The sequence below is a fragment of the Ictalurus punctatus genome, chromosome 21 (assembly GCF_001660625.3).
Source record: "Ictalurus punctatus breed USDA103 chromosome 21, Coco_2.0, whole genome shotgun sequence".
NCBI lineage: Eukaryota > Metazoa > Chordata > Actinopteri > Siluriformes > Ictaluridae > Ictalurus > Ictalurus punctatus.
Window position 1 is genome coordinate 4,154,029 of NC_030436.2, and position 144,179 is coordinate 4,298,207.

The following is a 144,179-nucleotide window of genomic DNA, read 5'->3' on the forward strand; positions in this document are numbered from 1 at the left end:
AACAAATGCAGTCTTCAGGTGATGCTGGACTCAAACAAAGAGTAGACATACAGAGCTGTTAATTATTTAAACAATCAACTTAACAGGGCACACCTGGGCAGCAAGAAACACCAGTCACGTGTTCCAGTATTTTTGATCACTTGAAAAATTGGGTGGGTTCAAACAAAAGGCACCATGTTCTAAGTTGTTTGACATATCACAGTTTCATATTCAGTCTCATATTCATCTTTTTATTTCAAACCCAAAAGTCTTCAATGTATAGCAAAAACAATAGAATTGGCCTTGCCATTCCAATACTTTTGGAGGGGACTGTGGTTTGACAGCGTTAAAGTCGCTACTGAAATCCTCACATGTATCATGTCTAACATGCATGTAGTGGACATATTGCTCAACACCTTTTGAACAGTGATTCAGCTTCTCGTCACTCTCAGCTGGTGTTTTGCTGAACCTCGCACAGTGGTCAGCTGACAAGTACGGATTTCCTAACAAACATGGCAAAGGAAATCTGTCCATTTTCCTGTCAAGAAAGGATCCTTTACTCGTTCTCCTCTCTTTCGAAACAGTGCGTGGTCAGTTAGAGAAACTCCTTTGCTCACCAGGAACAGACTGACACCTCATTCCCCAAAAGCAAGAAGAATGCTAAAGAACTCGGTGGACATGAAATATTGAAACTTCTCCGTTGTGCCTCATAACTCATGGTTTAAGGGAGGTTCGGGTGGATTTTTTTCATGCATGCTTATCTTTGAGAATTTTAGGAGTGCCCAAGCGTCCTTGATCTCAGAAAGTAGCCATGCGTTATCTCTTCATTTTAGGACTTATAGTGCTGTGCGGTTTACAAATTGAGGTAAGTTGCTTCAAAGTTGTAGTATTTTTTAGTATGTAAGGTTTAGGATTCTTCGCAGTTTCTAGGCAACACGTAGCCAGATATTTCCCCTTAAAATCTCACTGTAACTTCAGATCTTCGACACCAGTTGATTTTCAGTGCACAGCATGTTTCCATGGCCTGATTTGTTTTAAGGCTAGCTCGAATCGCTGTGATGAGCCACGCACTGTCCGCCACTCCACTGTGTGCACGTCCTGCGCTGCTGCACCTGCTATCGTCTGCCCACAAGGCTTGAGGAAGACTTCGACTGATGCTGAGTGCCGGTAAATGACTACGTCTCATGCAGCTTGTACGAGAAATCTGCAAGAGTTTTGCTCCAACACTACCAGCTGTAATGTTCAGATGTGGATTTGAGCTAAGATCTGCAGGAAAGAAACCCTGGGCACATCATAACTATAATGCAAAGTAAAACTTCAATGATGAAGAAAATTAAAACAACATTCCTCTTACTACGAATGCAATCAATCAGCCTTTACTCTTCTGTACTGTAGTTACAAGCGTAATTTTGATAACAAGTAACAAAACGTAACAAGTTTAGCACAGGTTTGTGCAAGCTGCATGCCTAAATCATTATACACTCGCCTCACACGGAAATAAATTGTTCAGTTGTTAAATAGACTTGTTTATGTGGTTCCTGACACTATACGGCACACTGTTATCTGTTAAAAAAAACAAAAAAACAACAACAACACACTGTGTTAGCCATCAAGCAGAGCATGAGGTTGGAACTGTACATAAAAATCCATCCAGATAATATAAAAATACACTTTTAAAAATACAGATTTCTGTAAGTTTATGAAACTGTTTATGTACAAATTGTATTACTTAGCCAAAGGATATCTTCTGAGGCAAGTGTGTGATTATTTTCTCATGCAGTTTGTACAATGTTCGTTACATTAGCCTCATAACTATAGTAGGACAAAACTAATGAAGTCCAACTTTGGACACCAAATATGTTTTTAACTAATAAGCGTGATTCGTTTTTGTTCAATTCTTTAGTTCTCATGAAGGCCCTGATTACCTCGATCAAGCACTACAACAAAAGGACAAAAATGACTATATCTAGAATATAGACAAATGTATCTAGTATTTCCTATTTTAAGATGACAATAAACCAAATATATGACTATGAAGCCTATTTCTAGACATTGTCACTAATGTCAAGCTTGAACATTTCTTATTCTACTGGAAGAATTGTTTTTTTTCTCATTTTATTTATTTCAGAAATAAGCAAAATTATTAGACAATAGAACATAAACCAATACTGATGCTTGAAATGTGTAAAAGCATCTAAAAATAGACTGAATTATATTGTCTTGGATTTATAATAATCTCATAACAAAAAAATATTAGATACATTTGCCCATATTCAAGATATTTTCATTTGACCAGATAGCATATTTTGTGTGTTGGATTAGGATTTTTTACATTTCTGTCTAGCTGTAGTCTGAGTGTGTCTGATTTCTCAGCTATACGGTGCAAATCGGTGATCGCCTGCTGGAGCTGCCTGGATGCTCTCGCTCCTGTGAGTCAGTAAAGCTCATAAAGCGATGCTGTCCAGGCTTCTATGGGTCTCTGTGTTCACGTGAGTTTGATAACTGTAGCTCTAATTCTGCTTGAGATATTATCTATGTTGTACCCAGTGCTACAACGAACTGTATTAAGCCAGTGTTTTTGTCTGTTCAGCGTGTCCTAGCTTGTCAGGGAAAGTGTGTAACTGGCATGGTACCTGCATGGATGGTGAATCAGGGAATGGCACCTGTGTGTGTGAGGTAATTTATAAAACGTTGTTTTTACTTAGTTACATTCTATTCTGTATGATATTAATGAGATTACCAACAAACAAACACAAAATACATTCTTTGGGCCTTTAATTATTATAGTAACACTTTACAATAACTCTACATGAATAATTATGCATTAATACCTGAGTGAATACTTACATAAATATGAACTAATGAGTTAAAACATGTACTAATCATGAACTTATACATTTATGCGTGAATAATGACCACCTTAAATACATTAGTACGTGTTTGATAGTTAATATATTAATTATAAGAACGCAGCACTATAAGAAAGAATATCAATTTAATGTGCATAATTTCAAATTGCTTATGTAATTTGTCAGATGCAGCTGTGTACACAAACATCACTGGATGGTGCTGGATTACTTTCATCATTTACATAGATCTACAGCGACATCCAAGACTAATACACCGGACAGTTATCTCATAGAACACTGGTTTTAAATGTTAGTAGATAATGGCATCTGGTAAATGAATAAATGTTATTGTATTCATTTCATCCTTATGGGCAAAGAAGCAGTAGCCTGGGCCCAAGCCACCCAGAGCACATACTAGTACTACAGTGGGATTTGAAGAGAAATGGATGGAGAATGACACAAAACGGGTTTATTGGTGTTTATTATTAGTGCCTCTTCCTACATTTGATAAAGTGTATCAATGTAAATTATGAAAGTGTACGCCTAAAACTGCATATGCCAAGTTATGTAAATAAATTATACAAATAATTTGAATTTATGCACATTTCATTCATATTCTTTTACAGAGCATGTTTTTGATCTAGTTTACCCCTGTGTGTTAATTAGTACATGAACTAACAAACATGTACTAACATGTAATTAAGGTGGTCGTTATTCACACTTGAATTCATGAGACTCATGTCATAGTTAAGGTTAGCTCTTCATTAGTTTGTGAACAGTACATGCCTTAACTTATCATTGGTTCATATTTAAGAAAGTATTAGTTCAGGTATTAGTACATCATTATTCATGTACTATTATTGTATAGTCCTCCTCCTCCTCCTCCTCCTACTACTACTACTACTACTACTACTACCAGTAATAATAATTATTATTATTATTACTGGTAGTAGTAGTACGCTGGGTTAAAAACCAAACCAAAGTGGCTTATTTTTAGCCCAACAGCTGGGAAAATATAGGACAGCAAATGGGTTGTCACCTGCAAACTAACCGCACACACAATTTATCACAACGCACAAACAAATCTGTGAGTTTAAATTGGTATCTTACAAAGTCTGTGTCAAAGAGTTTGTGTTTTTTGTTTTAATTTGTTGTTTTGTTTTTAGCAAATAAGATTTCAATATTCTATGCATATCCTACAAAATCTGTGACAGTACATGCACATAAATGATTTGCTTCTTCCAGGTTGAAGATTTCTATATCTGACTTTGAAGAAATTGCAGACAATCTGTGTGAAATCTGTGTGAACATGCAATTCAGATAGATGTCAGCTTCACAAACCAGCCATTTTTCACAAACAGCTAAGAGTGTGGTCTTGAATAATCAGTGTAGTATCAATCTGCTGTGTAGAATTTGTGCTTCGATAAACGTCTTTAGCAGTACTCTCAAACTACAGCCCCCTGTATCTCTCTGCTTTCTAGTCTAGTAAAGTATTTTCCAGTTTGCCTTGTGCTATGTGTTGTACAGTACAGGTCATGTGTGTGACTGAGTGTATTTGCAGGAGGGCTACACGGGGTTTGCGTGTCAGAAATGCTCTAATGAGAAGACCTACGGTGAACGCTGCAGCTCAGGTGTGTTCTTTTTTTATTGCTAACTTTTCATTTCTCTCTTCTTCTTTATGCTTTGTATTTTGAATCTGCATTTCTGGTATCTTCAGAGATCCCAGTATTATGTCGTGCAACTAAGTTTCCATTTACAAAAGAAGCATAGTGAAATATTAGTTTAATCAAATTCACCACTTGTCCTTGCTGTGCATACTGTTCGTAGCTCACTTGTAAATCATTTTTAAAAGCATCCGTATGTAACTTAGAGGGTTGTAATGTCGGTTACGCCTTTTGTTTTTAGTTTTCCACTATGCATCCTAATAAACTTAATGTACATACTGTATGAGATACACTTATCCGGTTGCTTTGCGAGTGTATATGAAATTAATTCTGTCAGTCTCAGAATTACAATGACTCGACAGTATTGATCTATTATTTATATTAAGATTTTTTTTTGCTAATCCGTGTTCTACTTATACATGGTTTTTATGCATCTTTATGAGTAGTAATGTACCTTTGCTTTAGTGTGCGATTGTGTGCATGGAGAGTGTAATTCGGGTCCGGATGGAGATGGCCAATGTTACTGTCAACCACCATATTCAGGACCAAGGTGTGACCAAGGTAAGGTTGATTTATTCTATTTATCTTCCACAGTATTACAATGTTTAAAGAAACATCCCAAATGTAGTTAATCAACCAAAACATTCCTTTAGTTTCGCACTAGGGTTACAGTGGTTATGTAGCTAACAAATACTGGAAGCATAAACTAACCCAAAAGGAAAGCTCGCAGACAGTTTTAATAATGTTAAAAATGAATTATACAAACTAAATTGAAAATCTGTTACCAGTGCGTCACTTCTAATAACTCTATTTTGGATCCTATGGCCACATCTCCTGTCTGTGTGACACCAAGCTATAGCTATGTGCTGAGATTCCAGCTTTTTGAGCCTTGCAATAGCCTTTATGTCCTTTTTTTTAAATTTAATTTATTTTTAAAAAAATAATAATAATAATGTGTCATACAGTGTCAGAAACTACATGAGCAAGTCTCTTTGAGATACTAACCAACTTCACAATGCTAAACTGGATGCTAAACGTGTCTTTGTTGATCGACTTCATTTAGGGGTTAGAGTAACCTTGTGTAAATTAAATTTTTGGCAGAACTGTTATTCTAAGGTTTTCACTGTGTAGAGTTCAGCACATATACTGTAGTACATCTGCTTCATGATTGATACCACAGGAATCAGCAAAAACAAGATTAAATATAATGAGAAAATATAAGCTTCATGTAAAGTGCCTTTTACAACAACATATTTTTCATAAATTAAACAAGTAACATAATGTAAGCTAAACCATGTGACAGAAGCCTCAAGCTAGATTGGCTACATCATGATAAACACAAACTACCAAAGGAACTATGTGAAAAGCAAAAACTAAAACTACTAATCCAATCGTAAAACTAAACTTACCGAACCTCGCTCACCTTACCAAATATTAAGTATATCAGCTAAGAACTGAGGCAAAGTTAACGAGTAGCTAAGAACTTAAATGGTGATAATCTCACTGCCTTAACTCCTGCATAGAGCCTCTCATAAATTTAACATATAACATGTTTTACCCCAAAGTAATATCTAGGTTTTTTAAATAAATGTCCACTGGGTAAGCAGGGCATTAGTTAGAGAAGCAAATAAGAGGCCAAGGATGACTCTAAAGCAGAGATCCACAGCTCAGATGAGAGGAATTGTTCACAGGACAACCAAAGCCCGGACACTCTACAAACCTAAGTTTTATGGAATGACCTTGAGAACACCATCCCCACAGTGAAGCATGTTGGTGGTAGTAGGACAATGTGGGGATCAGCAGAGACTGGGAAACTGCTAAATACAGAGCATTCTTTGACAACAACCCATTCCATTATGCAAGACATATAAGACTGAGTTGTAAGTTCACCTTCTAACAAGAAATGACACTTAGCATACGGCCAAGGCTACACTGGAGCGGTTACAAATCAAAAAATTTCAGGATTCAGTTGTGTAAACCTGATTGAATTTGATGTTCCAGAAGACTACCGTTCATAGTACACTATATGTCTATATATATTTTTTTCAATTTCTGAATGTTTAATTATGCTGTCAGATACCAATATAACTGGAAATATTTTTTATTATATTACTGGTACTTTAAAAAAAAAATGTTTTATTTTATTAATTTCTTGTCTTTTGTGATTATTTTATTAGTTTGTCTTGAATAATTGCTTGATGACTTTAAACAATGTTTCATAAGAAGTTATTAATGGCTTAACACCATAGTTTTGATGTAATAATTTATATAATCATTTAACTTTTGAATTAAAATTGCTCACAACAACATTACCATGTTCTGTTATGAGTAAATAACCTGTGTCAAAGTGAAACAATATTAATCTTTTAAAATATTATGTAGATGTGGGCCTCATTTGCCCATATCTTATATTGTATATGATATGGGTGGAGGGTGGTGGGGCCCACAGCAGCAGTTTTTCAGGGGGCGCAGAACTCCCTAGCTACGGTCCTGGCCACAAACATGCCATGAAAGTGGAGTATGGTTCCCGCAACAGAGACAACCAAATAATTGTAATAGTATGTTGAGCTTAGGACACTGCACTCTCTGGTGAGAACACCAGAGAGATAGAGAGAGATCTTTCTGCTGTTATTTCTTCAACAAATCTCGCCTTGAAGTATGACCAAGCGTCAAGGCTTTTATATGACTTCAGGCTTTGCTTAGTGTGTTTCACTGGCCTCGAAATCAGGCACATGTCAATGTCGGGAAAATCGATCTCTAGCCACATGACAATGTCCATGGACCACAGGTTCTTGGACAAGTTGTAAGGGTCACTGTCAAGTTTGATAAACGCAAGTTTCTGTAAGATCTCGTGTTTGTGAAATCCTTACTACAGTCGACAGATGTGTGGTCTCACGGTCTGGCTGTCTAGTGTGTGTGTTCAGAGGATTATATAGTTAAAAATCGTTTGGAACTGTCCTTATGTCTGTGGTTTCCCATGGTTTTAAAAATCAGTTAAGATAAAAAAAAAAATCGTCTAGTGTGTCCCTTGCATAATTCCGATGGTAATTAAGTCCAATTTCCCAGTTTGAGCTTGCAATAGTTCAAAGGGGGGGCAATAATTATGTAAGGCATGATAATGTGTTGTAATATGTGATGCTTATTATTATGTGGTTAACTGACAATGATCAGAGGCATGTTTAGGACGGAGCTGGAGCACCGGGGAAACAGGAAGTAGGACAGGAAGCAAAACAAAGGCAAACAGAAGGCAAACAAATAAAATAGATTATACACCAAAAATCTGTCAACTCTGAGCATATAGCAAATAATGCAAAAATTATAATGTATGTCATATTGTGGTGTACGTCACAGCAGCTGTTATAGGGCAAAATATGTGTCCTTTATTCCAGAAAATATTAGCTGATCATGATTATCATAGGTCTAGACGTTGACATGGATAAAGTGGTTATGAGAGATGAATATATGAATAAATAACCTTATCCATTATCTCCCTCTTTATGCAGTTACGTCTTCCTGTTCAGACTGCAGTCCATTCTCATACTGTAAAGGAGAGGGTTCAAGTGCTCAGTGCCAATGCCTTCCATCTTATGCAAAGGTTGGACGCTTCTGTGTAGGTATGTTCTTTTAAAATGATAGACATTTTCTGATTACATATCGCATGTATATATGCATGAACAGGTGAAAATAGTTGACTTTTGGCTCGTGTGAAAATGTCCCTACTTGGATTTACTTGAAATAGTAAATCTTGACTATAATAGAATTGATTGGGAAAGGGGGGAAAAAGACATAAAGTAAATTGACATATAGTAAATCAGATTTACTGTCATTCATCATAGACTGAATAAAATAGCTGGTGCTTTCTGAAAATGCTGTTATATGTTTGACTTTATAGACTATAGTTTGCCAAAATATGACAACGACAATTTTAGAGTAACAGGAAGCAGTAAACACGAGTTGATTATTAAACCTACCCTTCTAATCGGTGGAGGAAATGGTTGAGATACACTGGGGGGACTCTAGTTGGGGAGTTTTGTTTTTTGTTTTTTTGTGAGGTGGGGGTGTAAATATAATATATATGTATAAATTTAAATACCTGTATAAAATATAATAACATATTTCACTTATTTCATGTCTCCTCCAAACAATATGCTTTCTTGAGTATCAAGACAGGAACATAAATGGTCAATGAACAACATTCATGAATTATGTGTGGAACAAAACAAACACCGTTCATTCACCTTTATCTTCCATATCACGACCCTCTGCTCTCTCACTCCTGCGAATTCCATTATCCCCCTTTGAAATTCACTCCCCGGACTCAGTCCCCCAACCCACCAAACCTTCATGGACAAACATCTCATCTTTGGATTCTTAGTCACTCTGACATACTTTGGGAAAATGATCTGACTTCTTCAAAGCATACGATTGGGTTTGTAGATTTGTTTCCAAGCTACATGCTATCCTGATCATTTAGGTTGCTGATGTTTTATTGTCCAAATCCACTCTCATGTATCTAGTAATCCACAGACAATGTTCCACAGGTTCCACACTTGGATGAGATATCTTAGCATAAAACTGGTTGAACAAGTGCCATTTGTTTGATGAGTCACACCAGGACATTTTGACATTCAGGTTGGGAAAATCACCAAACCTCAATCCCATTGAAAACTTTATGGATTTATAAATTATATCTAGATATAAAATCCACGCCCAGTTGGTGGATGAGGGGCTAAAATTGACAAGAACCTACTATTAGAAAAGAACAATTACACAGGGTTAATTGGTTAAGATGGGAAAAAACTAGCTTATAAAAAAAAGTCTCTGTGGTTGGCTTAATCAATATACATAAAAAACATCAAAATATTTTTAAGTATAACAAAGCTACATTAACTAGTTTTACCAGAGGCCAAAAAATGGAATTTCCTCCAGTTTTGGGGCTACATGTGTTCAACACTGAATTTATTTCTTAACTCCACAGTTAATGGCTAATATGAAAGAAGTCGAGCAGTGTAAGTGTAAGTTCTTTTGGCATGTGGTGTTCATGTTGTACAATGATGAATAAATTGTTACATATTCGTTTTAAAATGCTGCCTGTGTCCATTGATGAATAACGGGGGCTCGTTCATTCTCCGAGTGTGTTTTACCTTCACAAATGTATATAATGTTAGTAAGTGGAAGCAGTGTTAGCTACAAGCAAACTAGGACTATCTTGCTTACGGTTTACCAGATAAAATTCTATAATAAAAAATATATATGTGTGTGTACATATCTGACCACATACAACCAGAATGTTTATTGGTGTTCTTGTCACTTTAATTTCTCCAACAAATCCCGCCTTGAAGTAGGACCAAGCGTCAAGGCTTTTGTATGACTTCAGGCTTTGCTTAGTGTATTTCCCCAGTCTTGAAATCAAGTACATATAAATGTCGGGAAAATCGATCTCTAGCCACATGACAATGTGCATGGACCACGGGTTCTTGTAACGGTCACTGTCGAGTCCAACTGCCTTTAATTTAATCTGATAATCGTGAGTTATACTAGTATTTTCGTACCTTCCCCTAATAAAACCAGCCATTTTGGTGGATGTTTTGCCACTCAGTCGAGCCAAGGCGGTGAGTTCTGGCGGGAAAATGACGTCAATGCATACCCTCTGTACATATTTCTTTTTTTTCTTTTTTTTTAACCTAGCTTACTATGTTTAAATAGGTTAAAAAAAAAAGCTTTAATTGTGCTGTCTGTTTTATCTCTGTACCAATGTTATTGTGGAGCGGTGTGAATTGTTACCGAGCATGGGGCTCACACCCCTCCCCTTTCCCATCGCCCTGCTCAACAGCAGCTAAAAACAGACTCACAGTACTCTACACACAGAAACCCAACCATGTCCTGACTAATCTTATAACAGACATGCAGCAGTAAAATAATTCATTTGTTTATACTGATTGAAAATGTCTGATAAGTCAATTTTCATTCCACCGCTGGAATGGAACGCCAGTGTATAGTGAGAAAGGGTTAAGTGGTTTATTATATTCAACTTATTTTACCGCCTGTTGTACAGACTTGCCAGTCCTGATTATAACGTATTGTTTTTGACATTGCACCTCTCACGTCCAATTTCAGGTTTTTGCAGCAAGGATGTTTGCAACATAAATGCAGATTGTTCATACAAGAGTGGAGCGCAAATACAGTGCACATGCAAAACTGGCTTTGAGGGAGACGGCAAATCTTGCACCCCAATCGACTCTTGTTCTAGGAATAATGGAGGCTGTCCAACAAACTCTACTGTTTGTGAAAGCACAGGTCCAGGCCAGGTGAGCATTAGCTTAATATTCATACAAATAAATCCTTTATATCAGGCACATAACATTCATATAGATTCCGTTACATGATATAACTTTATGCAGTTATTTACATTTTTGGCTCAATGCACATTAGTTTTCTGACAAATCTGTGTATGTGTGTCTTGTCAGTCAATATGTCTATGTCATAGTGGGATGGAAGGATCAGACCCTCGTGCTGGTTGTACGCTGAAATCTGCCTGTAAAGCGAGCACATGCCACAGGAGTGCACGATGTGAAACGGGCCAGGATGGAATAGCCAGGTCTGCATTAGCTCTATACTCTCTCCAATTTAGTGGCATTTCCAATTCCTACAAAACCCTAAAATTGAAGAAGGCAATTTGTTAATACAGGAGTGACCAGCCTCATTCTGAGTCTCAAATGTACTTGACTATGTAGTACCTGGATTTTGTAGGGTAACATCTCAAATTCAGTGTTTTGCACTAAATGGAAATGACAGATAAGTGCAATATCTCACATAATTGTGACAATCTCCTATTTTAAAACTGCAAAAAAAACAAAACAAAAAAAAACAAACAAAAAAACATCACTTTAAATTTTACTTAAATTTGGCATCTGTAGTTTTTAGACAAATTTAAACTACATTGACCTCTGATGGTGCCACCACTTGCACTACAGCAGGATGTGACCACATACTAAACCTGTCCAGTATTACACACATATTTAATTATTGTATTACATCATTTCAGGTTTGATAATACACTATACCAATGATTTACTAAGATCCCAAACAAGTTCTAATTTGTGTGTGTTATTGGACAAATTGTGCACACAGTTGTATGTTAATTGATTTACAATAAATAATTGTGTAAATGATGTGCAAAGTTGGGTGATGTGGCAATTTTATTGAGATTTTTGTATTTGCTAATTAAATCTTGCTAAATTTAGTAAGCGGTTTTATTGTCTTTATCTGGCAGAAAATGTAATACATGGTCTTTGTTCATACATTTTCCCCAAACAATTCCCATTTCTGAAGTGACTTTGAGGCTTAATAAATCACTGTGGGTGAAATCTAATTGATTTGCATTGACATCATTCTTTATTTTGCAGCTTTCAGTATGCATATTCACAGCAAATGCTCAAAATGGATGACTAATTTTGTTCATTTGAAAACACAGAGACTTTTAGTAAGTCAGGGCTTATATCTTTGTAATTTCCCTGTATTCCAAAATGTAGCTGTGTTTAGTTAGGATTAGTACTAAGCTTGGTCTGGAATTTTTCCATTGATGGGTAGGGTAGAAGGGCCTACATAGTTGCGAGAATCTAAACTGTTATCCTGTTTTTAGGTGTGTTTGCAGTCATGCACAGATCAGCGATGGGTGGCGCTGTTATGGAGATATAATGGAGCGTGTTTTGGAACTGGATCGGGAAGGCAGCCAGGCAGGAAACCTCACCGGAAGCATTGCATTGTTTGGTAGTGCTGCTGACATTATGTCCTCTCTAGAACTTATTCACGCTGCGTATATTTTTAAATCAGAGATAATATGATGAACACACAGCGTTTTGCTTTTTATAGAGAGAGGATGTAAGCTCATTCTGAGCAAACATGGGCCATTTACAGCGTTCATCCCAGTGGATGCATCACAAGTGAGTAAAAGTAGAAGTAAATTTAGTTGCTTTTTATTTCATCTTCATCTTTCATCTTTTTTTAAAATTCTTTATTATTCTGGTTTTGGTTGTTTATTTACTGGTTTATGTCAATAATATATACATTTACTTTTAGATTTACTCATTTAGCATAGGCTTTTTTTTTCTCCAGAATTTATAGAAATAACTAAAGATGGCAAGTATTAAGGACCTATGTACTTACAGTCCCCTCCATAAGTAATGGAACAGAAACACCAATTCTTTTGTTTTTGCTAGACACTGAAGACATTTGGGTTTGAGATCAAAAGCTTACTATGAGGCGATAGATCAGAATTTCAGCTGTCATTTACTGATATTTACATCCAGATGTGTTAAACAAATTACTACCTTTTGTTTGAACCCTCCCATTATTCAAGTGATCAAATAATATTGGAACGTGTGACTGACAGGTGTTGCTTATTGACCAGGTGTGCCCTGTTAGATTGATTGTTTCAACAATTAAGAGCTTTGCATGTCTAGTCTTGGATTGAACGCTGGCATTTGTTGTTAAAAATGATCCACCAACATGAAGACCAGAGAGCTGTCTATGGGAGAAATGCAAGCTGTTTGAAGCTGAGAAAAGAGGAAAAATTAATCAGAGCTACTGCACAAGCTTTGGGCATAGCCAATACAACAATTTGGGATGTCCGCCAAAATAAAGAAACCACTGATGTATTAATAACCAGGCATTGTACAGGTCAGCCAAGGAAAACAACAGCAGATGATGACAGAAACATTTGGGGAGCGGTGAAGAAAAAGCTAAAAAAAAAACAACAGTAAGTGACATCACCAACAACCTCCACAGAGTCGGGGTGAAAGTTTCACAATCCACAGTTTGACTAAAACTTCCAGTGCAGAAATGTAGAGGCCATACCACAAGATGCAAACCACTCATCAGCAGTAAGAATCAGAAAGAGATTGGAATTCACAAAGAAATACAGAGATGAACCACAAAAGTTCTGGAACCAAGATGAACCTCTACCAAAGTGATGGAAAGGCCAAAGTGTGGAGAACGAAAGGATCTGCTCATGATTCAAATCATACAAGCTCATCTGTGAAACATGGTGGAGGTAGTGTCATGGCTTGGGCTTGCATGGCTGCTTCTAGAACAGGTTCACTAATCTTTATTGATGATGTAACTCCGCAGCAGAATAAATTCAGAAGTTTACAGGAACATTGTCTGCCAGTTGATAGAGAAATGCATTCAAATTTATTGGGATGAACTTAATAATGCAGCATGACAGTGACCCAAAACACACTGCCAGCTCAACAAAGGACTTCATCAGGGGGGAAAAGTGGAAGGTTTTAGACTGGCCAAGTCAATCAGCAGACATTAGCACAAACAATTGAATTGGCCTTGCCATTCCAATAGTTTCGGAGTGGACTTTATAATGAAATCATAAATGTGTGTGTGTGTGTGTGTGTGTGTGTGTGTGTGTGTGTGTGTGTGTGTGTGTGTGTGTGTGTAGATATCTATGGGCGAACTTAACCAGGCAACAAGAGCAGAAGCCATCTGCAAACACCACCTCATTCTCGGTCAACGTCTTTACAAAGAGTTGGAGGGACAAGATTTATGGACATATGGAGGGGAAATTTTGAGATTTAAACCAAACAAGGTGAGTCACGATTGTAAAATTTGTATTTTGTTCTAAATATGATTGTCTGTGTCTATTTACAGCTGAATTTTGTTTGTGCTTTGCAGAAGTTTATTTCAAAAAATGATCCTGATACACTGTTCACGATAATCAAGAGTGACATACCTGCATCCAATGGAATTATTCATATAGTGGACAAAGTGTTTACTTTTGCTACTAAAGACACTTCTGACAGCGTTGAGGTAAAATAATGATTGAAATTCTGAGTTGTAGAATAATAAAACGTTTACTCAATGTGACCCTTTGTATTTGATTGGCGAAGACATGTCTGGTGTTTGACATTAGACATTTTTTTAGTTTTGCACTCGTGCTAGTAGGCTAACAAATAAGAGATGCAATGACCTACCGGGTTAGCGTTGTGCAACGTGCATGCTTAAACCATTTTACATTTGCCTCGATCTGTACCAGGTTCTTCAGTAAGTAGCAATCATGCACTGTGGGGTGTACTGATATAGGAAAACCATCAACAATGGTGTGGTGTGATGACATTACCACCATGAAATTGATTCTTTTCTAATAACAGAATGTCCCAAAGTGTTTAATTTCTCTTATACCGCAACAATTTGACAACTGTAGTTAACAATTTAATAATTATTATTTATTCAAGAATGTCATATTTTTATTTGTTTATAGTTATGCTTAATGTACAATAAAAGTTAGTTCCTTGTATCACTTATGTATTAACAGTTTTAAACAGTGGTTCCCTCACCAGTCTCTCTTGTCTCTTGAAGATAATAAGACAAAAAACAAAAAAAAAATGCAGTTAAGAAACCATAATTTCCCATGTCAGAAAATTTACAGCTCAAATATTGCATTCATCTTTAAAACCCAGTGTTGTATAGTGTCCACCATACCTGTTCCTGTGTAAGTAGTTACTATAGAAATGATAGCACATCACTGAACAACCACATTAATATAAACTTGTTCTTTGCCTTGCAACTGGAACTATTGTCAAAGATGCATTTACAGGAAATTTATCAAGAATCCAACCCCGTATATAGACCCTCTGTGGCTAAAACACTTTATCTGTACAAATGGACAAAAGTTCACTGAAAAAAAACCCCAGCAGTAGCAGCCATCTTGAAGCAGGACTCTCTACCTTCTTTAGCAATGAGATGTATCAGACTGAAATAGGATGTATGACCCAAAATTAAAGATGATGACTTTAAATACCAAATATATCTTGGCTGATCAACTACATTTGAGTTCAAATGTGTAAATAAATTTTTTTATTTACAAAAAAATAAAGAAATTATTACTTTCATTAATCATTACGTGGCATCTATTGTTTTCTCTCATGCTGTTATGTAACTGCAGTTCTCTTCCAAAACCATCGGGGACATTCTTGCAGAAGACACCAGATTCAATAGATTTGTATCTCTGATAGATGTGAGTGCTCTTTCCTTTTTTTGGTGGAACTTTTAGATGATCAGGGTCCTCAACCTCTTCAAATAAAATCAGATGCATGCTCATCTGGAGCTGAACTGAATCTTTCACCTGATTTGATATATTGTTATAGAACTGTGGAGCTCCAATGCCACTCCAAGGTCCAGGGCCACTCACACTGTTTGTCCCATCCAATAAAGCCGTGGACAGATCTAGGGACGGTAGTATTATATACATGCTAAAGGAGGTAAGTATTCAATGTGAATTACTCTCATGCTCACTTTGTATAATTCAGTCTTGTAATTAGAAATACGTTTTCATGAGAAACGTAATATTTTTATATGAACCACACGTAATATTTTAACTTAAATCTAACTGACCACACATGCTTTTAGTGTACTATGTGTTCAGCTATAGTATGTTGTTCCATGCGCCACCTGGTGGTTATTGTGTGAAGCACAACAAATGAATTTAAATTCTAAGAAGTGCCTGCGGGGTGCCACGTGATCACACGTGACAGATCGCCTGAAACCGCGTGAAAAAACACGCATTCTTTAAGGCCACATCTGTATACGAATTTTTCCAGTTCATGCCAATATTTGATTATTTTCATTGCTCAACATATATCTTTCTCTCCCAAAGGGCAAGCACAAACTTCAGGAGCTTCTGAGGCACCATATGTTCTCTCAAGCAGCAGTAAGGCTCTGTTTGCATTTTAGCTTCTAATACTGTCAAGGTTTTTGATTGTGAAATCCAATGTAAACATTTTTTTTTTATTGACCCCAGATGTATTCCAGATGAGTTTAGTGTCTGACCTTCATCTTCTTTAGTTTTGAACTAGAGCATTGAAGCCGGTCCATCTCACCCGAAATCTTTTCTTTAAATACATTCCCAAATCTTAATGCACCTGTTTCAAATGGCGTTAAAGTACTCTCATTTCTAAATAGACTCTTTTGTAAAACCGCATGCATAATCAGTGTGTACACTGTAGAGAGAAACTATTATAATCCACACAATTTCAGGCTCTCCGGCAGAATTCTGCCTTCAAATTTTGAGATCAACTGGGTGGAATAATACTGAATTGAATTAATTTAAAAAAATTGATTCTGGTTGTCCAGGAAGTTAGTGTTTCACTACACAGCGATGCTTTTTTTAAATTGTGTTTTTGCTTATGTCTGAAGAAGTAGATGAGATTAAAAATTATACTAATGTAAGCAAGTTTCACCGAACTAGACTTGTTAGTTACTCTAGCTTCATATCTTTAGTGCAAAACTAAACAAGCAAATGTCAGACACCAAAAAACTTTTGGCCGTAGTAAAGGGAAATATGTGCATTATTGATTTTTTGTTGAGCTATTGCTTTAAGTTGCATGAACAAATATTCTTGGGTTATTATATTATGTGTATGTATAAATATATATATATATATATATATATATATATATATATATATATATATATATATATATATATATATATATATATAATATGCTGCATATGTACGTTTTTGTAGGTAACTGTGGACCAGCTGGCTAGCATGACACAGATCCAAACCATGGCTAATCAGGTCATAATGATCAATGTCACTGGTGATGTAAGTCACTGCATCTGTTTAGGGTTGTTCTTCACTAGACACGTGCTATTTAAATGTGAAATCATGATAACTGCACTTATCAAGATACAGTATTTATACGGCATGTACATACCATTATGGAATAATCATGTATATTTTACAATCAATGTTACAATCAATATGTCATCACAAGTGAAAAATAAAAGCACATGTCCTACATGTTTAACACTGATCACACCACAAGTCATGCATGTGTTAAGCATGTCAAAATTTCTCACTAGACTGTCAACTTAATTAAAAAATACATGCAATACTTTATTACAATACTACAATAAGATATAACACATAACCTACCTTCCAAACCGAACAGGCTTTATCTCAAGATAACAAATGCTGCCCAGAAAATGTCCTGAATAGGGTAGAGATGATACTGAATGTGGCGATATATCATATCACAAATGTGGATTCCAACATCCTGATTGGTTCTCTCCTCCTTCGCCCTCAGGGAAGAGTGTTGCTCACGGAAAAAGGAATACCTCTTGAAGTGAAAGATATTGTTGCATCCAATGGAATCATTCACATCATTGATGGACTTCTTGTGCCACCGTCCATCGTTCCGATCATGCCACATCGCTGTGATGTTAATGAGACCACCATCATTATGGTATGTAGCTGAATTTGGGATAAGTTGATATAACATGCACAAAAGTATCGAGCCATTATTCTGCGTAATAAAATGTATAACTGAATAATTATATTGAACCCTTGCACTGTTGCTGCAGTTGCTATTATAAACTGTTATAATAAATACTACATTCTCTATTACATTACACACTCTTATAAATAAAAATGTACAAACATATTTTTAAAGGTGAGTATATTCACTTTTATATAATCCATTTGATATAATAAATGTACAAAAGATGTAATGTAGAAGGTACTACCCCAGCTGCAAGGAAAAATACAGTTTGGCGTCTTTATTTGTGAGAGTGTAGTGCAGAAAATACAAACAACGGCTAGATGTTTTATCGTCAGCATAGTAGTGGTAAGAGAAGCCATGTGGACTAATCAATGAACCGAGGGATGTATTGTATAAGGAGAAAAACTACAGACCAGGTACTGACCCCTGGGAAACTCCTGCAGTTAGGCTGTGAAGTGATGATGCTAAACCTCTTCAGGCTCTAAATTATTCATGTTTTTCTTTCTTTAATATGTAATGTTTCTTTAATATTCTAATGTTAATATCTTTAATGTTCATTAATAAGTTGAAATATTACAACTATGATGTATTAAAAAATTAAAATGATATTGGGCTGTATGGTTATTGTTGCACCTGTAATATTAGAAGGCAAAGAGCTGATTGTCGAAGTGCACAAAAGAAACCTTTGCAGAGTAAAAATCTTTAGAAATAGAAATATATTGATTGCGCTGATACAACACCTCACGTGTATATTTTGTTTTTAAAACTGTTTAAAACCTTGCTTGCAGACTCCATGTGTAATGTGCAAATACATTTCTGAATCACAATGTCCACCCGGAAGTCAAGAAGAGGTACGTTTTAGATGTTATGGAAGATATATAATGCCTCTATAACAAAAGTACTGTATTACATAGTGGTATGACAAGATATTTTGTATGTGTGTGTGTGTGTATATATATATCATATATATATATATATCAGTATACATAGTACACCACAGTCAGATTAATCAGTTGCATCATTTTAGTTAATGATAGAGTTCATTATTTATTAATCCAAATGCTGGCAGTTGATCCATATATGATGACTTGCATGCATTTTTCTGTTGTATTAGTCTGGCCGTTTTCACAATTGTGAGCCTCTTCCTGATCCACGATGGAGTGAGTTTAACAGCGTACGAGGCTGTGCAAAATATTGCCGAGCAAAACGAACGGTAAAAAAAAACAACTCTTTTATTGGTGTGGTTTCGCATTTCTGCTATGGCAGTGGAATCCGAATATTTTAAGTGTAATTTGAGTTTAAAATACATAGTAGCAAGAGCGATATGTCTATCTTCAACATACTAGGGCTCCATAATTAATAGCATTTAGTCTTGTTTGTGTTACTGGTAAGCTTAGTTAAAGCAGATTTGAGTATAAATAATGAATACAACACCATGGCTAATCAGGTCATAATGATCAATGTCACTGGTGATGTTAGTCATTGCATCTGTTTAGGGTTGTTCTTCACTAGATATGTGCTATTTAAATGTGACATCATGATAACTGCCTAAGATCTTAGCACATATACATACACAAATACATATTTATACGGCATGTGTTAAGCATGTCGAAACTTCTCACTAGTCTGTCAACATGGATTTTTAAAATTGATTCTAGTAAATTAAATCATGAGCTTCCACATTTATATTTCTGTTTGCTTGAATACAGTGGATATAAAAAGTCTTCACAACCCTGTTAAAATTGTAGGTTTTTGTGATGTACATATAATAGAAACCGGGGGAAAACAAACAAACAAACAAACGAAAAAAACACTTTTAATGTGAGTTAGCAACCCACCACATTCAACTGAAAAACAAATAGAAAAGGTTTAGGGAAATTTTTTTTTTACAATAACCTGGTTGAATAAGTGTGCATACCCTTTTATAATGGGGAATAATGTACAGGTTTTTAATATACAGACTGGAGGAAAATATAGTCTTCTGTTTATTAAAAATCATAAAGAAAAAAGAAAAGAAAAAGTATTTCGAGCAATTCTGATAAAATCTTCCTTCCAATAACGAGCAACATATCTGTAAGCATTGTGCCTGACATTAATGATAGGTTTCGGTATATATTACATTGTTTTTTTGTAATTTTAACAAGCCGTTTTTAATTGTAAATTACTATTTGTGTCGTATTTAGTCATAATATTAAATATAAAAAATATATGACTGATATAAATAAAACTTTGTATTGAAGAGGGCTGAATGCTGCAAGGGTTTCTTTGGGCCTGACTGTAAACCCTGTATTGGAGGTTTCCAACACCCATGTTATGACAAAGGCACTGTAAGTACAACACCTCTTTTACTTCCACAAAACCCTGGATGTGTTATTGCCCCACAACTCATCTTTAACCTTCCACTCAATAAGCTGTATAGCCCTGTTCTGGTTTGCAACTATTCCATTAACTGTATAAATCTTTAAAATAATATAAGATTGCTCTTTGGTAACGTTACCACTGAATAGCTGTCTTCTTTTGAATAGATAGTTCTCTATTGAATTACAGTATGTGCTAAATTCAGTCAAATTTCTATGAGCAGGTAGAAGGATATATTTAAGGATCATTAAGGTATCATTAAGGATTTAATATGAAATCCTTTTTAATATTAATATTATATATTAGTTGTACCATATTAGAATTTTGGGTCCTCTATTCATTGGTTTTTGATGTGCTCCTATTATTGTGATTATGAGTATGATTACTGCAATTATTATTATTATTATTATTATTATTATTATTATTATTATTGTTTTGTTATTCTCTCAGAGCACATGTCCACAATATCTACTGGCTGACAAGGGTTCCTCAAGGAATTCTTGGTCCACTAAGTTTTATATACTTTCGCTATGACACTGCTCTGCAGACAACATCTGGATTTATCTTAACATAAATTCCATCCACAACCCACCCCCACATTTATCTTACTCTGCTGCTTACTCTGCTCAGTCATTCTTTTGTATCTAGCCAAATCTGTTGTATCTGTGTCTACCCACTCAGTGGTATGAAAGTTTCTCTGTATACTTCAATTGCTCCAAATTCAGCTGTTTGGGTGAAACTCAATCTCACATTCAGTTCAAAATTGTTGCTCCTTCCTATCTCTTGGATATTCTATGATTAGCTCAGTGAGTTAATGTGCCTTCAGAGTGGATCTCTGACTCATGAACTCTCTCTCCATTACAGTTAAAGAATCTCTCCATTTTTAAAACATACATTCAAGTCTTTTCAACTGGGCTAACCATCACTTCTAATATTAATGTTTTTGGTTGTTCAGCAACAACAACAATAATAATAATAATAATGCTTTACTTATCTAGCACCTTTCACACATTTAAAATTTAGGAAATGTGTGAATTAAAAAACAGAGAAAGAAACAAAGAATTGCAACAAAGTATTACAGTGAAAAATAGAAAATTATTATATATACAGTGTTGTGAAGAAGTATTTGATTTTTTGTGTATCTCTCATAGTAAATTTGTTTCAGAAATTAAAACAAAATCTAAGATAAAACAAAGACAAACTGAGTAAACACAAAATACAGTTTTTAAATGATAATGTAATTTATTGAAGCAAAAAAAGTTATCTAATACAACTTGGCCTGTGTGAAAAGGTTTGAAACTATTTGCCCCCATAATTACGAATTCCCCAAATCTATGAAACTGTATTCATAATGGGGTTCAGCTGGACTAGACACAATCAGGCCTGATTACTAACCCTGTTCAATCAAATCAACACTTAAATAGAACTTTTTCAACAGCAGGAAGTTGGTTAAAAGGTCTTACCCAATAACACACTATGCTAAAATTGAAAGAAATTCCAGAAATAATGAGGAAGAAGGTGACTGAAATACATCAGTCTGGGAAGCGTTATAAAACTATTTTAAAAGCTCTGGGACTCACAGTGATAGCCATTATCCACAAATGGAAAAACAGTAGTGAACCTGCCCAGAAGTACCTACCCAGCCGACCTTCCAAAATTCCTCCACGAAAAATAAGTCATCCAGGAAGTCAAAAGCAATGACTCATCCAGCAACGAGTCAACCAGGAAGTCATAAAAGAGCCAAGAATAACATCAAAGGAACTACAGGCCTCTCTTTCATCAATAAAGGTCGCTGTTCATGACACTATCAGAAAGACACTGGGCAAAAATGGCTTCCATGGAAGAGTGGTGAGGTAAAAACCACTGCTAACCCATTAAAGGCTTGTCTGAATTGTCTGAAAACACACACTGATGATCCTCAAACCTTTTGTGAGAATGTTCTGTGGATTGACGAGTCGAAAGTGGAATTGTTTGGACCGCTGTCTTCCAAACAGTTCCACTTTCGACTCGTACACATGTTCCATTTTTTCCAAAAATTCAGTTATTACACACACACACACACACACACACACACACACACACACACACACACACACATATATATATATATATATATATATATATATATATATATATATATATATATATATATATATATATATATATAAATGGGGGAAAAAATCAAGTTATTGACAAAAAGTTAATCTTAAAAATTAAGCCATTAAGAGGTCTTAAAATTAGTAGTAACATTTTATTTTTACTAGTGAAAAGCTCCTCTTCTTCTACTTCTTATTATTATTACTTGTACAGAGGAATGAAATGCTCACTTCATGTTTGACTTTGTTAACAGTGTTCTGATGGCATTTATGGCGATGGCTCATGTAACTGTAACCCAGGCTTTATGGGCATTGGCTGCCACATCTGCTCTAGCCCAAAGAAACATGGAGAAAATTGTGATGAAGGTAAGATTCTAAGGTGAACCTTAATCTATGTAATAGAGGTACACTCACTGAGAACTTTATTAGTAACACCTATACACCTATGCATTGATGCAATTATCAGCTAATCGTGTGGCAGCAGTGCAATGCATAAAATCATGCAGATATGGGCCAGCAGCTTTGGGTAATGTTCACATCAATGAAAAGAATGGGAAAAATGGGATCTCAGTGGGTTTGACTGTGGACACACCTCCTTGGTCTCTAGAGCTTACACAAAATGGTGCAATAAAGAAAAATCATCAAGTATGCAGCAGTTCTGCAGACAGAAACACCTTGTTGATGAGAGAGGTCAACTGAGAAGGGCCAGATTGGTTCGAACTGACAGAAAGGCTCAGATAACCACTCTGTATAATTGTGGTGAGCAGAAAAGCATCTCAGAATGCACAACATGTGGACGCTTGAGGCAGATGGACTACAACAGCAGAAGACCATGTTGGGTTCCACTTCTGTCAACCAAGAAAAGAAAGTTGAGATTGCAGTGGGCACAGGCTCACCAGAACTGGACAAGACTGGAAAAACGTAGCCTGGTCTTATGAATCTTGATTTCTGCTGAGGCACACAGATGGTAGAGTCAGAATTTGGCACCAACAGCATGAATGCTGGACCCAACCTGCCTTGTGTCAACAGTCCAGGCTGGTGGAAGTGGTATAATGGTGTGGGGAATGTTTTCTTGGCACATTTTGGGCCCTTTTATACCAGTCAATCATTGCTTGAATGTCACAGCCTATTTGAGTATTGTAGCTTTCAGAGTGTAACTTCCATCATGCACCATGTCACAAAGCAAAAGTCGTCTCAAACTGGTTTCATGAACATGACAATAATTGTGTAATATTGTTCTTTAGTGGCTTTCCCAGTCACCCGATCAGAATCCAATAGAACAGTGTTGGGATGTGGTAGAATGGGAGATTTGAGAGCAAAGTGAGGCCCTACTGAGTATTAGTATAGAGTTCCTAACAAAGTGCTCAGTGAGTGTATGTTTAGGGCTGCAACAGAATGGCTAAAATGAAATGTACAGTTTTTCTACTCCATTTAATATATTATAACTGGAAGTTTTTCCTTTTCAGTTATTTATTTATTTTAATATATATAATTGTAATTTTTGTATTATATTCTAAATTGTAATTTTTTTCTCTAAAATTTTCTATTAATATATTCTCTGTAAATCATATTCTTTATTTCTCTCTCATTTTTTCCTGATTATATTTTTTAATCTTTATTATACAACCCCAATTCCAAAAAAAGTTGGGACACTTCGTAAAATGAAAATAAAAACAGATTCCAATTATTTACACATCTCATGAACCCATATGTTATTCACAATAGAACATAGAAAACATATCAAATGTTTAAATTGAGTAAATGTACCATTTAATGAAAAAAATAAGGTAATTTTGGAATTTAATGGCTGCAATACATCTCAAAAAGGATTTGGGGCAACAAAAGGCTGGAAAAGTAAGTGTTACTGAAAAGAAACAGCAGGAGCTTAATTGGCAACAGGTCAGTAACATGACCAGGTATAAAAAAAGATGATCTTAGAGAGTCTTTCAGAAGTAAAGAAAGACATCAATCTGTGAAAAACTGCGTCTACGATTTGTGGAACAATTTCAGAATAATGTTCATCAATGTAAAATTGTGAAGACTATGAATCTAGTCATCTACAGTACATAATATCATCAAAAGATTCCAAGAATCTGGAGAAATCTCTGTGTGCAAGGGACAAGGGTGAAAATCAATAGTTCATGCCCATGGTTGTTGGGCCCTCAGGCGGCACTGCATGAAAAACAGGTTTGATTCTGTAATTCAAATCACTGCATGGGCTCAGAAACACCTCCAGAACTCATTGTCTGTGAACACAGTTCACCGTGCCATCCACAAATGCTGGCTAAAGTTCAATCATGAAAGAAGAAGCCATGTGTGAACATGATCTAGAAACACTGCAGTCTTCTCTGGGCCAAATGAACTGAGGCAAAGTGGAAAACTGTTCTATGGTCAGAGGAATAGAAATGTGAATTTTTTTTGATTGATGAAAACATTGATGCCGCATCCTTTAAACTAAAGAGGAGAGGGACCATCCGGCTTTTTATCAACGCTCAGTTTAAAAGCCTGCATCTCTGATGGTATGGGGGTGCATTAGTGCCTATGGAATGGACAGCTTGTACATCAGGAAATTAACCATCAATGCTGAAAGGTATATACAGGTTTTAGAGCAACATATGCTTCCATCCAGATTCCATCCCATCTTTACTTCTGAGAGACTCTGCCTCTCTAAGATACTCTTTTTATTTAACCTAATTAGTTGCAAAATGTTCCTCCAGCTGTTTCTTTTTAGTAACACTTACTTTTCCAGCCTTTTGTTGCCCCGTCCCTACTTTTTGGAATTGGGGTTGTATTTTATCTTTTTTTTATTCTCCTTTACATATCAGTGTGGTCGTAAAAAGCATTTCACTGTCATACTATTTATGGTTTTGTATGTGACAAATAAAATATGATTTGATTTGAACCAATAATTAAATGCTTAACTTCTTTTGAATAGTTAATTCTGTATAGAATTCTGTGATAAATAAATAATATTCTTATTATTACTAACTGACCGTGTTGATTTTACTGCATTTCTGTGTCTGTGTGTTTGCACAGATTGCCGCTGTGTTCATGGCGTGTGTGATAACAGGCCTGGCAGTCAGGGTGTGTGTCGCAGGAACTCCTGTCTGTCTGGATACACTGGAGTGCTTTGTGATCTCACAGCCACGCCCTGTGATTCAGATGGAGCCTCCGAACACTGCCATATCCATGCTTACTGCACACGCATTGATGACATAAACACGTCAGTATTACTTTAATAATCTTAACTTGTTTTTTGCTTTTATGCTACCTTCTGAAGTAATATATTCCTTGTATTTCTTAAGGCAGACTTTAGCTCCAACCATAATCGTGCCCACCTGACCATCTAATCATTGCCTTAAAAGGTTCTCGATCAGCTAAAACGGGGTGTTAGATTTTGGTTGGAGGTGAAATCTGCAGGAAGGTAGATCTCAAGCAAGAGGGTTGGTGACCACTGTCATAAAGCATCTCAAATCATTTTACTGAAATACAATGGACATAAAAAGTTACACACTGTTAAAATGACATGTTTTCATGTTGACAATTACATGTTAGATCAACATGACATGATTTTGACTTGCGATATCTTGGTTTAATTATTTTTTTAATCACAAATTTTAATAGGGATATGTAGGCTTTTTATATCCACTGTATGCTGTTTATTCAATTCTTATTCACTGCTATGCGCGTTATAAAGTTGCTATCAAATGAAATGTTGCCTTAATGTGTCACCATTTTGTCTTGCCTTTGATTACTTCTGATAATTAACACTGTTAAAGTGAACTTTATTTCACAGTATGGATCATGCTTTGCTCATTGTTTATGGTGTGTGTGTGTGCTGCAGGTGTGTGTGTAATCCTGGATATGATGGTGATGGATACTCCTGCACAGAAGCCAACGTGTGCCTCAAACCTGACAGGGGAGGCTGTCACGTAAACGTGAGCCGCAACACTATCTTCATTTTTATCTACTACTTTTTCTATGTTTCTCTTTTCTAAGTTCTGATAGAAGCATAAAGAATTTGAGAACAGTATGTTTGAAGAAATAGATATAATGGAATGGTTTCACAGAATCAGACTGAAATTGCTAGCACAATACAGAATCAGACTACAATAGCTAGCACTATACATTAACAGACTGTGTTATCTAGTACTGTGATATGGTACGATATAGAACCAGGCTGTGATAGTGTAGTATTATATAGAACCAGGCTGTGATAGTGTAGTACCATATAGAACCAGGCTGTGATAGTGTAGTACCATATAGAATAAGCTGTGATAGTGTAGTACTATATAGAACCAGGCTGTGATAGTGTAGTACCATACAGAACCAGGCTGTGATAGTGTAGTACCATACAGAACCAGGCTGTGATAGTGTAGTACTATATAGAACCAGGCTGTGATAGTGTAGTACCATATAGGACCAGGCTGTGATAGTGTAGTACTATATAGAACCAGGCTGTGATAGTGTAGTACTATATAGAACCAGGCTGTGATATTCTAGTACTATATAGAACCAGGCGATGATAGTGTAGTACTATATAGAACCAGGCTGTGATAGTGTAGTTCTATATAGAACCAGGCTGTGATAGTGTAGTACCATATAGGACCAGGCTGTGATGGTGTAGTACTATATAGGACTAGGCTGTGATAGTGTAGTACCATATAGAACCAGGCTGTGATAGTGTAGTACCATATAGAACCAGGCTGTGATAGTGTAGTACTATATAGAACCAGGCTGTGATAGTGTAGTACTAAGCTGTGATAGTGTAGTACTATATAGAACCAGGCTGTGATAGTGTAGTACCATATAGAACCAGGCTGTGATAGTGTAGTACTATATAGGACCAGGCTGTGATAGTGTAGTACTATATAGGACCAGGCTGTGATAGTGTAGTACTATATAGAACCAGGCTGTGATAGTGTAGTACTATATAGAACCAGGCTGTGATAGTGTAGTACCATGTAGAACCAGGCTGTGATAGTGTAGTACCATGTAGAACCAGGCTGTGATAGTGTAGTACCATGTAGAACCAGGCTGTGATAGTGTAGTACCATGTAGAACCAGGCTGTGATAGTGTAGTACCATGTAGAACCAGGCTGTGATAGTGTAGTACCATACAGAACCAGGCGATGATAGTGTAGTACCATACAGAACCAGGTTGTGATAGCGTAGTACTATACAGAACCAGGCGATGATAGTGTAGTACTATATAGAACCAGGCCGTGATATTCTAGTACTATATAGAACCAGGCGATGATAGTGTAGTACTATATAGAACCAGGCTGTGATAGTGTAGTACTATATAGAACCAGGCTGTGATAGTGTAGTACTATAGAAAACCAGGCTGTGATAGTGTAGTACCATGTAGAACCAGGCTGTGATAGTGTAGTACCATACAGAACCAGGCGATGATAGTGTAGTACCATACAGAACCAGGTTGTGATAGTGTAGTACTGTATAGAACCAGGCTGTGATAGTGTAGTACCAAACAGCACCAGGCTGTGATAGTGTAGTACCATACAGAACCAGGCTGTGTGTATTAGTGTAGTACCATACAGAACCAGGCTGTGATAGTGTAGTACCATATAGGACCAGGCTGTGATAATGTAGTACCATATAGAATAAGCTGTGATAGTGTAGTACTATATAGGACCAGGCTGTGATAGTGTAGTACCATATAGAACCAGGCTGTGATAGTGTAGTACCATATAGGACCAGGCTGTGATAGTGTAGTACCATACAGAACCAGGCTGTGATAGTGTACTATCATATAGAACCAGGTGATGATAGTGTACTATCATACGGAACCAGGCTGTGACAGTGTAGTACTATATAGAACCAGGCTGTGATAGTGTAGTACCAAACAGCACCAGGCTGTGATAGTGTAGTACCATACAGAACCAGGCTGTGATAGTGTAGTACCATATAGGACCAGGCTGTGATAATGTAGTACCATATAGAATAAGCTGTGATAGTGTAGTACTATATAGGACCAGGCTGTGATAGTGTAGTACCATATAGAACCAGGCTGTGATAGTGTAGTACCATATAGGACCAGGCTGTGATAGTGTAGTACCATACAGAACCAGGCTGTGATAGTGTACTATCATATAGAACCAGGTGATGATAGTGTACTATCATACGGAACCAGGCTGTGACAGTGTAGTACTATATAGAACCAGGCTGTGATAGTGTAGTACCATATAGAACCAGGCTGTGATAGTGTAGTACTATATAGAACCAGGCTGTGATAGTATAGTACCATACAGAACCAGGCTGTGACAGTGTAGTACTATATAGGACCAGGCTGTGATAGTGTAGTACTATATAGGACCAGGCTGTGATAGTGTAGTACTATATAGAACCAGGCTGTGATAGTGTAGTACTATATAGAACCAGGCTGTGATAGTGTAGTACTATATAGAACCAGGCTGTGATAGTGTAGTACTATATGGGACCAGGCTGTGATAGTGTAGTACCATGTAGAACCAGGCTGTGATAGTGTAGTACCATACAGAACCAGGCGATGATAGTGTAGTACCATACAGAACCAGGTTGTGATAGTGTAGTACTATACAGAACCAGGCGATGATAGTGTAGTACTATATAGAACCAGGCTGTGATATTCTAGTACTATATAGAACCAGGCGATGATAGTGTAGTACTATATAGAACCAGGCTGTGATAGTGTAGTACCATATAGGACCAGGCTGTGATAGTGTAGTACTAAGCTGTGATAGTGTAGTTCTATATAGAACCAGGCTGTGATAGTGTAGTACCATATAGAACCAGGCTGTGATAGTGTAGTACCATATAAAACCAGGCTGTGATAGTGTAGTACTATATAGAACCAGACTGTGATAGTGTAGTACCATATAGGACCAGGCTGTGATAGTGTAGTATCATATAGAACCAGGCTGTGATAGTATAGTAGCATATAGAACCAGGCTGTGATAGTGTAGTACCATATAGAATAAGCTGTGATAGTGTAGTACTATATAGAACCAGGCTGTGATAGTGTAGTACTATATAGAACCAGGCTGTGACAGTGTAGTACCATATAGGACCAGGCTGTGATAGTGTAGTACTATATAGGACTAGGCTGTGATAGTGTAGTACCATACAGAACCAGGCTGTGATAGTGTAGTACCATATAGGACCAGGCTGTGATAGTGTAGTACTAAGCTGTGATAGTGTAGTACTATATAGAACCAGGCTGTGATAGTGTAGTACCATATAGAACCAGGCTGTGATAGTGTAGTACTATATAGAACCAGGCTGTGATAGTATAGTACCATACAGAACCAGGCTGTGACAGTGTAGTACTATATAGGACCAGGCTGTGATAGTGTAGTACTATATAGGACCAGGCTGTGATAGTGTAGTACTATATAGAACCAGGCTGTGATAGTGTAGTACTATATAGAACCAGGCTGTGATAGTGTAGTACTATATAGAACCAGGCTGTGATAGTGTAGTACTATATGGGACCAGGCTGTGATAGTGTAGTACCATGTAGAACCAGGCTGTGATAGTGTAGTACCATACAGAACCAGGCGATGATAGTGTAGTACCATACAGAACCAGGTTGTGATAGTGTAGTACTATACAGAACCAGGCGATGATAGTGTAGTACTATATAGAACCAGGCTGTGATATTCTAGTACTATATAGAACCAGGCGATGATGGTGTAGTACTATATAGAACCAGGCTGTGATAGTGTAGTACTATATAGAACCAGGCTGTGATAGTGTAGTACTATAGAAAACCAGGCTGTGATAGTGTAGTACCATATAGAGCCAGGCTGTGATTGTGTAGTACTTTATAGGACCAGGCTGTGATAGTGTAGTACTATATAGGACCAGACTGTGATATTCTAGTACTGTATAGAACCAGGCTGTGATAGTGTAGTACCATACAGCACCAGGCTGTGATAGTGTAGTACCATACAGAACCAGGCTGTGATAGTGTAGTACCATACAGAACCAGGCTGTGATAGTGTAGTACCATATAGGACCAGGCTGTGATAGTGTAGTACCATATAGAATAAGCTGTGATAGTGTAGTACTATATAGAACCAGGCTGTGATAGTGTAGTACCATATAGGACCAGGCTGTGATAGTGTAGTACCATATAGGACCAGGCTGTGATAGTGTAGTACCATACAGAACCAGGTTGTGATAGTGTAGTGCCATACAGAACCAGGCTGTGATAGTGTACTATCATATAGAACCAGGTGATGATAGTGTAGTGCCATACAGAACCAGGCTGTGATAGTGTACTATCATATAGAACCAGGTGATGATAGTGTAGTACCATATAGAACCACGCTGTGATAGTGTACTATCACTTGGAACCAGGCTGTGACAGTGTAGTACTATATAGAACCAGGCTGTGATAGTGTAGTACCATACAGAACCAGGCTGTGACAGTGTAGTACTATATAGGACCAGGCTGTGATAGTGTAGTACTATATAGAACCAGGCTGTGATAGTGTAGTACTATATGGGACCAGGCTGTGATAGTGTAGTACCATGTAGAACCAGGCTGTGATAGTGTAGTACTATATAGAACCAGGCTGTGATAGTGTAGTACCATACAGAACCAGGCGATGATAGTGTAGTACCATACAGAACCAGGTTGTGATATTCTAGTACTATATAGAACCAGGCTGTGATAGTGTAGTATTATATAGAACCAGGCTGTGATAGTGTAGTACTATAGAAAACCAGGCTGTGATAGTGTAGTACCATATAGAACCAGGCTGTGATTGTGTAGTACTTTATAGGACCAGGCTGTGGTAGTGTAGTACTGTATAGAACCAGGCTGTGATAGTGTAGTACTGTATAGAACCAGGCTGTGATAGTGTAGTACCATACAGAACCAGGCTGTGATAGTGTAGTACCATACAGAACCAGGCTGTGATAGTGTAGTACTATATAGGACCAGGCGGTGATAGCTAGTACTGTGTCCAGCTGGAATCTTTTTAAATATGTTTGGCGTAGAAAACAGAGCCTAATAATATCAGAGTTAAATGGTTTAAATTATGAGACGAAATTCACCGAATTCTCTCTGCAGTATACATTGCTTCACGTAATAAGTAATAAAAAAAACATGACAAGGTGCGATGTTATATGAACATATTCCACAATGTGGTTGTCTGATAGGTGTGGGCACAAAGTAGAGTTACTGTCACCACCCTGAAGTGGATTGTTTAGCTATAACAGCAAAGTGTTTTATTTCTCTTATACCACAGCAACTGGCCAATGATTAATTTTTTTTACATTTATTACTGAACAACACTTTGTGCTTTTTAACAATTTATGGTTACATTTAATGTTGTAGAGTGTCTGTGAAACAAGTTAGTTCCTGTCATTGTTTACATTATAGTAGATATAAAGAGTCAATCACTTACCAGCCTCTCTTCTTTTCCTCTTTCAGTAACAGCACACATTCTTAATCAATTTATTATTAGCCTGAGATTATGTATCAATCTGCATTACACAACCCCATGAATGAGTTGTTACTGTAATAAGGATAACATTTTAGAATGATAAGCCTATCAGTTAAATGACAAATGAAACTATTGTCAGAGATATGCTGTTATAAAAAATGAATCTTCTTATTTGAGAATTCAACAGCGCCATATTTATGTACCTAGAGCGTTATATTAAGTGTCATATCAATTCAATTACAAATGTGTTTTACCTAAATGTGAACAAGCCTGAAGACTTGTAATGTAAATATGACATGACATTAAGATGACGTTTCTGGTCAGTTCAGTAGAACCTAATGTAGATGTATTTTGTTATCTGCACTATCACTGAACTACATATGTGTTTACAGGCACAGTGTGTGTATGCAGGCCCTGGAAATGTGTCGTGTGTGTGTAATGAGGGATGGACAGGCGATGGTGTTGTGTGTATGGAGATTAATAACTGTTTAATGGAGAACCGTGGTGGGTGTCATGAAGACGCTGACTGCACCCCCACCGGACCTGGCCAGGTAACACTTAAAGATCACCGTTGAGAACAGATGAGACATATCCCAAATTATGTCATCTATTTTTTTTTTCCAGTTAAATATCTTATACTAAATGAATGTATAAAAATGCACTCGATTTTGTATTACATCTTGCACAGACTCTTTTATCTTATATCATATGTATTATCCTAAAAAGATATTATATTAAAATGATGTATTTTTAATATTCTAATCTAATGTTTTTAAAAGAATGCATTAAATGCTTTAAAATTGCAAATACTCATTTTACTTGTTATTTCTTCAGAGCGAATGTGCCTGTAAGAAGGGATTCATGGGAAATGGCATCATGTGTCAGATTATTAACCCCTGCAGGATAGAAAATGGAGGCTGCCACAGCGTGGTTTGTATTCAGTAATACTCAAATTTCCCTACTGAGTCAAATACAGGATGTGTGTACAGTAACTATGTCTGAAACAGTGCTCTAGTCTCTACAAACTAGGTGCATCATGGATATTTTGTATTTATTTGAGTCATGACTCAGACTGCATGCATAGCTAGTAGACTAAGCAATCACTTATAAGGTGTAGCTTTCTTTCTTTCTTACTTTTTACAACAGGCGACATGTTCATTTAATAACAGTGGCACACACGAGTGTACTTGTTTGAAAGGTTATGAAGGAGATGGATTCACATGCTATGGGAATATACTGATGGTAAGTGCCTTTGTCAGAATAATGAATCACTATTTAATACAAGTTCAGTACCTGACTTTGTGCTAACAGTACACAGCTTTTAAAAAACAAAAACATTTTAGTCTAAGAAAAAAATGAAGTTAAAATGTGTAAAGGTTAGCAGATGACAGTTGGATATTTGAAAAAGTCTAATTAATAGCAAATGAGCTAATATATCTCGGATTTTTGTTTGTATTTACGGTATATGTTAGAATGAATTCAGTTAAAAGCATATGTAACTTTATTCATGCATATTGTTAAGCTGTTAACTCACAGAATGACATACTAATACATGTAATTTATTAAATAATTCTGTAAATTGTTCATCTTTTTTTACTTGCAACATAAGTTGACCTTAATTAACCTTCATCAGTAATAATTGATGCTAAGACATGTTAACGATGTAATTAATTAATATATCTAATTCTTGTTTCTGTCATGACTAAAAATAAGTCCACATTAATCATTATTTAATTCAAGGAAATATGAAGTGTAAATAATTGACTAATATCACTTCCTATAGTAGTTTACATAAACCATAAAAGATTTTTTTAAAAGTATGTTTGTTTTGAATGTTATCTAATTAATGAACAGACAATTACTATAATGTTTATCCCTTAATGATGCTATTTTTTTTTTCTCAACTCTTTCCAGGAGCTAGATGGGAACTCAGATTTCTACACTTTCAACCGCTATCTACAAGTTTGTACAGTTTAGTCATTAGTATAAGCCAATAACAAAAGACTTAGTGTTTTGCAATGAAAGTAAAATGTGTACTTTGTCGTTTAAACTTTAGAGACACCCAGTGATCAGTGCTGAGAGCAATGTGACTGCTTTAGTTCCCTCCAGGGATGCGTTTGGAAATCTGACTGATTCACAGGATCTGTTTTGGACTGACTTTTACCGCCTTCCTTACCTGCTGCGGTACGTTCTCCAATTGATCTTATAGGTCCATTCTGAAGTGATTTACCTGGCAAAATGTGTGCGCGTGTTGGAGGTGGGGCATAGATGTTCAGTGAGCAGGTAACATTAGCTAGGTAGCTATCTGATGTGAGTGTCTAGCAGGGGTGAAAAAAGTACAGAGAAACGGTACTTAAGTAAAACTACTGGTACTATGTGTAAATCTTACTGGAGGCAAACATCTACTGGCATGAAAATCAAAAAGTATCTACATTTAAACATACTCATATTTAAGAGTAAAAAAGTTTGTCTTGCTATTTAGTTAATGTTTAATGACTTTCAGAACTAGCTTAAACTAATTTACAGAATTGAACTAGCTAGCTTTGGGAGGCAAAGTCTCCCAAAGAGTCTCATCCTATATGAACTGGTAACTAGAAAAAAAGGGAAGAAAAAAAGATGAAAAACTCATGTCATTTGAGATTTGTAATGAGAATTTTAAAGGTCAAAAAGAAAAGGTAAGGTGTAAAAAAATAAATTGCTCTCTGAAATTTATTTGATTAAGTATTCTGGTTCATGTAACCAAATATTCTCTCTCCATGGTAACTATTGACATTATTTTACCTGAGGACCAATACATTTCTCACCTATTTATTCTTGGTGGAGCTGGAGGACATTTTGTTTTTTTATTGGTAGAAAAGATAACATACCACACATTTGTATTCTATTGGCTGCCAGGAGTGAATTTCTTTTTTTGCATTCTCATGTCCCTTTCTATTAAAAAAATGAAATAAAAAATGCTTTGAGATTTGCTTTGCTTTATGCCTTGTACTTGAACTTTACTTTATACACCTGACTTCAGGATTCTTTCACAATTCTTGCTTTCTGTGAAACAGTTCAAAGAATTCTGGTTGTTAGAAAAGTATCATGCTTAAAGTGTCCAGTAAAGTAATCCTCAGTTGATTCTTTCTTTAATGGTCATATAGAGGATTTTGACTTCAGCTTGTGAGGAAATGAAAAGACACACTGTGCAGCACTGTTCACTTTCCCATCAGTGTTTGTATTTTGATGTGTATGTGTTCCTTTTAGAGCTCACTTTTTGGATGGCATTTATTCCTATGATGACTTGAGAAAGCAGATTAATAAAACAGTCCCAACTAAATCCAAGACAAAATGGGAGATCACACTTAAAAACGGGGTAACAATCATACATTTCTCTGATAACATGTAGGTGTTTGTGTATGTACACTCTGCTCTCCATACAATGTGTGTAACTATGTGTTTTCTTCTTCAGGAGCTTATGATTGATAACGCTGCAATTCTTGTCCCAGATCTCCAGGCAACCAACGGGTTCATTCACATAATCAATACAGTAATTATAATTTGTCAATTTTATTCATACATAATACAATATATTGATTTTTGAAATAATAATAATCATCCTCATCACCATTACTTAATGCAACCTTTGCTTGTAATACTTTTTTTTGGGTAAGAGTCTACCAACTTAGCACATCTTGATCTGGTGATTTTATTCCACTCTTACTTGCCAAAAAAGATCCAGATCTATCAAATTACGAGGGGATCTCCTGTGCACAGTGCTCTTCAAGTCATTCCACAAATGTCTGATAGGATTTAAATCTGGGCTCTGACTGGTCTATTTAGAAACATTGATCTTCTTCTAAAGCGATTCCTTTGTTGACTTCCTTTGTGCTTTGGGTCGTTATCATGCTGAAAGGTGAAATTTTTTTCTTCAGCTATCTGACATAGGCCTGTAGGTTTTGTGCCAAAATAGATGGGTAGATCTTGATTAGAGCCACTACCATGCTCCACAATTGGCATGGTGTTCATTGGGTGATGAGCTGTCTTGTTTTTGCACCAAATATATCTTTGAAAATTATGTCCAAAAAGTTCTACCATGGCCTGAGCAGACCATAACACATATTGCAACATGATTTGGGGTGATTATACGTGTCTTGTCAAAATGTAGGTGAACTTGGAAAATTTTCTTTTCCATCTTCCATCTAGCCACCTTACCCCGTAGCCCAGACATATGAGAGCCTGTTGTTGCCAGATATTCCTGCAGCTCCTTTAATGTTGCTGTAGGTCTGTTGGCAGCCTCCCTGATATTCTTTTATCCTTTTGACTATTTTGTAGGGACATGCTGTTCTTGGTAACGTCACTGCAGTGCCCCATTTTCTCTACTTGTTCAAGATGGCCTTCACTGTGTTCCATTGTTTTGGAATTTCTTTTGTACCCCTCTCCTGATCAATATCTTCCAACAGTGAGATCCTGTACATGCTTTGTAAGCTCTTTGCAGACCATGGCTTATGTAGTCTGCTGAAATCAAGAAGATGTCAAGAAAATCCTACAGAAACAGCTGATCTTTATTTGGGGTTAATCAGAATCAGTTTAATTATGACAGCTGTATGATAATTACAGAGTTCAAATGTGATTGGATGAGCACAGTCACATGGTCCATTATAAATGGTGCACACACACAGTTATGGGAAAAAGAATGTTCACCCTCCTTCTATGTTGTTGTTTTTTTTAAATTACTTTATCAGGGCCTAAATAACAATTGTGTGGTCATCACCCATTTCTATTAACAAACAAATAACCTCAAGTAAAAAAAAAAAAATTCATTATGTCATCATTTTTCCTTAAAAAGTAAACCAATATTCAGAAACCACGTGGGAAAAAATAAGTACAACCTATAATTCAGTAACATGTAAAATGGATAATAAAAGTATACACACCTTTGTTAAAATGTCAGGTTTTTGTGATGTAAAATGATTCAGATTGTTTTTCACTTAATTTTTATACGTTTTTGGTATCACACTGAGGGTGGAAAAAATTCTGATATGATTAATCTAAATCTGTAGGAGTTTATCAGTCTTTCACATCGATTTGGAGAAATATTGGCCCAAAGTTCTTTACAACAATGCTTCAGTTCACTGATGTTTGAGGGCATTTATTTATACACCACTCTCTTAAGATCCTGCCACAGCAAATCAGTGGGGTTGAGCTCTGGACTTGGCCATTTCAACCTTGATTTTTTTTTTTCTTCTTTAGAAATTCGGATGTCAGTGTGTGTGCTTGGGATCACTGTCCTGTTGCATGACCCAATTTTAACCCAGCTTAATCTGCTGGACAGATGGCCTCATGTTTGTCTCAAGAATATTCTGGCATAAAGTGGAGTACATCATTGTCTCAATGACTAATTTTCTTACGTAAATCCTGTGCCTGCAAAACAAGCCCAAATACTCACCCCAGTCTGGAAGTAGGAAGGGTGTACTAATTTTCCCCCCACCTGGTTTCCAAATGTTGTTTTGGTTTTGGGGGAATAAATGACTACATATTGAAATCTGTTGTGTTTTTTGTTGTCACGTAAGATTATTTGTTTGTTTATAGAAGTTGATAGATAAAAACATAGACCTGAAGGAGGCTGTACTTTCTTTTCCCAATGCAACCATGTTATTATAAGTCCCCCCCATTTTTCCCCCTAAAACATTTCTATTTGCCAGAGAGCCATATCTCCCTGTAGTTCTTGTCTGGTTTCCCACTGAAGCTAAGCAGGGTTGAGTCTGGCCAGTACCTGGATGGGAGACCTCCTGGGGAAAACTAAGGTTGCTGCTGGAAGTGGTATTAGTGAGGCCAGCAGGGGGCGCTCACCCTGTGGTCTGTGTGGTGCCTAATGCCCCAGTATAGTGATGAGGACACTGTACTGTAAAAACAGCACCGTCTTTCAGATGAGATGTTAAACTGAAGTCCTGACTCTCTGTGGCCATTAAAAATCCCAGGACACTTCTTGTAAAAGTGTCCTGTGTCCTGGTGAAATTCCCCCATTGGCCCTTCTCCATCATGGCCCCCTAATAATCCTCATCTCTGAATTGCCTACATCACTCCACTAATAACTGGTGTGTGTTTAGTGTTCTGGCACACTATACATCACATCATCCAGGTGGATGCAACACACTAATGGTGCTTGACGAGTTGTGCTTATAAATTTACACACCCTTTGCAGAATCTACAAAAAAATTTTTTAACTAAGAGGGATCATTAAAATTGCATTTTGTTTTTTTATTTAGTCCTGCCCTGAATCAGCTATTTCACATAATTGTTTACACATAGTCCACAAGACAAAATAATAACTGAATTTATACAAATGAACCAGTTCAGAAGTTTACACACGCTTGATTCTTAATACTGTGTGTTGCTACTTGGATGATCAGCTACTGTGTTTTGTGAGAGTTCTTCACGAGTCCCAAAAGTTTGTCCTGAGCAGTTAAACTGCCCACTGTTCTTCAGAAAAATCCTCCAGGTCCTCCACATTCTTTGCTTTTTTGCTTTTCTTCTGCATATTTGACCCCCTTCCATCAGTCGCTATATGATGTTGAGATCGTTTCACACTGAGGACAACTGGGGGACTCTTTACTCTTCTGGGAAACATGTAAATATGTAGCTTCTGAAGGGCGGTACTAAATGAGAAAAATAAGATCTTTAAAAAAAATAACAACATGTTATGTGAAAAAGCTGATTCAGTGCAATAATAAATACAAAAAATAAAATTAAATGTTATTGATCCCTCTTATTAATGATCTCTCTTTTTAAAATTATTAACATTTTGGATATTCTGCAAGGGGTGTGTAAATTTATGAGCATAGCTGTTTATTGTATACTGTATATTCTTGAAATTGAAAGTGAAATTGCATACATAGTTATGTATATTATTGTTCTTAATGTAATCCCTTCCTTCACTTTAAATACCACTTTAATGTAAATACCATTACATTTTGTAAATCAATCTAATTATATTGTATTTTTAGTACTGAAATCTGGTACTGAATTGTATTTCAGATTTACTATGAGATGCTTCCATGAAGAAAGCACTGTTAAATAGCGTGTGTGTTTTGTGTCAGGTTCTGAAACCACCCATTTCTGACATCCCGCCTCCTCCCCCTTACCTGATGGAGGTCCTCAATAAGACACCCTCATTCAGCCTGTTCAGGGAAGCAGCATTGGTAAATACAAGCTGTCCTATACACATACACACACACACATACACTAAACTAAACATGCACCAATACAGACTTATCTATAAACACACCAGCCCAGGCACCAGCCAATACACCCGAATTCATAAACGCATCAACCCATACACATACTACCAATATACACAATAGCCCACACACATTACCAGTGCATACTGTACACTAACCCTTACACACAGTCATACACATGCTAGCTCATAAGCACCACTGCTAAACATGCTAACACATACACAAACTGATCCACATACTCTACACTGCCAATAAACACACTATATAGAGTGGGCCACTTATTATCCACATACTGCAGTATACGCTATTATTATGCTGATAAGTGAATTTTTTTTTTTTTTTATCCCCCAAAATACTTTTTATACATTCAAAAACAAAACCACCCCATGCCATTTTCCACATTTTCTCAAACTTACACTTTTTATGCATTCCTTAACTATTCAAATCTTTCAGTCTGAGCAACCTAAAAGGAAAGCTAGCGGGTAAACACAAACTAGCTGCTGTAGCTACCTCTATAATTCTATAAATGGATGCATGTAGGGTCAAAAACCCCATTGATTGTGCTGTTGCGTTTATTTTTTGTGTGTGTAATGTAGCAGGCCGAGAAATATGATCATTAGAATATTAGGTATTAGGTCATGCCCATCCAAACAGTTCTCGAAGCAATCAATGATGAGTCTAGAGAGCAACAGAAATCAGGATAATGATTTAAGATAAGGATTTATTTTTATTAAATCTCAGTAATGGTCTCAAGCCATTCAGATGGGGATTTTCATCTTATATTTTAAATTAATATTTATATTATAAATTGGCTCTGCATTAGTGTGGACACTAGGCATGAAATGATTAAATTAATCTAAATGATTAAAGAATGACTCTTTCACAAATTTACCATCATTATTAATGACTGATTAAATGATGTACACAATTCTCCTTTTGTTAGCTGTACAATTTAACAGAAAGCATCGCAGCGAAGGACTTCACTATCTTTGTTCCATCTGACAGTGCGATTAAGGATTACCTGGAGAAAACAAATTCTACAAGTCTGGTGAGATCAAATTGATTGACGCATTTCATGTATTCTCTTCCATGATCATGTTTTTATTCAGTCATTTTGACATTAATTTGTTTGTCTTCTTATAGAATGAAAGCATTGTGAAATATCATGTCATTCTTAAAGAGCAGCTTTTCCCAGAACACTTGACTGATGGGATATTAAAAAGTACAATGCTTGGGAATGAGTATCAAATCATGATTCATTTAAACAGTGAAAATAAGGTATATAAAGTTATTATAATATCAGCATTAAATCAGACTGTTTGTGCTATAAACTCAAAAATGACTGAATATAATTTTCTCTTCTTTAGACGTTAATTAATGATGTACCATTGGATGGGAACTTCACCGAGATAATGCACGGTGTCATGATCAGCATCTCCCGGGTTTTAGCGATTCACAAAAACTACTGCAACAAAGAAGTGTACACGAAAGTCTTTGTAAGTCTTACAGTGAATCAGAAGTCAGAATTCAGGACAATCTCTTATTTAATACGGTCTCACAATTGCATATTCCTAACAATATACACAAGATTAAGGTTAGGTTTATGGGTGAAGTTTGTATTTGTACCTTTTCTTACAACTTAATTTGTATGAAACTGGAAATTTAAACAAAAAAATAAATCCAACCACACAACCATCGCTTGATTACATTTTTTAATGAGGCCAGGTTCTTTTTTTGTTTTAAATATATGCAATAAAGAAAGTTAAAGATCTAAAATGTCAGAATGAAAAGTTTTTTTTTTTGTTCATGGAAGCATAACTGAGTAAGAGTACAAGGTATACGTTTTTGCTTACAATCAGGTAAAGTTAAATATATTAACAAAGTACAAGAGTTACATATTTGGCACCTCTGCAACTACTGAGTCTCCACATGCTCATAATGTTCTCGCAGAAATTGTCATTAATTAGAAATTCTCCAGTTATTTGAATAAAAACACCTAATGTTGCTTATGTTTGATTCTCACACAGGGAAGGTGTGGTGCATGCGACTCAGCTCCTAAATGCACGTGGAACGGCAAGCCTGTAAGATAACACCCCTCTGTTCCACATCCCATGCTTCATTAGTACATACATGGCCTTTGTTCTCAGTTCTCAGGGCTTAGGGGACTGTGTGCTTCCCACTGCTGTCTCTGTCTCAACACACCTGCGTCTACTGCTAATTATCAGCCCTTCATGGATAGAATCAGGCGGATTAGTAAAAGGAACACACAGTTCACCAGTCCCAGAGGACAGAAACTGAACACTACACAGCTGAGTCATTATAGGCTGCTTCTGTCCAAGTAGCTCAATGCTGTTAATTTCTCATTATTCATTTATTTAGTAAATAACATTTTATTCAGTAAATAACATTATATAAAGTCTGTGCACCATGTGCACTCATTCACAGTCACCAAGCAACATGCTTTCTCTAGTTCTCTGCTTTGAACCATTTAGTTTGAGTTTTTTTGCTTTAGTTTGATTTTGATTACAACCATAATCCACCAAGGCCTTTGATGGGTACCCACTTGAATACACAGGTATGGTCTAGTTTGATTGGGGGAGGGACTGCAGCAATTTTATTTTTTTGTTCTTGGCAGTGCTGGGATTTGAACTCAATACCCTTGAGCTTCAGCTACCATTTACATTATATCTATCTCTCTCTAGACTGAAAAAAAAAAAAATCAGATGCATAACTAGGCTGCTGATGACCAAACAGGTGTAAACCATTCCTAGTTACCTGTTCAATCTCTCAGACCCCTTCTTCCTACCACAACTGACACAATTTTACTGGCAGATGAAATCACAGAACTTAAATTGTGCTTTGTTGCGGAAAAAAAGAAAGAAAGAAAAAGGACTATTTTGTGTATATCTACATTTTTTCCCAAACCTCATTCTACTGTATTCAGAGGTGGCAGCTTAAGTGCACAACTAAAGTCAGAGGGGTAGCAGTGCCTGATATGGGATTTTTCTAGACCAGGGATGCCAATATCAAATTCTGCCTGGGCCACATCAGCATTTTTGTAAGCACTTGAAGCACCATATACTAAGCCTATTCATTTTTAATTTAAGACCCATAGATCAGGTTTTAAATGATCAATTTATCCTATTACTAGCGTTACTTTTTTAATCAATTTCAGCGGAACTGTCATAAAGTATTTTATGGCACCGTTATTAATAGGGCAAGACTGGATGACGATAGATTGTGCATTGAATTATTAAATAACAAATCATGTTATTACCCCTCCTACTGTTGTGTGGCATCAAACCAAAACACATGAGCATATTGCACTTCTCAGTTTAATTATACAGATCACTCAAATGTAATACAATGTAACATAAAAGCAAGCAATAATCTAACAATGAGAAAATAAAAAGATGAATATGATATGAGGGTCATTCCATCTCAAGTGGTCCAACACAGGTTGCTCGAGCATTATTCATTTAAAAAAAAAAAAATTCAGCGATTACCTCTACGTATTGGCATTGCAAAACCACCATTTTTATTTTTTATTTTACTTGGTTTAACTATGACAGACATCTTTGTTTCATGTCATACAATAAATTTTGGTTATACAGCTGGTTACGGCTTAGGATGGTCCTAGCTCCTTGCTAGCACACATTACAAGGTACATGTACTAACATTTTTGCATATTCTTTTTCCTTAGATTTAGAACTTAAGTCCAAATGTAATGCTCAGGATTGCTCACAGTTCTACTTTTTGGGTTAATTTATAATGGGAAGGGTTAGTGTGTCAGTCTTAATTTTCTATGGAGTACCTAGATAAGTATAGTGTGCATATAGAATATTTCAGGTTTGAGACTTCTATTATTATTATTATTATTATTATTATTATTAGTAGTAGTAGTAGTAGTATTACTACTACTACCACTATTATTATTATTATTATTATTATTATTATTATTATTATTATTGCTACTACTACTACTATATATATATATATATATATATATATATATATATATATATATATATATATATATATATATATATATATATATATATATATATATATTCAATTCTTAATTTTGGGTTGAATATCTTCAGGTTTGAGACTTCTTTTATTATTATTATTAATAATAATATTGTTATTATTATTAATGTTATTGTTATTATTATTAATGTTGGCAAGAAAATGCTTCTTTTTATTTATTTATTTAAATTTTTTTAATTCCCCTTAATTTGGGGTTAATATCTTTGGTGGGGGACCAGATACAAACCTGAAATTTTCACAGAAATTTGTCCTCTATATAAAAGCAGTAAGTGACTATAGCTGTTTCCATAAACAGCAGCATAGCCAAAATTTGTGCCATGACACAAAGCTGGCTGTCATGGTTAAATCAAGTAAAATAAAAATTTAAATTAAAAAAAAAAAAAAACATGCTGGTTTTGCACTGCCAATACATAGAGGTCAAGCAGCCAACTTTACAAATTTTGGATCACTTGAGATGGACTGACCCATGAATGAGAAGATCTCAAGCAGTGAAATAGTGGGGCTCTAGTCCTGTATGTTACCAATATGTTGTGCATGATATTTCTAGTAATCACATTAATCACTACAAATGTGGATTAATTTAACAATATGATTTCCCCACCTTATCATTCATCAGCTTATAAACAAGCACATGATCCAACACATCCTATCCTATCATGCACCAATATTTAATTGTGCGCACTAATTAATGAAGCCATGAGATCCTGAATTGAGTTTATGAATTTAGAATGTATTCATGGTCTGTTATTTGCTATTTTGCTATGTTGTAAAATGAATAAAGTAATATCATTATTGAGTGACCAAGCACTCATCTGCTACACTTATCATTGCACTCTGAATATGGCCAGTTCTGTCTAATTATAACCATTTATCTGAGATGCTGGAGTGGTAGCACCATCACTGTGTAGAGCATGATATTATCATTTACCTACTGTAGGTCTCTAAAATGCATGTAACGTGCCGCACTCAAAAAAACATCATTACCATGTTAGTATCACTGCTGAACTGAGAATGGCCCACCACCGAAATAATATCTGGTGAATGGTGCTCTGGTGTTCTTATGGTCCCTTTTCATTGATGTCCAAAGTAAAACACCACTGTGAAAGTGACCAACTGTATATAATAGGTGAACCTTATAATATTGCCAGTGAGTTGAGATACAAGATGTTTAACTGATTAATCATCTTTCGACCCGATTCCTTATTATATACAGTAAATCACATCACCACTTCATATCTGATTCCACATTGTGAATTCTAGTCCATATTATCTACTGCACTTTTACTGTGTATTAAATATTGATTGCTGGTGGTATAACTGCACAGACTTCAAGTGGAAATATTTGGATTAATTAATCTGGATTAACTAAAAAAGCATTTTCTTACACTGAGTATGCTTATTTATGTAATGGCACAAACTCTGAATTGAATCTTATTAACATACAAATGTATTCCATTTTAAGGTGAAGGATGCATTCCCTTTGAACATGAAGTCCAACTGCAGATACAGGACAAAAGTAGGACGAAAGAGAAAATTAGTGCAAGGTTGCATGATCGACTGTATAAAAACGGAAAAGGTAAGATTCTCATTATACAAGTCTCTGTATAATGGCAATACTAATAACTATTCAATAGTTTGGTGAAAAATTACATTTACATAATCCACAACCTAATTTAAGAGACATTTGGTGTCTGATATTTGACATTTGCTTATTTAGTTATGCACTGGCATTTTTGAGGCCAATCTAGCAGGCAATGGTAGCCTATCTCACCCAAATCTTTTTCTTTTTTCTTCTTCTTTTTTAAGAAATCAATAAATGCATACTCAAATCTTCATATACAGTATTTGCTTCATGTAACATCATTAGGCTATGTAATTGTGTTTCTAAATTTGATACATTTTAAGTTCAAAGTGGACCTATAGTATCATCCTGTTGTGTTGACAGGTGGTGGACTTCCCACACTGTACATAGATTGTGTATATGCGTATTGCCTGGGAGAAATGAGAAAAAAATCATTGGTTATACAGGTATCAATATCCACATACTAATCACATGTTAACCCAAGATATATATGGGATTTTTTTTTTCTAAGGGTCATAGCTGCTGCCCAGGATACTTTGGACTTGACTGTTTTAAATGTCCTGGAACGCTGGACAACTGGTGCTCGAACAACGGCAAATGCCAGGATGGCCTTTGGGGCAATGGGGAGTGTCTGTGTAATGAAGGGTTTCATGGCACAGCGTGTGAAATGTGTGAGCCCGGAAGATATGGCAAAGACTGCAAATCAGGTAACATCCACATTATGTGACCTCACTTCAGTCATTTTATAGACAGTAGTCACTCAGTCCTAGTTAACACAAGCATGTGAGGTTAAGTCCCAGAGAGTACCATGGTTGTAATTTTTCATCTTCTTTGTCTTCTTGTTGTTTTTGTGTATGTTTCTTATTGTTGCCCTCAAAGAGAAAAGAAATGTAACCATTGATTAGTGTTAATCTTGACAGCTAATTTGGATTTCGGTCACCTTTGTAAAGTGAGTGTATTAAGATTGGGGTGAACATTTAATATTCCAGTTTGAGACATTTCTGTCTCACAAAATATCATTGCGTTTCTGGTGTACTGGGCAGGTTTATGGCAAATTATCAGTGTAAATACTTATTTGAGAATTTGAGCAATATCCTCCTCCTCATGGCATGATTGTGGCATAAACCACATAATTGGTAAATTTAGCATGCATGCATAAAGATTACTTGGTGAATGTACATTGGTTAAGACTAAAAAGCAACCAACAGACCATGTGTGCCTCGTGCAGGTGGCATGATAAAAGGTGGCATTGACCCAATTCTTTACTCTTTACCACCCAACCCTTTATCACTAGGGACTCTCTAATATAGTGTAAAATATTGTATATGTGCTTAGTGTTTTACACAGTAGTCTACAATAGGCTATTACACAAACTAGGAGTGCATACATTTTTGAATGTATATTAACAGTGGATGGGGAGAGTTCAATAAGGCACCGAGTATCAGACTCGGCCTCTGTGCTGTTCTGACAAAAACATACTTGCTAGACAGTCAATTATCCTGTGTTACTGCAAAGCTGTTCATATACAAGAGCTTTATCATGGATCAGAAGTGCAAATGCATTAGCAACCGATTACAGTGGTGCTTTATATAGAATTTTCTATATAAAACCATCAGATTTTCATACAAGTCCTAAAAGTAGACGACGAGAACCCAATTTAACAAATGAGACAAAAAAAATTATACTTGTTCATTTATTTATTGAGGAAAATGATCCAATATTACATATCTGTTTTCAATCAATGGGATGACAATCAGGTGTGAGTTAGCACCCTATTTTATTTAAAAATCAGGGATCTATCAGAGTCCGATCTTCACAACACATTTGTGGAAACGTATCATGGTATGAAGAAAGGAGATTTCTGAGGACCACAAAAAAAAAAAAAAGAGTTGCTGATGCTCATCGGGCTGGAAAAGGTTACAAAACCATATCTTAAGAGTTTGGACTCCACCAATCCAAAGTCGCATTGGCTAATGTTGATGTCCGTGAGTCCACCATCAGGAGAACACTGAACAACAATAGTGGGCATGGCAGGGTTGCACGGAGATAACCACTGCTCTCCAAAAAGAACACTGCTGCCCGTCTGCATTTCAAAGATCATGTGGACAAGCCAGAAGGCTATTGGAAAAATGTTTTGTGGACGGATGAGACCAAAATAGAACTTTTTTGTTTAAATGAGAAGCTTTATGTTTGGAGATGGAAAAAAACACTGCATTCCAGCATAAGAACCTTATCCCATCTGTAAAACATGGTAGTGATAGTATCATGGTTTGGGCCAGGACGGCTTGCCATCATTGATGTAACAATGAATTCTGAAGCATACCAGCAAATGCAGCAAGACAACAACCCTAAGAGCAAGTCATTCAAAATAATGTTTAAAGAAGTCCTGACCTTAATCCAATAGAAATGTTTTGGAAGAACCTGAAGCAAGCAGTTCATGGAGGAAACTGACCAACATCCCAGAGTTGAAGCTGTTCTGTACTGAGGGACGGGATAAAATTCCTCCAAGCCGACATGCAGGACTGATCAACAGTTACTGAAAATGCTTAGTTACAGTTATTGCTACACAAGGCGGTCACACCAGATACTGAAAGCAAAGGTTCACATACTTTTGCCACTCACAGATATGTAATATTGGATCATTTCTCTCATTAAATAAATGACCAAGTATTCTTTACATTTGTTTGATTGGGTTCTCATTCTCTACTATTAGGACTTGTGTGAAAATCTGATGATGTTTTTGGTCATATTAATGCAGAAATATAGAAAGTTCTAAAGGGTTCACAAATTTTCAAGCACCATTGTATATCCATATAAAGCTTTAACTCCAATTCCTGATTCTAGTTTTCTATGTTGCCACTTTCCATTTTCTTTCGCTTCCAAGTCAAACGTTATTTTTTAATGGTATTTTCCAGTTGTATTGATTGTCTACGACAGGGGTGGGCAATCTTATCCGGAAAGATCCGGTGTGGGTGCAGGTTTTCATTCCAACCAAGCAGGAGGCACACCTGATTCCACCTGTTTAATCAGTTGATCTTGGCTTTCAATAGCTTCAGGTGTGTCTTCTGCTTGGTTGGAATGAAAACCTGCCCCCACACCGGCCCTTTCCGGATAAGCTTGCCCACCCCTGGTCTCCGATGACCTTGTTGTCCTTGTTTGCCTGTGAGCTGACTGCCATTCTGAATTATGCTATTGATTCCTGAGGAGGCTTTAATACATCCTCTAACATTTGAACAGCCTCTAGAGTGACTTTGATGTTTGTGTAAAAATTTAATAGAGGAGCACCAAATTAAGCGAGAATACATTTCTCTCATGATTAGAATGTCACTGTGATCATGGAAAATGTCTAGATGGCATAGATGGTAATGGCCAGTGCGTCTGCTACAAGGGTTGGAAAGGAGTGACCTGTTCTGTAGGTCAGTGCTGCAAATTCTATTACAATATTTTAATAAATATACAATGGTTTATATGTTGTTAATAATGTCCAATAAAATAACTTAATCTCATTTTTCAGAGATCATTAATGATGAATGTGGAGGCATTTGTGATCAGAAAGCCAAGTAAGTGCATAAGACAGCACACAGAATTATAATCTGCTCTTCATCATGTGCATCAGTTGTTGTTACTATGTGGTGTTAATTAAAACTGCTTATTTGGGTCTGTCTAACTTTTCTTTCAGCTGTTTTTCTCCAAGTTCAGGAGTAAAACCAACATGTATCTGTGCAGCGGGTTACCATGGAAACGGCACCTTTTGTCAAGGTCTTGTTTAAAAGAAAATTATTATTATTTTTTTTTCACTATTATGAGGCATAATGAGAACATGATGCATATACAGTATCTGACCACTTTAATAGGGACACTTGTACCCCTGCTCATGCAATTATCAATAATGTGGCAGCAGCACAATGCAGATATAGGTCAAGAGTTTGAGTTGATGTTGAGCTAATGTTCAAAACAAACATCAGAATGGGGAACAATGTGATCTCAGAGATCGGAAAAAGACAAAAGGATGTTTTTCTGTTACATACATTCCCTAACCTGTACAGTATGAGTGGAACTTGATTTGGTAGCCCATCCACCTCAACCTTTGACATGTTGCATGTTCTGCGAGGATTTTTTGTGTTGTAAAAAGTGACCCCCCCCCCCCCCCCCAATTTTCTCCCTAATTTAGTCTTAGCCATTTTCCACCCACGTCTCCCCTTTCATACAACAACTACCTACAGAGGAGGATGAAAGCTAGGATCTTTTCAAACTGCTGTTCATGCTGTGTCACAGGGCAGTGTAACACATTTATAGAAAAGTGCTATCTGCCCCCTTCTGCATGCACGAGCTCACAGATACCAACAATTGGCTAGTGTCACTGTGAGAGAGCTCTCACATTCACATGCTATATCACCCAGAGAGCAGTCCCAGCCACAGATGGCTCTGGCATTATCAAGATTGGAACTCACAATCTCCGGACAATAGGGCGAAAGCTTTTCTGTTGTATCACTCGGGAGCTAAAGAGTGATTATGTGAGTTACCATAGCCTTCTTGTCAGCTCAAACCAGTTCAAACCAAAAGCATTTTCTTCTGATCTGCGGAACTATCACTCACTGGATGTTTTTTTTTTTTTTTTGCTTTCCCCATTATTCTGTGTTGATTGTAGAGGCTGTTTTGTGTGAAAATCCCAGGAGATTGCTAGTTTCTGAAATACTCAAACCACATGATTGGTTGATTGCATGAATGTGCAGGTGTATGAAATAAGAACAGAGAGTAGGAAACAACAAAGCTGAAATCCTGTGGGACTTCCTGATCCAGGCAGATAAACAAGTAATAGCGAACCAGTCCGACAGCCAGATTAATAACAGATATGGAGCAGAAAACAGCAGTGGTGATAAATGTGGCAATCCCATGTGACAGTAATATCCAAATATGAGAAGTTACAGAAATACCAGGGACTGAAAAAGGAACTAGAGAAGCTGAGATTCAAGATAGCTACATCAGTGACATGAGCACTCAAGGCCATGAATGACAGAGGTGTTTACAAGAGTCAAATCCTGGAAAATCCTAGTTTGCTTACTCATAACTGAATGATATATATATTTTTAAAATGCCATTTTATGTTGCTAACTTTCCCCACCAACTGCCTATATCCACATATTTATAGCTTATGATTATATGGCTGTTGCTATGGTTACATCCCAGAAGATGTTATCATTGTTCAGTGGTTTTAATTAAAACATTTCAGTGCTCTGTGGCCCATAAATCATTTCTTACAGTGTAATTAAATTAAGAGTTAGTGTAAGGTCAAGAGAAAGAAAATCAACCAAATAAAATGTATTGAAGAAGAATATCTGTGCCATAAACACTGAGTTTCAATGTGACATACAGTGCATCCGGAAAGTATTCACAGCGCTTCACTTTTCCCACATTTTGTTATGTTACAGCCTTATTCCAAAATGCATTAAATTCATTATTTTCCTCAAAATTCTACAAACAATAATGACAACATGATGATAATGACAACGTGAAAGAAGTTTGTTTGAAATCTTTGCAAATTTGTTAAAAATAAAAAACAAAAAAAGCACATGTACATAAGTATTCACAGCCTTTGCCATGACACTCAAAATTGAGCTCAGGTGCATCCTGTTTCCACTGATCATCCTTGAGATGTTTCTACAACTTGACTGGAGTCCACCTGTGGTACATTCAGTTGATTGGACATGATTTGGAAAGGCACAGACCTGTCTATATAAGGTCGCACAGTTAACAATGCATGTCAGAGCACAAACCAAGCCGTGAAGTCCAAGGAATTGTCTGTAGACCTCCGAGACAAGATTGTATCGAGACACAGATCTGGGGAAGGGTACACAAACATTTCTGCAGCATTGAAGGTCCCAATGAGCACAGTGGCCTCCATCATCCTTAAATGGAATAAGTTTTGAACCACCAGACTCTTCCTAGAGCTGGCCGCCCGGCCAGACTGAGCGATCAGGGGAGAAGGGCCTTAGTCAGGGAGGTGACCAAAAACCCGATGGTCACTCTGACAGAGCTCCAGCGTGTCTCTGTGGAGAGAGGAGAACCTTCCAGAAGAACAACCATCTGTGCAGCACTCCACCAATCAGGCCTATATGGTAGAGTGGCCAGACGCAAGCCACTCCTCAATAAAAGGCACATGACAGCCCGCCTGAACGACTCTCAGACCATGAGAAACAAAATTCTCTGGTCTGATGAAACAAAGATTGAACTCTTTGGCCTGAATGGCAAGCGTCATGTCTGGAGGAATCCAGGCACCACTCATCACCTGGCCAATACCATCCCTACAGTGAAGCATGGTGGTGGAAGCATCATGCTGTGGGGATGTTTTTCAGCGGCAGGAACTAGGAGACTAGTCAGGATCGAGGGAAAGATGAATGCAGCAATGTACAGAGACATCCTTGATGAAAACCTGCTCCAGAGTGCTCTATGACCTCAAACTGGGGCGAAGGTTCATCTTCCAACAGGACAACGACCCTAAGCACACAGCCAAGATAGCAAAGGAGTGGCTACAGGACAACTCTGTGAATTGAGGCTGTAATTGGTGCCAAAGGTGGTTGAACAAAGTATTGAGCAAAGGCTGTGAATAATTATGTACATGTGCTTTTTTGTTTTTTATTTTTAATAAATTTGCAATGATTTCAAACAAACATCTTTCACGTTGTCATTATGGGGTATTGTTTGTAGAATTTTGAGGAAAATAATGAATTTAATCCGTTTTGGAATAAGGCTGTAACATAACAAAATGTGGAAAAAGTGAAGCGCTGTGAATACTTTCCGGATGCACTGTACATATAAATGTCATTTATTTTTCCTAATTAAGTGATACAATGGCAAATGCATAAATACAAATCTAAACCATTATATATACTCACTGTCTGGAGTGCATTCTTGATTACAACTTGTGATGAGATTTGATTCAGAACCATGATTAACATTTTGACCAGATCTAATTTTTTTGGGTTTTTTTTTTACAGAAACTGACTTGTGTGCCACCAATAATGGTGGCTGCTCAGAACATGCAACATGCACAAAAATCTCACCTGGAGAAAGGAGCTGTACATGTAAGAAAGACTACACTGGAGATGGAACTGTGTGTCTAGGTATGAGATTTGAAAATATCACCAGTATTGGAGAATATGAAAAAGACCCTGAGCTTTCCACTGCTCTTATTCCTCTCATTGTTGGTTGAGTAGATTTTATTATTGGCATTTATGGCAGCATTGTTTTGAACCAGTTTACATTCTGACATCCTTAGTCTTGTAAATCCTCAGACAGCTAATCCTACATTAGCTTATGTAATTCAATATCATTGATACATACAGTACATTTGAGCATAAAGGTACTCTAGACACAATAATAAAGTTGTCATTATTCTCATATTACCTTAATTTGAAACCACAGTTTATTTTTTTAAACCAAATCCTGATTTGTTTTTGTTTAACAGAGATGGACCCCTGTCTAGTTAATAACGGAGGATGTTCTGTGGGAAAAGATTGCATCAGAACTGGACCAAACACAGTAAACATTATTACTTATTAAACATCATCACTATTATGCCATTAATACATTTAACATTTTAATACAATTTACATTCATATAGTATTGGTTGGAATTTAAGATAGAATGTCTGTAGGTGACTCAAAAAGCATTAGATGAATATATTAACAAAATATAATTCTCAATATTACAAATATTATAATTATTTTAACAAAACTCTTATGCTAATGAAGCAAACTGTGAAAAACACTTAGGCCATGATTGAATAGACCCTACTTTTTGTTACATAGTGCTTGAGAAGCCTCACTGGACACTTGGCTGGCCTGGGCACATCCTAAACAGCTCTTGAATTTGGCCTATCAGTATTATTAGAAAATTTTAAATATGTAACTACACACTTAGACTTACAATATTTATGTAAATAAACTGAGGAATGTGTCTCAGTTAGACACAATTTGGTCTTTATTTCATGTGCATGGAAGGAGATTGGAGTGTGCATGTAAATTGCAGACAATACTTATATTCAGCATTGAGTATTATATGGCATGTTGTTTCTTACATTAAAATGAGGAATTCTACCTACATAAAGTGAGCTGTAACCATAGCAGATGACTGCTTGGTCAGCTTATCCATTACACCATGGGTATGGTTTCTTTCAAGAAGAGCACCAATAGACGGATACAATTCATTCATTCTAAAAACCCAAAATAGCATAATGAAAGCATGAAAGAATTGATTATTTTCATGACCTTTTTAGTGACTTTTACGGCAACTCTTAAATTCGATTCATTTTTTCTAAATGAGCCACACAGAAATTCAAGTTAAGCACCTACTGTCTGAATTTTCCTTGCAGAAATATTGATGTCACTTTCACAATGAAGTTGCCAACTTTGAATACAGCCCTTTCTGGTTATTTTACTAAGATATCATTTTTTGTAAACTTTCTCATTATTAAGACTTGGTAAATGGTTTTAATTTGTCTTCATCTGGCAGAAATGGGCTTCCACAAGTTTAATACTAGCCTGTTGGTCATAATAATTTGCTCCTGTAGTCATTGTACCGATGGAATTCAGAGTTGGTAATTTGATTTGGTAGTGTAAAATGTACCTTGACACTCCCTGCGTTTGGCATGTTTATTTAGAAATGCCTCAAATTGCATATTCATTAAGCAAACATGCAAAGACGAGACGTGATATTTTGTTGTTTTGAAAGATGTAATCCTCCACAGATCCTCTTAGTAAAGCATCTTGCATGTTTATTTGGGTGTTATAAAGTTTTTATTTGTTTTACACATATAAAATCCTTACTAATTCAGGACCTTCTTTTACTGTTAATTATTGAAGAACTGTTCTGCTGAACTTGTATATTATCATATTGCAGGCGGCATGTGTTTGTAAACCAGGCTATGCTTCACAAAGAAATCTCTGCATACCAATAAATCCCTGCCTAAAGGTATGTGATGCAAATATATTTCAGGCATAATAAAGGCTTTTAATTAGTAAGGACCTCAGTGACGTTAGTAATGTATAAATGTAATACAACGAATAAAATAATTTGGTTTTGTATTGATGCATGCAATGTGATAAAGAATTACTACTTAAGTATGAGCACAAAACATAACATTTGGAGTGAAACAGCATGAGAAATTTAGGGCAAGATAACCATACAGTCCAATATGACAACTTTCAGTGTGTCAACACTGGACCCAGCAAAAACTCCATTTCCCAGAACACACCTCAGCCTACAAACATGGATGCCACAGACTATACTAGTTAGGCTCACACTGATTGTAATGTTCACACTCTCTCGATTTCCGATCAAGCACACAAGGACTCAACCACACTTAAATACTACAGTCAGGTCTGTAAGTATTTTGACAGTGATACAATGTTCATAATTTTGTACACAACCACAATGTATTTGTGTATAATACATGTACACCACCGCAATATATTTGAAATGAAGCAATCAAGATGTGATTGAAGTGCTGTCCAAATACTTCTAGACCTTACTGTATCTCAAACTCTCACTCACCACAAAGTACTGCTCAGTGTTTATTGCCTGACATACAAAGCTTTTGTTTACTGTTCACAATATACTGGTTTATGATCATCTTTTGGTTTCCATTCAGTCATTTAGTTGATCACCTGATTCTCTGCCTGTTGTTGACTTCATTTTGCCTCACAATTTGGGAATTTGTTGCCTGTCCTTTAATAAAAGCATTTACTTGCAACTGCAGCCATCTCAGCCACCTGACACAGTACATTACAGTATCTGTTTACGACTAAACAGGGGAAGATTTCAAGGAGGACATTAAATATTAAATTAAGACTTAAAAGATGCAATTAGGAAAACTGCAGGAATATTTTAAAACAGACTCATTAATGAGATCACTCTTAATCTGAATGTTTACCCTCATGTTATTCATAACTCAAATATTTATTAAGATTCAGACATGCAAGTTGCCTGATGCTAATGTTCACTACACTGTGTATTACAAGGACCTCCATTTATGTGCATTTAGACTGAATGAAAACACATATATTACACTATTATTACAGCCTGTCTCATGTAAGTTACAAAATGTAACATAAATCCAAGAGAAACAAATAATGCCTGCTATTCAGGTTGTCTAGGGAATGAATGATATGCCACTAGGTTGTTTTAATTATTATCCAGGACAACGGAGGCTGCAGTCCCAACGCTGTGTGTAAATACACCGATCCGGGTGAGAGGAACTGCACATGTCGATATAACTACAAAGGAAATGGTATACAGTGTATGGGCACTGTCAGTAGAGTGAGTATCCTCTGTTAAAGAGACAACACAGATAGGAAACTCTGATAATAATGGTTATGATTAAGCAATCATCAATTTGGATAAGGGCAGAATTATTTTTTCATGCCCTTTAAAAATGAATATCTTTATTGCTTGAGGCAGGAGCTTCTTCACACACCAGCTGCTAGCTGGTTCCGGCAAAAGCTTGCAGTAAGTCTCAAATCATTCTATACAATTTCTTAATTTGTCTAATATTTGTTTAATAATTGATAACTTAATTAAGTTTTCAGTTACATCTGATCTTTGGTTTTGTATAGGATTCAGGAGTCAGGGATTTGTACAGTAGAGGACCATTCACCATATTTGTACCTCATAAAGATTATGTTGAAAACTACTCGGTATGTCTTTTTATTTTTTATTTTTTTACTTTTTTTTTTTAAAGAAAAAAAAAAAACTGAAGTTGGTTCTTGCACAAGTTTGATATTTGTAATCACATATTGGTTAAATATTCGTGTGGCCTCCTGGTATAGGAATGCACAACTGAACCTGTTTTTGGGGTGGTTTAATAACCAAAGTGGTAACGTTAACAGCACAGAGATACAAAACTTAACAACTTTTTATTTATGAACTAATCCTTGAAAGCTTTGAAATGTATTCAGTCATGTTAATTACTTATCCACACCTACTTAACAAGACATTATTTGGATAAATTTTATTTCAATAACTCTGCTCTAGGTTATAGCTTGATATACCTAAATGATTTTGATATATTTTGTTTTGTTTTTTTCCCCCCAAACAGATTGATCTATGGATGCGTAAAAACCGCAGCCCAGATCTATTGCGATACCACATTGTGAGCTGTGAAGAACTATCTGAATCAGAACTTAAATCTAACAGACGTGTGGTCACTGCTTCTGGGCATGCGTTGAATTTCAGCGTACAAGATGTAAGCCTTTAACAGCTAAACCAAATAACTGATATTTTTCCAACATAAATGTCAACATAACCAAGTACTGCACATATGAATTAGACCTTAACTAAAGTTATCTGTCTTAGTTTTTAACTTAAATTTATGTCTCATTTTTATCTCATTTTCACAGGGTGCTTTGTACATTAACGGCGATACAAAAATAATTACTAGTGACTACGAATGCTCTAATGGAGTCATACATTTCATAGACAAAGTCCTCATCCCATTTGAACTGAAGAACGAAACTGAAAGGGTTGAAGTGTTTGTATGTATTTTTGTCTTATTCATTTTATGTTTTCATTTGGAAGACACTTTTATTTAGAATGACTCACAAGTGAGGCAGACTTCAACTTAAGCATCTAGCTATTCAAGGAATTTATAGTAATACAATGTGCCAGCAACTGACCAGAAGCAAATGCAAAATGGTTGTTAGAAGAAGAGGGACATAACTAAATACTGAAACTAAACTAAATAAGTCAAGCTAAGTAAAACAAAAAAGTATTAGTTTATGTAAAAAAAAAAAAAAAAGCTAACTAGCTGGTAATAAGAGAACAGTCTAAAGAGATACATACATACATACATACATACATACATACATACACTCTGGGGAAAGAGATTCTGTCTTTCATTAAAAATGAAATTTTTTTACTACATATATAAATCACTTCAGTTCATAAAGAAAGTCAGTATTTCTGTCTGAATTTATATTTCAGTTGAATGTTACTGATGCAGCAGAAGCATATGGATATACCATGTTTGGCAAGTTGGTACAGGTAGGTGCACTGCTTGAAGTACCCTTGTTAGGCCATAAATGCCTCTGTTTATTCTTTAAAATAACTTTAATCTATGTTATTGATAGTACCTGGTCCAAAAGGTTATTTTTATGTGTCGATGAATAATGCATAAACAATTTAAAAAATAATCAATATTTAATATATACAGTCCCCTCTGAAAGTATTGCAACAGCAACGCAAATTCTTTTGCTTTTGCTATACAATGAACACATTCGGGTTTGAGATCATAATTTAAGCTTTCATTTCCAGATATATACATCTATATGCAACTATCAAAAGATGTTGATGTATATACTGTAGCAAAAAAAAGAGTTGGACTTGCAGTTCCAATACTTTCAGAAGGCACTGTATGCCCAAGAAGCTCTTAAAAATAGCCTATAAACAGCTCCATATCTTGGCTCTCATTAAAAGTGCCAGGAACAATGTATATGCAAATTGTCTTTCTGCCTTCTCAAATAGGTAGCCAGTCAGTAAATTAGCTTGAATGTGCCATAAACAAACACACGTTAGATCTATAGTTTTGTATATCATTAACATTAGTGAATTTAGCTACCTCACTGGCTTAGAAAGTAGGTTATGTGGCTAAAAGTTTATGCATACCACACTGACATCATTTGCATATCAAGTGTGATTAGGTTCATATTTTGAGCCCAATTTTCTATATCACAAACTGAGTTCATATAATTTTAAAAATATCTGTTTTAAATGCAAAAATGTTAAACTGGGACTGTGGGAAAAGAAAATGTAAAAATGTAAAATTGTAAGAACACATTTAAGTTTTGATTTGACTTTAAAATAATCACACCCCCTACATATCTGTGATGTGTATTAAATATTGATGTTGTATTCACTTACCTAACTGACTGAACATTTGTTTGGTGCCAGAAAGCCAACTTGATGGATATGCTGCAGCATAAAGACTTTTATCCTTTCACCATGTTCTGGCCTACTGATAAAGCGTTCAGTAGTCTAACGCAGAAGCAGAAGAACTGGCTGTACAGTGAAGATCATCTTGACAAGCTGCAGGCCTACTTGAAATTTCACATAATTCGTGACCAGCGAGTAAGAGATCCTTTTAAATAAGTTACATATACCAATTGGACATTGATTGGAAGTTTAATTAAATGTAATTTAATTACATAATTTTTGCTATACCCCAAAAGTTGTTGATCAGGCGAAACTTTTGGTGTTTTGCACTGAAATTATAAGTGTTTGGTAATGAACTAATTAAGTGTTTCTCACCCCAAATCTTTTTCCATGGACACATGCACATTTGTTAAGCTTTGTAATTTCATACAAACTATTTTGTAAAGTACAGGATTGGTAAAATTGTTTTTACATGTTGGTGTTAGAGATGAAAAGCAGTTTTTATCTAAGCAGATCACACCTAAAGTACAGTAATTAAAGCTACAGCATGTAGGATTTTTTTGTTTAAAACCCATAATTATTGAATCTGGGGAGAAAAAGTTACTCGGTTCTGATGTGCTTGAGCTGATGTGAGTTGCCTCGACAATTCTGTACTGGTCAGTCAGTGCTGAGTCTGTGCTGTGTCAGTGTTGTCGGGTTGGATTTTTAACATCATCATGCTCCATCTTCAGGCATGAAAGAAGTTACAACAATTAAGGTATTACTAATGAATGCTTTTATACTTTGTGTTATTACAGATAGTTGCTATTGCCCTGCCGGCAGAAAAAACTGTCCGGACGATGTACGGATCATCGCTGACTTTCAGTTGCAGCCAAGATGTAACTGTGAGTTCTAACTTTTTTCTTATTTGACAAGTTAATCGCATTATGATGCACATACTAGGATGACATACAAAATGACTTTATTGTGTTCACTTTGTGTGATTACAATGTAATTTTAGTCATACTGGGTGTTTTCTTATTAATTTGCACAGTTTAAACACATTTGAGGAAAATATTTGTTAAATTGTTTTAAATAAAATTAATATATATACAATCATGTGAAAAAATTTGCCTCACGTCATCTTCAGACCTACCTAAACAAACATCAAACTCTGATATTCAAAACCATTCTCCCATTAGGAAATGCATGAAACTACAAATCATTCTTGAACCCTTTTTCCTATATTTATGGCTCTGCTTTCCTGTGATTGCTTGTGCAACAATTGTAGGGCATCTGTGAATGTGCAGCTCACCGAGTCTGGGTGCTTGGCCACCAAAAATGCTGCTTGCAGCTTTAATTATATCTATTACACTTCCTAAATTTCTACATTTATTTTAATCAGAAAGCAAATATAATGTAATTTGAATATGTCAGAAATTTTAAGCATAATTCAGGTGATTGTAATGTATAATCATTTTATTATAATATACTGCTTCCATTTGACAATGGTGTGATTTAGAATTCATTATGTATGCTGTGTGTATGTGGAATTCTCAATTTATTGACCTTTTCTTTAATAGGGAGATATATTAATCAATGGAAATGATGCAAAGATTGTACAACGCAATCTTCAATTCCTTGCGGGAGTGGCCCATGGGATTGACCAGATTCTAGAGCCCCCAAATATAGGAGCACACTGTGATGACTTTTCAAGTACAGAGATTAAAGTAAGAGATCAGTGTAAAAATGCCCTTTAAATGTTACTGTATTAAAATGCATTGTAAGTCATATAGACATTAATATAGTAGTGGGTGCTTGTATTTATTTTATTGTATGTAATAGGGACGTTGTGGATCTTGTTTGTATCCACCATCTTGCCCCTATGGCAGTGTGTACTCTGTAAGTATATATTCAATAATTTTTAGTTTGGTTTACCATACACACTTTTTATCTTCAAGTGTAACAAACATAGCATGGCTTATTTGTCATTTTCAAAAATCATACTGTGTTCAAGCTACTTCACTTTTTTTTTTGCCTATTTTTATGCAACATTTTTGTTTTCCTTTGGAAGTAAAGCAAAGTAAGGCTTTTATGAAATCCGAAATATTCGGATTCTAAAACATTCTATACAATAAAATAAATCTAATAGCTACTTAATTAGTTATTAAATAGAGATGCACTAATACTTAATTTTTCAGCAGATAACGATAAACGATTATTCAGAGTGATATCGTCCGATACCGATAGTTCTGCCTTTTACACCTTCTTTTAAATTAATAATAATTAATTCCAGAATTCCGAAGGAAATGCAAATAAAAACTTTATTCTCTCCATTTCAACAAGTTGTTTCACAGTAACTGGTCTCATAAACAGAAAACACATTACTCTAATTCACATTAACACATGAACTAAATTCTGAAGATTAAAGTAAGATTATTAATTTAGTGAAATGTTATTAATTCATATTAACATTGACTGAATTCTAAAAAAAACCTCCTGTTAGTCTCACATTCACTCACCACAAACACAAGCATTTCTACTTCATTATTAACATTAAACTGGTAATATATAGGCCTAATATAAACCTTTTTTTGATGATATTAACTCATATTAACATTAACTGCAACTACACTACAAATATATTTTTCTGTGCAATATATATACTACTTTTTTTTTTGTCACTCATCTTTATTTAAATCTTTCAACGGTGTACTGGCCCTTTAATTCAGTGCGAGAGCAGCACGCGAGTAGTGTGGGGGAAAAATTAGACTCGATGCCGCTTCACTGCTGCTCACTTCCGGTGTAAAATTTTAGCGGTAAATTTTACAAACTGCAGTTTTGTTGTCATTTCACACAAGAGACATCATCTTTACACACAGCACACAATCAATGTGTTTTCCCACCCTCTTTTGATTGACAGGATATAATCGGCCCTGATCATCAGATGTTTTCAAACTATAAAAATAGTCTTTATCGGGCGATACATCGATGCATCTCTAATATTAAATAAAAAATTTTAAATGAGCTAAATTAGCTTTTAGTAGTCATCTTTCTGGAAGAGCAAGCATGTTAAATATCTATGAAATGAGACTAGTTTGAATATATTGTTAGTGAAACAAGACATAAAACACTAAAAGTGATAAGGACCTAATTTGAACTTTAAAGAATTCAATTCTTGCACATTAAGTAGCTCTGAGTGTTTTTTTTTTTTTGTCTTAAATTTTTCATGTCCATTAACGTCTATCTCTCTCCATAGAACAAAACCAATGTGTGCAGTAGATCATGGAGCCCCTACAGACGTCATGATTTTTATTTAAGGTCTTCTAGCTCTTTTTATCGGTCATTAGGCTGTAACCGAATCTGCACGAAAATGTCATGGGTTTCAAAGTGTTGTAAGAACCACTATGGACGAAACTGTCAAGGTAAAAATGCCAACCAGTTTCCTGATTGTTTTTTGCATTTGCATGTAGTAGAATTTCACAGACTCCAAAAAAAATTCAATTCCAAATGCAATTTAAAACAAATGATTCTTCTTAACACCTGCTTTATAAAATAAATCTACTGGATCTGACATGTATGTGTGATTACCACTTACAATAATTTGTTTGTTTGAAACTTATAATGAAAAGCTAAGGGCAGCTGGTCGATAAATGTTTATCTAAATGAGTTTAGATAAAAGTTCCTGCTAGTATAATGTATTTAATATGATTTATTGTGATTGGAATGAAACATGTGCTTGTATTTTTATTTTTAATTAGTATTTGATAATGTAGTTAATGAAGTTGTTTTTTTTTTTTTTTTTGCTATTGTATTAATATAAGATGCTTTGTTTTTTAGGGTGACTTTTTAACATTCTGTCAAGGGTCTACAGATAAATACGTTTACAGTCATGTTCATTAACATGCACTGCCCCTGCAAACAAACAAACAAACAAATTAATAAATACGTAAATACATACATAAATACATAAATAAATAAATGCTTCATTGTAGTTGTGTGTCTCTGATGACACATAGATATCACAAAACCATCTCCAATGCCTCTTTACTGTATTGCACAGGTGTTGGAAAGACTATTAGAAGTGTTGAAAAAAACAACCCATTAGACCATTTAAACTTTCAGTATACGCGAGCTTTAAGTAAACGGATTTTCTATTCTTTTCTCAGTACAGGAAAACCGGCAATGTTTTGTGTGTGGTAATATACTGCAGAACTAATATACACTATATGGCCAAAAGTATGTGGACACCTGTCCATCCATTTCAACAAAGTTGAAAGCACACAATTGTATGGACTGTCTTTGTATACTGTAGCGTTAAGATTTCCCTTTGGTTTGCCAAAGTTTGTGTGGAAGACCTTGAGTGACCTGCACAGACTGCAGACTACACACCAGACCTTCTTGCCTGTTGTCAGTGCCCAACCTCACTAATGCTCTTATGTTCAGAAATCTAGTGGAAAGTCTTCCCATAAGGGTGAAGGCTATGGGGGAACAACTCCATGACCAACAAATACATAGGAGTGTGATGCTCAGGTGTCCACATACTTTTGACCATGTAGCGTATACACTACATTTATAGAAAACAGAAAACATGTTCCTTTAAATCGCAATGTCCGAGGTCTACAAAAATATGAGAACTACATTAACAGTACTAAGTGTGCCTTATTAAGATGTGTGTCTGTCCTAGTCTGTTCTGGAGGTTTGGAGGCACCGTGTGGAGATCATGGTGATTGTGATGATGGGTTATATGGAACAGGGATTTGTAGATGTCACACTGGATTTAATGGGACAGCATGCGAGTTGTGTAAGAAGAACCATTATGGCTCTAATTGTACAGGTAAGTTCACTTTAAAACCATAACTAAGGATTGGAGTTATTTGGTGCAAATGAGATATATAAATAATATCTATAATATAATATAATATAATAATCAGAGGGATACTGTATGTATCACACCCCTGAGGAGGCATATGCCCGCATAATGTTCTGTCACATTTCAATAAACTTTACTGTATTTTATACTGTAATTCATAATATAAAATATAATGCAGCAGTATCATAATAGGCAAGATTATTTAAATTTCATGTCAGTTCCTCAAGTTGACTTCTTTCAGTTGGGTAGTAAAAGGTAAACTACAAATTAGCATTATAGTAAATAATAATAATAATAATAATAATAATAATAATAATAATATTAATAATAATATAGTAATAATGATGATAATAATAGACACCTATTCTTTCTTTTGTGCAAGGACAGCATGCATAAAATCTTTAATATCACCTCACAAATCTTGACATAAGGTTAATTACTTAAAGTGTGTGCACAATTGTGCAACCAGGTTATTATAATTTTTTACTTTTTCTTTTTTCCCTCTAAAACTTTTCAATTTGTTTCTATTCATTTGAGCTTTATTGGTTCCTGTATCAAAGGTGGAAAAAGACCTGATATGATTCATCAAAAAAAAAAAAAAAAAAAAAACCCTGCAATTTTAACATGGGTGCAGAGATCTTTAATACCCACTGTAAAAATTTATCATGAAGGTCCATTGTAGGTCCCATTCAAATAATGTGGCTGTTATCCACGTGCTAGATGTGCATGGCATTCTGCCACACAATTCTACAGCTCCAAACTCACCATGTGGATTTAGAATGAAGGGGTCACATCTGCAATATATGTTTCTCTTAGAAAAGTCCAAACTAACAATGAAATAACAATGAATATGGATGTGTTCTTTTTGGGCCCCATGAAAAAATAATTTGGCCTTTTCTAATCTTAATATCACAACTTGATTTTCTAGTGATCTAGAGATCGTTACATGGACAGAACGTTGTTGCATGGACGGACAGTTTTGATTATGTATTATGTGTAAGGTTAAAGCAGTAACTAGCATTAATGTAATTTAATGCAAGATAGCAGGAATACAGTTTCTGCCTAGCGTACATACAACTTGCATAATGAATACTAATCATGCCATTGTAAAATGGAGGCAGTATATGATGAAGAAATGCTTAGTTTTTTTCCCTCGGGGTAAAAAAGGTTCAAGGTAATAAAGTTTCTAATTGATGTAGGAGCTTTACCTTGTAATTACTGTTTCTCTAAGCATACAGTATGAGAGTTCTCTTTTTCAGCAGCTTATTTCCTGCCTGACATCACCCTCTATTCTGTCCTTGATGCCCTGCTCTATCTTTTGCTGATATGTCATGTTGTGCTTGTTTAGTGCTCGATGATGTCGGTATCTTTTCAGCATCTTGTACTTTTGAGTTCAGTTGAATGAGGTTCATTCTCAGACAGTGCATTTTTTCTCGGTGCTCAATTTTTTTGTATATTTTTTTTTAATGGGTGCATGTAAGAGACTGTCCTTTCTCCCTAGCTTTCATATGCACCTCTGCATTTTTTTTAAACATCGATTAATGGAACTTGCAATCCTAGTACTCTGAGTAAATTTTAAAGGTCAGCATGCACATTCATTTAATCACATGGCCAGCTGTTTCATTCTGCAATTTTTTTTTATCACCTTTTCATTATCTTACCCAACAGATGAAATTCACCACAATTTTGACAGAATCAAATGCAGTCCATTTACTCAACACTTATGAAGTATTGCAGTTGTTATATACATAATGTTTTCAGGGGATGAGGAGCACCTATTAGGTACTTGTTACACCCTGTCAGGACTCACGGGCTATTTATTTGTTAATAATGATGGCACAAAATGCCACACTTTGCAAGAGTATAATGTTGTTCAGATTACGTGCCACATGCATGTATTAAAAAATAAATAAATAAAATAAAAAGGTCTATAGCACCCTAAAGCTTCCTTAAGTTTGTCCCTCTGGGAGACCCAATCAGTTTTCTATGTATAACACCTACAACAGACATTTTCCCTTTCAGAGAGGGCATCAAGCAGAACTCATTTAGAAAGCCTTATCTATCTAGAATACATTTAAGGATCCATTTTTTGCATATGTATAGATGTAAAAAGGTAAACGGTTCTGTCTGAATCTTATCTAATCTGGATTGCTGAAAACTTTTTGCATGTAAACCTCGCATCATTTTTGTATGAAAATCCTTCAGTAATTTAATGTTTATTAAATTCCTCATGTGGCTTTTATTTAACAAATCAAATCACTGTATTAACTCTCCTTTTCCTGCAGCCTGTACATGTACCGATCATGGGATGTGTGACGATGGCATAGATGGCGACGGCAGCTGTTTCTGCCAGGAGGGCTGGACAGGAGCAATGTGCGAGTCCAAAATCGGTAAAAAATAATATTTGACTTTATTAAGATAATGATAGGAATACGTACTTTAATTTTAATTGTCTAATAATATTAAACTGAAATCAGGACGCATAAACTGAAATGTCTTCAGGTCAAGTTGCCTTGACTTACTATTACTATTAAACATCCAGATGACTGAAAACCTTTATGAACTGCATCACTAACCATCTTCGTAATATAATTTAATAGCTGTGAAGCCTGTATGTTCCCCTGTGTGCCACTCTAATGCTGTGTGCCTGCCTGAGAATCAGTGCCAATGTAAACCACCATATGAAGGAAATGGCTATAACTGCACAGGTATGTTTCTCTATTTTGTTGGGACTCTAAGGTAGGTCTAAGGCAAATCATAAGTCAGTAACATATGGTAATGTGAGGAATTGATCTTACAGCTTTTTATTGCAATTTGGTGTGCAGTATTGCAAGCATGGTAGAGAAAAAAAAGACAAACAAATATATATTTTCAATGTTTATGGTATATACAGCCATGTGAAAAAATAAGTACATCCCATGGAAATTGTTGGCTTTTTTGACATATTTGGACAAGCAAACATTTGATCCTTTTTGAAACATTGCCTATTAATAAAGTTGATACACTCTATCAAATGACAAAATTTATATTTTTTAGTAATTTTCACAATTTAAATTAACAGTTCAGTCACATGACAAAAGTAAGTATACCCCTACATTTATCATACCTTCAAATTCAGAAAATTAGAATCAGGTGTTTGATGATTGGGTGCCAGTGATTAGAACCTGCTTAGAGAGTGCAGGTGGAACCTGTCTTATTTATACTCCTCTCATATCTAATGTATGGTGTTCACTTTGTTATTGAGGTGTGTGGTGTCATCATGCCAAGATCTGTAAGGCCTTCAGAAAAAAGGTTGTGGATGCCTATGAGTCTGGCAAGGGATCTAAAAAGATCTCCAAATTATTTGAAATACATCATTCCACTGTAAGTAAAATAATTTACAAATGGCGCAGATTTCAAATGATTGTCCAATTTGTCTAGCACTGGTCGTCCCAGTAAATTCAGCCCAAGAGCAGACCATGTGGTGCAAAAAGAAATCTCCAAGGACCTCAAAATTTAATCACAGGATCTGGTAGTAAATCTTGCAACTGTTGGGTGTCAAAGTGCATGCTTCTACAAGCAGAAAGAGAATGCACAAATTTGACCTGCATGGGAGGCGTGCCAGGAGAAAGCCTTTTCAAGACTACTGTACAGATTGCCAATGAGCATATATGCAAAGACAAGCCTTTTGGAATAATGAGCTCTGGACAGATGAATCAAAGATAGAGTTGTTTGGCAACAGTAACAGCAGACATGTTTGGCGCTAACCAAGACAGCGTTTCAGAAGAAGCACCTCATACCAACTGTGAAGCACAGTGGTGGAAGTGTTATGGTTTGGGGTTGCTTTGCTGCCTGAGGGACTGGACAGCTTGCATTCATTGATTCAGCTATGAATTCTGCATCATATCAAATAGTGCTTGAAGATAATGTGAGGCCATCTGTCTGAAAGTTGAATCTGAAAGTGGACCTTTCAACAGGATAATGATCCTAAGCACACTAGCAAATACAAAGTGAAACCACAACAAGCGATATTTTAAATGATATTTTTAGTTCTTTGAAATTAGGTATGATGTGGTGAAGTGACTAATCTAAATGTCACTTCACCACATCATACCTGAATGATTCCCCCAGACCTATCTTATGGTGCTTGTGGTCTTCACTTCCCCACTCACAACTTTAGTTCCTACCTGCAACTAGTTGTAGTAAATAGTACAAAAAATAATGCAACACTAGCTTTTCCTGTCCAAAACCAAAAAATACATGCGTTACACAGTACTCGTGTTGGCACCTGAAACTTAACTAGTTTTGCTTATATGATGCAAAAAGCAAATGCAGAGTTGGGCTTTGTTAAAAACAACTAGGGCAAACAAACTAAAAGGGCTAGGAAATACTCTGAACACTATAAATGATGCTAGTTAAAGGTCGATCTACTTCAAGATTATAAAAAGTCTAGAAGGTGTTAATCTGTATTGTTACATCATGTTTTGGAATGACAAAACCCCTTAGAATCTTCTTTTTAATTCACTGTGCAACATTTCAGATCACAATAATTGCCCTAAACTTTTTGTTTTTAGCAGTAAGTGATATTGCCTGATTAAACATTAATGACTACATGAATATATGTAACTGTTGTCATTGGACATTACTTTAATCAACAATAAACTCTGATGACTATTGGAAAACCTCACCTTTTTAGCACATGCCTATTTGTAAGGCACAATCTAAGCATTTATTATATGTTCTGCCCATGATCCTAGCTGAAAAATGCTAATCCTCTCTTTTTTTTAAAAAATTGTCCAGCTCCAGATCTGTGTAGTGAATATAATGGAGGCTGCCACGAGCAGGCTGATTGCACACAGTCTGAGATCAATGTGAAATGCACCTGTAAACCCGGCTACACTGGAGATGGCAATGCCTGCTCCCCCATCAACCGCTGTGTTGAGGAAACTAATGGTGGCTGCAGTGACTTCGCAAACTGCATTTTCACTGGACCTGTGAGTTAATATGATTTTGTTTCTATTTTTTTATATGACAGAATTCGACAGCATACATTGACGCATTTACTTTTGTCAGAATGAGCGGCGATGCGAATGTCTTGAAGGGTACGTGGGCAATGGAGTCCAATGCTTTGAGAAAGTGGTACCACCTGTCGATCGCTGTCTGGAGAACAATGGCGACTGCGATGCCAATGCGATCTGTAAAGACTTGCATTTTCACAGTAAGTATTTCATTCAACATTTTATTACAAGATTCTTATTTGGAATGGCCCATTTTTGGTTTAAGCCACTTTTATTATGTAGGTGAGTTAAGATAAGACAATAAGAAAATGTAGAAACATTAACATCAAACTGAATTTTAAATACCCACAAATGAATACAAACTGAATATACATCATCCAATAAATTAGAATAAACACATAAAGTGCTATATTGTGACAATTGGCTGTTTCCTATTTTTTGGTACTAGGTAGACTATTTAATGATTGCAGTATATATTTGTTTTATAAATATAATCAAAGTACATTTTGCACTACTCAGGCAGTTGTGTAGGAGATGCACACATGGGGTGGTGTTTATTGAAAACAAATGCTTGTCAGTTACACTCCGTTCTGATCTTGAATTTAAGTCAATATGTATTGAGTGATATTGACTTGATCAGAAAATGAAATCCTAAAATGAACAAAAATGGGTCAGTTTTTTTTAAACCTGTGGTTGTCACTCATCAGGCCATGAATAATTTCAAGTAAAATAAAATCAAGAATCATTAGGTTATGAAAACGCAAAATAAACTAAATGTTATATCTTCCATTTCTGATAAAATTTTAAAAATGAATTTTACTTTCTCCTGCCTGGATTTGGAAACAACAAAGAACCATGCATGCTTTAATTTCTGTTACTGACGCAAAAATAGAATGACCTAAAAGCACATGGACCATAACCCATAACAGTCACGTGAGCTAACTATTCAACTGGAAATCACTACCTCTGAGTGGATTTATTTCCAGATAATAACTTTTCTGAATCTAAAGAGGTGCTAGGTTTTCAATTATTTTGTCACCTGTTCTTAAATTAGAATGATAAATAAATAATATTTCATTTAAAAAGGTATTGTTTATGTTTATGGTAAACTTCATTATGTAAGGGTCATTCCATCTCAAGTGGTCCAGTGTAGAACAAGCTAACCAAGGTCTTCAGCATTACTAGAAAATTACAGGCTGGTAAGTTTGGAGATTGGAGCTAAATTCTGCAGATTTGAAGAACCCTGTTGCCAATATCGACCTCATTGACAAGCATAAGCTATTTTATATCAATCATAAATTATAATTAAATTAAATTAAATACTGTTACTTTATATTATTTAGTTTACTTGTATTACATCTGTTAATTTCTCAAAATGCATGAATAACGTAGGCTTTTCCCCAGATTTCTACTAGCCATAACCAGTGGTATCAGGAACTCGGGTTCATATCTGGTCCCCCACCAGATATATTCAACCTGAAAGTGACGGGAAATTTAAAAAATTGCACTCTCCTTCCCACAAAAAACCTGAAATACTACTGTCCTATCACAACAAACCAGTGACTACATTTCCCATCCTGCACTGCGGCCTACAAACATGGCCACCATGGACTGCAATTCCCAGAACACTCATTCATTCTAATCGCACACCTGCATCCAATCTCACCACAGTTTAAAAGGACTTTCTAGGCTTTTTATTAGTGTGTTCACTGTACCAAGCGATATTGCCCTGTTCCTTGTTTTTGTTTCCTGGTTCTTGATCTTGTTCTCGTTTCTCGTTCTCGATTCTAGCCTTGCCCTGTTTATTCCTGTTTGCCAATCGCCTGACCTTTTTGCCTGTTTCTTGACCTCGCTATTGTCTCGTGTTTTGGATTTGTCTGCCTCTCTCTCATTAAACTCTTATCTGCATTTGCATCCATCCTAGACCTTCATTACAAGGATTACGTGACAACTACTACATATTACTGTATATGCATATTTACGTAGGTACCCCTAAAAAAAAAAAAAAAACCTTCACATTATAATTTGTCCCTAAAAGTGGAACTGAGAGCAATCTTGAACATTACATTTGGACTTAAGTTCTAAGTCTAAGGAGCAAGAATGTGCAAAATGTTTATATACAGTGCTGTGAAAAAGTGCTTTTTCTGTGTCTCATTTTAAATTGTTTCAGAAATTAAAACAAAATCTAAGATAAAATAAAGGCAACCTGAGCAAACACAAAATACAGTTTTTAAATGATAATTATTAATTGAAGCAAAAAACTTATCCAATACCAACTGTGTGAAAATGTATTTGCCCCGTAGTTACTAATTCCCCAAATCTATGAAACTGCATTCATAATGGGGTTCAGCTGGACTAGATGCAACCAGACCTGATTACTGCAAACCCTGTCCAATCAAATCAAGACTTAAATGGAACTTTTTCAACAGCATGAAATTGGTTAATACACTATGCCAAAGTTGAAATAAATTCCAGAAATGATGAGGAAGAAGGTGATTGAAATAAATCAGTCTGGGAAGGGTTACAAAGATATTTCAAAGGCTCTGGAACTCCAAAGGACCACAATGGGAGCCATTATCTCCAAATGGAAAAACTCTGCACAGTAGTGAACCTTCCCAGAAATGGCTGACCTTCCTCTTTTCTCAGCTTCAAAATGGCTTGTTTTGATCCCAGAGACAGCTCTCTGTTCTTTTTGTTGGTTTATCCTTATTAATAACAAACGCAGTCTTCACAGGCAAAATTCAGGGCTCAAACCAAGAGTAGATATTCAGAGCTATTGTTGTTTAACACATTGAGATGCAAATATGAGGAAATTCTGATCTATAGACTCAAATGCCTTCAATCATTCCAGTACTTTTTGAGGCAACTGTTCTCTCTCTCTCTCTCATATATATATATATATATATATATATATATATATATATATATATATATATATATATATATATATATATATATATATGTGGAGATGCTTCTTTTTGACATTCCTTTTTAATTTAACACAGTGGTTGTCATTACATATGATCAGTAACAACTTGAGTGAAAAGTAGAATCTTAAAAATATTAACATGAATTTCTGAATTGTCCCATTTTTGTATTAATGACAATATGCACTCGAGCTGATTCACACTCCACAGGTTTGTGTAAAACCTGATGATCCATATTAGATCAAATCCATCATTTGAACACATGCTTCAATGGAAGGGATAAGACTCATGAAAAAAAACCCCAACCTTTTGTACAAAATAGTTAACATGATCAATATCACAAATTTGCTTAAATTATATAGTGACCTAGAAAACAGTCAAGATGTTGCACATTTCCTTTTTTGTTTTAAAATTTTCAAAATTCTAAAACATTTCATTCATTTCCAGTTTTAAAGTAAGAAAAAAATTCCCAGATTTTCAGCATGGTCACAGACGTTTGGACCTCACTGTATGTGCTCAGGATTTTACACAACAGGCAACACAAACTCAGAATTATGCACTAATTGCTGAGTGTATAACAATATCCAGTATAAGAGGTTGGGGAGACTTCAAGAAGGCACCTCAGATTCTGTGCTTTACAATGCTCCCTCAGTTTTGCAGCCAGTGACACATTCTTCCCCACTCCCTGGCTTCTAGGGGTTCACCATATGAGACTTTTTCTGCCAGTTAACAGGTTCAGTCTGGCCTTGGGGTGTTTACAAATCTTATCTGAACTTATCTGAGCTCTGTTGTTTTCAGTGAATAAATAAATAGTTCAATTCATGGCCAGTCTATGCAATCCTTTTAATGCGAGTGTTACCTCACTGTTTTGCTGAATTTAAATCTGAGAAAATAATACAAATGAGAGAAACCTGTATTCATGCATTGTTTAAATAAATTACTGATCCTATGGTTAGGGTTAGCATTCTTTCCTTAACTGAATAATAATTTTTTGTTATTTAGTGTTATATGATGACATCATTTAACAGTATCCTTTTTGAATATGGTATAGCAAAAAAAAACATCTGCATATCTGGTTGTACAAATATCATACTATAATTTTTTATTGCCATTCTGTTTTGGTTTGTATAACTCCTCAAACAAATAATGAATATTGATAAAACCACTCCTCTAATTGTCTGTTAGGTGGATAGATGTGTTTATGATTTAGATTGATGCAATACCAAGTTTTAATTATATGTAATGATAATGTTATTCAGCCAAAACAGCAGGTGTCTTCCACCTGAGATCACCAGCTGGGAAATATATGATGAACTACAGCACAGCAGAGGCAGCCTGCAAAGCTGAGGGAGCCACGCTCGCTACTCTGTCCCAGCTCTCTGATGCCCAACAGGTAAACTGAATTAATCAAATTACCGTCCCCAAATGTAACATTTTTAAACTTCTTTGGGCAAAGGATTCATGAACATTCTTTATTGGTAAAATATACCTAACGGATATATTTAGCATTAGTCAGATATTGTCTAACAATTAAGTGATCACATGACATCATATAACATGGTGTGATACCAATGTGAGATGCAAGATTCTAGATCAAATATTCATACCATCAATGAGTAAAATGTTAACAGTTGTTTACTGGGAAAATTAAGAACTGAGATTGAATAGGAATTTCCAATATTTACACTTGGAGACCAGATTCCAGTTAGTTATCAGTATTTAGGAACATGCTGTAATTTAATTTTACTTATATACGTGCATTTATTTTTAGTCACTGATTGAATAAGCATTAGTCAATGCACGTGTTAACATGTAAATAAATGTCAGTTCATACAAATGTTAACTTATTTTGTTACTTTGCTAACATTACTTAAGGTGTATTTATGCTATAATTCATGGTTTGTTTAGGCATCGTTAATGAATGTAATATATGATGTTAGTTAAGGGAACCTTAATGTAAAATAATATATATATATTTTTTAAATATATAAAAGATTATAAATAAAACCCACCAGAAATACACATAATCAAGCAAATAAATGCAAGGGAATAAGAATACGGCTTAAAAATATGAGCTCAGAAGCCATAATACAGTACACAGTATTACAGCTTTTTGGTACATGCAACCAAAAAGCATAGTCCAGTGCCTGTGGCTTGTGGACCTAAACATCCTTGCACTACACATTTAAAATATACACAGCCACTTCATGCAATGGCAAGTTAATCACTAAAATTTTTAATCAATTCTAAATTGGCAGTGAAGTAGTCAGTGAATAAAGGTTAGTACTGGAATACTATTCTCCCTCTGTATGACTAAAAACCTCTTTCTGCCTTTGTATTAAAATAGTAACCAACAAAACTGCAAAATAAATATTTACCAGTCTAGTATCTCCATGAAAAAACAATTCGATCAAATTAAAAATCTCTTTAATAATCAATTAATCAAAACTTTTTTAAACAAAAAGTTTAAAAACATTCTTATTTGAATTGAAAACTCAATTCTAAACATGCACTTTTTTCTTAAACAAAGAAATCTGATTTATCGACTGACTCATGTCAATAATAATCAGTGAGAGTCATGAGAGGATTCTCATTATCATATTACTTAAGCACATGGAAACATTTTAATTAAATTAATGACCAAATCGATTTTTTAAAAATTTGATATGCTGCCAGTTCCATCTTGTTTTCCAACTAGTTGGGTATGCACTTGTGTGTTGCCGGATGGTTTGATGGGAAAAAAGTGGGTTATCCAATCTGCTTTCCATCTCTCAAATGTGGTGACAATCATGTGGGCATAGTCCAGTACAAGGATCCTGATGTAAACACTCCTTATGACGCTTACTGCTACCGAATTAGAGGTACTTCTAAAACCTATCGAATAAATTTAATACATTTTATACAAGTTCATTTATACAACATTAATATTTGCATATTTGAACAATCTGAGATAAATTTTTCCTCTTGTTTTTCTAGAGGTAACATGTGAATGTGGACCTGGATATGTTGGCGATGGAGAATTCTGTAATGGCAATCTCGCCTCTGTGATCGCTACCCATTCAAACTTCTCCATATTTTACTCTGTAAGAGCTCATTTCTATTTCTGAAAGAAATGCACAAGTGGGCAATATGAAGACATAATTTCAATATTATGATATACTGATGCAGTAAACATGTTTTACATCTTGGTATCCAACTGTAGGAAAAAAAAAAATTATATATATACATTGCCTTCCACTAATATTGGCACCCTTGGTAAATATGAGCGAAGAAGGCTGTGAAAAACTCATTTTTTAACCTTTTGATCTTTTGTTTTAAAAAAAAAAAAATCACAAAAATACTCTGCTCTCATGGATATCAAAACACAGGTTTATAAAAAAAATCTTGTTGAATATAGGTGTGCAACAATTATTGGCTCCCTTTACAATACTTTGTGCTAGGTTAAACAATGAAGACAATTTTTCACAGCGTTCTTTGCTCATATTTACTAAGGGTGCCAATATTAGTGGAGGGCACTATATATATATAAAATGAAAATGTGTTTTACAAGTACAGTGGGTATAAAAAGTTTACACCTGGCCATGTGACAGAAAAACTCATGCTTAAAAGTAATTATCATACATCTGTCATCAATAAAGTGTTACTGATAAATCATGTAGGGAATCTCATTGTTGAAAGGTATCGATCACCTAAATTTTACCACAACATACAGTCCCCCAAAACCATGTGGCAAAAATAGTCTGATGAGACCAAATCAGAAATTTTGGGCATCATAAAAAATGTGGAATGGTCCAGTCCGAAACCTGTGAGGGTTTTTGACTTGAAGAGGGCTGTGCACAAGAGTTCACAATTTAAGAGATCTGGAGCTCTTTGCATAAAATAATGGTATCAAATTTCCAAATTAACTTATGCTAAGCTGCTAGATACTTACCCAAAAAGTCTGAATTACAAGCAAATTTTGCTGAATTTGCTGTATTACAAGCAAAAATGCTTTAACAAATATTAGCTTAAGGGGTGTGCACACTTATGCAAACAGATTATTGTTTTTTGTGTTTTTTTCCCTTCCAAGATTTCTATTTGTTTTTCACTTGAATTTCCACAAAAAAGGTGGAAAAAGATCTGACAAGATCTAAACTTTTTATATCCACTGTACAGTGACATGATTTTAGACGGTTTTCTCAACTTTACAAATGCATTTTCCAAATTAATATTCTATCTTATTCCCTGTCAGATATTAGTGAAGCATGCAGAGGCTGCTGAGGAGGGGAAAAAGCTCATGGACTTCCTGTTAACCAGTTCAACAAACATAACACTTTTTGTGCCACATAATGAAGGATTTTCTGCAAATGAGGTCAGCAGTCTTTCAGCAAACAAACTAAAATGATTTATTATGCAAAAATGTGGTTACAAATTTGTGGGTTGCAGTAAGAACTGAAGGTGAAGTATCTTATCCATGATGGCAGGAAAGTTTTTTTTACCCCAATAATTTCAGCAAGCATTCTCTTTTATGTCTGGTGTAGGATTGTAACAATATCATATATGCAGAGGTGAGTAGTGTAGTCAAATGTCTTACTCAAAGCTTGCATAAAGTTCTGTAAGGGATCAAGTTGACATAAAAGGCACTAATCAGTTAATTATTTGAGTTAGAGTAAGACTGTTTTATTGGAAATACACTTTAAAGCTACAGTATATGGTTATTTATTTGTTTTTTTGTAAAAATGAAAAACAACAAAAAATGATGCTTAGTGAATGATCAGCCTATTTATCCTAGTTGTGTACAGATAGATGTTAGCACAATTTAAGATTACAGCAAAGCAACCAAGAGGTTTCGCTCGATCATCTGATACTCAATAACTAATACAGTCACAGTAATATGCACAATGAAGTTATTTTATTCTAATACTTCTGTAATACTGAGGAAATGGCAGCATTTAATTTGATCCTTATGGTTGCATCGCAAACTGCCCTAATAAATTGTTTGTCAGTACACCATTGGTGTCATTAAGATTTAGGCATACTACTTAGCACACATTATGTGGTTTGAAACGCAGCTTAGAATTCTCTCTGAAGGTTTGCACGTGCAGCTTTGAGAGTAATCTGTGCAGCGAAGACCAGTGAACATACTTTACAAACCGTTCTTTCACAAAAAGCTTACAAATTAACATTCTTTACCAAAAAGGACTAAATTCCAAAATCTTACATCCAGCAGCTTTTAGTAGTGCTTCTTGTTGCACCAGATCAGATCACAACATGGAAAAGCTTTAAAAATAAGTAATAAATTAATTCATTAAATTAATGCATTTGGTCTTTTAAAAACAAGAAACTATGTCGGACAATTTGTAAACTAGAATAAAGCATTTATGTTTATTTACTAAATACACTATATGGCCAAAGGTATGTAGACGCCTGAATCACCCCCATGAGTGGGCCTTCCCCAAACTGTTGCCACAAAGTTGGAGGCACACAATTGTCTAGATTGTCTTTGTATGCTTTAGCACTACAATTCCACTTCACTGGAACTAAGGGGCCAAAACCTGTTCCAGGTTTGTGTGGATGAACTCAAGTGAGCTCCACAAGAGTCCTCAAGAGTCATGACTACAAACTTACTGAATACCTTTGGGGATGAAGTGGAACGCACTGCATGCCAGGCCCTCTCATCCACTATCAATACCTGACCTCACTAATGGTCTTCTGACTGAATAAGCAAATCCCCACAGCCACATGCCAAAATATAGTATGAACCTTCTCCAGAAGAGTGGATGCTGTTACAGCACAAACTCTGGAATTGGATGTTCAGCAAGCACATATGATTGTGATGGATAGGTGTCGACATACTTTTGCCTATATAATGTATATACAACCCATTAAAATTAGAATAATTTGACATTGTTAGTTATTTTAGCTGTCTACCTCAGTTCTATCAAAACCTGAAAAACACAAAGACTCAAAAACGATGCTTATACAGTTTTGGAACAGCATCGTATAAATAAATGAGAAAGATGTTAGTGGTTAGGGACCACAAACAGTATAAAAAGTGCTGTAATTTCTACATTGTTCACCCAATTTGGATGTAAATATGCTTAAAGTAAAGCTGGAAGTCTGTACTTATATTCAAGATTTCAACTCCAATATACTTTGGTAGACAACTAAAATAACATTAACTTTGTCAGTGTCCACTTGTTGATTGAAATCAATAGTTTGAAACACTGGGAGCTTTCTAACAGCCCTGATTTCTCCAACCAAACCAGGAAATGAATCAGTTGATTACATAAACATGCCAGTTGAGTAAAAAAAAAAAAAGTGTTTAAAAATAGTTTGTTGGTTTTAAAGAATCACAGCTGATAAATTTCACCACCCACCTCTGAACTATTAAATATTAAAAAGGTTTAACATGAACAGTTATATATTAATGATACAATATCTTGTATACGTATTAGTTTTAGTGCAACCAGTTGCCATCAGACGTCCCTTAATTAATTGAACTGAATCCACCTGTGTGCAAGTGTCATGTGACCTCAGTATAAATACACCTGTTCCTGGAAGAGCCCAGAGTTTGTTAAAGAACATACCTAAACTACAGTAATATGAAGCCCAAGGAGCATCAAAATATGTCCAGCATAGAGTTCTGGAAAAGTATCCATCGGGGTTTAGTTATAAAATCGCTGACCATATTGTCATGACTATGGTTCAATAATGACTCAGCCTAGAGAAGGCCATTCACCAAAACAAAAAACCCCTGAAATTTATGGATTGAAATGGATCTTTCTACTTATTTATCTAAACTGTTCTTATTCACATAGCCATCCTCATCATTAATCATAAGCCAAAATTGAACAGGCTAAACATAACCAGCCTCATTATATTATGAAATTGCTATGCCTTGTACTACTACATTAGAAAAACATCAAGATCCTTCCATGAAATGCAATTTGAAGCTATAACATCAACTGTTCGGTATAATAACTCGCCGAGAAGGAGATTTCTGTGATTGATTCTATTTATTTTTTAATCTAAACCACATTTAAACATTTTTTTGGTCCACATTCAGCAGGTTGCACTGAACTTGTTATCTTGTGAACTTGTTATTTAAGCATGAAACCTATATGTTGCAAGTAAATTTAGTCGGTTTGTTGGTCACATATACAGTAGAGCACAGTGAAATTGTTTTTCCCAGCCTATCAGGACCTGGGGTCAGAGTGCAGGGTCAGCCCTTAACCCTGGAGCAGAGAGTTAAGAGCCTTGCTCTGTGCACAGTGGTATGTGGTGTAAAATTAGCATTCTTGGAATAGAGGCCTGTACACTCTGACAATTTACCATGTCTCCATTGTTGGTTAATTAAACACCGTATTGAATATAAAAATCCATGTTCACTAACTGTTGCTGACTAATATTTGCAGCTCAATTTCAAACACCAATTTAAAAGGGATGTTTTCAAATTTTCAAAAATTTGAAAAAAAAACAAAAAAAACAGCATACATAATGTGTGATCTTTGTATCCAATAACATTATCAGACATTTTTTCAGGTTGATTCAGCTACTACTCGTACATGTTGTCATGTTAACAGGGCTGGAGACGGATGCAAGTGCAGTTTAAGCTTTTATTTGGTTAGAGGCTGCCAGACAAATGCAAATGATAGGCAAAAAGCGTGGTCAAAAACAGGCGTGGGTCTGGCGATCTACAAACAGCCATAAACGAGGCAAGGCAAAGAACAAAATTAGAAACTAGGGACAAGATCAAGAACCGGAAATGAGGAACACAGAACAAAGGCTTGGTAACGCACTGGCGACAACACACAGAGACGCGATACTTTGCCCCGAACAAAGACATATGAGGGGTTTAAATACACAACAAAAGCTAGGGAATGACACAAGACACATTAGGAACAACCAATATATTACAGAGGTGGAAACAGGATAGAAACCAAAACAAAACACATGTGTCAAAAGTAAACACAGTCATTGCAAACCCGGAAGTGCACGCTACTGCGCTTCGGGCAGTTCCGTGCCGGAGCATTCACATGTTATCTCATAATTAACAGAGCAAAGCACCCTGTATCTGAATGTGTGTCAGTGTAAGAATCTGATAGGCCAGATTTTTTCATAAAAGCCTTTAAAACGAGGTAATTGTCAGTGTCCGGGACACTACTTACATAATACAGCCTCCATGTTACGCATCACATTCTGCCCCATTTACATATCAAGCAGAGGTCTGTTTCTACTCAAACAGTCTCTTGGCTTTGGATTATTTAAACAGTCCATGATTGCCAATGCTGATAGTAAGCAGGTGTCAGTGATCTGAGGGTTGAGAGTGTTGAGTTCATGCTGCAAGACACGTAAATAATATTTTTGTTACGGTGGACTTCTACTTGTTAAACTGTCATAATACCATGAATTTTTAATACTATTTCCATCCCAAACCTGATAATGCATATTTTGTTATGTTCTTATTTTTGCACTTACAGTACTACGAAAAAATATTTTCTTCTGTTTCAGAAACTCAAACTAAATCTAAGATAAAACAAAGGCAACCTGAGTAAACACAAAATACAGTATTTAAATGATAATGTTATTTATTGAAGCAAAAAAAAATTATCCAATGCCAACTGGGCCTGTGTGAAAATATATTTGCCCCCACAGTTACTAATTCCCCAAATCTATGAAACTGCATTCATAATGAGTCAGCTTGACACTTAATAATTAACAATTAACACTTAAATAGAACTTTTGCAACAGCATGAAGTTGGTTAAAAGGTGTTACCCAGTAGCACACTATGCCAAAGTTGAACGAAATTCCAGAAATGATGAGGAAGAAGGTGATTGAAATACATCAGTCTGGGAAGGGTTACAGAGCTATTTCAAAGGCTCTGGGACTCCAAAGAACCACAGTGAGACCCGTTATCTCCAAATAGAAAACTCGGCACAGTAGTGAACCTTCCCAGAAGTGACCGACCTTCCAAAATTCCTCCAAGAGCACAGCAAATGCTCATCCAGGAAGTCAAAAAAGAGCCAAGGACAACATCAAAGGAACTACAGGCCTCGTGCATCAGTACAGTTCACTGTTCATGACTCCACTATCAGAAAGACTCTGGGAAAAAATGGCATCCATGGAAGAGTGGCGACGTGAAAAACACTGCTAACCCAGAAGAACATTAAGCCTCATCTGAATTTTGCCAAAACCTTGATGATCCTCAAACCTTTTGGGAGAATGTTCTGTGGACTAATGAGTCGAAAGTTTTGAAGAAAAGGGTCCTGTTAAATCTGCCATAAACCAAACACAGAATTCCACAAAATGAACATCATGCTTGACTATAGGTATGGTGGAGACAGTGTGATGGTGTGGGGATGCTTTGCTGCTTCAGGGCCTGGGCAACTTGCAATAATTGAGGGAAACATGAATTCTGCACTCTACCAGAAAATCCTAGAGGAGAATGTCCGGTCTTCAGTCCATGCGAAGAAAAGAATTTCACTGTGCTATAATGTATACGTGATAAATAAAGACTCATTATCATTATCATAAGTTGAAACTCAAGCGCACCTGGATTATGCAGCAAGACAATGATCCAAAGCATAGAAGTAAGTCCTAGTCCTAGAAGTAAGTGAAAGACTGATCTCCAGTTATCAGAAGTGTTTGGTTACAGTTATTGCTGCTAAAGGTGCCACAACCAGATTTTAAGTTTAAGGGGGCTATTAGTCTTTCACATTAATCACATATTTTTGCTTCAATAAACTAAATAAATAAATAAATAACTGTATTGTGTGTTTACTCAGGTTGCCTTTGTTTTATGTTGTATTAGGTTTGAAGATCTAAAACTATTTGGTATGAGATATACACAAAAACCAAAGAAATCAGGAAATTAGATTATAAAATGGATTTTTCACAGCACTGTACTTACTTATAACCTGCTTATCCACAATATTTTCAGACTCTGTCATTGAGGGATATGGAATATCACGTATGCTCAAATAACAGCCTTCACTACTATGAAGATCTGAAGCACAATACAGCAATTCCATCTCGGCTGGGTTATAATCTTAAAGTTGTAATAGTAACAGACAACCAAACACAAGCTGAGGTAGGTGCAAATGTAATGTTTTTTGTTGTTGTTGATTGTAAAAAAAAAAAAAAAAAAAAAAAAAAAAAAGTAAAACTGGAAGTACAATATATCGCACCAGTAATTACTAATGAGCACACACATAATTGAATGTATGTTTTTAATGTTTGGTTAAAGGTTTGTTCTTAAAATTTATATCTAAAGCCTTGAATATACAGTCTAAACTAATTTTTAAAAGACTGGACATTGCACTTTTTCCCCATATATATTTTTATAATCTTTCACACAGTAATGATTAGGAGTCATATTACCTAACTTGCATGTTATTAGGACACGCAATCTGGAGATGCTACAGCTTGCAGCTGTGTTTAGTGCCAATGTATGTCCTGAAACTCACCAAGACAAAACTTGTATGGTTTTGGTAGTTGTGTGAATTGACGTTGTTCAGGAGCATACTGTATTGTCCCACCAAAGTTTGAGGAGTTTCTATAGAGGCGCTCCACTGCAGTGTGAATGACTTTGTTAATCTAGTTCCTGTATTTACTTTTTTTTTTTTAAATCCGCTCAGTTTTCATTGGATGTTGAGGGGATCCACATATAAAGTCTGATAAAAAAAAAATTAAAAAAAATAATGCACTATATGGCCAGAAATAAAATCAAAAGTAATGATTGTCTTCAGGTGTTTCAGCTATACCCAATGCTAACAGATTCATATAATCAAGCACAAAGACAAACATTAGCAGCAGAATGGGTCGTACTGAAGAGCTCAGTGACATTAAATGTGGCACTGTCATAGCATGCCACCTTTGCCACAAGTCAGTTCATGGAATTTCACCCCTGCTAGCTCCGCCCTCGACAACTGGTAAGTGCCGTTATTGTGAAATGAAAGGATGTAAGAGGAACAGTTGCTCAGGCACGAAGTGATGGACAACTCAAATTCACAGAGTGGTGCCACATAGTGCTAAAGCGCATAGCATAGCAGTATCCTCCTCTGTTGCATCACTCACTACAGAGCGCCAAACTGCCTCTGGAAGCAACATCAGCACAAGAACTGAGCACTGGGATCTTCATAAAATGTGTTTCCATGGCTGAGCAGCTACCCACAAGTCTAAGATCACTATGCACAGTGCCAAGTGTTGGCTGGAGTGGTGTAAAGGAAATGTGTTCTCTGGCATGATGAATCACACTTCACTATCTGGCAGTCCTATGGACGAATCTAGGTTTGGCAGATGCCAAGAGAACTCTACCTATTGGAATGCATAGTGCCAGCAGTAAAGTTTGGTGGAGGAGGGGTACTGGTTTGTTTCAGAGTTAGGGCCCCTTAGATCCTGCAAAGGGTGATGTTAATGCTACAGAATGCATAGACATTTTAAACATCTTTATGCTTCCCACTTTGTGGCAGCAGGTTAGTTAAGGCCCTTTCCTGTTCCAGCATGACTGTGCCCTTGTGCACAAAAGGAGGTCCATACAGGTACAGTTTGAAGAGTTTGGTTTGGAGGAACTCTAGGGACCTGCAGAGAGCTGACCTCAACCCCATTGAACACGTTTGGAATGTTCATTTTGAGCCAGACCTTCTTCTCAGGCACAATGCCATGGTTTCAGAATGGGAAGTCCAACAAGGTCATACAGCTGTGATGGTCAGGTGTCAACATATTTTTGGCCATATAGTGTATGTATGTTTGATACACTCACTCCAGCTAGCCTGAATGTCATCAACAAATTATAATGGTGTTAATGCCTATTTTTAACAAAACAATAAATTCCACAAGTGAGAACTTCAAGACAAGGAACAGCTTAGGCTGTACTTTGAAGATGGATATGAACATTTTGGTCAGTGCATAATCCCATATGTATTTGATACTTTTGAAGACTTAATAATAAAGAATGCCTTAAGTTATTTTTAAGATGCCACTTTGTAACTCACAGGAGCCAGAGGCAGTTGGACGAAAGACTTAAGCTTTTTCAAGAACCAGAGTCTTTAGCATGACTCAGAGTGCAGTCAGACAGGATCATCACGCACAATTCTGATACTCAAAGTCAAAAACAGGCAGGCTAAGCCCTCGAGGAAATACCAGGGCAAACGACTTAAGCATGAAGGCTGTTTCTCAGTACCAAGAATGTAAGGAATTCTGAGAGGAATGTTCTTGCAGTACTATCCTGTAAGAATGCACACGCAGAATCACAAGTACAAAAAGCAAACTGGTCATTTCAAACATACAATTTATTTACTTTTAATACTGGCAACATGCAGTTAAGTTGAAGTTACCATGGGAACAAGCTAACTTAGCTAACCGCCTACTGAAGAAAGCCAAAACATTCGCCTGCATTAGGCATTGTTTGCACAAAATTAGGAAATATTCAATGACATATAGTTTAGTACCAGCCTAATTTTTTTTCAGAATCTAATTTTAGCATATGTATTATTCATTCATCTTTAGTAACATCTTTATCCTGCTGAGGGTTACGGTGGATCCATAGCCTATTCTAGGAACTGTTGTATATAAAATATACATGAAATAAACACGAGGGAGACCTAGTATAAGTAATATGTAATCTTATTGAGAATTCACTGGACTGGTGGACTGTATGAACGGATGTTCACCTAAGACACAACACACAGATAAGCAAGGCGCAGGGGGATAACAATACATGTATTTGATTAAGTGCGGCAGGTCTCAGAGCGTAGGTGGAATACGTCTGCACGCAGGCAGAAGGTCAACTAAGAGACACACACACACACACACACACACACACACAGAGGCCTGGTGTGTATGCAGAAAACAGAAATTAATCTGTTTCATATTCTGTTTCATGAAAAACTATTATAGGGTAATGTACATGCAAGCACAGAAAAAAAAAAAAAAAAAGTAGAAGAAACATAAAATTTAATCATAATGTAGAGATGGTGTGTTTGAAAGTGTCCTTTCTTGACGAAAATCCAGTCAGGAAGCGACACAGACAAGGTCAAGTTATTTTTAAAGAGTGAAACAAAACAAAATATATTTTGGAGCCGGAACTGCACCTGCGTGATAAGGGTCGCTCAACAGTGCCAGTTGATGTACGTAATGGTGTTCCGGGATAGCTAACTCTAAACATATTGATGTCTGGGTCATCCTGACCCTAAGAGAACTGTATAAATAGAAGAGCTTCAGCTCTGTTTTTTTGGATAATCCTTGGGACTTCTCAACTGTGTGATCTCATGCAACAATAAATTTGGACCCTTGCCTCTCCTCACTCACGGGCCCGGTGTCTTACTTTCGTCCTTCAACTGGTTAATGTATGTGAGTATCTGTTTATATGTTAAATATTAATTGTCTTTGGGTAATAGGCAAATTTTGATACAACAGAACGCTTGGGGAGAGGCGGGGACACACCCTTAATAGGATGCAAGTCCATAATAGGGCACCATGTGCACACACATCCACACACTCATTTGCACATAGGTGCAATTTAACATAGCTAATCTACATGGCATGTTTTTGGGAGGTAGCGGTTTGCAAAGAACTGTTTAATTTCATTCCCGCCCACTCCTGAAGGAATTCTGACCAATCCTGCCCATTCTTTCGTTCACTCTTGACCAATCCCACCCATTTCCACAGACAGTTTGTCCAATCCCACACGTTATTATTGTGTGCACCTGACCATAATATTTTCTGACAAACTTAGTTGGCCCTGTTTCTCAAAATATGAAGAAATCAGTCATTTCACCCACTGTGATTCTTCTTGCAGCAGTTCAGGGTAGTGATGATGAATGAATGAAAATAGTAAATGCATCACCCAGTGCTGCTCGAACACCATATATACTCACCATCCACCTTATTAGGAACACCTGGACACACACACAGATATCTATTCAGCCAATCATGTGACAGAAGCGCAATGCGAAAAATCATGCCGATACAAATCAAGAGCTTCAGTTAAATTTCACTTCAAACACCAGAATGAAGAGAAATTGTGATCTCCGAGAGTGACTCTGTGAGTCTGAACTTTGATCGTGGAGTGGTTGTTGGCACCAGATGGGCTGGTTTGAGTATTTCAGATACTACTGATTTCTAGGGAGTTTCACACAAAATAGTCTCTAGTGTTTACACAGAATGGTGCAAAAAAAAAAAACATTGAGTGAATGACAGTTCTGTGGGTGAAAACGCCTTGTTGATTGGAGAAGTCAGAGGAAAGTGGCCAGATTGGTTTGAGCTGCTAGAAAGGATATAGAAACTCAAATAATCACTATTTACAACCGTGGTGAGCAGAGAAGCATCTCATCATGCACAAAGCATCAACATTAAGGTGGATGAGCTACAATAGCAGAAGGCCACATTGGGAATCTGAGGCACAGGCTCATCAAAACTGGACAGTTTTGATGATCACTTGAAATCACTTTGTTTTTTTCCAGCATGATTTTATGCATTCACTCTACTGCCACGTGATTTGGATAACTGCAGCAAATGTACAACTGTTTCTAATAAAATGGACGGTGAATGTATGCTCTCATGTTAAAGAATCTGGCTTGTCTTTGTCCGATGAGCTTCATATCTGACCTCCAGGTTCCTATGAATTTTTGCTGGGTCCTGCAGGATCCCAATCCCGATACACACCTCAAGTGGGAGGAAACGGGACAACCTGGATGAAACCCTACAGACACAAGGACAATTCATAGATTAGTTCAAATATTAAAAACTGAAAAACTTATTGTTAATTCTGGTTTATTCCTACAGGATTCCGCACCAATAAAATCGATCAATAAACGGACAATAATAATCTGGGATATTCCAGCCACTAATGGCCTGATCCATATCATTGAAGGACCCCTAAAAGCGCCTCCTATCGTTGTGAGTATTCTTTAAAAATGACTTTTGTCTATGACCTTCTATTCCAGTTTTAGTTGAATGTCCATGCACTACAGTACAGTTATTCATTATGCAGATTCATGATAAGTAAGTGACACAGAATCCAATTCAAGCCCATAGCTGAGCAGTTAAAGGTTAATGGTTAAGGGCTATTGGTACACTACTTTTACTTTAAATGGTAAGTTCTCATTAACATAGAAGACTGGTGGTTTTAAAAAGGTTTGGAATAAAAGAATCAAATTTTAACACATGGTTTTTAGAGGGAACAGTAACGAAGACATTATTGGAATTTCTCTTCATTTATTACATTATCTTGGTTATTTATGGAGCCCATTTATAGGAATGGAAATGAATTGGTATTGCTCTGAGCTGAAGGTTTTTGTGTGGCTGTGTATATGTCTTGATTATTTCCAGGTGACCCCTCCAACTCCTTCAAGTGTCTACTCGCAGTCCAGCGCACCCACTGTGACCGCTATTTTGACTGTTATTTTTATTGGAGGCATTATTGCTGGTGTGGCATATTATTTCCTGAAACATAAGAATGATGCCTTTCGCTTCCAATATTTTAAGGTGAATGTGTTTCCATAAATGAATGAAGTAGATTTAAGTATGTTTATAAAAACAGTCTGAAGTAGTTTTGTGGGAAGACGAGATGAATTTTGTTGGTTCAGTGGGTGTTTATGCCATGCATATTTAAGGTTCATAAATATTTTAACAACTCTGTGTATATATTTAAGGAAAAGTGTAGCTACAAAAACATGCAGCTATCTTAAGGTAATATGGGATATACTGTTTCAGGATCTATAAGTTCTATCTCTGTAAATAATAATAATATAAATATTAATGATAATGCCGGTATTAATAATAATGCCTTAAGGATTCTTGACACAGGATAGTTTTGTGTGTAAACCGTGCATATCCAGTATGCATTTCTACACAAACAAGTTCAAGTTCTTCTTATGCAGAAGGATGCATGTATTTTTAACCAGTCCTGACCATGCTGATGCAGAAATCCAACACTTGTGATATGTGTCAATTTCTACTGCGTACTGATGGTTTTGCACACAGAACTAGAGCTTATTCTGTGCATGCTTTGATAAATGAGACCCCTGGTGTTTACACTAGTTAATTTCATACGTGTTAAGTATCAGATTTCCATCAGGATAGGCATTATGCACATGGGATGCATTTAAACCATTTTAAAAAAACAGCAGGAGGTCTGACATGGGGCCAGTTAAACAGATGTTATGCATGTGCGTGTATACATATAAATATATACAAACATATATATATTCACACAGTATTTCTCTCTTCAAGTCACATTTTTCAACCAAAACCCCTCCCGATACATTGTCATTAATGGAACGTGGTAATCATGGAAGACATGTAAAACTGTTTTGAATAAGCAAAATATTTATTAGCAAGACACTAGACAGACACTGTAGGAGTATTTGCTACAGCTGAACCCAGGCTCATTGCGGTATTGAACATCTCTAACGATCAACTACCACTTCTACTAAATTTAAACGAGATGTAAATTCAACAGTCTTAATGCAGACAGTAGTGTATATTTTGCATAAAATAACTGGAACTGAAATAAGGACCAACACTTAAATTTTTTGACTATCTCTTTAGTGATGCATTCAATCAAACTAACCAGAATCACATTTGACTACAAGTGAAAATCCATATGATTAAAGTCAGATAGAAGTTACATGAAAAGTCTTGGCATAAATAGGCTTTCATTCATTTACAGATGTGTACTTGGAAACCTCAAGTACAACCACTATATTAGTGTACATAAAAATATTAGTTTTCTTTCTTTATGCTAGATGCCTTTCATGAGGTGTGGGGCCAACATCTGATGAGAGAAATCCAAAGGCTAAAATCAATATAAAAACCATGGCTTATATTATAACCTTAAGGTTTATCAGTAAATTAGGCCATTACAAAAGTTTTTTTTTAAAAGATCTTTGACATCTTTCCGTTTCATCCATGAGCTTTATTAGGAAAAGGTGGTCAGGACTGTAGGACTCTTATTTGATTGCATTTCAACTGGTTATTGTGCACTTACTATTAACAGAATGATGATGAAGATGGGACCTCAACTAAGGCCAGTGCCAATCCTGATATTGTGTCAATCCCGAACCCTTTATACAGCGGCTACAGGGCATTCGCTGAGCCATTTGGGGTATCTGCTCACACATCTTTGCTCAGCATGGACTATTTTACATATAATATAAAACACCTGATTTGTATGAAACATGAAGTTGATTATCGGTAACCCTCAGGCATTTCTCTCTTTGTTTTAGGAAGGAGAACAATGTGAATCACCTGCCTCGGTTGCAGAAAACATACCAAACCTCCTGGACTAGCACCCAGAAGTTCCATTTTTTAAAACCATTCAAAATTTTGCACATTTTTTCTACAAGCATGTTGGTATCTGTTACATAAGCCTTAACTTTTTCCCTTCAGCCTTGATCATTAATTAAAACTCCAAAAGCAAAAACAGAAAAAGCTTGCAGATTTAGAACTGTACCATTATGTTACATTTAATATGTTGTGTTTATCCAAACCGAATGAGGCAGAATACAATCCCAGAACAGAGCTGAGTAGTTGATAGTCAACGTTCTTACTCAAGGGCTCAAAAGAGTTTCTTAGTCAGCCATTTTCCACCAACTTGTCCATTGTCAGTTCTCAACCAGTAAAACTGGTTTGAATCCAGAACTAAAAAACCTGCTCTTTCTAATTATCATTGATTCAACAGCTTGGGGAGGTCTCATTTCCTTGTCATGAAATGTAATTGACATGTTAAGAGATGTCACATTGTAATAAATCAGTGGTTTGTTGAAGAAACTGGGAACAGAATGAAAGCTACACTGCTAATATCAATGTTAGCAAAATTATATTCAGAATGAATAGCAAAGTTCATCTCTTATCTGATTGTAATTATTGTCTATAGTGATGCCTCTGTGCTGTTTCCAGTAGGAATGTAGCCCACTTCTTAAAGTGGTTTGCTGGTTCCCAGATCTAATACTAGAACATGCTGGAGGAAAGGTCTATAGCAAGACAGGGATTTGGACTGCCTCTGATCATTAGTGCCAATCCATATTACTAGAATAGACAATTAAATTTTGAATTTACTGCACCATTTGATATGGAGGGTGTCATACTTTCTCCAGTAATACTGTGTATAAATAGGAACACAGTCTGCTATACTGCATATGTATGCCAAATTTAATACAAACTGCTTTAGTGGCTACAATGATAATTTAGCCAGAAATACAGTTAAACCCATTGCTATTATTATATGAACAAAAACTTGTTCATATAATAATGACCCCCCCCCCCCCCCCCCCCCCCCCCTGCTTCCCCTACAAAATTACCCAGAATTTGTTGCTCAGGTTAACTTTGGAGCTAATCCCACTGGTTTGATGATGGTGCAGTTTCAGCTGCTCCTGACTGGCAATGTTAATGATCACCATTTGGCCATGTGTTACTTTATAACACTAACAGATTGCTGTCTGGAAAACTTGGCTGATCGGAAATGTCACACTCCAGCTGTAATTTGAGAGTTAGCAGATTAGTTTGCCTGCTTGCATATTCATTAGCATGTATCAGAGATAAGGCTTTGGCCTTGAAGAAAGAGGTTTTTCATTATTTTCAAAATAAGATGTGGACAAAAATGAAAACAGACTCAGGCATACTTGGACTTGTATCTTGTAGGACTTATATAATTTACAGTGGTACAGTATATTTGCTTCATAACTGATCTTTGTGTAAACCCTCTAATAAAATGATAGCTCAGCTGTTAAGGCTAGCATCTGCAATGTCACTAGATTCTTAGCACTGCCAGAGAACCACGGTTGGGTTCTAAACCCTTAACTGCTCAGCTTTGTCCCTGAATAGGATTCTGCCTAATTTGTGAGTTATTATGTATATAATAAAATCTTCAAATGTCTGCAAAATGTCTCTTAAGCCAAAAAAGGAGAGGGACAACAACATATACACCTGGTGGTTTCAGATGACCTGATTATCAAGATGATGTCTGGACAGAAATTATCCACATAAGAATGCAAGTGTAAATGCACCCAAAATATATTTTAAACAGATTTAAACCTGATCACTGAAACCACTTTTATTTTAGCCTGATATTGCACAGGTGTAATACATTCATCTGTTTGAAACACGTCTGATAAATAAAAAAGTGCATTACATCATAAGTCATGGCCTACATGTCCTTCATGTCCTTCATGTCCACTGTACAATGTAAATCATGGAAAGTTGGTGTACACCCAGAAAGTTTTATTAATGGTCTGGACAAATAACTGCTTTCCAGAATAAACAGAAAAAAAAGATAATAAAATAAACAGATAGCATACATGAATGCAATACCAAAGGGAAATTCAAAATATGAAATTATCTGACACCAAAGCTAAGGGAAAAGCATAATTTTTTCAGTCATCCACCATAGTTTGCGAAGAAAAACTCAGGAAGTAAAATTAGCATATTAAATGTGATACAGCAACCAGATTTAGTCTGGCTAACAGGAAATGCATTTGACTACAAGGGCAAATGCTTGAAATCCTATCAAGATCTAATAAAGAAACAAGACACCTGAAACAACTGAGTGTAAATGGTTTCATTGAATCTTTGATGAACAAGCCTACATGCTTTGTGTGTTTTGCATGAACTGTTACTATTCAGTATAAATTTCATGTCATCACTCAAAATCAAATCAGAAATTCAAAAGAAAAGTGAGTTTACACTAACCTTACATTCTTGATTTACTCATTGAATTTTGCAGCATGTATATAATGATGTATATAACCATATTATTCTCTTCTGGCTGCAGCCTAAATGCTGAAAGCATGCATAAATGAAAAATGTGAAATTAGCACATCCTAATAGGCACAATATAATTTGCATAATCTTGATTGAGGTTTATTAGATTTCATATCTTGATAGTATCCTAAGAGTAATGTTCCATTTATCCATTTACTGATGGACTGTTCTTGAGCAAAACATCTGAGTAATTGGAACACTCTTTCTTGGATTTAGGTTTAATACAAAGCACATTTGGCGGAAAGAGGGAAAACACTTCTGAGAAAAAGTGGGTTCTTGTCCAAAGCTCAAAATCAATGAATTGTGAAGAAGATTACATGCAGGCAGCATGAGGGAAGGTGGATAGAAAGAGATGCACTCTTTCCTCAAACCCATTCTCTTTTATTGATCTTCAATGTCTGAAGGCCAACTTTCAGCGGGGTTAATTATCTTCCATGTGATTTCCATTTTTGCATTTCTTAGTAGTACTGTAGTTTCTGTAGTGTACTCCATCACAGCGTGGTTTCCTGTAAATCCCTGTCTTCTTTAGACAACCACAGTATACAAAATTAAATATATTATTGTTAAACCATAAAATAAAATGTTCTATAAATTCTTTTATTCCGTGGCCATCTGTTAATCAGCCATAGTGAGCAAGATCAGTTGTATCATTTGCTTAATAGCCCCTTTCAAAAGTTACCAACTTTAAGGAATATTTGCAGTCTGTCTGAGTTAATAGGACAACAAACTAACACTGGTCTACAGTGTCCTCCACTAATATTGGCACACCTGGTAAGTAAATATGAGTTTAGAAGGCTGTGAAAAATATCTTTATTGTTTAATCAATAAACACATCTTTTAATCTTTTGTTTAAAAAAAATAAATACTCTGCTCTCATGGATATCAAACAATTGCAAACAAAACACAGGTTTATAAAAAAATATATCTTAAATATAGGTGTGCAACAATTATTGACACCCTTTTAGTTAATATTTTGTGCTACCTCTCTTTGCCAAGATAACAGCTCTGAGTCTTCTCAGATTTTATGGTAATTTTCCATATGGCTACCTCTCTGTGTGTGCCAAAACCACCTCTGGTGTTTATTGCCAAAAAACTCTATTTTGGTTTCATCTGACCATAGAACCCGATCCCATTTGAAGTTCCAGTAGTGTCTGGCAACCTGAAGATGCTCGAGTTTGTTTTTCAATGAGAGTAGAGGCTTTTTTCTTGAGACCCTTCCAAACAACTTGTGGTGATATAGGTGACTTCAGATTGTAGTTTTGGAGACTTTCTGACCCCAAGACGTAACTAACTTCTGCGATTCTACAGCTGTGATCCTTGGAGATTTTTTGGCCACTCGAACTATCACAGTGCGTTGAGACAATATGGACACACGTCCAATTCCAGGTTGATTCATAACATTTCCAGTTGACTGGAACTTCTTAATTATTGCTGTGATGGTGGAAATGGACATTTTCAACGCTTGTGCTATTTTCTTATAGCCACTTCCCATATTTTGAAGCTCAACAACCTTTTTCCGCACATCACAGCTATATTCCTTGGTCTTACCCATTGTTATGAATGACTAAGGGAATCTGGCCTATGTATTACCTCATATTTATACCCCTGTGAAACAGGAGGTCATGGTTGATCTTTTTCCTGTTCCAAGTCAACCAAGTATACTAAAATAGATGTGTACGTCTAATATATTTTTCTCATATGAATTCATAGGGGTACCAATAATTGTTGCACAGCTATATTTAACAAAGATTCATTTTTTAATCAACCTGTGTTGTGTTTGCAATTGTTTGATATCCATGAGAGCAGAGTATTTTTGTGAATGTTTTGAACAAAAGATCAAAAGGTAAACAATAAATACAATTTTTCACAGCCTTGTTTGCTCATATTCACCAAGGATGGCAATATTAGTGGCGGGAACTGTAAATGCAGACACCTTCAGAATACTAGACAAGGTTAGCTAACCACTGTTTCTGCAAAAAGGCCTATATTGCATATATTCAAATTCAAATGCTAAATAGAAATTGCTAATGCAAAACATGTATTAGCAGTTGGTTTGCCAGCAACTGTACGTTGCTGTGCACAGAAATGGAATTGCAACTGCATTTGATTTATTGCACAATTGATATCTTTGAAAATGCAGTCAGCACCCTTTGCAAGCAGTACCTGCAGTGGCCCAATTTTGACAAGTTACACAGAACAATAAGGAGACCAGAGATGAACTCATCATGTTTTGTGACAGTGGCTCACTGCAAATCATGTGAATTGCCTACTGAAATCTGATTATCTGATGGAGGCCATGTTTTTACAGTAACCCATTCATCATTATTAATCCACTAACAGATTAGCACACTGATGCAGTATACCATATTTCACCTCAATCAGACTTCCTGATTGATTCATGGATATTTGAGATTAACCCTGCCCCCTTTGGGAGACCACACTGCAATCTTAGCATATGCCCTCAGAATCCTTTCAAGTTTAGCGATTCAAGTTTAGTGCAAATCCATTTAATATTTTATAGCTGTTGAGTAACAGCTTTTGGAGTAAATTAAGCTCTGTCCTTCTAGAATTGATTGGTATGTAGCATCCATATTTGTTTCAAAATTTCAGCAAGTTTTTGACAATTATTACACCAATTCTATGAATATACAGTAAGCTCCATAGGTATTTGGACAGGGGCACAATTTTTGCCTCTGTACTCCACCACATTGGATTTGAAATGAAGCTATCAAGATGTGATTGAAGTGTAGCTTTTCAGCTTTAATTCAAGGTATTTGCTTTAACTGTTTAGTAATTACAGCCGTTTTTTGCAGAGCCCCTCCATTTTCACAGACTCAAAAGTAAATGTAAGGATTATTTAAATACTTGGATGCAAATCCTTTACAGTCAATGACTGCCTGAAATCTGAAACCCATGGACATAACCAAATGTTGAGTTTCCTCCCTTCAGATGCTTTGCCAGGCTTTTACTGCAGCCGCCATCAGCTGCTAGTTTGTGGGTCGTTCTGGTTTCAGTTTTGACTTCACTAAGTAAAAAGCATGCTCAATTGGGTAGAAGTCAGATGACTGACTTGGCCATTTAATAACATTACATTTCTTCACCTCAAGAAGCTCTTGGATTCCTTTCACGGTATGTTTTGGGTCATTATCCATCTGTACTGTGGAAGCACTGTCCTACTGCATTAGCAGCATTTGACTGAATCTGAGTAGAAAGTATAGCTCAATTCAGAAAGTATACAATTCAGAATTCATATTACTACTTTTATCAACATTCACATAATCAAAACTAGTGACCCAGTTCCATTGGCAGCCATAAATGCCCATGCCATAACACTTCCTCCACCATGTTTGAAAGATGAAGTGGTATGCTTTGGCTCATGAGACCTTCCTTTCCTTTTCCAATGTCTTCTCTCCCCATCATACTGGTACAAGTTAATCTTGGTTTCATCTCTCCAAAGAATCTTGTTCCAGAACTGGGCAGCTTTTTTCTTTTAGATGCTTTCTAGCTAAGTCTAATCTACCCTATCTTTTCAGAGGTACAACCTTTGTTTTTACATTCATGAAGGTATCTCTTGATTGTAGACTTTAACACTGATACACTTATGAGAGTGTTCTTGAAAGGAGTTTTTCTTCACCAAGGAAAGAATTCTGCTATCATCCACTTTAGTTGTCTTCTGTGGTATTCCAGGCCTTTCGGTGTTGCTGAGCTTGCCAGTGCATTCCTTCTTTTTAAGAATGTCCCAAATTGTTGATTTGGCCACTCCTAAAGTTTCTGCTATCTCTCTGATAGGTCTGTTTTGTTTTTCTGCTTAATGATGGCATCTTTGGACCTTTTTGAACCTTTGACACCTCTTTAGACCACATGTTGATCACCAAATGCAAACTCAACACTTAGAACCTACTCCAGACCTTTTAATGCAATATTTTTGTTAAACCTTTGCTCAGGTTTATCAATGCACCCAATCATGTTTTACAGTAAATTAGGCTCCACCCCACTAGAACTGATTGGCATGTGATAGCTATATTGTTATAAATGTCAGTGTGTTTATATATATATATATATATATATATATATATATATATATATATATATATATATATATATATATATATATATATATATAATATAATGATGATCATGCTCTACTGAATTTTGTTAAGATATAGCAAAATTCCTAGGAATAGATTTCTAGGTTTCTTATATTATGCAATTTAGCTAAACATGTAAGTGGGTGGAGCTAAATGACAGAGGTGAAGGAATCAAGAGGAAATGAATTTTCGCTCCACCATCGGGCGGCTCAGACAAATCTGACTTGTTTGAGTAGCAGGAGGGAGTACTAATTTTATGTCTTTGATGATTCATTTTAGGAGAAAAAAGAAATAAAAGAAAACCTCAAGCAAAAACAGTAGGCTTTTAGCACTTTTGGTGCTTGGACCCCTAATAATGTTGTCATTCTGACATCAAAAATAAAATATTTGATGTTCAAATTGTAATGCAGACTTTTATCTGCATTCCAGAACTTTACCTCTCCCTTAATTTGTAACTTTTCCTGTAAACACTTTTTGATGGTATCAAATGATACCATATGATATTTATTTTTATTAATAATTTTTCATGATTTTCCAGCCTTTGGATGCAAAAAAGACACATTTTGCCTTTGACCTATATAAGTATTCATTCCTAGAATGTCAAACAATATGTTTAATTTTCTCTAAATCAGTCCTGTATAATCTGTTGCTTCTTTCTCTTTCTCAATTTGTACTAGGCAGATTCTGCCTGGTGTTTGCCTGGTCTTAGATTTCCCTTTGTAACTTAATGAGCATGCTTTAAATACCCGAGTCATTCCAGGCAGATGCTGTCTTACCTTTTTTTTTTTTTTTTTTTTTTGTGAATTGTCTTGGCAGCTATTACTATAGAGGCCATCATTTTAGAGCATGACTGCAGGTTAGATTCATACGTTAGATGTCTTTTTATACAGAGTTACTTCTACCAACTTTTAATTCTTACTTGCATTGTTTTTATGTTCTCGAAACATGACTTCGTTCAGATTGCAGAAAAATTGTTAATTTACAAATGCAGTTTATAGGGCAGGTTGATCACAATAATAGCTTGTTAAATAAACGCTGCCTTAATATGCCTTACAGTCCACTCCAAAAGTATTGGAATGGCAAAGCCAATTTTTTTGTTTTCACTACACACTAAAGTCATTTGGGTTTGAGATCAAAGATTATTACGAGACAATAGATTAGAATTTTGCAGCAGTGGTAGTCCATTGGTTAAGTTCAAATCCCAGCACTGCCAAACTGTCACTGTTGGGCCCTTGAGCGAGGCCCAACCCTCCTTAACCCTCAACTGCTCAGATGCATAAATTAGATAAATGTAAGTTGGTCTGGATAAGGGCATCTGCCAAATGCCATAAAATGTAAATGTAGAATTTCAGCTTTCATTTCCTGATATTTACATCTAAATGTGTTCAACAACTTAGAACATGGCACCTTTTGTTTGAACCCAACCATTTTTCAAGTGATCAAAACGACTGGAACATGTGATTGACAGGTGTTTCTTGTTGCCCAGATGTGCCCTGTTAGATTGATTGTTTAAACAATGAATAGCTCTGACTGTCTACTCTAGGTTTGTGCAGCCTTTGAAGACTGCAGTTGTTGTTAAAAAGGATAAACCAACATGAAGACCAGAGAGCTGTCTATGGTAGAAAATCAAGCCATTTTGAAGCAAGAAAAGGGGGGAAATCAATCCGAGCCATTGCACAAGCATTAGGCATAGTCAATCCACCGTTCGAAGTAAACTTCAAGAGCAGAAATATAGAGGCCACACCACAAGATGCAAACCACTCATCAGCAGATTGGAATTTGCAAAGAAATACAGAGGTGAGCCACAAAAGTTCGCAAACCAAGATTAACCCCTACCAATGTGATGGATAGCCCAAAGTGTGGAGAAAGAAAGGGTCTGCTCATGATCCAAAACATACAAGCTCATCAGTCATGCATGGTGGAAATAGTGTGATGGCTTGGGCTTGCATGGCTGCTTGTGGAACAGGTTCACTAATCTTTATTGATGATGTTATTCATGACGGTAGCAGCAGAATGAATTCAGAAGTCGACAGAAACATTCTGTCTGCCAATATACAGAGAAATGCATCCAATCTAATTGGGAGGAACTTCATCATGCAGCAAAACAATGACCCAAAACACACTGCCAACTCAAAAAAGGACTTCATCAGGGGGGAAAAAAAGACTGGCCAAGTTAATCAGCAGACATTAACTCAGTTGAGCATACATTTCACCTCCTGAAGAGGAGAATGAAGGGAGAAGCTATGGAATTAAATCAGTGCCAAAAGTATTGAACGTAACTTTTCAAGAAACAAATAAATATATATAATGAGAAAGAAGAGAAACACTCTAAAACTCAGTGGCAAAAATTTAAAATGGCCTTCAAATAAACAGCATTCTTTGTTGAGTTTTCTAAGTTTCCTTTTTGCTGATCTTGGTTTAAGAATTCGCTGCCAGAGTTTTTCGTTTATGCTTTCAAACTTTTGTTTAATCTTGTACACATTCTGCCACAAATAAGAGCTTTATTGTAGCTCACATGGATAGGAAGAGACCATCTGATGGACATGTAAAATGACCAACCACAGATTGTTACATAATGTATGGGGAAGGTAAATAATAATACCATAATAACTAACAATTAACACTGAAGTTTATTCTTTAATACAGAGAATATTACTGGCACTTTGTTGTTAATAGGCGACACAACACAATGTTTACATTTACTTACAAATAAAATAAAATAATTCAATAAGTTTCAGTGCATGCAGAGGAATTTATTTTATGTTCTGAATACAACAGTCTGATTGTTTTCCTCAACATCGTGTTTAAGGGAGCAGCAAGAGAAAAAGTTCCTATCTTAACTTATTTATTATTATTTCCATGATTCATTAACTGTGGATAATAATAATAATAATAATAATAATAATAATAAATAAATAAATAAATAAATAAATAATCATTGCATGTATTATTATTGGCCTATCGGAAGTATCAAGTTCATATCAGTTATTCAAGTTCGACACACTCATCCTTATTGTCCATGATGGAGTGACTGATTCTGGTAATGAGAAAAACAATTACTCATGGCATTATTTGTGAAAGTTCATGTGCCATAAGGAATAAAAAAATAAATCTTACATCTTTATATGTAATGTTTTCAAACCAAAGATTAAAAGACATCGTCCAATACTTCGATTATAATATCCAAGACATCCAAGAGTTCAAGCACAAATTTAAGGACGCATATAGAGGTGAATGCGATTGGCATTTTAAATCTACAAGTAGCCTAATATGCACATTATAATATGACTGGATACACAGTGCTTAATAATAACTTTTTTATTACCATTTTAAGGCAACAGAAATATAAACATTATGTATTTTAAACATAAGAGCAATATTTTATATATCTATACACTACCAAGAACCTGCAGGCAGCCCTGTGTTCATGCCAACATGAATTTTCGCAACTCCAAATTGCTATACAATACATTGTTCGCTAGTAGGCGTTACTGACTTGAATTTACTGCTGGTTGTCATGGTTTCTCCAGTGTCTTGGTATAGTGGCTGTCTTCATGTGCATGAAGTTTCTTTCTGTGTGGATAGATAAATATACACAAATAATTTTAACACTCAGCACACCTGTTTTGATTTCTTTACTTGGCACTTACACAGTATTTAATGTTAGGCAGCTTAATTTTACACCCCATTTCAAGTTGTTGATTAAAACAGTCAACCATGCTCCCTAAGGTTTCAGGGATACACATCAATTTAACCAGACCAAGGAGCAGGCTGGCCTAAAATAGCCATTTTCACTGACTGTATGCTGGGAACCTTCATCCATTACAAATAGGAAATAGGAAATCGAGACATCCAGTAAAAGAAATTCATCAGGTACAGACACAGAAAAAAGTAATACCTTTGTGACACCTCTTAAGCATTGCTAGGGAGCCAAATTACTGTCCTATAAATAGGATGTTAAATGAGTATCAGACTGGAAATGGAATTTCATGTGTGGATGCTGTTGGTTAAAGCTGGTGAATTTCTATGGAACAAAGGCTTGAGATACATAAGGCTTTAAGACCCAGCAGCAGACAAGACGCCAATAAAATCTGTTCAGCAGTGCTCTAGGGTTCTCACCCACAAATCCCATCCCCCAGTTCTTCTGCTTTTTTCCCCTCAAAGCACTGCAAAATCCCAAATGAATCAATACTTCTGAGCCAAATATTAAATCAGCAATTCAAACAGCTTATGGTTTACACAAGTACACTACAATCACACTGTTTACAGTCCAGTGGATGATTAATGATGTGTGATGAAAACAACAAAAATGGTGTAAAGCATTTATATGGTGTGCAAACAACAAGCAAAGCACTAGCACTACTTAAGGTGATGCCTTCACTGCAATTTTCTCCTGTAGCTGAATGACAAAACAGTAGCATTGCCACATGGGGGAAAAATGAACTACTTGCACCACTGACATTATAATGGACGAACCAGAAGCAGAATTGACATCTTGGTTATAATGCTGAAGTGTTTGTGCATGTAGCCCACTCTTCCAACCAATCCTATGACATTTCTCCAATTCTGTACTCTCACAGCTTCCTTATACAACAGTTCATATACAACAGTGTTCTTGTTCAGTGATCAGTTATCTTTTCCTGGATTTTATTACAATAGTAAAGTATATATTTTATATAATGGATGGTTTCATTTCTAAAATATGACTGGCTCTGTTTGAAGTTACTGTAAAATTCATTATATACACAAACCTGTGACAGCATCACAATAAATGAGCTATGTATTAATGGATCAGGATTTAAACCAATAAAACCATTACATTTGAGACATTGTTCTCTCCATAGAATATCCTAATCTTTGCCATGTTAGGCAAATCTTTGCCATGAATGTTGCTTAGCAACCAAAGCTTACAAAGCAACCAAAGCCGCCAGTGGGGCAGAAGAATGGTTTCTTGAGAATATTATTTATAATAAATGTACTTATTTATTGAAAACTGGATTATAATATTCTTTTTTTTATGTATCATTTGGGTGTAGGACCATATTCACCAAATAACTGACACTCCTGTGTGCACACGTTTGTTCAGGATTTACTACCCATTTTTGTCATATTTGCTATAAAACATACCAGTTTTCCTAAGCTGGCTTTGTTATTTGTAATGCCAATTACAAAGTAGTATGAAGCTTTCTTTTTCCAAAAACTAATTTTGCAAGGTTTGCCCCCTTTAGCAGATATAACTTGCAGTCATTTTGCATAACTGTGCACCAGGCTGGCTGGGATTTCTGAACACTCTTCCATGCAATATTCTTTCAGTTGCAAGATATTTGAGGGTTTTCTTGCATGTACTGCCCATTTCAAATCCCCCCACAATATTTCAGTGGGATTCAAATCCGGGCTTTGATTAGGCCATTCCATAACCCTTCATTTCTTCTTTGTGAGCCATTCCTTGATGGATTTGCTAGTGTGCTTAGGATCGTTATCCTGTTGAAAGGTCCACTTTCTGTTCAACTTCAACTTTTGGACAGATGGCCTCAAATTATCTTCAAGCACTCCTTGATATGATGCAGAATTCATAGTTGAATCAATGAAGGAAAGCTGTCCAGTCCCTGAGGAAGTGAAACAATCCCAAACTGTAACATTTCCACCACCGTGCTTCACAGTTGGTGCTTCTTCTGCTTCTTCACCCTTCCTACTTCCACAATCATTAACAAAGTAATTACCTTTATAAAAGCAGAACTTTTGGCAGTTTAGTGTTCTGGAGCACTCAGGTGTGTGTCTACATCATGACAAGAAGCCATGACCTCAGAGAAGCAACTGTTGCTGCTAATCAATCTGGGAATGGTTACAAGGTCATCTCCAAGCAATTTGAAATTCACTATTCTACAGTGAGAAGGCTTGTTTACAAATGGAAAACCTTCAAGATAGTCACCAATCTTCCCAGGAGTGGGTGTCTCAGCAAATTCAAAAGCCACATCATGTGACCTACAGACCTCTGTAAGCACATTAAATGTTTATGTTCATGACAGCACAATCAGAAAAAGACTGAACAAGTATGGCTTTCCTGGAAGGGTGCCTAGGAAAAACCTCCTTCTCTCCAAAAATAATATGGCAGCATGACTTAGATTTGTAAAACTGCATCTGAACAAACCACAACAGTTCTGGAACAACATCCATCGGACTGATGAGACCAAGGTGGAGATGTTTAGTGATACAAACACAGCATATCACCAAAAACATCTCATACCAACTGTCGAACAAGGTGTCGAAGGAGTGATGATTTGGGCTTGTTTTGCAGACACAGAATCTGGGAAACTTGTAGTCATTGAGACAATGATGAACTCTTTATACTAGAATATTCTTGAGACAAATGTGAGGGCATCTGTCCAGCAGCTTAAGCTGGGCCAAAATTGGGTTATGCAACAGGACAATAATCCCAAGCACACAAACTGACATCTGAATGGCTATAAAGAAGACAAAAATGAAGGTATTGGAATGGCTAAGTCAAAGATCAGACCTCAACTCCATTGAGATGCTGTGATCTTAAGAGAGATATGCATAAACGAATGCCTTCAAACATCAATGAATTGAAGCAATGTTGTGAATAAGAATTGGTCAAAATTTCTCCTAAACAATATAAAGACTGATAAACTGCTACAGAAAAAAATACGTTTTTTCACAGTTCTTGATGATTAACTAATCTTGTACCTAATTTCTTTAGGAACACCTGGCTGCTAATTACTCTCTTAATGAAGGGGGTTCTACAAGTTACTGAATTATAGGGTGTGCTTATTTTTCCTACCTGGTTTCTGAAGGTTAGTTTACTTTTTGGGAAAAATGACTACATGTTGAAATAATTAGTTGTTCTGTTGCCACCTTAGATTATTTGTTTGTTTATAGATGTTAATTATTGTTATTTTTATTTAGGCCCTGATAAATAAAAACCGAATTGAAGGAGGGTGTACTTTTCTTTTTCCCTTGACTGTACTTGTTTAAAATTCACTTTATATAAACAGTGTACTTAGAACACATCTAGAATAGTATAAGATGTCTCAGATTAATGTTTGAATTTAGCAAACCTCTTGAACATTAGTATATTAGTAATATTAGTTCACATCTGTGTACATTATTAGTTCATTATTATTTCATTCTTTAGGTCGGGGTTGATGTGGATCCAGAGACTATCCTGGGAACGCAAGTTGCAAGGCAGGAATACACTCTGGATGAGACAACAATCTCAGGTACCATGCACTCAGGTATTCAAATGCTCCTTCACAGTGGAAATTTAGTGTAGCCATTTCACCTACCATCTTGTATTTGGGAGGTGGAAGGATACCGGAGAACTGGGGAGAACATGTGAAATGCCACACAGACAGTAAGCCCAGCTCAGGCTCAAATCAGGAACCCTGAATTTGAGGTGTCTCCACTCTGTATTAGATAACACAGCAAATACTCTTCAACAGAGCTTACTTTAGTGATAAATATACATCCTGAATTTCTTGCGATAAAACGGCCAACATTTTACACTGACTTGGGAACCAGCTGGTCAGGGATGTTTCAACCCTGGTATAGATTTTACCCCAAATATACAAAAGCGCAAGTAGAACAGCAGCCTCGAAAGAAATTTCACATTGAACGACTTGCCTATTCACCTTTATAGTTAACGTGATCTTTAGTGACATCCGATATTTATTTTTAATGAAATTCAGACTTGACTATTTCATCTTTCATCTTGCTGGTCTATTTTCACTTTGGTTAACGGATTCCTACCTTAGGTACAATACCATTAGACTACCTGATGATAGCTGTACCAGTGGTCTTGCTTTATCTCTACCTAAACCAACTGGTGCAGACAGTGCTTTAGTCCTTTAGTATGTCCGGCTCTCTCACCTCCACATCTGTAGGCTTTACTCAAACAGACAAGAATCCAAAACTTCAACTTTCATGTTAATACCACCATCAAGCATCCACTGAAGCATAACGCAACTGCATCGTATAGCTGCATTGCATACTGAAGATTTGAGGATTTTGAGGAGACAATGTTTGCTGTCTCCATTATTTATGTTAGAGTTATCATTAATATGACATAGAACATGGATGGAAAATTATGCATGAGAAAAGAAGCTGGAACTCCTTAAATTTTTTGACCAAATAGTGCATCAGGCAAACTCCCCATGTGAAACTACAGATGAGGCCAAAGGTTTACGTACACCTAGGCTAAATATATTTATTTCTGTTTGTTTGTTTTTATTTATAAATGATTAAAACAACAGAACATTGACCAGTGTGCTGTACAATCATAATTAATAAAATGATCAAATTAAGACATAAATGTAACACAACAAATAACATCATAGCATGATATATATAGCCTCATTCTACGTTAATCAGTTGAACCAAACGCTGACGCGAGTAGGTGTAATGTTAGATTTCGTTTAAAAGATCCTAGAGAAGATGCTAATCTTAAATGTAGCGTTTAGTTATTTCAAAGCCTAGGAGCCACCACTCCAAATGCCCGATCACCAATCAATTTTACTCTGGTCCTAGGGGCATCTAAAACCATCTGACTTGATGACCTTAGAGTCCTCTGTGGTTTATGTATATGAAGAATATGCTCTAAATATGGAGGAGCCAAATTGTGTAACGCTTTATATAATAGAATCAGTCATTTAAAATCAATCCTATAATGAATTGGCAACCAGTGAAGTGAGGCTAAAATAGGTATTACATGCTGCTTTTTACTAGTACCTGTTAAAAGTCTAGCAACTAGCATTCTGGACCAATTGAAGATGGTTTAACAGTGAATGGCTCACTTTACTAGGATCTAGATTACTAGATGGCAAAAATGGTTTAACCTTTGCTATTTGTCTCAAATAAAAAGATGTGACCACAGAATTAATCTGTTTATCAAATTTCAGTCATCAAAATGTACACCAAGATTCTTTACCACTGATTTACAAAAGAGGGCCAAATTGCCCAAATCAGAGAATTTTGGGGGGTCAGGAGCCCCATACCAGATTATTTCAGTTTTGCTTTCATTTAAATTTAAGAAATTTAGCGACATTCATGATTTAACTTCATGTAGAGAATCTAATAATGACTGAATTGAACTATTAGCCTATTTCTGTAAAAGTAGGGACACTTGAGTGTCATCTGCATAACAGTGAAAAGGTATTCCATCCATTTGAAATATAGAACCTAGAGGTAGCATATATAATGAAAACAGGATAGGGCCAAGAATAGATCCTTGCGGTACACCACTAATCAGCGAGACCGTTTTGGAGTGATGCTGACTAAGAGTAACTGAAAACGTCCTATTGAAAATGAAAGACTTAAACCATTTGAGGGCCGTGCCCCAGATTCCCACCGTCTTCTCTAGGCGAGTGAGAAGAATATTGTGGTCAATGGTATCAAACACTGCACTGCTGCTATTTCAACTTTAATTCACTCTATCAGGATACCAGTGGGTCAAACGTTTACATACACCAGGTTGCCCGTCTCTTTAAACAGTCTGCAATATTCCAGAAGCTGACGTAATGATTTTTAGAAGCTTCTGATTCCCAATTGTCATAATTAAGAGTTATTGGGAGTGCATTTGTGACTGTAAAAGGGCCTACCCTTAGAGACAGTGCATTTTTGCCCTTGATACCATAAGAAAATCCAAGCAACTCGGCAAAGACCTCTACCAAAAAATTTGGACCTTCACAAGTCCTCCTTAGGAGCAATTTCCAAACAACTGAAGGTACCATGAGCATCTGTACAACTGTATGCAAAAATACACTCACTGAGCACTTTTTAGGACCACTTTTACACCTACTCATTCATACAATTATCTAATCAGCCAATCATGTGTCAGCAGTGCAATGCAGAAAATGTAGACAAAGGCCAGCAGCTTTGTTTTAAAATGTTCACATCAACCATAAGAATGGGGCAAAAAATGTGATCTCAGTGATTTTGACCCTGGCATGAATGTTGATGTCAGACAGGCTGGTTTGAGAATTTCAGTAAATGCTGGTCTCCTGGGATTTTCACTCAGAATTGTGCAATGAAGAGCATCAGTGAGCGGCAGTTCTGTGGACAGAAATGCCTTGTTGATGAGGGAGGTCAACGGAGAATGGCCAGACTGGTTCTATCTGAAAGGAAGGCTACAGTAACTCAGATGACCACTCTGTACAATTGTGGTGAGAAAAACATCTCAGAATGCACAAGACATTGAACCTTGAGGCGGATGGGCTACAACTGCAGAGGACCAAGTGGGGTTCCACTTCTGTCAGCCAAGAACAGAGGGGTGATGCTGCAGTGAAAAATCTACAGGAATTGCATGATGCAGTCGTGTAAACATGGACCAGAATCTCAAACGAATGTTTCCAACATCTTGTGGAATCCATGCCACAAAAAATTTAGGCTATTTTGAGAAGGGAGGCCGTACCCAGTATTAGTATAGTGCCACTCAGTGAGTGTATAAATCTTAGGACCACATAGAAACTGCATTATTCAGGAAAGAGGCAAAAATTAACACTCGGATGAACAAAATTTTGTCTCAAAGGGGCAACTGAGCTCAATCAAAAAAACTAAATAAAAAAAAATCAGGTAACAAAGCATGTACAGGTGCATCTAAAAAAAATATTAGAATATCGTGCTAATGTTAATTTTTTCCCGTAATTTAATTTAAAAGTAGAACTTTCATATATTCTAGACAAAAATGTCAATCCAAGAAGAGCTCTAATCAGCTAATTAACTCAAAACAACTGCAAAGGTTTCCTGAGCCTTTAATCTCTCAGACTGGTTCAGTACACACAAACACAATCATGGAGAAGATGAAAATAAATTCTGCATTTCATTTGGAAATCAAGGTCCCAGAGTCTGGTGGAAGAGTGAAGAGGAACAGAATCCAAGTTGCTTGAAGTCCAGTGTGAAGTTTCCACAGTCAGTGATGATTTGAGGTGCCATGTCATCTGCTGGTGTTGGTCCACTGTGTTTTCTCAAGTCGAGAGTCAATGCAGCGTCTACCAGGAGATTTTAGAGAACTTCATGCTTCCATCTGCTGACGAGCTTTATGGAGATGGTGATCTCCTTTCCAGCAGGACTTGGCACCTGCCCACGGTGCCAAAACTACTAGTAACTGGTTTGCTGACCATGGTATTTCTGTGCTTGATTGGCCAGCCGACTCGCCTGACCTGAACCCCATAGAGAATCTATAAGAGACACCAGACCCAACAATACAGACGAGCTGAAGGCCGCTAACAAAGCAACCTGGGCTTCCAGAACACCTCAGCAGTGCCACAGGCTGATCATCACTATGTCATGCCAAAGTGATGCAGTAATTCCTGCAAATGGAGTCCTGACCAAGTATTGAGTGCATAAATTAACATACTTTTAGGTTTAAATTTCTGTATTATAAATTCTTTATTCTAATATTTTGAGATACTGGATTTTTGATTTCCATGAGCTGTAAACCGTAACAAAACATAAAACGGCTTGAAATTTTTCACTTTGTGTAATGAAACTGGACTATATGAAAGTTCCACTTTTTTTAAATCAAATTACGGAAAAAATAAACTTTTCCACAACATTCTAATTTTTTGAGATGCACCTGTACATCCACCATTAAGAGTCTTACATCACAATGGCCTGAAAGGCTGTCATGCAAGGAAAAACCCTCTATTCTAAGACCAGTATAAAAACCACACTAAGGTTTTCAGATGAACACCAGCCTTCAGGTGGTGTGTTCTCTGGTCAGATGAAGCAAATCTTGAACTGTTTGGTCAAAATGAGAAACAGGGTAAAGCTTTTAATCCGAAGAACACCATCCCAACATGTTGTGGGGGTGTTCTGCTGGAAAATGTACTAGTACACTTAAGAAAAGTATTGTGAGAAGCTTGTGGATGGCTACCTCAAGTGTTCTATCCAACATCAAGAACTTAAATGGCAATGCCACAAAATACCAGTAAAGTGCAAGAAACTTTTGACCTACTGAAAATATTATATAGTAAATAAAAGCTGAAATAATTTGTCTCAGCTATTATTTTGAAACTGAGTCAAATGGAAATAGATACCCTTATTGACATACAGGAAATTTTTGGTAACATGAAACATGGAGTGTGAAAATGGAGTTTCAATTTCTTTAGCCTAGGTGTGTGTAAACTTTTAGCCTGGTGTAATCCCTGGTGTTTGGGTTATAACAAGTCCCCCAATGGTTTACCTGTAAATTAAAGCATACCTACACAATATAGGTTAGTTTCTATAGGGGATAATTTTTCATTAATAATTTGCATACATATTATCCAATTGCTGTTGAGTCTTTCAGTAACCCAAAAGCAGGTGAGAAAGAAATTAACACAGGTCATTTTTAAATACTTTAATTCACAACTTCTTAATATTAACTAAAGATACAACACTGACATTTTACAGTTCAAGGTCACAGATTCAACTGAATGAAAAAGATTAGTCAGTAATAAAGAATGAAGTTGTTCTGGATGTCTCGGCACTGGTTTCTGTTGCAGACTGAAATAGCCTTAAAAAGGATTTTGTGGCTTCCGGCATAATGTCCTCCTCCCAACACAAAATTATTCCAATAACAAAGTCATGAGGAATGGCTGAATGCTCATTTGAAAAGGTTCAACTGTGTACACAGGTTAAGTGTTATGTAAAAACTGCAGTATTTAAGAGTTTACAGTTAGATTCTGCAAAAGATCATGAACATTTGCTGACAAATACACTCCAATAGTCTTGAAAAATACATCCATATCTAAGCTCAAGCTATGTATATAGAGAGTCATTAGAGGGGGAAAGAAAAAAATAAAGATATGTATATACGACCTCAAAATGAGCTTCTTAGTCAGTATTTTTGGTGGAAAAAACTTAGTTGGTTTTTGGGGTGTGCTTGGATGTTTATCACCATGACAATATGGATATTAAAAACATATAGAGAAACAGAGCTGTTGGGATGTTTATGCCCAAACTGTTTTTGACAAACTGGATGCAAGTTCTGCTGACTGAAGGCTGAGAAGTTGCCAAGCTTGACTCTCACCCAGATCAGTCATTAGACAAGACTTTAAAATGGGAACCAGAAAGATGTTGGTTAATATTGTTATTGAAAGTGAAATTAGGCTCTAGGCCATCAATGTCAGCAATTTATTACATAATTGTGAAGGCTAGTGGGTATGGCAACATTGTAATCATTGAGCACCAAAATACCAGTGTTGTCTCATTTAAAAAAAATTGAAGTGAGAAGTACAGAATAAAATACACCATCACATTTTCAAAAAAAAAAAAAAAAAAAAGAAAAAGTAAGGCCATTTCTTTTGCCCTGTGATAAAATTAATCTATCATAGTGCTCCCAATCTCTTAAATGGTACAGGGGGGTAAGGATTCTTTTCTCTTTTTTTTGCATTTTTCTTATGCACTGCTAAGTCCTGGCCAGGCCTTCACTATTTCCAGTTGTCTTGGTTGAGTGTTTATAATGATTATAGTGACTCTCAACATCTATACTCCCCAGTCAAACCACAGCCATGCTTGCTGCTTATGGTGTATGTAGAAAAGCAGGAGAAGAACTGACCAGGGCCTCAGAGGAAACCATGTCCCAGAGTTGCGGTAATAACCTCAAATTCACAGATTCAAATTAGTAGAAAGTTCTCACTAGATGTAAAACTCATTATTATAGGCATTATTATATCATTATAATATATGACATTATTATATCAAGAACATAAAAAATGCAGCTTTAGTTCTGTAAATCTCAAAATTAGAGGGATTGACAATTAGCTGTTGAATTAAAGCAAGAAGAATACTAAGCAATTCTGGGGGCAAAAAAAAATCTGTACTCAATATTCAGCAATGAATCATGTTCCCCCCCCCCCCCCCTTTTTAAAAATGCCTCTAACTCAAGCCACTGTTATCTTCAACATAGTATGGTGTTGGACAAGCAAGACTCACTGTGACAGCTAGGTCTGTAACTGTAGCTAGTGAATGAACATAATCCTACCCGCATGTACCATTAAAACTTAAACATTTTTCAGTCTATACCTACTGACGTATGCATTGGAAAAATACACACACAGCCAAGGCATTTCAAAAACAATAGCAAACGGAAATATAACAACTTATAATAATGTATCATCCCTCTAAACCAATCTTACATTGATTCTTACATTGAGTCCGATTAATTTATAAATTCTGTTTCTCAGGGAGCCTGTTCCAAAAAGGGGGGATATAGGAACACTGCATAGTGATACAATGTGTTTTTTTATTTTAACTTAGTTTCTCAAAGTCAAGGCAAAATTCCAATGAATAAAATAAAATAAACACTTATGTAACGGAAAATCAAACTAATTTCCCTCTTTGGATCTCCAGAGTTGGTCATACATGTGAAAAATGCATAATTTGAGATAAGACTCCCACTCAGACTGAAAATCATCTGTTTTGATCCAAGTAACGCCCCAGTATAAGAAATTCTAATAGTATATGTGGATATAAAAGTCACTTTTGATCTCTCTAGTCTATACAGAATGTACAAGTGGATGAATCTGTATCACAGGTGACAAATTGACTCGCAAGATTTTCTGAGCCTCTTTCCTCACCTCCTCGTCAGTGACAGACTCGTCCACTTTGATGACTTTCCACTGAAGACTATTTCCATTCAGTTTAGACACGTCTTGGCCATTCGTGACGAGCGCTGGCTGAGACCAACCTAAAGCTTGGCAGTTCAGCCTTCTCATAGAATCACTGTCCTCACAGTTCAAACCATTGCTCATCACACCAGATTTACCTGATATTATCTGGACCTTTTTACCGTCTTTCAGACTAATACCATTTTGACAAACAATTGGGGCAGAATCTCCAATGAGAGCATCATCCACTTTAACTGGACAGGACAAAATTCTTTTATTGTCCAAAGCTACTACACTTGACGTTTGAGTGATGTTTTCTGAAGGAGAGTGTGGTATCCCAGAGAGTGTTGGTGGGCAATGGACACTGGGACTGATCGTGCTTTGCGAGTCCACACCAAAATGAATTTGCAGCCTTGCAGTATGGCCCCCAGTAACACCCTTTATGTTTGTTAATTTCAGGCACTGTTGCACTTGAACAGAACTTGGAATCGGCACTGATGGCTTGGGTGAAACAGTCTGCTTGAGGGTATCTACTGAGAGATTGGTCAGTAGAATCTTGGGCTGGTTTTGTAAGATGGCCTTGGTGGTTGTACCGAAAACTGAGGAACTGGCATCCTTGCTTTTTATCAAAGTCTTTCGACCTCGTTTCTTACAAGGTTTTTGTACTCTCGGAATCTTACTGCCAATCTCTGTTGTGAGAGATCGTGTTGTGCAAGACCTGTATCCATATACATCTTTGCTTCTTAACACCACTGGTTTACGTCCTTCATCTTTTAACGCCTGAAGAAAAGATACCATTTGCCTCTCTGTCTCAGAGAGGTCCTGGGAAATGGGATTGAAGACCTTCAGGGCCTCCTTGAGGGCAGTTTGGCCAGCCGTAGCAAATCTGGACCAGGAGAGAACAGCCCTCTCCACATTTGGTTCTTCACAATTCATGGTACCCATCCACAGATGGGATGCATAAAGGCTTCAGGTGTCTGTGAACATGAAAGATATGGGGTTAGGTTAAGCCCAATCTAACAAATATAAATTGAATTGCATTGAAACAATAAAGGAGCAGGTGATGAAATGTGGGTCACATCACAGCTACCAGGCTGTGACACCTGCAGAATTTGGGACACATGCAGCCAGTCACATTTTCTTCCAACTGCCTCTGATGTAACATTGTAGGACAGACAAGTATAGTCTGGAGACCTTACAACCACTGTACGTACACTTTTAAATAAACTTGCTAAATATTTTTTTGTTTCTGAGAGAACCAAGGTTAAGTTACAGGAATGTTGCTTCAGTGCACCATGGCATAGAGTCTACAAGGTCCCAGTATTTGATTTACATAATTTTCATACCATCAAAACCATTCAGTGAGCCCTCACGCTCAGGATAGAAATGTCATCATAGGATAAAGCTGATACTCAGAATAACATGACACTGATTTGTGGTGACCCTACCTTCTAATGGAAGTAAAAAATATTGCATCTTCATTGGTTCATCTTCAGTAACCTATCCTGCACAGGGTCACAGTAGGGCCAGTCCCTCTGCAGCAAGGAAACCCATATGGGCATGATGAGAACATGCACAGAAACTCTACACAGACAGTAATACAAGCTCAGGTTTGGACCCTGGAGTTGTGAGACAGCAATGCTACTCGGGTGTACCACCATGACATTCTAGCATCTTTATTGTCTATCAATAAGTTTAACTGTGAGGCAATATATTGTGCATATTGAACTAACAGAACATACAACTGCTTTGCTCTGCACTTTATTTTGCTTGGCTTTATCAGTATTTTCACATACCTGCTTGTTACTGGTTCTTAAAACCATCTGTGCGTGTGGATTAAGCCGCCTACCTTTGATCCAGATCAAAAGCAATGACACTGATGCTAAATCAATGCACAGTACATATCCAAACCCTAACACGGTCAAAGATCGGACATGCCCCAATTTCAGATCGGCTGTGTCACACAAGCATGTCTCCCATCCACACTGCATGTGTTCGCATGTGCTACCCTTACAACAGCATGCTTCATTTCAACTAGTGCCCAAATGTACCACTGTGTCACTGAAGCATCAAGGAGAAAAGGGGTAAAAGCACCCTGCACGTGTGTGGTTTTCTAGAGAGCATTTACTTGTGGCATCATGCTAAGTCCTTTGTGTGGTGTGGTTTGAAGAGAAGGTCATTATATGATGGGTCCAATGCAAATTTGAGGATATAATCACAATGAAGGAGCCCCTCTCAGACACACAAAACTATCCAGCCTCCATTCTACTTCCTTCAGGAAGCATAGTACTTTCAGAATTCCAAAGAAAATTCAGTTTTCACCTGGGAAAACCCACCCTTGCAAATCCAACAGCTTGCATAATTAATGTGACATTTAATTTTCTCCAAGGTTTACTTTATAATGAAATTCTGAATTGAGAGGTTTTTTTTTCTTTCCTAGACATTTCACTTTGAATAATGGCTTCTGAGATGATCCACAATGCCATTTGAGTATCCACTTGTAGTGAAGCCCTTGATTCATCTCTACCTAGGACTGGTCAAGCTCTTTCAACTCCTCATCTACACATAGGACTCTACTCAAACAGTTAGGATTCCAAATAGTCATCATCTATATTAGTCAGCCATTCTCAATCGCCATTGCATGCGTCAGCTTGTAGACTGCTATACAAGCCGAGTTGGTTGCTGACCATATGTATCTCAGGGGCATTCTCATAAAGCAGAGGTCGACTGATATTGGATTTTACCGATACCTGAGCTGGGCAGTACCTGCCAATAACTGATTAATCACAATAATCTTTAATACTGATACTGAATGAACACTCAAAAGCAAAATAATGCTTAACTTTATTATAATTATAAAATTCTAATTATATATAATAAGTAAAATAAAATAAATAAAGAGAGAGATGTAACAGTATGAAAGTTTCATATCATGATTATCGTGACCAAAACTATTACTGATATAATATAATATAATATAATATCAGTATTATCACAGTATTGTTAAAATGTGCTAACAATGTACAAAAAGCCCTGATACACATAAATCATTTAAACAGGTTTTATATTTGACACTGATATATTGACTGGATGGTTGTCACTAAGCTTGCTGCGATAGTCAGTACATGGTGTTCGGCCGCACACCGATTACTTGCCCACCGTGGCACCGCCCCACTGTCATTTTGCTTTTTTATAGTAATAAAATTCATGTTGTTTAGTTAGAGAACAGACGCTACAATTAAAAACAATGTGTCTGCTCGATTCAGCATGAGCCAAATGAGTCAGAGTCACAGCACAGATCAGCAGGAGTCAGATTTCATTTATCACATGACGAAAGTGAGGCGAGCTGACTGACGGAAGAGCGTGGCGGGCCGACCGGCAGGGAGGGCGAGGCGGGCCGACTGGCAGGAAGAGGCGGGGCGGGCCGACTGGCGGGGCGGGCCGACTGGCAGGAAGAAAGAGGCGAGCCGAGCTGACTGACAAGACGATGGCAGAAGATTTGGTTTAATATAAGCAAGTTTGTCATTGTACTGTTTTGTTGTTGCGTTTTTCATTAAGAATAATAATGAACCTGGGACATGCAGAGTTCCTCAGGGACAGGGGCTCAAATGTAAAAAAAAAAAAAAAAATTAAAAAGAGGCTATATCACCAAAGAGCTAATTTGATTACTTTACTAACATTAATTTAACTGCATATTCTTATCACCCTGGTGGACATCGTAAACAGACTGTGTGGTCACAATAATGAATTTGAGAATGACACTACTAATATAACCTAATGGTATTTTAATTTTACATTTATAGAAATGATTACAACAAAACGGCAACTTTTAGTGTTGAGATGAATCCAAAGAATCATTAAAAGAAAATCTAAACATTATGAAATGTATTTCCACCCACTATTTATCACTTACTGTAAATTGAGCAAAACTATCAATTTCACAATTAAATTTACATTTGGCTTTTTAGTCTCAAAGATTTAAGATGTTAACTTTCACTGCCTCCTTCAGTTTTTCTTTAATTTTCTGCCAACTCTGTCTGTTTGGCATCGTGCCTTTACTGACTATATAACATGCATATAATCTAAGAAGGTTACTTGCATGTCTAGAAACTTGAGCAGCTAGTATTTACCAACACATTCCTTGTCAATCAATTTGAAAACTACCGGCTATAAAAAGCTGCTAATAAAATTTGATGAAAATGTTAGCAGAAAAGCTAGTGGTTTTAGAATACCTGTCTGCCTCATCGCAAGTGCTCGAGTCATACAGTGAGGGAAAAAAGTATTTGATCCCCTGCTGATTTTGTACGTTTGCCCACTGACAAAGAAATGATCAGTCTATAATTTTAATGGTAGTTGTATTTGAACAGTGAGAGACAGAATAACAACAAAAAAATCCAGAAAAACGCATGTCAAAAATTTTATAAATTAATTTGCATTTTAATGAGGGAAATAAGTATTTGACCCCCTCTCAATCAGAAAGATTTCTGGCTCCCAGGTGTCTTTTATACAGGTAACGAGCTGAGATTAGGAGCACACTGTTAAAGGGAGTGCTCCTAATATCAGTTTGTTACCTGTATAAAAGACACCTGTCCACAGAAGCAATCAATCAATCAGATTCCAAACTCTCCACCATGGCCAAGACCAAAGAGCTCTCCAAGGATGTCAGGGACAAGACTGTAGACCTACACAAGTCTGGAATGGGCTACAAGTCCATTGCCAAGCAGCTTGGTGAGAAGGGGACAAAAGTTGGTGCGATTATTCGCAAATGGAAGAAGCACAAAAGAACTGTCAATCTCCCTCGGCCTGGGGCTCCATGCAAGATCTCACCTCGTGGAGTTGCAATGATCATGAGAACAGTGAGGAATCAGCCCAGAACTACACGGGAGGATCTTGTCAATGATCTCAAGGCAGCTGGGACCATAGTCACCAAGAAAACAATTGGTAACAAACTACGCCGTGAAGGACTGAAATCCTGCAGCGCGCGCAAGGTCCGCTGCTCAAGAAAGCACATATACATGCCCGTCTGAAGTTTGCCAATGAACATCTGAATGATTCAGAGGACAACTGGGTGAAAGTGTTGAGGTCAGATGAGACCAAAATGGAGTTCTTTGGCATCAACTCAACTCGCCGTGTTTGGAGGAGGAGGAATGCTGCCTATGACCCCTGGAACACCATCCCCACCGTCAAACATGGAGGTGGAAACATTATGCTTTGGGGTTTTTTTTCTGCTAAGGGGACAGGACAACTACACCGCATCAAAGGAACGATGGACGGGGCCATGTACCGTCAAATCTTGGGTGAAAACCTCCTTCCCTCAGACAGGGCATTGAAAATGGGTCGTGGATGGGTATTCCAGCATGACAATGACCCAAAACACACGGCCAAGGCAACAAAGGAGTGGCTCAAGAAGGAGCACATTAAGGTCCTGGAGTGACCTAGGCAGTCTCCAGACCTTAATCCCATAGAAAATCTGTGGAGGGAGCTGAAGGTTCGAGTTGCCAAACGTCAGCCTCGAAACCTTAATGACTTTGAGAAGATCTGCAAAGAGGAGTGGGACAAAATCCCTCCTGAGATGTGTGCAAACCTGGTGGCCAACTACAAGAAACGTCATTAAAATGCAAATCAATTTATAAAATTTTTGACATGCGTTTTTCTGGATTTTTTTGTTGTTATTCTGTCTCTCACTGTTCAAATAAATCTACCATTAAAATTATAGACTGATCATTTCTTTGTCAGTGGGCAAACGTACAAAATCAGCAGGGGATCAAATACTTTTTTCCCTCACTGTATAAATAGGAAAATTCTCAGATTTTGTGATTAATTTGCTACTGCTCGCCCTCATGTTAACCTGAATTCAAATGCTTTTTACATAATATAACTGTTTATTAATTAATGTTGAGAGGGGCACTTTTAAATAATTTAGAAAACGGGCAGGGGCTTGAACCCCCAGAGGGCCCCCCCAACTTCTGTACATCCCTTTAATGAACCCACCATTCAAGTACTTGCCCCTAAATTGCTGCTAATTCAAAGGCGAAAGTGAAATGTGCGTGGCCGCACGGGCATTCATAAGTGATTTAAAAGCGAGGGGAAAAGAGAGAAAAGCGCCAAAATCCTGTTTCGCAGCAACTTTCTTCTATCAACCCCAACCTTGTCCATCTCTGGCAAAATCTCATCCACCGCCACAGCCTTGCTGCTATGAAGGTTTCTAATTAACATAGTAAAACTCGTAGTAAAAACCAGAGATTTCTGGCACTGCCTCCTGAATAGAGGGCATGTCCATTAGGTTAAGGAGTTCCTCACGCTGATCCATTCATCACGTACCAATATCCCCAATAGAGCTCAACACCCCCTGCACTTGGTCAAGAGAGCTTTTGCATTGCCTGGTCTCCCCTGAACGGTTTGCCAGAACATCTTTGGGGCCCCCAAAGCCTTGTTCCATGCCCTTGTTCCATGGCTACTATAACCTTGTGCAATTGTGTCCCATGTGCAAGCTTAGTGCTCTGGTATCAAATTTGTTTATGAGTGACTTGGTGTGATGAGTTTGTTAATGATAACACATGACAATGACAAGTGGCTGGAACAAAAGTCTAATAATATTTCATTATTTCACATCCATTTCTCCAAATCATCTCGGTCATTCCTAATAAGAGCCCCTGCAGTCCCAAGTCCCGCAGTAGCACACTGGTGACAGTAGAAGGCACACCCTTAAGCATTTGCTCCACCTTGTCCAAGAAGGCTGCATGCTTCAAAATAGTGCATACTCAAAAAGCCAAACTTTTCCTTCGTGAGACTCAAAAGCTGATAGAGGCAACACTCTCATCCATTGGGCAAAACGTCACCTGCAAGACCCTCAGCCTGGGACTGGAGAGCATCCCCACACCTGCCTGGGGCAGATACAGAATGAAAATTCACCAGGACAAGACAGTTTGACGAGTGAAACAGTGAATGAAAATAATAGCTGGAAGCTGGAGAAAGCAGCTAAGGTTAGCCATCCATGGAGAAGCTGGAAGTTAAAGGGGCATCCTCGGAAAATACCACAAGGTAATGTTTTTATCATATTATTTTCAGTATTGCATCTGTTTGCCTCAGCGTTTTAGAGAATGCATGGTTTTGCATCAACCTGTTTGAGCTAATGAATGCGTGTTCACTATAGCACAAAACATACATTATACAAAATATGTCATCCAATCAATAGGGAATTCTGCCTGCATGAAAGCTTTAATTAATGGCATTGTATTGCGAGTAAGAACCACTAACCAATTAAAGCTTACGAGGCAAGATCTGTTAGCAAGGAGACAACAACACAGAACAAACATAACACTTGAGGCTAAGAATACCATCAGAGCAAAGCTGTTAGGAGGTAAGGCTACCAGAAAGGTGAAAAAATGTATATGAATGTTCAGCCAGGATTTCAAAACTTTATTGGAATTATTGAAATATTTAAAGTAATTCCAAATAAATCCATAAAACAGATTTATAAGCTAACAATATTGTTCCTTGCCAGTTAAAAGCTATGCAGAGACCATCCAACAGCCACAAAGTGATACATGACTCAGTATTTGCAATAAACAGACTTTCATAGCAAAACCTATTCGTTTTTTATCATGTCATACACATGTTGGATCACATGTAAACTATATGGAGTTATCTATCTAACAGCTTATGACTATAGCTGAAGTTACAGGAAACCTGTTCCCCAAAGCTGGCAATAGACTCCTATCATGTCTACTACTAAAGTGAGCGTATTTGTTTTTTGACATCAACACACCACTCCCAGCAGAGTGGTACCTAGACCAGGAGAGGGTGGCTCTCCACCAACTTGGCTTATGCACAGCACCAAATGAAGTTAGCACAGTCCTCAATAACTTACATATGTAAATCTTCAGGGACTGTCACAAAAAGACAAACTGGAGAGGGGCACACAGATTTCAGAACCATGAAATCAGCTCGGCTAATGAGACCAAAGGGACCATGCAGCACTTTTAGGTTACAGTAACCCATTTCTGTGTTCTATTGTCCACAAAGATTTTATTGGGCTAACGTGGTGCTATCATAGTGAATCAAGCAATCACATGGTGGGCCCTAATGGTGGTGGGGCTCCCCACCACTAAAGGGTTCCATGGAGTATGGCCATGAAGGGCTGGTGGTGGGGAGGGGTTTACAGCCAAAAACACTGCCAGCAACTACATCAGACCCACTTCCAGAAATATTTTGCCATTTTTCCTTCCAACTCAGTAAGATTGGTTGGCCATTTCCAGTGCACAACCCTCTTCACATAACCCCACAGATTTTCGATTGGATTTAGATCTGGACTCTGGCTGGGCCACTCCTTTGTTGATATGGAGGTATGCTTCATGCTGTAAAGTGAAATTCCTCTTCATCTTAACGGTTTTAGCAGAAGCCTCAAGGCTTTGCACCAAAATTTACTGGTATTTTAATCCTGTTCTTATCAATTTTAGAGGGGTGTCCTGTTATAATAATGCCATATTTTCTCCATTTGTTGATTGTCTTTACAGTCTTCCATGGTATATCCAATGCCTTAGAATTTTTACAACATTCTAATTATAAAAGGTATGCACATTTATGGAGGCTGGGTATTGGAAGTTTTTGATTTTACACCCCCCCCCCCCAAAAAAAAAACAAAAAAAACACCACCACACATTTCTGGTTGTTTGTCCCTTGATTTTTATATGTTGCAAAGAAAAAGATTGCAATATAGTTTAATTTTTTTTTTTTAAAACATCATTAAAACCTGCCATTTTAACAGGGGTGTGTAGACTTTTAATATCCACTGTAGGATGCTAGTTACAACCCCAATTCCCAAAAAGTTTGGACGCTGTGTAAAATGTAAATAAAAACAGGATGCAGAATGATTTGTAAATCACATGAACCCATATGTTATTCACAATAGAACATAGAAGAGATCAAATGTACCTGAGTAACTGAATCATTTTAATTTAAAAAAAAAAAAATGCTATTTTGATTTTAATGGCCAAAATAGGTCTCAAAAAAAGTAGGTACATGGGCAACAAAAGGCTGGTAATGTAAGTGTTACTAAAAAGAACCAGCAGGAGCTTAATTGGCAACAGGTCAGTAACATGACTGGATATAAAAAGAGTATCTTAGAGAGGCAGATTCTTTCAGAAGTAAAGATGGGCAGAGGTTCACCAATCTGCGAAAAACTGTATCTACAATTTGTGGAACAATTTCAGACTAAGGTTCCTCAACATAAAATTGTGAAAACTATGCATCTCTCATCAGCTACCGTACATATCATCATCAAAAGGTTCTGAGAATCTGGAGAAATCTCTGTACACAAGGGACAAGGGTGAAAATCAATAGTGCATGCCCGTGATCTTCAGGCCCTCAGGCGGCACTGCATTAAAAACAGGCTCAGAAACACCTCCAGAACTCATCGTCTATGAACAAAATTCACCGTGCTGTCCACAAATGCTGGTTAAAACTGAAAGAAGCTGGTTAAAAAAGAAGAAGCCATATGTGAACATGATCCAGAAACGCTGTCATCTTCTCTGGGCCAAAGCTCATTTAAAATGGACGGAGGCAAAGTGGAAAACTGTTCTGTGGACAGACGATACGAAATTTGAAATTATTTTTGGAAACCATGGACACCGTGTCTTCTAAACTAAAGAGGACTAAAGAGGAGAGGGACCATCTGGCTTTTTATCAGTGCTCAGTTCAAAAGCCTGCATCTCTGATGGTATGGAGGTACATTAGTGACTATGGAACGGGCAAGCTTGTACATCTGGAAAGTAGGGCTGCACGATTATGGTCAAAATGATCACCACAATTATTCTGATCAATATTGAGATCACGATTATTCATTGATTTTAGGGACAACATATTCTTATTGTAGTTTCACATTTAAATAAACAGACCGTTGCTTTCACCTCCATGTTTGGCTACACTCCTGCTAAGGTACAAATCTTTGCATCAAATTAGACTGGTCCTTAAAGTGCATCATCTCGTAGAAGCGAATTATAAATAAAAGTGGACCCAAAATATAGGATAAGTACAAATAAAAATGCCATCAACCAAATGAAAATATGCATCAAATATAACAATATGCAACCAAATGAAAACAGTTCATTCGTATGCAGAAACGGCAATAATAGTGTTTACAGGAGGAGAGACGCAGCCAAATCATCCAATAGAGGGGCGCATGTCATTTTGTACTGGAACCCAGAAGTTATCACACTGGTTCCCTGGACAAAAACCCAATAGGATTTTCCCATAGGCTTTTGGATTATTGCAAAAAAAAAATAAAAAAATAAAATAAAATAAAATAAAAAACCACTCTGTGATCAACAAAAGTTTACAATACTAACACGTTTTGTCCATCAAGATCATTTTCACAAATTAACACAACTTTTATGAAGTTTGAAGCCTAAATACAATCTCCAGAAATAAACAGCTAACCGTACGCTATAAACAAACTACACTACGGTCATTCGACTTCGTCACCATCACCAAGCTTCCCACAACTTTTCCAAACTTGATTTAAAACATTTTCCATAATATGGATTTATTTTTTTGGATGAATCTTCATCGATATTTTTTGTGGGGAATTGTGCACAGCAAACCTGAACCAGTTTATCTGCAAAGACTTTTCCTGTTCAGCATCATGACGTTTAATGTGCCCGACAACGTCTGTAGTCCCATGTAGCAACTTGTTAGTGTCAAGATTTCCCCAGGAGCTTGCAACTCACTCTAAAACCCGAAGTGAAGCTTGCAGCATGAGTTCCAGGTTTTGTCGTACAAAATGAAGTCTTCCCTGCGCCGCTCTATGGTGACTGGCTGTAAGTTTAGGAAGCGCTTGTTTTGATCTGCAGCAGAGTTTCTATGAGCTGAGGACGAACTTTAAAAGTCAATATCAGTCGATCATGTTCATGTTATCGTGGGTAGTCAAAATCGTAATCGAGATCGATATTCGATTAATTGTGCAGCCCTACTGGAAAGGCACCATCAATGCTGAAAGGTATATACAGGTTTTAGAGCAACATATACTTCCATCCAGATTCCATCCCATCTTTACTTCTGAGAGACTCTGCCTAAGATACTCTTTTTATACCCAATCATGTAACTGACCTGTTGCCAAGTAACCTCCTGCTGTTTCTTTTGTTCCTTTTGTTGCCCCGTCCCAACTTTTTTGAGACGTGTTGCGGTCATCAAATCCAAAATGACCTTATTTTCTCCTTAAAATGGTACATTTCCTCAGTTTAAACATGACATGTTTATGTTCTATTGTGAATAGCATATGGGTTTATGAGATTCTCAAATAATTGCATTCTGTTTTTATTTACATTTTACACAGCGTCCCAACTTTTTTGAATTGGGGTTGTACATATGTAACTGTGTCTCCATGAACCCCAGAGAACCACCAGGGTTTGTTCTCATTCAGAAGTGAGAAGGTTCCAGGGAAAAGTGATTGCATAGCAGGGATATTAATTATAAATATTGCATCATGCTTCATGACTTTGTTGGAAGGTATAAACGTGATTTTTTTTTTTTTTATCCCCCCAGCAATTATTTGAGGTTCATAGAAACAGTTACATATGTTAATAGCATTACATAATCTTTCAAATGTGCCACCTTACCAAGAGGGGGTTTATGCTTAAGCATTACGTTCTTCTTCATGCAGTCTGCCACGAGCTAACTGCACTTCCTGAGCATTTATGGTGCATCCACTGGTCTTCAGGCAAATGCTGATTGGCTGAGAGGTGTGTCCAGTTGCATACTCAGAAAAACGTATCTTTATTTCATTGGTTTTATTTGATTTCAAAGTAATACTGTTCACAATACATCTCTTGTAAGCTATAAAACTTTAAACAATAAAGTATAAGCAACAAAATGTTCTTTATCACATCCACTACTTAAAGTCTTCTACAGGCTGGAGAAATGCTTGTGCTCCCCAACCAGTTGTTGAACATGAAGTCTTTTAAAAATCCTAGGGGCTTTCCTGCTGGCAGTTTAGTCTGAAACAGAGCATGGTTTGCATGAAAAATGTGAAAGCGGTCATGTGGTAATCTGAAAATGGGTAATGTAAAAGCTGGAAGCGTACCACAGTACCGAAACCAAGACTACCTGTAGGAGGTGATCTAAGTTTGGTTGCACTGGAACTGAGCTGCAACTTCCATGAACGAGAACACGACTTGTACTCGGGTCTGCACTGGTTCAGGAAGTAACCTTCGCATGTGATTTAGTTGATGATGACTTCATTTGTTTCCACAACACACGTGTAACATGAGTAGCAGGGGATTTTGTGAGACACAGATGAGCTCCATTGTTGTGCATATCATCTGCTGCGCATAACAGCATCAAGATTAAATAGGCGAATCGCGTTGTGTCCTCAGTGCGCATTTGTGATGAGATGAACACAAATAAAGCAGGGTTCGATAGAAACAAGTGAGCCTGAAATCAACGCCAATGCTGCAGGGATCGCCCTGAACAATCGCACTCGGATTCGGACCGCAGCAAACATGTCCAATATGAAATCCACCTTAAACATAATAGCTCACTACAGAAACTGATTAAAAACTCTTGCTAAAAATATCAGTTGTGACCAATAATTTGACCAATTACAGTCGCCTATGAAAGTACTGGAACACCAAGGCCAGTACTATTGTTTTTGCAATACACTGAAGACATTTGGGATATTTGAGATCAAAAGATGAATGAGACAATAGATCAGAATTTCAGCTTTAATTTCCTAAAATTTTCATCTAGATGTGTTAAACAACTCGGAACATGCCACCTTTTGTTTGAGCTGACTCGCTTTTTAAGTGAATCAAAAATATTGATGCAATATGTGACCAACAGGGTGTTTCTTGTTGCTCAGGTGTGCCCAGGTTGATTATTTAAACAATTAATAGCAATGAATGTCTACTCTTGGTTTGAGTGCTGGGTTTAACCCTGTCGAGACCGGCATTCATTGTTAAAAAGGATAAACCAACACAAAGACCAGAGAGCTGTCTACAGGAGAAAAGCAAGCCATTTAGATGCTGAGAAAATAGGACAAAACCGATCAGAGCCATTGCACAAGCATTGGGCATAGCCAATACAACAATTTGAAATTGTCTTGGGGTGGGGGGTGGGGATTACTGGTGTACTAGCAACCAGACATCAAACAGGTCTGCCAAGGAAAACAACAATAATTGATGACAAACATTGTGAGGCTATGAAGAAAAACCTTAAAACAAAAGTCAGTGTTGGCACCAACAACTTCCACAAGTCAGGGGAGGAGATATCACAATCCACCACTTGAAGACGACTCAGAGAGCAGAAATATAGAAACCATACCCCAACATGCAAACTATTCAACAGCAGTAAGAATCAGAAGGCCAGATTGGAATCGCAAAAAAAAAATAAAGAGGTGAGCCACAAAAGTTCTGGAAACAAGATTAACCCAAAGTAAGGATCTGCTCATGATCCAAAAAATACAAGCTCATTGGTCAAGCACGGTGGAGGTAGTGTCATGGCTTGTGCTTGCATGGCTGCTTCTGGAATGGGTTCATTAAAGATGTAATGTCTGCCAATGTACAGAGAAATTAATCCAATCTAAGTAGGGGGGGAACATCATGCAGCAAGACAATGGCCCACAACCCACTGCCAACACAACAGAGGACTTCTGGTTAAAAAAGGTGGAAGGGTTTAGACGGACGAAGTCAATCACCAAACTTAAACTAATAGCTGCCATCTATCCATCTGGATGGATGATCACTATGGGCGGAAAACCAGAACATAAACAGGCACACTCTGGCCAATGAAAGGACAGTTTACTAACACGTGACTTGGATAAACAAATTTTGGGAGGCTATGAAATGTTGCCTTGTGAAAGCCAAGGAGAAAATGCAACATTGTAACAATTTAAGTCCCTGTTTCGGAACAAAGCACAAGTCTACAGGTCTGAAAACACTCTTGGTCCCAAACCTTTTGTGGCTCATCTCTGTATTTCTTTGAGAATTCCAATCTGGCTTTCTGATCCTTACTGCTGATGAATGGGTTTCAACTGGTGGTTTGGGCTCTATATTTCTGCTCTCAAAGTCTTCTTTGATTGGTGGATTGTGATACCTTCACCCATGTCCTGTGGAAGCTGTTGGTGTGGTCACTGATTTTTTTTTTTTTTGTGGAATTTTCTTCTCACTTCTTGCAATTATTCTGTCATCAACTGCTGTTTATTTCCCTTGGCTGACCTGTTCAATAGCTAGTTGTCTAGTTCAGGACGTGATAAATTGTAGTATTGGCTTATGCCCAATGCTTGATAGATTTTCCTTCTTTTCTCAGCTTCAAAATTGCTTGCTTTTCACCAATAGACAGCCCCCTGGTCTTTATGTTGTTTTAACCTTTTTAACAACAAATGCAGCCTTTCTAGGCAAAAGCCAAAGCTCAGACTAAGAGTAGACATTCAGAGCTATTAATTATTTAAATAGTTAATCTAACAGTGAACACCTGGGCAACAAGAAACACTATGCAATACTACGCAATATATCGATATAATCTCATTATTGTGATAAATGATTACGTGATACACCTTTCTGAGATATCGTTGGTAAGGTGATGTATTTTTTACTGTTTTAATAATTACAAATTAAGTGATAATGAATGGATGCCACTGATTTGACATAATTAAAAAAACCAAAAAACTTAATCTTCTTTGTCTTTGTAAGCATTAAAGATAAGAACTGTCAAAGTCAGCTTAACGTTTTACTTTTTGTTTATTTTACTTCTGTTTTGTGGCCAGTTTGTTAGCTAAATTATATATCGTGATACGCATTTTGTATTGTAGAAATGTCCTCAAGTCTTAAAAAAATTCAAGCTGAAATTCAGATCTAGCGTATCATATTCATCTTTTAAATCTCAAACAAAATTGGCCTTGCCGTTCCAATACTTTTGTAGTATGACTTGCTTGTTGGTGCCAGATGAGTATTTCAGATACTGCTGATCTTCTGGGATTTTCACACACCACAGTCTCTACAGTTTACACAGAATGGTGCGAAAACTAAAAACATCCAGTGAGCAGAGGGTCTGCTGGCTGAAACACACTGCTGATGAGAGAGCTCAGAGGAGAGTGACCAGACTGGTTTGAGCTGACAGGAAGTCTACAGTTAGTCAAATAAGCACTCTTTTTACAACTGTGGTGTGAAGAAAAGCATCTCGGAATGCACAACATATCAAACCTTGAGGTCTACAACAGCAGAAGACCACATTAGGTTCCACTCCTGTCAACCAAGAACAGAAATCTGAGGCTATCATGGGAAAAGACTCACAGAAACAGTTCAAGACTGAAACGATAACAGTCGAGTTTTTTTTCCTGTCGAATTTGGATGAACCTGTGCTCATGAAAGCCTCTAATTCCTGTTCTTGGCTGACAGGAGTGGGAAACCAATGTAGTCTTCTGCTGTTGTAGCCCATCCAGTTCAAGGTTGATGTTTTGTCATGTTTTTGTTCACTTGATGTTTTTTGTTTTTCACACCATTCTGTGTAAACTCTAAAGACTGCTGTGTGTGAAATTCCCAAGAGGACAGTAGTATCGGAAATACTCAAAACCAGCCCATCTGGTACCAACAACCATGCCACGATCAAATCAGCACCTGTCCTTTTCTGTCAAAATTGAAGCGAGAATGGATGGAACCAAATACAGGGGGCAATTACAAGAGAACCTGCTTCAGTCTACAAAAAACAACAAAAAAACAACAACAACTAAAGCTCAACGTTCAGCAAGGCAACAGTGCCAAACAAGACCAAGGCAATGCAGGAGTTGTTAAAAACAAAAAGATTATTCTACAGTGGCCAAATCAAAGTCCGGATCTAAATCCCATTGAGAATCTGTGGCATGGTCTGAAAATTTCAGTCAAAAACAATATCGAACCAATCTGAAGAACCTGGACCAAATCTGCCAGGAAGAATGGGTGATCACTCTCAAATAGTGTGCAAAGCTGATACGAACTTACCCCATCAGAAGTAAAGCAGTTATTACAGCAAAAAGTGGTTCCAGCAAGTACTAGTCTGCAGGGGTTGAATACTAATTTAAAAGATCTGATGGTAAATAATTAATTGTGATGTGAAATGTAAAAAAAAAAATTGCTTTGCAAAAAAAGTGTCACTTGTAATCCAAACAAATCTGATGACTTTCAAGGGAGTTGAATAGTTTTTAAAAGGCACTGTACGTGGGTAGCATTAACACCTCTGAGGATGTTATAGCAAGCTAGCCATTTTACGTTAAAATGCCCAAACATGCATTCGCACTGCTTATACATAATGACTTTTTTGCAATTAGAGAAAAACACATAATGAGCAACTGTTATTCAAATGACCAATTATTCAAGCTGCAAAATTGAAGTGGTCCTAGTCAGTATCCTATTTAATGTCTAATCTGTAACAGTCAATAAGTTTTAACCCAGAAACAGAGGACAAAGTACTTAACACTTTCCATTTTTTTCAATAATATAACAGGGTGCATTTTTTTTAATGTCTCATTAACTTCAACAGAAAAATATAGGCTGGTGAGGGTGATTATAACTGCTCTAGACATCACTCTGACATCAGCCTCACCTCCTGGTTTCAGAAACATAGTGGGAGACTAGAATGATTTTTAAGACCAAAGCGAGATTTTCTAAAAAGTCATATTGTGCTGTTAGGTGTCAGAATGGGAAATATGTTCCTAAACACATTTGGGTGTTTTTGTTTGTTTTTTTTACATACACTAACCATACAGACACCGTTCCAATTGTGGTTACAGGCAACTACGAGAGATAATGGCCCTCCGAGGAACAGTTCCCATTTCATTCCAGCTAAGTAGCTAAGTAGGGATGCACCGAATGTTCGGCAACCGAAATTATTCGGCCGAACACCGAAAGTGCTTTTTTTTTTTTGCTATTTTGGGCAAATAATTTGGTTGCCGAACATTCGGTGCATCCCTAGTGAAAAGGCAGAATAAATTTGACCGAACAATGACGTGTTTAATGACGCGCCAAACAGCCTAGCAACCAGAGTGAGACGTGCGAATTTCACAACCTCCACTTCCCGCAGCACGTTCGGAGCGATGAGGGGGCGCGCGCATGCATGTGCTACGTGCACGAGCGTGAGTGCATGCTCTTCAGATGTTGACAACCGTGACATTGTTTACTGTGGAGATGTGAATTTGATTTGTTTCTGTTCCGGAGTATTCTGTCATGTCGCGAGGCGTCAGGGAGTAGAGTACGGAAGCAGATAAAGACGTATTTATTTAAGGGCAGGCAGACAAATCCAAATCGTAATCCAAAAAACGTAGTCACAGAAAACAGGGTCAAAACACAAAACAAAAAACATGAACTAGTACTATGGACTGGGAGTGGAACAACCAGCGGGGACTAAATGAACTAATCTATAGTTTAAACTAACTAAATCTATCAAGGAACATAACATTATCAACGTATCTAACTATACTATATCTACAATAATACTCCGCGAGGTGTACAGGGACGCGAGCGGTATATATCCCCAATATAATCAGCCGTATAGAACCGAATAGAATTTCGTTGTAGGCTACAGTGTGTTACATTCTTTCAGCAGTCAGTTATAGGGCGAACATTGTCTATTCAAGGGGGGCTCAAAGATGACCACATCAAAATATTTTTATTTTACTCATTTATTTATTTAAAATTATATTGTGCCTTGTTGGTAGTCTATACCTGCTGGAATGAAAAAAAAAAAATGTTCAGTGTTAAATAAATATTTTGAAATTGTAGTTTTTGTAATTGATTTTTTTCTTTGAAAAGCAAGACAAAAAGAGTAAAAAACACATTTTGACTATTTAATTTATGCAATGGTGAACAAAATTTAAAAAATAAACGGGAAAAAACGCGAAAAAACGAGTTCAGTCTTCGGCCAAGTTTTTTTTTTATTATATTCGGTTTCGGCCAAGAATTTTCATTTCGGTGCATCCCTATAGCTAACTATTAAATCAGAGAAGGTGATGTGCTAACAAAGACTTTAACAGGCTCAGCTTGGTAGTTAGCCAACAGGCCTAATTTATATTGCTTTAACAAACCCACGTAACTCATCTAAAATCTACATCAAGAAACTAGCAAGCTAACACTAGATATCTAGTTACGTTTTTACTGAAGAGTTGCCTATAATGGACACATTTACAGTCGAGTCCATAAGTGTTTGGACAGCGTGACAATTTGTCATTTTACCTTTGTACACCCCCACAATGGATTTGAAATGAAGCAATCAAGATGTGACTGAAGTGTAGACTTCAATGAAGCTTTAATTCAAGTGATTTAACAAAAATATTGCTATTGTTAGTCCCTCCATTTTCAAAGGCTCAAAAGTAATTGGACAATTGACTGATGAGCAGTTTCATGTCCAAGTGTGGCCTGTCTCCTTGTTATTTCTGGACAAATTAAAGAGATAAAAGGTCTGGAGTTGACCCCAAGAGGTGTTGAGGAGGCCATCATTAGGCTCAAAACAAAACAAAACAGACCCATCAAAGAGATAGCAGAACCTTTAGGAGTGGCCAAATGGACAATTTGGCCAAATGAACAATTTGGTTAAAAAAAACGGATTCTTAAAAAGAAGGAATGCACTGGCAAGCTCAGCAAAACCAATAGGCCTGAACGAATAGTAAAGACAATAATGTGGATGATCGCATTCTTTCCTTGGTAAAGAAAAACCCTTACACAAAATCTAGCTAAGTCAAGAACACTCTGGAGGACTGACAACGTCTACAATCAAGAGACACCTTCCTGAATGCAAATACAGAGGGTTTACCTCAAGATGCAAAATCACTGGTAACACTCAAGAACAGAAAGGCCAGATTAGACTGCAAGAAAACATTTTTTTAAAGCCTACAAAGTTCTGGAACAAGATTCTTTGGACAGATGAAACTAAGATTAACTTGTATTAGAATGATGAGAAGAGAATAGTAAGGAGAAGTAAAGGAATGGCTCATGATCCAAAGCATACCACATCATCTGTTAAACATGGTGGAGGAAGTGTTATGGCATAGGCATGTATGGCTACCAATGGAACTGGGTCACTGGTGTTTATTGATGATGTGACTGCTGATAGAAGTAGCAGGATGAATTCTGAAGTGTATAGAGCTTTACTTTCTGCTCAGATTCAGTCAAATGCTGCAAAACTGATAGGACAGCTCTTCACAATACAGATGGATATTGACCCAAAAAATACAATGATAAGCAATCCAAGAGCTTCTTAGGGCGAAGAAATTTAATGTTTTTAAATAGTCAAGTCATTCACCTGACCTCAAACCAACTGAGCATGCTGTTCACTTACTGAAGACAAAACTGAAGGCAAAAAGACCCACAAACAAGCAGCAACTGAAGGCAACCGCAGTAAAGTCCTGCCAAAGCATCTAAAAGGAGGAAACTGAGCAATTGGTTAAGTCCATTCTTTCCAGATTTCAGGAAATCATTGACAGCAAAGTATTTGCATACAAGTATTCAAAATAATCCTTATATTTCTAATTATGTTCATTTGTCCAATTAATTTTGAACCTGTGAAAATGGGGGACTCTGTAAAAAAAAAAAATGTCTAATGTAAAACAGTTAGTGCAATATTTTTGTTAAACCCCTTGAATGAAAGCTGAAAGTCTACACTTCAATCACATCTTGATTGCTTGATTTCAAATCTATTATCGTAGTGTACAGAGACAATTATGATAATTGTGTCACTGTCCAAATACTTATGGACCCAACTGTAACTAGCTAACTTTGTACCGCATATAAATGAATTTATTGCATCTATTTGGACAGCACCTCGGCTTTCAGCACAACAACGGCCTTGATGTAATCATAAAACATCAAAGTTGTAAGCATCAAGAAACTTGAATGTCTTTTATTTCTCTCTTCTACGTCTTTCATTTCTCTCTTGTATAAACAGTTTTGAGAGATATCTATCTACAGTGCCCTGCACTAATATTAGCACACTTAATAAATATGAGCAAAGAAGGCTGTGAAAAATTGTTTTTATTGTTTAACCTTTTGTTCCAAAAATTCTCTGCTCTCATAGATATCATACAATTGCAAACACAACACACACTGTGCAAAAATTATTGTCACCCCTATGAATTCATATGAGAAAAATAAATTAGAAGTATATTCCCACTGATGTTTTAATTTTCTTTTGTACACCTAGGTGACTAGGAACAGGAAATTGTTCAACCATGACTTCCTGTGGTATAAATATGAGGTGAGACATAGGCCAAATTCCCTTAGTCATTCATAACCATGGGTAAGCATGGAATATAGCTGTGATGTGCGGCAAAAGGTTGTTGAGCTTCACAAAATGGGAATTGGCTATAAGAAAATAGCAGAAGTATTGAAAATGCCCATTTCCACTATCAGGGCAATAATAGAGGGTATGCATTGACGACACTTTCCCACCGGAACACGCCCTCTTGGCTTGACTGAGTGGCAAAACATCCAACAAAATGGATGGTTTTATTAGGGGAAGCTACGAAAACAATAGTATAACTCACGATTATCAGATTAAATTAAAGGCAGTTGGACTCGACAGTGACCGTTACAAGAACCTGTGGTCCATGCACATTGTCATGTGGCTAGAGATCGATTTTCCCGACATTTATATGTACTTGATTTCAAGACTGGGGAAATACACTAAGCAAAGCAAGAAGTCATACAAAAGCCTTGACGCTTGGTCCTACTTCAAGGCGGAATTTGTTGGTGAAATTAAACTGACAAGAACACCAATAAACATTCTGGTTGTATGTGGACAGATATATACAAATATATATTATATTTGTATATTTATATATATACATATATAATATATAATATATATATATATATATACACACACAACACATATTTTGTTGTAGAATTATATCTGGCTAGCTACTCCTAGTTTGCTTGTAGCTAACACTGCTTCCACTTACTAACATTATATATATTTGTGAAAGTAAAACACACTCGGAGAATGAACGAGCCCCCGTTATTCATCAGTGGACACAGGCAGCATTTAAAAACAAATGTGTAGCAAATTATTCATCATTGTACAACATGAACACCACATGCCAAAAGAACTTACACTTACACTGCTCGACTTAGTTTTTAAAAAAAAAAGTGAAATTTTTTTTGGCACTCTGTAAATTCTTGTTGAATCCGTTAGCACAACGATCACACCACAACTTTTTCCCATTTTAGATGCATTTTGTCTGTGTTTTCATGGAATTCACGCTGTACACTAATTCTGCCACAAAGTTTTGTGCCAGTCAGTGGGTGTGACCGTGACGAGTTCCAGCTACCATGAAGTCACGCGCATACCCTCTATTAAGAAGATCCAGTCAACTGGAAATGTTATGAATCCACCTGGAATTGGACGTGTGTCTATATTGTCTCAATGTATTGTGAAGAGGATGGTTCGAGTGGCCAAAAAATTTTAAAAACTTGTGGCCTCCAAAACTTCAATCCAAAATCACCTACATCACCACAAGTTGTTTGGAAGGGTTTGAAGAAAAAGGCCTCTACTCTCATCCAAAATCAAACTCGAGCGTCTTCAGTTTGCCAGACACTACTGGAACTTCAAATGGGATAGGGTTCTATGGTCAGATGAAACCAAAACAGAGTTTTTTGGTAATAAACACCAGAGGTGGTTTTGGAGCACACAGAGAGGTAGCCATATGGAAAAGTACCTCATACCCACAGTTAAATATGGTGGTGGCTCCTTAATGTTTTGGGGCTGTTTTTCTACCAGAGGACCTGGACATTTTGTGAGGATACATGGCATCATGGACTATCAAATATCAACAGATATTAAACGAAAACCTGACTGCCTCTGCCAGAAAGATTAAAATGGGCCATGGTTGGCTCTTCCAGCAGGACAGTGATCCAAAAATTTGGATCCAAAAAAAAATTTAACAAATGCTCAAAAGGTTAAACAATAAACAATTTTTCACAGCCTTCTTTGCTCGTATTTACAAGGGTCCCAATATTAGTGGAGGGCACTGTATGTCCAGTAATTTCAGGCTAGGCCATTGCTTGGCATCATTTAACCACTGACAGGACACCAAGCCACAATGATCTTCTAGAGCTACACTATTTTAAAGTGTTTGTTTAAATCGCAATCCCGGTTGTTGTGTGAAGTGGATAACTTTGTAGCGTGTGTCAATCTGATTCCTAAGTAAAACTCTTGACGGACTCAACAGTCAGACAGCGACAGGTTGATAGGCTACTCGGGTCTTTTTGCGACCAGGTCGTGCACACGTTTCTTTTTGTTTACAAACACCAAAAGGATCTATACTATAATTGATGAGAACTAACTCATGGATGTTCCACAACCTTAAATGTAGGCCTAACTATAAACTGTTGAAAAGTATGACAAGCCATTCAATAATAAATAAACTGTCGCTGAGGTGTAAGAGGAATAAACCACTTCGGAACACTCCGTTAAAGAGCACCTATTATGGTTTTGAAACGTGCCTAATTTTGTTTTAAAGGTCAGATAAAATAGATTTACATGCACCCAAGATCAAAAAACACTGCAATGTGCTCATATTTTAAATTGCAGCGTTACCTCCCCGTGTCAAAAACGACTTGTTAAAGGATTCATTCTAAACTCCTCCTTTCGGAGAGCATACTCTGCTCTGATTGGTCAGATGTTCTAGTCTGTTGTGATTGGTCTACCGCTGTCAGCATGTTTCAAAAAGGAAACGCCCATTAAAATGAGTTTCAGCGAGCAGCTGATGAAGACCAGATGCGGGGCTTTTTGTTACCTGTAGGTTAGTACAGGGAGTAAAGTCTGGAATTACTAACGACTCCTTTTGGGAGTGCGTTTAGATTTTTTTGTAACTTTTCAGACATTTTTACATTCACAAATTCATATTTGAAAAACCATAATAGGTGCACTTTAATGGAAAACAACTCCATTCACGTCTGACTGCATCATACCACCCCATGGTGGATTACTTTCCTAACAGCACATCCCAACTTCTTTTAGCCATTCCTTACTTACAAACTGAAAAGAACAATCGGCCCGAACAACATGTTTTAAAATGTCCATACAGGATTTCATAGAGGTTTCACAGCCATAAATGTTCGATTCTGTCGCAACTTTTTAAAAAATTTGCGATGCAATTTGAGGAGCTTGTTTGTGCTCTGCGTAAAATGACTTGAACTGGTGAAACTGTTTTGCTCTGTCTTTCTCAGTGATGTTTGTCGGTAAACGAGACATACTCATGTTCGATGCACACGAACCGAAGACTGCTTTGGCTGAACGTGCGTCGTGATGACGCGTTTTAGCCCAAATCTGTGGTAATTTTGACACATAAATAAGATACAAGCGCTTCTGAAACGCTTCTGCGGTTTGCTTGATTTTACGTTCATTTCTGCGATCACAAAATCCTGGAGGGACTGTCTAAAAACCGAGTAAAGAAGGGGTTAAACGTATTATGGCAGGATATTCAATTCTCAGGATGGACAGAGGGGCAGCAAAAAGCTTAAAAACTACTTAATGTACCTTTAACTAATTTTGTGAAGGCACCCTTTAATGATTTCTGCATGGTGATGTGTGCACTGCGTTTTCACCCAGTCTAAGCACAGAAACCATTTGATAAAACGCTTAATAATATTTACGAATTATACAGCACTGACTTGGGCACTATAGCAAACAGTTTAAAGAAGACGCGTACAATAACATTTACCACCTCACACAATCATATCATAGCAGAGAGAAGTTATCTGGGCATATTTTCGAGGTTTTATCCATCTTTCGTAAAGCTTGTCTGGTCATAATTTCAGACAAAGCTGGCGATGGAGCACAATGCACTAGAGGATCAGAGGAAAGAGCACCACGTTCGCTTTAAAACGGACGTCTAGACCTTTTTTTACTTGACGTACTGACTACTCGCTGCCCAATTTCGCCTAACTCACATACGAAAATACCAAATACCGTTTCCGTTTGCCGTCAGAAAACTTGGAGGAACTAGCTAACTGGCTAATTTGATGTAACTAGCTAACGACAAGAAAAGCGAAATCTTTGTTGATCTTAAGCTAGATATACGGCCAGATCTGTACTGGTGAGTAAACGAAGCTGTTTTTCATCATCTGCCGGCGTCGTTTCACCACGACAACACGTCGTCAATTAAAATTTAGGTCAAATTAGTGTTTAAAAAGTAACCAAAGCGCCTTACCTTCCCAGAACCCAATATGCATCAAATTCTAGTCAACGAAGGTTTTCAGACATGAAACAAAAATGGCTTCTCCGTTCTACCGATGGGGAGGGGACTATTGCGAAATGGGCGGGACCTCGTGGTGACGCAGAATACTCAGTTAAAATAGCTAGCTAGCTAAAAGATCTTAATTCAAAACGGATTTTGTATTTACGTTAGCGCGCTGAAAGGTGCAGTCACACCCTTGTGATATTCACACCCTTAGACACATTTAAAGAAGCAGGCCATTGTGATTAGTGTTGTTGATTTTAATTAATGCTGTTATTTATTTATTTATTTTTTTATAAACACTTCTTGTGCACGTTTTTTAGTTATATTACTAGAATTCAGACTGTATGCATGTCTGTGCAGTGTAAGTAAAGAATAAAACACTGCTGTTATTGGATTGTAATTACTGTCGGGGTGGACTGTAACGATGCGGTCGGACACGATGTAGAGGATTTACACCACCTTTAAGGTTAAGATGATTATCTGATTAAGATTAATTTCCTATAAGAGCACACATTAAATTCTCTATGACCTCTGACCTGTAAAAATGTGTTTTTATAAATACAGTAAGGCAATTAGAAATTGTCATTTATTGATCAATTTAGTCAAGTAATCAGGAAACTGGGAAATAATTTACCAGCTGGAAAAGTTCCAGTTTGGCCAAACTGGGAGGGGTGGCACCACTAATGTAAAAGTGGTGGGGCAATTTTTTTTTGTCTGAGAGAAGAGGTACATCTGTCATTTGTCTATTTAAAAAAAACAACAACAACGTACAGACTAACTATTGACAGTGGGGGAAATAAGTATTGAACGAGGCAACATTTTTTTCAGTAAATATATTTCCAATGAGGCTATTCACATGAAATTTTCACCAGACTTTGGTATTAAGTCAAGAAATCCACACATGTAAAGAAATCCAAACATTAAAGTCTATAAATAAAGTTATGTGTAAACAAGAGGAATGACACGTGAAAAAAGTATTGAACACGCTAACTGAAATTTATTTAATACTTAGTGGAGAAGCCTTTGTGTGTAATGACAGCTTCAAGATGCTTCCTGTATGAAGAAATTAATCGGCCGCAGTATTCATGTGTGATTTTGGCCCATTTGTCACGATTTCCCCTCGAGCCAGCGCTGCAGTATTACAGCGTGCTTGGAAAACCAAAACGCATGCGCGTGCATGAGAAAGGTGCGCGAGCCCTTAGCAAACACATGCTTTCCGGTCTTCAATGATGGTGACTTTGTTTACTTTGGACACGTGCTTTTGTTATGGTTATGTCCTGTCTCCACCCTTGTTTTGTCATTGGTTGTTTCCTGAATGTGTGTCATCGTTTACAGCTATCCGTGTTTAACCCATGATTACGTTTGTCATATAAACCGCTCCTGTCTCTGGGCACATTGTGTAGTATTGAGTTTATCTCTTTACCAAGCAGTTGTTCTTTATTTCTCGTTTCTCGTTTTTGGATTCCAGTCTCGCCCAGTTTGTGCCAGTTTGTATATTGCCTGACCCTTTGCCTGTTATTAGACCATGCTTTGGATCACCGTTTTGGATTTTTCTGCCCCTCTCAATAAACGTCTTTTACTGCACCCGCCCTCAACTTTCATTACGTCCATTACGTGACAGATTACTACGCCTCAATATGGATGCAGCAGGAAGAAGGCGGAGACGTCACACAAGCAAAACCAAGCAAACCGTTCCAGCTGTGGATTCGATCCAGTTCCCACAGTGGATTGTAGTAGATCTCCCAGAGCAGTATGATGGTTTGTCAGGCGATCCTGAATATTTTATTGTGGACTGCCAGATCTATTTTTATACCCTAGCGGTCCCCAAGCCCAGCGAGAAGGGTTTGAGAATGGCTAGGGTTCCTGTTGTCCCAGTTTTGTGGCCCAGCACACCAGTGGGTGCAGTGCCTAGCAGCCATGGGATCCAGGGGACTGGAGAATGTCACTCAGTTCACGGGACTATTCATGATGGTGTTCGGCAGTCCAGAATCCAGGGTCATCCTGGAGGATCTTTTGGGGGAGCTTTGCCTCAGAGATGAACCTGACAGGCCGTTCACTACCTATTATGAGCAGGCAAACTGGGTGACCTCCTCCTCAGTGCTCCAACCTGAGACTCATGAAGTGGTCTCACCTGCAGAGCTCCAGCCAGAGGTCAACATGGCGACCTCATCTCCAGAGCTCGAACCTGAGACCCATGAGGTGGCGTCACCTGCCGAGTTCCAGCCGGAGGTCAATGTGGCAACCTCAGTTCCAGAGCTCCAGCTCGAGCCCTATAAGGTGGCCTCACCTGCCGAGCTCCAGCCGGAGGTCAACGTGGCGACCCCAGTATACCTCAAATATAAAGTCAAGTTCCTGTTAGAGTTCCCGAGGTGACCTCCCAAGCCATGTTCACATCCGAGGTCGAAGAGGCGACCTCTCAAGCCCAGTTCCTGTCAGAAGTCGAAGAGATGACCTCTCAAGCCCAGTTCCTGTCAGAGGTCGAAGAGACGACCTCTCAAGCCCAGTTCCTGTCAGAGGTCGAAGAGACGACCTCTCAAATCCAGTTCCTGTCTGAGGTCGTCGAGGCGACCTCCCACGCGAAGTTCCTGTCTGAGATCAACAAGGCGACCTCCCATGCCAAGTTCCTGTCTGCAGTCGACGAGGCGACCTCCCATGCCAAGTTCCTGTCTGAGGTTGAAGAGATGGCCTCCCAAGACAGGTTCCTGTCCGAGATCGACGATGTGACCTGCCACACCACGTTACAAGCTGAGATTGACAATGTGACCTTCCACGCCAAGTTCCAGTCTGAAATCGACATCACGACCAACCAGGTTCTGCTCATGCCTGAAACTGACGTCATGACCAACCAGGTTCTGCTCACGCCTGAAAGCTACGCCACGACCACCCAAGTTATGCTCACGCCAGAGTCTGTTAACATGACCATCCAAGTGCCCCCATGCCTGAAACCGACAATCACAGCCAACCAGGTCCTGCTCACGCCTGAAGCCAACGTCACGAATTACTAAGTTCTGCTCACGCCCAAGTCTGCTGACAAGGATGACCAAGTTCTGCTCATGCCCGAGTCTGCTGACAAGGACGACCAAGTTCTGCTCAGGCCCGAGTCTGCTGACACAGACAACCAAGTTCTACTCATGCCTGAAGCAGATGTCATGACCAACCAAGTTCAGCCTGCAGAGTCGATGGAGAACGACACTCAGACTCTTTGCGTGACTGAAGACACCATTCAGCATCCCTATACAGCTGAAGATGCCACTCAGCCACTCTGTTCTGCTGAGGAAATTTCTAAACCTCCCATTGCAGCCAAGAGCTCTATTTTGCTTCCCTACACTGCCGTGGATGCCACTATGCCAAGGTTCTAGGAGGACATCGCTCTGCCCTCCTGCACCGATGAGGACGTCGTTCCACCTCCCTGCTCTGCTGAGGACATTGCTCTGCTTTCCTGCTCCACAGAGGACGCCGCTCAGTCTTCCGTTTCAGCTGAAGACATTTTGCACAAAGGGCCAGGACCACCAGGGGTGTGTTGTGGATAAAAATGACATGAAATAAACATGAGAGAGACTGAGTATGAGTAAAAATGTAATTTTATTGGTAATTCACAGGACGGGTGGGTGCGTAGTCTGGAGGAGAGTAAGAGGGGGAAGAAAATGGGGTGCGTCCTGGGGACATGGGGAAATCAGCGTGGGTGAAGTGAACGGACCACTGAGAGTCGGGCGGACTGGTAGGTGAGAAGAGGGACGAATGGTCGGGGCCCGGATCAGAGAAGACAACATCATCCTCGGATTGGAAGCTAGAGGGGGGTTCTGGTTCTGACTGTGTAGAGGCGTCAACACGCACGTTCATGGGGCAGATTCTGTACCGAAGAAGAGGGGGGAACCCCAGATCTCTATTCTTAGGGGGGGTGCTGCGAAGATAGTTAAGTAGCATCATGATATCAGCCGTGAGATGCACAAGCTGGTAATGAGTGTCCAGATCCAGATCCAGATCCAGGTCCAGTAACGGAGAGAGAAGGGACTGACGACGGGCACCGGCACCTAGACATACAGAAGCGGTTTTAGTCAGAGGTGGATAAATTGGTAAAACACTTTAAAGATCTTTATGGGTTGTTAGTCAGAAAGTCGAAAGAAGTGTACGAGCTGAGGAGTGCTAAAAACACACACACACACTCGTACAGTCAAGGGCGGGCAAGTAGACACAACATACACACACACACTCTCTTTCTCATACACACACATGAATAACTTTAATTATATCTTATAGTAATAGAGAAACTCTATAAAAAACAGAATAGTAGGAGATATATATGTGGAGGGGTTCTGTCATGATTTGCCATCGAGCCAGCGCTGCAATATTGCAGCGTGCTTGGAAAACTGAAGTGCATGCATGAGCCAGGTGTGCGAGCCCTTAGCAAACGCATGCTTTCCGGTCTTCGATGACAGTGACAGTTTACATTGGAGATATGCTTTTGTTATGGTTATGTTCTGTCTCTGCCCCTGTTTTGTCATTGGTTGTTTCCTGAATGTGTGTCATCGTTTTCAGCTTTCCGTTTTAACTCATGATTATGTTCTTCATATAAACCCCTTGTGTCTCTGGGCACATTGCGTAGTATTGAGTTTACCTCTTTACCAAGCAGTTGTTCTTTGTTTCTCATTTTGATTCATGTTATTGATCTTGTTTCTCATTTTTAAATTCCAGCCTCGCCCAGTTTGTGCCTGTTTGTATATCGCCTGACCTTTTGCCTGTTATTAGACTATGCTTCGGATTACCATTTTGGATTTGTCTGCTTCTCTCTCTCAATAAACGTCTTTTGCTGCACTTGCATCCACCCTCAACCTTCATTACGTCCATTACGTGACACCATTCTTCTAAACATATTGTCTTTAAGTCTTGTTCAATTGGATTCAAGTTAGGTGATTGACTGGGCCATTCTAATACCTTGATTTTTTTCCTGAGAAACCAATTGAGAGTTTCATTTCATATATGCTTTGGATCGTGTACTAGGACCATGTGTGGCTATAAGTAAGCTTTCTGATCACATAGTTACTCTGGATGGACTTTCTGTTCATCATGTGCAGCAGTAAAAGACCTTGATGTAATTATTGACTCCAGTCTTTCATTTGATGCTCATGTAGGTAATATTTCTAGGATAGCCTTCTTTCATCTCAGAAATACTTCTAAGATAAGAAATATATTGTCACTACATGATGCAGAAATATTACTTCATGCTTTCGTCACCTCTAGACTAGATTACTGTAATGCCTTACTGTCTGGATGTTCCAGTAGGAACATAAACAAACTCCAGTTAGTCCAGAATGCAGCTGCTAGAGTCCTAACTAGAACCAGAAGATATGACCGCATCACTCCGATCTTATCCACACTGCATTGGCTCCCAGTGAAATCTTGCATTGATTATAAAATACTATCATTAACTTATAAAGCACTAAACAGTCTCGCACCACAGTATCTAAGCAACCTTTTGGTTTTCTATGATCCACCACGCCTACTTAGATCAAAAGATGCAGGCTATTTGACGGTACCTCGAAAAGTGAAGGCTCTTATAGAGGCTCTTATAGAGCCCCACAGTTATGGAACAGTCTTCCAATTAATGTTCATGACTCAGACACAGTCTCAGTGATAAAGTCTAGGCTTAAAACATATTTGTTTACTCAAGCCTACCATGACTAGACTTTCTGTTACGCTAAGTGCGGTCCTAACAATCTTTTCTCTCCCTCTCTTCTTCTATCGAGCCACACATGATTTTATGGAGATACTAGAGATCTTAATCCTTTCTGCTCTCCAGACATACCTGATCCATTTCAGATGCCCTACCTCTGGATGTTTATATGCTTCTGTAAAGTTGCTTTGAGACAATGTCTATTGTAAAAAGCACTATACAAATAAAATTGAATTGAATTGAATTGAATCGTTGTCCTGCTGGAAGGTCCACCCACGTCTCATCATCCTCCTGGTGGATGGCAGCAGGTTCTTCTCAAGAATCTCCCGGTTAAGGGCTCCATTCATCGATCCTTCAATTATATGAAGTCTGCCAGTACCATGTGATGAAAAACAGCCCCACACCATGCTTCCACCTCAGGCTTCACTGTTGGTTTAGTGTTTTAAGGGTGATGTGCATTGCCATTTCTTCTCCAAACATGGTGTGTAGTATGGCAACCAAAAAGTAAAATTTTGCTCTCATCTGACCAGACTACACTCTCCCATTATTTCATAGGCTTGTTCAAATGAGTTGCAGCAAACTTTAAATGAGCTTCAACATGCCTTTTCTTTAGTTATGTAGTCTTGCGGGGTGAGCATGAGCAGTGGAGTGCATTGCCTATTCTTTTCTCTGTGTCGATGGTACCTGCTACCTCCAAGTGTTTCTGGAGCTCTTTCCGAGTGGTCCTTGGCTCTTGGCCTACTCTTCTGACTAATCTTGCGAGGAGGTCCTGTGCATGGCCAATTGATGATGGAGTGATGTTGCTCCACTTGCGGAAAATGGCCTCAATGGTGCTTACTGGATGATTCAGAAGTTTTGAAATACGTCTGTATCCAATTCCATCAATATGTTTTGCAACAATAAGGTTACAAAGTTCTTGGGAGAGCTCTTTGCTTTTACCCATCACAAGATATTTCTTGTGTGACACCTTGGTAATGAAAAGCCTTTTTATAGATCTGGGTTAGTAAATTGATTTATTTATCAATTTACTAACCCAGCTGATATTAATTTGCACAGATAGGAGGTATAATTACTTATGGATTTCAGCTGGTTCCTTGCCTTACCTTGCCTTGGAGAACTGCTTTTTCATAGTGTGTTCAATAGTTTTTTCCTGTGTCATTCCACTTTATTACACATAACTTTATATATCGACTTTAATGTTGTGAATTCTTTATATTTCTGCATTTCTTGAGTTAATACTGATGTCTGGTGAAAATTTCATGTGAATAGCCTCATTGGAGATATATTAACTGAAAAAAATGTTGACTCGTTCGGTACTTAATTCTCCTACTGTATATTGCTATGGAGCCAGGGTACAAAACACCTTTTAATGAACGTCAACATAGTTTATTTTGACTTCACACCCATCATTTTGCATTTTACTCCTCGGGCAGCTAATAACAGCAAAGTTCGTTCTCAAAGTCAAACCAGACTAATTCGAAAATTTGTTTTAAAAATCGAAGACATGTTCATGTTCCGCGATAGGCTGTTTGTCGCTGTCTGTTTCACTAAGCATTTTTCCAGCAAGACTTACTTACTTTATTTGAAGGATGTAATTCGCATATATGTAAGATGCGTATCGACATTTTTGCCTGACCAACGATAAAATTGATCAGCTAACACTTGAACCTGTTCCTTGTGAGTGATGTACTTAATAACTTAATACAAAAAAAAAAAAAAAAAAAGACTGAAAAGTAAATCAGACCCAAGGTTACAGTCTCTTGTGGCCAAATCACAAGGACCGAAGTGGGACATGTGCAATGTGTTCCTTATCAGGCTAAGTCAAAACATTCTCCCTGTCAAAAGTCAAAACATTCTCCCCGCACAATGATGAATAATTTGCTGCATATTTCTCTTTAAATGCTGCTTATGTTCAGTGATGAATAATTAGTAAGATTTGATGGTAATATTAGTCTGCACTTATTTTCAAACTTTCTGTGAGGTGTTTTTTGTCTATTACAGATGTGTTATCTGAGTCCTTCACATTAGAATAAGATAGTGACTAGTTAATGTTGAATTCGGGTTTTGCATGGAGTACGAGTATCTGGATTAGGCAGCGTTGCATAAAGGTTTCTTTTGCAGACATGTTGTGCTGATGTGGCTGCAGGGACATGTTTGTTAGGTTAGTTCAATTACAGTCTCTTTGCAGCAGTGTAGTTTGAGTGATTTTTTTCTTTTCTGAACCGTAGATTGGTGAATAGAATAAAGTAGTTTTGTGACTATACAAATATATAAATATAATATATATTATATGGTGTGCTATGGATATGTCATACAATGTATATAGTTGCAATATTTAAATAATACAGTGCAGTGGTCACAAACACGAGGAATGGAGCATATACTGCACAATCTGTGAGTGAATTGAAAGTCTTTATACTGTAGCGGTGACTGAGCTGTGAACAGGATGCAGGTGTGTGAGATCTAGGAATTGCAGTACATGGCAGCCATGTTTGTGGACCGCAGTGCAGGAAGGGAAATGTAGTTTGTGACATGAGTAGATTTAACACTACCTTAATATGATCAAATACAGTTTAAATGAAATGGATACATTTATAGAGGGAATTTTATGCCTTTCACAAATGGCACTCAGCCAAGGAAACAAATGGGTGTTAAATTGAAACAAAGCTCATAGATGATGAATTTTATGTTAGACTAAGCTAAAGACATTTACGTATTACTCCTAATTAGATATATTTAAAATAAGGTAAACAAAATTAAATGTGTCATGCATGAAGGGTCTGAGTGATATTTTGAGTGTGGTATAGTTACAAATTAACAAGGGACAAAGTGGTGCATGCACATCTAGCCTCTAAACTAAATACTATTGGTGTACAGAGTAAAAACAAATTCAGTAGGTTGTTTTGAATAAAGAAATTAGTGGGATAAAAGAAACTAGAGAACTGTAAATACGTGTCTAGATCTCAACCTCATCTACTCTATTTTTAGTTCTGTATTATTGGGATTATCACTCGTTAACACAGATGGGATATTAACATGTTAGGTTAGTGTACATCACAAATAGTCCTAGACTAAAGGAGTTTTGTTTTTTCATTCACCAGAAGGATATTGAGAAAGGAATTCAGGAAGGGATATGAATGAATCTTTGTATTTTTAAAGACAGCAGACTGGAGCTCTTTGACGGATTTGGATTGGCTGGACGCTTTTATACTTGATAAAAAATTTTGATAGGACACAGAGCTTTGGGATTGGACTATAATGATCTAATATAGTGGGATTTCCCTCATTTTATAAAGGAACAACAAGATAAGTTAAAGGAGATGAAATAATATCAGCTGCTAAATTCAAAAATACAGATTCCACACAATCAGGCCTTGTGATTTGTTTATATCGAGCAATTTGAGTGCTCTGTAAACATCAGAAGTCTTAATATGTTTAAAAAAAAAAAAAAAAAAACTGAACTCCTCATTTTGACTGGCTTTCTGCATTATTAAAATCAGTGTACAGTAAATTACTTGATAATTATTCACTTTTTTTAATAGGCCTTGATCTGTTGCATAAATTGAACATTTAATGATGGGTTTTGCAGTTGTGTGTTCCCAGTTGTCTGACTCCAGTTTCCAAATTGGACAGTGATGGTGGCATCCCTCATCCTGAACTCGCTAACATACCTGGCACATTATGGGCTACATAAGGTTGAAGCACGGCAAGTAAAATGTACACTGTATTAAGCTAAAGTGAAGTATAGTCATCCTGTGTCCTGTAAACAATATCCTCCATCCTCAGAAAAGGATGAAGGGACATGCCCACTTAGTCTAGCATTATTACAGCAAGCTGTGATAACAACTGTGATAAGTTCTGCAATACAACACACCCAGTAACCAATGTTTAAGGCTGGAAGAGGATGGCATTTTACACAAAAGTTGCAAAATCAATGAACTAGTCATCCCAGTAGCTCCATTACTGCCTGATGTCCCTACTGTAACCTATTCCATTCCACATGATATTATTTTTCTGTTGTTGAACTGTGCTCAGCTCTTAGGGTTAGGGTCCAGTGTGCCTGCATGTGAGAGCTCAAGGCTGCTACTCCCCTTAACATTCCTAGATCAGTAGTACACCTGGGTGCGTCTCCCTCAGGCTCTGTGGACTCCCCTGCGGTTTACTCCTCTGTGGTCAGAGACTCCCTTGCATGCTCCCAAGGCCGACAGGACATGATTGGGGACCCCATAAAGCACAACAAATGTTAAGCTTCCTGGACGTTATCAAGTATGGTCTACAGTGGATCACTGATCACTCTCTTCATGATAAAATCCTGAGATCTGGGTGTTCTAAGGAAAAGCATGACATTGAATGGACTTATGCTCTGCACCTGTACTATGGCTGGCAAACTACAACAAAGACTTTTTCTTATATGTGACTGAGAGAGGGGGTGCCGCTGTGGGGGTCCCGGCTGAGGAGTGTGGGGCGCTTACAGGTCTTTAGTTTATTTATTGAAAACATTGTATTTGGTGGCACAAGGATTGCCAGCACGTTTGCATGCCATGGCTGGAGCTGCTCTCGTAGTGCAGATCACTGGGTAAATTGCTCTCTCACACAGTGATCTTGCACTCATCACACCAGGTCATTTTCTATTTTGAAAGAACAGGACATGAGGTTATTCTATGTTTCTATGTGCCACCCATAAGTTATTATTACTATTAAACCTAGTAGTGTGTCTAATACACCAACTGTAGTGTTGTATTGCCTAATTAATTCTGTGGAGCCAGTCACTGAAAACACTCACGATTGCCTAGCCGAAATTCATATTTCCTCGAGCCTAAGTTTGACCTTTTTAGACATTCCATCTGAAAGATTTTGTGTCTGAAATTTCACAAACATTATGAGCACCCTGCTCTGCCATATTGGCTGAATTAGAAACTATCACTACAGCGTGCAAACTGGTTAAGGGTAGAATTGTTAATATATATAGATAAATACTAGGACTAGGACAAATTACTCTGCTTATGCCCATGGATTGTGTCGTCTGTTTGGAGTTGTTTGAATGCAATGCGGTTTTAGAAAAAGCGTTGGAACGCCACTTACCGAGCAAATAGTTTAATTGAATTCTGATTGTACCTACTGCACTTCTCATTGCATGAATTTCAGATGCCTATGGTTTTAACCAGTGCGTGAGGGGGAAGGTAGGGGAAAGATAAAACAGCTAGAGGAATGATCTCTGTACTTACAGGCAATGTTGGATGATAATCTGAGTGTGAAATTTGTGCTCAAAACAATGTCAGAAAGGGAAGATCAGTATCAATAGGGCACATGCCAGAAAGACCATTTAAGCACTTGGTGATAGACAGGTTTAGTAGATGAAGGGAGGCAATGCCATCTGCAGACTGCTGGAGCAGTGATTAAATTTTTGACCAGAGAGGTAATTCCTCGAGTTGGCATACCATTTCAGAGTAGCTCTGACGATGGCTCAGCGTTTGTTTCAAAAACAAAAACAAGAACAGTGTTACAGTAACTGTGAATAAATTAAAATTTTGATGTGTTTTTCACCCTCAGTCACAAGGAATAATGGAAAAGGTAACGCAACGTGTGCTGGCACTGAACTTGCTTCGGTAGATGCTCT

The 144,179-nt window shown here is 37.1% G+C and overlaps 2 protein-coding genes across 3 annotated transcripts; one reads left to right on the forward strand and one right to left on the reverse strand.

Moving 5' to 3' along the window:
• The first annotated feature begins 443 nt into the window (after positions 1–443).
• Positions 444–89,376, forward strand: stab1 (stabilin 1). Its single transcript, XM_017450504.3, has 69 exons — positions 444–844; positions 1,019–1,146; positions 2,353–2,468; positions 2,570–2,655; positions 4,390–4,459; positions 4,958–5,053; positions 7,996–8,106; positions 10,610–10,800; positions 10,960–11,090; positions 12,135–12,262; positions 12,365–12,435; positions 13,944–14,090; positions 14,177–14,311; positions 15,447–15,518; positions 15,649–15,762; positions 16,158–16,211; positions 17,028–17,108; positions 17,593–17,751; positions 18,576–18,638; positions 18,902–19,000; positions 20,028–20,114; positions 22,496–22,607; positions 25,278–25,464; positions 26,086–26,179; positions 32,092–32,250; positions 32,534–32,629; positions 32,846–32,941; positions 33,614–33,661; positions 33,756–33,883; positions 34,946–35,054; positions 35,151–35,228; positions 38,779–38,880; positions 39,863–39,967; positions 40,063–40,197; positions 40,287–40,415; positions 40,947–41,000; positions 44,432–44,545; positions 45,063–45,258; positions 47,872–47,967; positions 48,066–48,111; positions 48,231–48,310; positions 51,547–51,672; positions 52,017–52,090; positions 53,450–53,521; positions 54,749–54,868; positions 55,010–55,057; positions 55,165–55,245; positions 55,647–55,793; positions 55,948–56,082; positions 56,531–56,590; positions 57,497–57,673; positions 58,276–58,362; positions 59,041–59,187; positions 59,303–59,359; positions 60,717–60,882; positions 62,145–62,294; positions 64,616–64,720; positions 64,931–65,038; positions 67,110–67,303; positions 67,383–67,527; positions 71,514–71,647; positions 72,953–73,115; positions 73,231–73,337; positions 74,486–74,605; positions 80,178–80,327; positions 85,022–85,135; positions 85,568–85,723; positions 87,237–87,344; positions 87,466–89,376. Exons 1-69 carry the CDS (start codon positions 791–793, stop codon positions 87,526–87,528), a joined length of 7,671 nt encoding a protein of 2,556 aa, XP_017305993.1. The 5' UTR covers positions 444–790; the 3' UTR covers positions 87,529–89,376.
• A 17,050-nt stretch (positions 89,377–106,426) lies between these two features.
• Positions 106,427–133,067, reverse strand: ccdc71 (coiled-coil domain containing 71). 2 transcript variants are annotated; one of them, XM_017450933.3, is made up of 3 exons: positions 132,862–133,067; positions 110,141–110,227; positions 106,427–109,669 (listed from the first exon to the last, which is right to left on the reverse strand). In XM_017450933.3, exon 3 carries the CDS (start codon positions 109,635–109,637, stop codon positions 108,582–108,584), a length of 1,056 nt encoding a protein of 351 aa, XP_017306422.1. In that variant the 5' UTR covers positions 109,638–109,669; positions 110,141–110,227; positions 132,862–133,067; the 3' UTR covers positions 106,427–108,581. The 2 variants fall into 2 exon arrangements, with proteins under 2 accessions (XP_017306422.1, XP_017306421.1); XM_017450932.3 differs by lacking the exon at positions 110,141–110,227 and having other exon boundaries at positions 132,862–133,063.
• Between the last annotated feature and the right edge of the window lie 11,112 nt (positions 133,068–144,179).

Excerpts from the sequence above, each read along its gene's own strand:
- stab1 (XM_017450504.3), top strand. The coding sequence starts at position 791 with ATGCGTTATCTCTTCATTTTAGGACTTATAGTGCTGTGCGGTTTACAA. Across the intron at positions 48,112-48,230 it reads ATTTGTGATCAGAAAGCCAA|CTGTTTTTCTCCAAGTTCAG; the intron begins GTAAGTGCATAA and ends CTTTTCTTTCAG. Across the intron at positions 67,304-67,382 it reads ACTGCATTTTCACTGGACCT|AATGAGCGGCGATGCGAATG; the intron begins GTGAGTTAATAT and ends TACTTTTGTCAG.
- ccdc71 (XM_017450933.3), bottom strand. The coding sequence starts at position 109,637 with ATGGGTACCATGAATTGTGAAGAACCAAATGTGGAGAGGGCTGTTCTC.